Source organism: Onychostruthus taczanowskii, unplaced genomic scaffold, assembly GCF_017590055.1.
Source record: "Onychostruthus taczanowskii isolate IOZ18803 unplaced genomic scaffold, ASM1759005v1 scaffold35, whole genome shotgun sequence".
Lineage (NCBI taxonomy): Eukaryota > Metazoa > Chordata > Aves > Passeriformes > Passeridae > Onychostruthus > Onychostruthus taczanowskii.
This window is the reverse complement of record NW_024500905.1, coordinates 5,517,682-5,661,860: the sequence shown is the minus strand read 5'-3', so window position 1 is coordinate 5,661,860 and position 144,179 is coordinate 5,517,682. Positions and strand designations below refer to the sequence as shown.

Sequence of the window (144,179 nt, the reverse complement as noted above, 5' to 3'; positions counted from 1 at the left end):
CAGGGCATTTACTGTTTGTGTTGATGTTGACTCAGAGGAAGAAAACATGCTCTCTGGTTCTTGACAAGGCATCAGGGTCCTGAAGTTTTTTAAGTTGCACTTGAATGTTATAAATAAAACTCCAGCAGTAGACAGTTGTTTACTGAAAGTTCTCGCTCACTTTTTAAAAGGGCTGTCTAAGAGATTTAGCTTGAATCTCCTGAATTTGAAAATCAAGAACAGGAATTAAAGGTGACAATTGTTCATGCTAAAAAGGGACATGGTTTTTTTCAACTTGCCCTTTTTTCAGCCTCTGATATGGGTTATTGGCAGTCTTGCAAAAGTGTACCTGGCACTGTTAGTGCAATTTTTAATTGACCCCAGCTAAAGTCCTCACTGGTAGGAGCTGCTGATAATGGTTAGCAGTACAGAGAGAAAAGCATTGTCATTTCACAAGGGCTGATGAGTGAATGCTGGTGTGTTTTCATGAATGAGGTAGGAAGTAGTAGAATGCCAGTAATTAATGTGTATGTCTTCTTCCTTTTAAGGTATCTAGTGGATAGTCGCTGGTTCAAACAGTGGAAAAAATATGTTGGTTTTGACAGCTGGGACAAATACCAGATGGGAGATCAGAATGTGTACCCTGGTCCTATTGATAACTCTGGACTTCTCAAAGGTAACTGCCTCTTACAGTGAAATAAGCCTATAGTACATTAAGTGTGAAATTGTCGCAGGTAGTTCATCTATTGAAGTTGGCAGTTTAAATGAACCTCGGCATTCATAAAGGTAACAATTTTGGTTTATTTTCTGACCATGACAAGGGAGCTGGAATAGATTTCCCTAATAAATCACAATTTTATAAATACGGTTATTGGAACTTCTTCGCAATGGTAACAAAATATGTAATAATGTAGAAATTCCTGGTTTATAATGAGATTTTGAGCTGTCTTGAAACCTGAAAATTAGTCAAGTTGAAAAAAGGTGGTTTGAGTTCGCTATGATTTCCCTTTCTTTGGTAGCTTAACCAAATTGGTTGATTTAAAATAAGATTTTTAAGTTGAACTCTGAAGCTTACTTCTGTAAATAAGCCCCAAACCCTTACATTAGTTCTGGAACAATTGAAGAAGTGCTATTATTCAGTTCAGTGACTTAAGTTGTGTGGAATGATGGAGGATAATTTCCTATTTTCTTTATGGTCTTGTAAGGATATTGAATTCTGTCACTGCTTTGATTACTCAGGTCCGACTGACTTCTGCTGAACTGTAGCCAAATTTGTGAACACGAGTCTCAGAATACTTTTCCACGTATTTTAATGTTCACATCAAATTCTGTATTTAATGTCCAGTATCAAAATACCATTAAAGATCTTAATATTTAATCTAGCAGATACAAAATTGAGCAGATAATTAGTTGTCTTCTTTGCAGTTACAGGTAATGAAATAATACTGCTTGTTATATTGGCATGTAGAGTAATACCAGTTTTGCCAACTTTACAGGGCTTATGAGCTCTTGGCTTTCTTAATTCAAAACTTCTGTAATTAGTATTTCATTATTTTACAAATTGAATGTTACAGATGATTGCACCTTTTATAAAACTTGTTGTACCATGTTCTACTAACTGTTAGTGTGAATGAGTATGTCTGACACTGACCAGTGCTTTTGTAGAAAGTGTTGTATTGTCATATACATCTATATGTTGTTTTCCATCCAGCAACTTTAAGGTCTTTTTGCTCCAGGTGAGTTTTGTGTTTTGTTTCCCGAAATGTGAGGATTTAGATGTTTTGTACATTCTTGTAGTAAATCCTGCCGTGAGGCAGGGATGTTCAGGTGATACATCTCACATGACATAAGCTGTAGCAACATCTTTTTATCCTCAGTGGGGTCGCATCAGCTTGTTCTCTCTTTTCTGTCTTCCCCCTCAAAAATAGGTGATTTCTAGTTGTGTCAAACACTGTTAGTTCACCTGTGCTATTTGTAACTTAATCTACATACCTGTTCAGCTTAAAATTACTGTTGTTATGAAGTCTAATTCAGGGTTGGCCGTTCAAATTAGAAGTCATGTTAACCATTTTCCTAAAAGCTTCTGAAAACCTGTGTTCTGTTGTTTTGACATTACCAGTGCCCCTTTCAAAACAAACAGCATGAGGGGTTGTGAACTTCACTTTTTGCTCATTCATGGTTCTAAACTATGGCTCTACATGGGCAGTGATTCCATGCATCCAGTTACCCTCTGACATCTACTGTTCCTGCGTAAAGGTAGTTTTAAAATTAAGGACATTAATGCCTAGCAAGTAATAGCTTTCTCTTTCACCCACTGCAAAGCAACAATCCTCTATACTAGGTTTTCTGTGTAGCATAAACTGACCCTGAAAATGCTTGGATTTTAACCTTGTATTTGGCACATAGTATGCTCTGGTTGCTGTCATGCTGCTCTCCTTAAAAATGTGCATCTGATATAAAGAATAAAATCTAAAATGGGCATGCTTTCTCAGATATTCTGCAGTGTAATGCAGTGATAAGGAAAACTAATTGAATTCACAAAAGACTGATTCCAGGAAACTGAAGCAGTATATTGTGCTTATGTTACTTAAATGCTTCTCCCTTGTTTCCAGAACATTTGGATGAAGTGAGAGCAATGAAAAGTAACAGGTAGAGATTTCAGTTAATCTCAACATGTGCAAAAAAGATTGAATATGATGTAATGCACGTGTCATGTTCAAAAGAAGAGATACGCCGTCAAAGCGGGCGCAAGGAAGTAGGTATTTAGAGTAGCTGATCGTTCATCATAGAAAACAGTGTTGTATATGAGGGACTGAATTGTCAGAATCACAGTATCTGTTTGGTGGTTCTGAAAAAAAATTATATTAAAAGGAATGTTGGTATTTTTAGAAGGCGATAATAGAATCCAAATTACACCTTCTCACCATATAAAATCAGTGCAGAAATACTGTGTGAGTCTTGTGAAGAGTTATGTAGACCTGAAGAAGTGATTGTGGATTTCTCCCCTCATTGTGCTCCCAGTTACAATGTGATGTGATGCTTCCTGCATCACATCACATTATTAGGAAGCACAGCTGCCCTAATATTTGAAGCTCACAGTGGCTCACATCTGGAATCACCTCTTAGACCTAAAAGGTAGCTGCTAGTAATGAGGATTGAATGAAAACTAAAAGCACACTGCTTAACTTAAGAGATTCCAAGTTGTGCTTCACTCAAGAGCAGCATCTCCCCTTCTCTGCAAAGAATTTTGTAGTGACTGTTAACAGAGCACATAGGATCCTTGAAATAGGAGGTTGTACTATGCTATTTTCCTAGTCTGACTTAGGGTGAATTACTTCAAAGTTTGTTTTTGACCTACTGTTAACTACTCATTCTCATTTTCAGCTGTGGAAGTATCCATGATGATGTGGGAATATGTGTGAAGTGAGTGGGAGAAATGAATTGGTTTCTCTGAAAGCTAGGATGATGTGTGATAACAAACTAGGTGCTTATAATTGCATGGGAATATAAAGTTGTCACTCTTACTGTAAAGAATGCCACCTGTAATAGGTGTGCTAAGCATAAACTGGATAGTTTGACTACATGGTTTCAGAAGACCTGCTTTGAACACCATAATACCGCTAACATAATTGTGACTCAAAATACTTTGTCTGCTGTTTATGTGAAAAATGTTACATTAAAAACTCAAATACAGAATTACAGTATTCAAGTGAAAATAATCTTTCTCTTATAGACGGTGATTCTCAGTCTCTCAAGGAACATCTCATTGATGAGCTGGACTACATCCTTTTGCCAACTGAAGGCTGGAATAGGCTAGTGAGCTGGTACACACTGATGGAAGGTCAAGAGCCAATTGCACGCAAGGTACTCTTTAACTACCTGCTGGGATTAGTATGATTCAGATATACTCCTGCAAATACGCAGGAGTTGCACAGGAATTGAATAGCAGACTTTTAAGTCCTGGCCTATGATAATCATATCAAGAACTCCTGCTTTAGTTGCTTATTGATATTGAATTTTTACTCAAATTTTTGAGGCTTAAACCTGTAATATCGAGGCAGGGGGATGCAAAGGATGACATAATACTTTCATTTTCTGTGAGTAAGTTCTCTTAATATCTCAAGAAGAATTTGCTTTAGAAGCTTGTATGGCTATTAATGCAAATAATCTTGTAATTAGGTAAATAACTCTAAAACTGTATTCACTATGTTAGTAAAAAGTCTGGCTCTAATAATGTTAACATTGGTGGAGTAATTGGTAGTTTCTTTCTGATAAACACTCTGCTCAACTGCTTGCTAAGGGAGTTATTTCTTTAAGCAAAAGCTTACCTCAGTGCAAGTAATAGGCCACGGTATGGTGGATAGTGTGGCCCTCTATCAATATGAGATACTGAAAAATTAACATCTTTACATTTTTTTGTTTGCTCCAAGCTCATAACACCCTTATTATTCAAGGTGAGAGGACATTTCACCAGTTTATTGATCATACAATCTTTTTTTGTGTTATTTCTTAAGATTTTCGAATTAGTGATTACAGTTGCATCCTCACTGGACTGAATTACTTGGTTTTTAAAATACATTTTGGTATATTTATCCTTTTTGTGTTGGCTACTAGGATGCATTTTTTTCAGTTATGGGGATCTTTATTTTAATTCCTTTTAAATCACTGAAAAATATTAGGCTTAGAATTTAGTTTTATGATTCCTGGTGTAATGCAATTTTGTTTCTTTCTTATGACATAAGTGTGGTCTAACTGCATGCATGCTGGCTGCTTACTTAAAGTCGACTCTTCCGATAAATGGTAGATATAGCTGTAGAAGAAGTTTTGGGTCTTCAAAATTAATTTGGCCAGTAACAGAAGTTTGCTATAAGGGTCTTACAATATTTTCTCTAATATGATAAAATAGTTGATTTTTGGTTTTGTTTTAAAAAGACATCCCTGAAATGTCTGTCATTTTGTCTAGTTCTGTTAGAGCTGAAATCCATTAAAATAACTCTCCTTCTTTAAGATATATCTGTTATCAACTTGGTATTGTTTCTTCTGAAGATGGATTTCAGTAAACTGCACACTCTTCCATCATGGTGGTAAAGTAAAAAGTCTGTAATTTTTTCAGTTAGGGAAGAAAATGGTAGGAAAGAGCAGTGAAATTAAGAGTAATTTCCATTCCACTTGGAAGTAGCTAACTGGAAAAATACATGGAGTATAATGAGTGGCCAGGTAAACTGGCATAGCTTTGTTATTTTCTGCCAGTATGAACAGCAGTTATCCTCTGAGAATCATATTCCAATTCAGCATTTTTGTTTCTGATGCTTTTGTCATTCATCGTTATTTTTCCTGTTTGTCATTATGAGTTGCTTTTTTTCTCATAAACATGGTATTATACTTCTCTTTCATCCCCTTTGTTGCATCAGCTATTTTTGAAATGTGGATCCAAATTTTTAATTGATAAAATTTTGTATTTTATCTACATCAAATAATGTTAAGACTACTTGTAATAGGTTGTACTGCCACTAGTGTGTCAGTTTTTATTCTTAGAAATGTGTTAGCTTCACTGCATAGTTTTGTTTACTGCCACTATTTTGTTGTGACTCCAGTAGATGAAAAATATTGAGCTGCTCAAATTAAGATGCATTTTTGTTTAAATGCCATGATTGACAGTCATTAAAGGTAAGGCCAGAAATGTCATAATTCACTAATTTCTTCGTTCTTTTCCTACGGCACATACATGTAAGTTATATTTGTACAGCAGATAGCAGATCTCTCCTAGTAATTAGCTGGTAGCTTTATTTTAACCGTATTTGTCAGATGTATCACATATCAGGCTGATGGTTATTTTTGGAGCAGTCTACATGACTATGCAGTTACACTTTGGAAGATCAAAAGGAAAAACATTTAAGAGGTGACCCTGAATATTTTTTTTTCTATATTTTACTTTTATTAAAAAACAAATCCTGTATATTTAACTCTTCTGTAATTCTGTTTTAAAAATGAACATAGAATAAACAACTGTAATGAGTAGGTAAAATTTTAAATGAATGTACTCATTATCGGAACGTAAGTGGAAGATTTTTAGGTTTTGTTTAAAAATGTGATATCCAGATTTTATTAGTGTGTAGTATATTTTTCATAAGTATTCTTTAACTGTGAAAACTAGTTCTTGATATTCTGAGGAAGTAATATACAATTAATGTATTTGGAAATAAAAGTACCTTTTGGGTGTTTCTACCTTTTGGTCACATATCTTTGGATTAAGATTGCATATTTGTGATTTCTCCTTTCTACACTTTGAAAGTCGTCATGTTGTACACAGGTAAGACAACTATCATCATGGAAAACAGTACTTTCTAGTTTACTGTATTTCTAAAAAGTTATAGGAGAATTTTAGTTTTCATTTTTTGCATTTATTAAATGTCTTATATTACATGAACTTCAGTTTCTTGAGGAGTTCTCAAAAATATCTTGAAGCATGTACATATAAAAACATACTCAGACTGATATGTGATCCCATTCTGTTTTTCAGGTCGTTGAACAGGGTATGTTTGTAAAGCACTGCAAAGTAGAAGTATATCTAACAGAATTAAAACTGTGTGAAAATGGAAATATGAACAATATTGTCACACGAAGATTTAGTAAAGCTGATACAATAGGTATGCACAACTATTTTCTAAAAATATGTGATTGGCAATTGTATGTGGTAGCAAGTTCTGAATAATTGTCTAGATAAAATGATAGATGGCTATTTTGACATTAAAAACAATAGGAGTAGTTTTGTTTGGGTCAAAGTTAAAAGTTAACAAATTGAAATAGTGAGGGGGTTTAATACAACTGTAAAAATATAATTGCATGTTTTATTTTCTAAGCATCTGTGTTAACTTTAAAGGTTTGAACTTTTAAGAATGTGAATAGTGTGGTGTTGTTTCTTGGATTTCATAGTACTTTTTTGTCGCCCTGGTTTTGTAAGACTTTGTTAAGCCTTCTGATGTTTACATTCTTTCAACAAACTTTCTCACACACAGTTCTGTAAATAACCTATGTTTTGCATTCTTTCATGGAGGTGGAGAGAATGGATGGACCCTTGGTCTGTCCAGTGGCATTGGAGAGGTGGCACTGTCACCCTCCAATCCACTGTCACCTTTGGAAAACTATAAATGTTGGAGTCAGAAAATAAAGGTTTTCCTTTTTGTTCCCCTCGAGAGCAGCAGTGTCTGTGTCATCATTTTGTGCCTTATCACAACACTTTTTCTTGGCTTTTGATGTGTAACTAGTGTATTTTTTATGTGTTTTATTAACCAACACATTTTAATCATATATATGAAGAGAAAGATGTATTACAAAACACAAGAATTTAATAAATTTATTAATGCCTAAAGGTGACCTACAAAGGCAGTATTCTTCATGTTGTGAAGTGGCAGGCCAGGCACAATCTTTTACAGTAATTGAGTCCTCTATTAAACCTTTAAGTTACCTTTATTTGTATTTATTTTGACTGCTCGTTGAGCATTCTGTCATTGTTTGAAGCAGTATTTTGATATTTGACGTTGAAAATATCAGAACCTTTTCAAAGATATTGCTCCTCATTTTTTGGTGTATTTGTGCATGTGTAGCTGAGATAAGAGTCTTTCAGTCGTCTGTATTTGTGTAGTTTTGTACTTCATGCAGAATTGTACTTTATGCCCTTGGCAGTGTATGTCCAGCCATCACTTTGTTTATATTTGTTGGCAGCAGATTATGTTTTTTAGCTTTTGCTTCTCTTTGCATTATGAGTAGTGATTTATACTTACCAGCCTTCTTTGCAGATTGCTTGCTTTAGAAGTAGTCATTTTACTTTGTTAAACTTCAGTATTTTAAGTTGGAAAAAGAGTCACCTCTTGTATCAGAAGAAAAACTTAAAATTGTGAAAATTTCCCTCAAAACAAGGTTTGTTGTTAATTTGGCTTTTTGAGATCTGTTTTAACTTGGGAAGCTATACTTCATTATTTTCTGAGGAAACCAGAAACTTGGAAAAAGCAATTTAACATTGTCCTTCCCTTAGGACCAACTGCAAGCTATTTTGCAGCCATACTGAATTTAATTGTATTACTGAAATTATAGGCAATGGATGAATTTTCTTTCTCTGATCAGAAGCAGGGCATTTTGGAATGGTTACTTGAAGATAGATTAATTTTTTCTTAGCAAAGACAGAATTAAAATTATAAATAAATTGTTGTAAAAGGTAATGAGAAGCAGTCAGAGTTCACTGGCAATCCCCTTCCAGACACTGGCCTTGTTTGCTTTCCTGAAATGTGCATGATACGCTTCTGGAAGCCTTTAAAAATATGCCCTTCCTGAAACTGAAGCTTCTTGTGCAGAGTACAAAGCAGGGCTATCCTAGCCAAAGTGTCCAGAAGAGTTTATACCTTAGAAGAAGAGCTAGTGAAATAGTAACTTATCCCTCTTATCCATTACTAAGATTGTGGGTTTTTTTCCCCCCTGCTTATTACCTCAAGTATATTTAAGGTAGTTCTGGAATTAATGAAATACACAGCAGAAATGCTTATTATATCTATAATAATGCAAGAGGGATCTTTCAGAATCTTGATTATTTTTCACTCTTCCTTGTATATTCCAGTAAGGGATACATATTTATTATAGTTGCAGAAGGCTTCTAGTACAAAAGAGTCAGTAACAGCCCCATGAAACTGAGTAGATTCAGGCTAATATGGTCCTTTCAAGAAATTTTAATTTTTCTGTCCACCATCATTGATTATATTATTTACTGCACTCAAAAAATAGCAACAAGACCTTTCTTAATTAAAAAAAAAAATAAAATAAAAAAAAAAAAAAAACCCAGAGAAATATCCTAAGTATAATATAATACTCACCTATCAGTCTTCAGATATGTGTTATTCCTGGAATACCTTTGCTTTTCCACTCAAATAGATGCTAAGCTAATCTGTGTCAACAAATTAGTACAAAGTCACTTCGGACTGACATCTTAACATTAACTTAACATCTAAGAGTTTCCTTTGGCCAGCATTGTGATTGCACTAGCTTTAGGAGCCAGGATGTATTTGTATTAGGATTCCCTGAACTTTCTCAGCATCTCATCAGGACTGTTCCAAGTAGTCTTTCAGAACAGTACTTCAAGCATGCAGTTGTTCTTATGAGTAAGCTGAATGATTTATAACAATATAGGTTATTATCTGTATGGGAGCTGTAACTTTTAACTCTCAATTGAACTATCTCGAACTGTGGGTATACAGCTGGTGGAGTGAGAGGCATCTTTAAATGGCAGTTCTTCCTGTGCCTTTTAGGCATCATGCTAGTACTGATCATGTCATACATTGGATGTATATAACTAAAACTCCCCAGGGAAATGTTGGAGTCACCATCCCTGGAAGTGTTTTAGAACTGACTACACGTGACACTTAGTGCTGTCATTTAGTTGGTATGCTGGTGTTTGGTGAAAGGTTGGACTCATCTTGGATGTCTTGTGCAACTTGAATGAATCTATGATTTTGCTAGGGGAGAACCCCATACACAGTGTGACTCAGACGGTATCTGTCTGATAAGTTTTCATATATGCTGGAGCAGGCACTTCCACTTTACTTCATAAGCCAGCACTCCAGTAATAGTTGGTGAGGATGGAAGGAAGAATTATGAAGTGAGCATTGGTTATATGTTCATGGATGTACATAAAAGAATCTTATTTTCAGAGTTTCAAAAATGGCATAGTAGTCAAGTGGAACATGCTCTTCCCAGAGTCTTGGACATAATAATTGTGTAGTCATCCAATGGGATTGATTCTTCCTGTCTTGTAATAGTTCTGTTAGCAAAGCTGGAATATGTTAAAAACTAACTTAATAAATATTAGCTTAGTGCTTGTGAAGAAAACTGCCTGCAGTGCTCAGATGATTAATTGCCATGGTATTAATAGAATGAAAAATTATATTTTGTAAATTGTTCTTTCAGTGAAAGCCATAGATAGATCTAGATTTTCTACTTTTTTTTACAAGATGTTGCTGACTAGTTTTATTCTTATATTCAGATATAATTATTTTAATTCATTGGTTGGGAATTGATTCAGACAGTACGTGATGGTTTTTTTTAACACAATAAATCAAATAAGTCTCTTGCTTTGTTGATATCACCTACCTTGTTTATATTATCATCTCCTACAAAAACAGATGATCCAGTCTAACACTTTCTTTCAGACAAAAATGTGTGATAACTAGTATAGAAACAAACTGTATTCAGTTGCCTACAATATCTACAAATATTATATCGGCCCATTGTTCATACATTTCACAAGCCAGTGTCTGGACTTCTGCAAGGCAGTTTTAAGTTTTGGGTCTCAGTTTGACTTTTCCTGTTCAACCTAGTGGAAGAGAAAAAAATCTTGAGTAAAAGGGAGCAAGAGAAGCAGACACACTAGTGTCTTGTCCTTAGACTTTGGAGGAATGTCTTTCAAAGAGAACTCAGGGCCCATTTTTATAATTGTACTTTCAGTGATCATCAGGGATAAAGTGTTTGATTTTTGGCTCCTGTTTTGTGTTCTGTGTTAGCTGTTATGAGATATAGCTTCTATGGGCCTTTGTGAATCTACCAATTGAAAAAAGCAGCTAAGTGGGATTGCTATGATACAGCACTGTACACATTAGTTTAAAAAACCCAACTTTTCAGTAAACTCTACTTTTTTGTAAGGAGAATAGTATTAATTAAAAACTTCACTTAGATATCAGATGTACATAAGTTGTACAACTTTGTACATAAGCTATGCTTAGTACATAAGCTATGTACATAAGTTGTACATGAGCTATGCTACCTTAAAATTATGTAACACTGGTTCTATTTCTGTTAGGTAGAGTAGGAGCTCGCAGAGCTTTCTTTGAATCTTTCAGGGACGTAAAATATTTCACCTTTATTTCAGAATAAATTTTTGTGCTTCAGTTTTACAGAGCAGTCTTTTTTTTTTTCCTGTGGACATGTGAATTAAACTTCACACACATATTATATAGTGTGGTTAGTGCTAATTGCACTTAGATATGGGTAGAAGCATAAAACCCAAAAGGGTTGATTTAAGGAACAGAATGACTTCCTGCACTTGATTTTGCTATCAGTCTCACTTCTGATAATTTTCTACCTCCCCACACTCCTCTGTTCATGCACTCAGAAATTAGTAGATGGCTCCTGTCATCTGTTACTTATCAGCTTCTCTTTATTTGGTCTGCCTTGCTAAGGAATTCAGTCCTCTGACTGTTTCCATTTTAAAGGGAAGCTAACTAGCAACTTCCTGCTTGTCCTACAAAATGGTGTAGTTGCCTGGCAATTTATACAGTTTCATTCATATTTTGAATATGAGGAGATGAATTCTGATGCTTTATTTGACCTTATACTGTTAATGTATTGAAATATTAAATTTGTGTTTTTTCCTTCACAAAACAGACACAATTGAAAAGGAGATAAGAAAAATCTTCAATATTCCAGGTGAAAAAGAGACCAGATTGTGGAACAAGTACATGAGTAATACTTTTGAACCTTTGAATAAACCAGACAGTACCATACAGGATGCTGGTTTATACCAGGGACAGGTACAGTGAAATATTATTTCTTGTCTTTAATACATTTATCTTGTTGCTCATGAAAATGTAGCTATACCAAATGATTTTTGTTTTTTTTTTAAATGAAAATCACTTCCTAATAGATTGTTAGGGATAGAGGATTTTGTCAGCAAATTTCTTGAAATTAAAGTAGTCTTTGTGTGTATTTTCAGGATTAAAGACTGAAAAGAGAGATGAAAGAGAGAATTTAACTCTCCTGATGAATTAAAATTTTTAATATACATCTAAATTTTAAATCTTATGTTTACGAAATTTTATGAAATTGCTGACGTGAATTTGGTAAAATCTGAAGTAAATAATTATTCCTAGGATCTTGGATATGTTCCTATAATGAAATTCAGAATTTGAAGAACTTTTTAGGTATTCTAGAAGAATAATGTCTTCTACTCAGATTCCGCTGTCTAGATTTCACAAACAAAATAACAAAAAAATGAAAATACTTTGATAAGAGCAGCAGAGACAGAGGTTTGTAAGCCTGCTTTAACATGAGACAATGTCATCACTTCAAAATCATCACTTGACAGAGGAATTCCTTACAAGATAACTTTCTCACCCTTCCAGATGAATATAAAGAACAAGCATTGAATGTTAAACTACAAAATATAAATGTAAACAGATTGAGCAATTGCATTGATAGAATAACTTTTCAGATTATTACACTGATTCATTGGTCTTCAAATAGAGTTGAATGTTTTTTCAACAGCTGCAGTCATGCAGTAACACTACAAATGCGGATGGATTAAATTTGATGGCAGTAACTTTAGGCGAGATTATATTAAAGTATTTCCTTTTGCTTTGAAATATTTGACTATAACCTGTCTGCCAGCAGTATTTAGGCTGTGTTTCAGTTTTTTTTAATGGCATGGAAGGTGTTATCAGTGCACCAAAATTGCTGCTTGAACTATTGTGTCCTGTAGCTTCATGCTGCATGCACTTAAAACCCTCACACAGGTCATTTTAACAATGCAGAAGTCCTGGTGGAAGAGCCCATATCTCCCATAAAGGATTCACAACAAAGATGTAACTTGCAAATTATCTCTATCCCAGTGAAACATTAACTATGAAGCAATCATGGTGTAATAAAGCCATGACAGGATCTCTAGGTGACATCTGTACTTTGAGCAAAACAAATACTGTTTAAAAAGGAGTTTAACCATGGTTTCTGAAAATGCTAAATGTTGTGGTAGGCTATATGTGTTTGGTCAGTTGCACTTGCTGACACACACATGGTTATTTTTCTTGCTGAGCTTCCTAATCTAATAATAGTTATTCTGACTATTTCAGACTGTCTAACCTAGTAGTAATAATAGTGTATACGATTGTATGCTTCAAATTTATCAGTTGATTTCTGAAGTATGCCTTTAGAGATTCCATTGAACTCTTCAGTCTAAATCTGCTTTCTGTTTAGTACGTTCTGAGTAAGTCAAGTATGGCAGAATAAGTCTTTCAGCATCAATGACCAAGGATAGCAGACTACTCTGTTCCTGATAGAAAGCTGGTCATGATAGAAGGCTTGTTTTCAATCTCATGCTCAAGTGTGTTCAGATTGAAAATGTGATTACATCTTCAAGTGGCTTATACACAAGGTTTTGAGCATTAGTACTTACCTGTAGTCACGGTGTAGATGCATACAGGCACAGCATGGCAGTTAATTAGTGTCCTGAAACATCAGTGTACAGTTGTGCAGAATTAGTTGCATTGGGAGTGGGGAGTTGGATTCAGTTTAAGCATTAGAGTCTAGTTGCCATTTCAAAGGATCCAGCTATCTCAGCTGTCAATCCAGAAAAAGGCATGAGCTGTTTGTAGGTCCTGTGTCGTATCTGCCAGCATAGGGGAGCTATCTCAAATACCCAAAGGAGTTTCAAATGACAACCGATGCCTGTGTTTGGGACTGAGTGTTCTGTACTCCTTTCCATACCAATAACAAATTGAATGAAATTAATTTCATTAGCCAACTGTCCTGTTGAAAAAATAATGTTAGATATATGCTTTGGTAAAATATACAGGAATAACCATACAGGTATGGTTTTAGGGCTATTGAGGCAGAAAATAGTTTTGTTTGGGTGTTTTGGGTTTTTTTTTTTTTTTTTAATCCCTCTGTATGAGGCAAAATTCCTTCAGGAATGATCCCTTCCTTAACAGGGCTGTTGTATAGACATGTGATTCCTGTAGATTCACAGGTGCTGCTTAAACATTGCAGGTCATCTTCTGACCTCTTGGAAAGATAAGTGGCTCGCCATCCATGGGTTGTAGAGGAATAGAACTATTGACTTGCCCAAATTAAGATGATGGGTGAAAAAAGTAGAGAGGAAGGAGCAGTGTAATGGATGGAATACGGAGTGTAATGGAATATTTTTGAATCTCAGTGATAGTAACTTAAATATCAGTCTTTTCTCGATCACATGTCAGCAAATCCATTGAAAAGATGGAACATAAAGCAATCTATTGATATTTTTATTTCAGTTTTCTTACTACACTTTTTGTGGTAGGTCCTGGTGATAGAACAGAAGAATGAGGATGGAACATGGCCAAGAGGTCCTTCAACTCCTAAGTAAGTTATGAATTCCAGTCACATGATTAGTTTGCATATTATTTTGCTTTATGAAAAAAAGTTTTTAAAAGTGGCGTTTTATCTTGAAAATCAGCCTTCAGATATTTAATTGAAAGGACACCTGAATATATTTGCTATAAGTAAAATAAGTCGAGCATTGTAGAACATAGCATAATAATAGTGAATTCCTGCATATACATTGCTTAAGTTTGTTGATTTCAACCAATGCTATACATTATCCTGCTTAAAAATGGGGAGAAAAATCCATAGTAGAAAACTGTAAAACTCAGCATATTTTTTCTAGATTTCTGTTTCAAAGCACAGTTGAATCTTAGGTCAACACAGATTTTATCAGTATTTTTCTTACATGTAAATATTTTCATGAACAGCCTGTTCCTTTTGTCTTCAGAGCATAATATTTACCCACAAAGTTTACTTGAATTGCAGCCTACATTACCATCATGTGGCTTTTATTCTTTGTTGGGCTGTCATCAGTTAATGCAGAATGATGTTGGTTTTGTTGTCTATTTTTCCTACTACTGTAATGAACAGCACCTTGATAATGGCAAGTGAATAGAAAGACTTGTGTGTTTTTCTTCATTTAACTATTTTTAATTTTATTTCCAGTATCTTAATAATTTTCTCTTGATTTTGAAGAACAGTTGGAACCATTTAATGAATATGACGTCAGGCTCACAAATAGTTAACTGTGTTTCTTGCCTTTGTTGGCTGGTTCTTGATCGTATCTTTCATAAAAAAGTTTAAGTTCTTTTAAGTGCCCTTTATTCCTTTTGAAGTTACGTATGCATGTAGTTAAAAGTCACTGTTCTGAAGCATTTTTATAGTATCATTACTTATCATTTGAAGGACAGTGTTTCTTTATCTTTGGTGTTTTATCTCAAGCAGTTATATTTGGAAGACTATTTTCTATTAAGCTCTTTAATGAAGTCTGAGTTCAATTTAAGATTAGTATGAACAGTATAATCTTGCTTATCAAGATGTTGTAACACAAGGCTTTAAAGAATGTGGAGCAATAGAAATAATGGGATTCTAAGAACTTGAAGTTTAATCTTTGACCTCAAAAAACATCTAGTAGTAATTTAAATTCTTAGTCAAGAATTATCTTTTAGATACATCTTTGAAAGGTTAAAAGAACTTACATAAGTCAATGTCATGGATTATTTTGGAAGTTTTGGTTGGAAGATACTCTGGTGATGGTATCTGCTTTTCTGCCAAACTTCTTTTCCATGGAAAGCATTCAGGAGGAGTATATAAATTAAAGAATATCTCCTGAAAAATGCTTGATTCGGGGGCAAGTGAAATGCTAATTCACAATGCTGGTGTCAGAGAAGGCTGTAAGTAAACCAGCAAATGAGGATATAGTATTACTGTGAGGTTGGGTGTGGTTTTTACATCTGGCAGCTATCAGAAAGTTGGGAATTTGATACTTAAATACACTGTAATAATGGAAAGTTTGCAAAATTTAGTGAATTCAAATAGCAGCTATCAACAGGCCAGGACAGGTAATAGGACAAGTTTTTACATTTGTATAAAACTTCATTAACAACCTAATAAATTATTAAAGGGATAGAAATATTAAACTCACTTTGGAGTTTTCTGTGTGAGGTCCATCAGGATATTGGTTTGTCAACACAAATAGCATATATCCACATACCTTTCTATAGCCCTGTCATTGGTCACACACTGGCTCAGTGCTGAAATTACCTCTTTGTAGTGCTTCTTTTTGAAGTGTACAAGTTGTAAACTAATTCTGATGTCAAGGTATAAAAGGCCATATTTAGAAATGTCAAAATATGGGATATTGGAAAGCATAAAGGATGATAAAGCTTAAAAAGGCAGGATCATTTCGGAACATGAGCTAAGCTTTTTACAGATTCACAGAATAGGTGATGTTAGAAGGCAGCTCTGCAGATTCTCTGGTTCAACCCACTTGCTCAAAGACAGGTCATCTAGTGCAGGTTGCTTGGGACTTTGTCCAGATAGGTTCTAAGCATGTCCAAGGATGGAGGTTCTGCTGCCTTCCTGGAAAACCTGTTCCACTGTTTGGTAATTCCTATTTTGAAAGAAAGTCCTTATATTTACAAAGAATTGCCAATGCTTCCGTTTTATGCCTATTGCCTCTTCTCCTTTCAGTGGACATGACTGAGAAGGATCTTCCTCTATCTTCTTCATTCCCTCCCACTGGTTATTTATACATGTTGATAAAATTGTTTTGGAATCTTATCTTCTCCAGGCTGAATGGTCCCAGCTTTCAGCCTTTCCATAGAGGTCAGACGCTGCAATCCTTGATCACCTTTGTGGTGTCTCACTTGACTTGCTCCAGGATATCTCTGTCTCTCTTGTATTGGGGAGCCCAGCACTCCAGGTGTCTGTAGCCAGTTCTTAGTGGAGGAGAAGGATCACCTCCCTTGACCTGCTGACAGTCCTTTTCCCACTGGGCTGAGGTGGTTGTCCACACTGCTGGCTCATGTGCAGCTTTTTGTCCAGCAGAACCCCAGGTGGTTCCCTGCCAAGCTGCTTTCCATTTGTCACCTGCCCACACACCCACTTCTTCCCAGTGTATTGGTTCCTGGCGTTGTTCCTCCCCAGGTGCAGGCCTTTGTATTTACCTTGACGGGACTTCAGGAGGTTCCTGTTTGCTCACTTTTCCAGCCTTTTGAGGTCTGTCAGAATGACAGCAGAATCTTTATTTTGGTGATTGAAAATGAGAAACAGTAAGATGGAAAGGTGTTCTGCACATTTTCCCTGCCTCTTTCTCGCAGAAGCATAACAGCAATTTTTATATTGCTTCTTTTGGCAATTTTTCTGTATTCCTCCTACTACAGATGATGATTGCTGTCACTTTTTCATGGGGAAGTATGTTAAATGTGTAAGCATATTTTCTTCTGCAAGAAAAGAACATACTTTGAAAGTGGCCAGGTTGGGACCTCAGTTCAGTACAGGAAGGAACACTTTTTAAAATGGTAATTCTGTTTTTCTTGAGAGTATAATGAATTCGTACAAGAAAAAAAGATTGATTATCATCATAATTGTCTCGTCTTCTGAAATTAGAAAAGAGTGATTTTGAGATCGTTTTCATGTAGGAGCAGAGACCATGCTATACAACTTAAGTTCTGCGCTGTGTTCAAGCTTGCCAGTGTTTGCATTTTTTTTATGTGTACTGCTCTTCTAACTTCGGAATTTTGGAAGTAATTGCAACATCCACTGTAAAAACCCTGCATGATTTAATGATATTGGCTATTTTGTCACATTTTATGCTGCTTAAAATGTTTGTGAGTCTTGGGGTTTTTTGTCTGAAAGTATCTGAATGTGGTATACATTCTTCAAATGTTCACAGGGTTAGTCAGGTTTAGGAATAGCTGGATCTTTTGCTTTCTAAGAGGTTGTTTATAGCAGCTGCTGGGACGTTTTTTGTCCTGGGAGTTTGACTTCCGTGAAACTTTCTGTTTATTCTGGAATGTCTTAAACATCACCTGCTCCCAAAAGAGGTATTACTTAGCAGTAATGATCATTTTTGGAGAAAATTTTGTTATACTAGCATGTCTGTGAGTTGCTGTCTCCTCAGTGTCAGACACATGACAAATTTATGCAAACATACAGATCCCAGTTATTTTTGTAGCTTAGTTCCTGCTGATCCCAGTATTTAATGAAGATTTGAGATCTCTGTGCAGACTTCTTTCTTTTAATCTGTGTCCTTATATGGGAAATTATTTCATGTGCAGAAAAAACATCTAATCCTGTTTGAATGGTTTATTATTGTCAAGATGTTATTTTAAACTAAAAAATAAATATAAATTTTAAAAATCTAAAATTGTAGTTCAAATTACTTGAAGAACTGTACTACAAAATCAAGTTACTTATGTTCAGGAAAAACTGTACATCACTTAAAACCTGCTGTTAACTTTGAAACAAGTCTCATGTGTGAAAGGGAATATATTGTTGTTAGTTGGGGCATTTTTTGACCTACAGAAAGGTGAGACTGCACACATTCATAGCTTAGTTCTTTTTCTCCTTGTAATCATGAATGTTTTCTTACAATTTTTTTCACTTTTTTTTTTCTGGTTCAAACTATAGGCCTTTTTATCTTGGAAAAGCATTAAATTTCTCAATTCTTTTCTTTTACTGGTTTGGACCCCATAATGTTTGTTAAGAGGAGGGAACAGGAGGCTAAAATATGTTTAGAAGTCCTTTTTTAAAATAATGTAATGCCCATTTATCCAAGTTTTTTAGGAAAATGTGTCCATGAATCTTCAAAGAAAAAAGTGTGTTTGGTTTTTTTCCCTGATCAGTTGTTATGCAGACAGATGTGCCTTTCTGCAGACAGATGTAACTTTTCTGTAAGAAAGAATTGTGATATATAGAGCTGACTGGGGACTTACTGTGATGTCTTAAATTGTGTGAGCAAGAGCTGTCAGCTGTTTGTCAGCCAAGAGCTGGACTGCCATTTGCTGATAAATAATATTTGAGATAACCATGTGTCTGAGCTCCTGAGGGTAAACACCAAACATAGGTGATGTTAGATATTTTCAAGTTAGTTTAACATGTTAAAAATGAACATAAACATGTTCATTAATACAAATTAATGGAGGTTTGAAAAACTCTTAACAAATGTATGTTCTTAACATTAACTTTTTTTTTATGGATGAATGTTAAACTATCAACCTTTTTTACTGCAAATGCTCCAAAGTGTGATTAGCTGAATTAGTTAGGGTTTGTAAGAAGAGAATAGTTTAACTAAAGCTTGCTATAAAATTGTATGCTAATCCAGTCTAGCTACTGCTTTAAGGGAGAGAGTCCTTGGCAATGGAAGGACCTCTTGAGAAAGTATCACCTAGATCCCCTACTCAAAGCATGGGAAGCTGTAGCAGATTGCCTAGAACCATCTCCAGGCATATTCCCCGTTCAGATGGAATTTTATTTATTTTGTTTTATGCCCATAGACTTTTATCCTTTCAGTGGGCACCGCTGAGAAGATTCTTGCTTCATCTTCATTCCCTCCCATTGGGTGTTTATACAAGTGGTAAGATCGTTCTGGAGCCTTCTCTTCTTCAAGCTAAATAGTCTCTGCTCTCTCAGCTTCTTCACATAGGTCAAATGCTGGACCTTTGTGATGTCTCACGAGTCTTGCTCCAGAATATTCCTGTCTTTCTGGTACTAGGGAGCCCAGAAGTGAGCCCAGCACTCCAGGTGTCTGTAGCCAATTCTTAGTGGAGGAGAAGGATCACTTCCCTTGACCTGCTGACAGTGCTTTTCCCAGTGTAGCACACTGGGCTAAGGTGGTTGGCCCAAGGACACACTGCTGGCTCATGTGCAGCTTTTTGTCCAGCAGAACCCCAGGTGGTTCCCTGCCAAGCTGCTTTCCATTTGTCACCTGCCCCTCCAGGGATAGGATTGAATGGTTTTCAGTCCATCTGAACGTACACTTAAGTAACCCATGTTTCATCTGCTTGTCTGAGGATGTTGCAGGAGACACTGTGGAAAAACTTAAGGAAGTTGAGATAAACCACACCCATTTCTTCCCCCTCATCTGCCAAGATAGCCTCCTATGAAGAGATTACTATCAGGCTGGTTAAGCGAGATACCTACTGCTGCTTTTGCTGAGACACTTTCTCTTCACATCCACCTTGGATCAGAAGCTCTTTGTTCATCCAGTCAAGCTTCCTGCTGCATTTGCTTAATTTTTTACTTCTCTGGATGGACCATTATTGGGCGTAGGAACTTAATGATCTTAGGGTCTTTTCCAGCATAAATGATTCTGTGAATATCATCCAGCTCTCTTGGGGGCCCCTCTTCTCTCTAGGGCTGTATCCCATGGCACTTGTCCAAGCAGATCCCTATAAAATCTAAAGCCTGCTCTGCAGTAATCCAGGGCTGTGTTCTTGTTTTCTGCCATGGTCTCCCTCAGGATCTCAAATTTCACCATCTTAAGGTCATTTTGGCCAAGGCCCCAGCCTTCACATTCCCAACTAGTTCTTCCTCCTTGGTGTTAAGTATCAAATACAGTTGAGAAGCTCTTCTTATTTACCTCCTTAGTCGCCTGGATCAGATAGTTGTCCTCATTGCGTCCCGGAACCTTCCAGCATTTTTTTTTGTTCCCCTGCTAAGTTGTCCCACTAGTAGGCCCCCTGTAAGGGCTAGGACCTGTGAATGGCTTATCTAAAAAAGTCTTACCTGCCTTCAGTAAAGCTGAGGTGCTGCCTGCAGTAACTGGAATTCTTTTGTGCTGTACTTCAGGTTCATTACTCCTGACCTCCGAACCCTTTCCAGGCTCTGGGCAGCAACTCTTGCTAGCTCTGGCATCAAATTGGTGTGAGTGGTGTGGATTGAGGTTCCCCTTCCCTAGCAACTTTTCTTTTGGAAAATGCTTATTAAGAGAAAATTGAAAATAAATGCAGAAATATACTTGGGGAAATTCCCAGTGTAAAAATGTTTATTTCCTTATGGAGTTTAGTTCTTGAAAGGTGCTTAAAAAGTCCTGAGCATGCAGAAGTTCTTCTCTTAATATAGCAATGTGTACTTCAAAGCTTTTCAATGACAACTAGAACTTCAATTCAGTTGGAGTTACATAGGACCCACAAAACCAGGGAGTTACATGAACTCCTTTGAGTATGCTGTCTTTTCCTTGTGCACCTGTAGGATTTGCTCGAGAAAAATACACTGCAAGATAGTTGTAAATATTGTATTTGTTATATTCAGAAGTCTTTGTGATGAAAATAATCAGTATGCTTGTATTTTAAAGTAGTCCTAAGCCATGGGGATAAGTGATAATGCTTCTATTTTTGGCAAAAAAATGTTTTTAAAAATCCAGGGTTGTACATAATATCCTGAAATTTTCTAATAATATTACTGAGACAGTTTTAACTAAATGGTTCCATGCTGCTGTTAAATTAACGTCAAGTATTTATCTTGATCATTTTCGTATCTCAACATCCATTTAGTTTGAAATGAAAAATTAATAAAATTCCCACATTAGAAACTTCACATTTTAAGTTTTAGAGCATCAGAATATCTACAGTTGTACTATAAGCTGAAAACAATTTTTTTTAGCACAGTGACCAGTGCTTTCTTTTGGTTTTTAATAGCTCTGTTTCTTCAAGGAGTTATCGAAGTTATAAGTACTGTGAAAGATTTCAAGTGTTAAAAGGCAGATTCTGAGGGCTGCATGTCCTGGGTATTTTTAGTGCTTTGCCCACTTTTAAAAAAGTATTTCTTTTCCATGCTTGTTTATCTGCTTCATTCATTTGTTATCTTTCTTTCACAGTTTTTAATATCTCAGCATTTTTGTCTAATTTGTCATTTTCATATTTTTAAAGGTCCCCAGGTGCATCCAATTTTTCAACTTTACCAAAGATCTCTCCATCTCTATCAAATAATTATAACAACATGAACAACAGAAAGTAAGCAATATACCTTAAAACATTATTTAATTCATTACCCCAGTGTAATATAAACAAAGTTCAGTGTTTTATAACTCCTAGCTTAAGGATTTTGAATTGCTTTGCAATATTTGGCTTGTGAATTGTTATTGGTTACTATTTCATAGTGTAGGTAATGCTGACACCGAGAAATAAAACAACATCAGAAATGTTTGTAACTCTTACTCTTCAGCAGGGAAGACACCAAAAAGAATTTCAGCTGTTGTAAGGAAAGGTGTAGACTTCATTTGGAGTTTATAATTCTAAAAATACATTGTTGCTGTTATTATCCTGCCTGAATTTAAATGGACAACAAGAAAGGTATAAAGTACTTATCCTTATGGTATTCAGGTTTTCCCTTGTTTATTGCTCCTAAGGTATTAGAGCAGCCTGTGTGACATTTCAAATCATGACAGCTGAATTGTGTTAGCTGTAATGTAGCCGGCAGCTTAACTTCTCTTTCTTAGTGCTAGAAGTCTTGAGAGAGATCAGGCTGTGTGCTTGACTATTGCAGTGAACAAAGGCTTAGTAAGAGACTTGTCACTTTTACATGCTTTCTCCTTTATATTCCTAATTAGAAAGTTTTTAAAATAAATAATGTGATGAAACTCTAAAAGAAGAGCTTTCCTATTGCATTGGCCAACCTTTTGTGTAATTTTGTTGATGTTGTGATTGTACACAACTGTAAAAAAAGTTGGTGGATATAGAAAAACATGGAAGTATTTCACTTTAACAGATAATGGAGCATCTTTCAAATGCTTGAAACCAGAGAGTGCTCATCCTTAATGCAAGCTGGGGGAAATTGAAGAACTTTATTCTTACAATTGGTTCAAATTTTTAGTATTTTTTTAAACATGCATTTGGTGATCACATTTGAAGATGTTAAATATTAAAAAGGTGACATAAACGTTAAATACACATTATCTTCCAGTTAAATACTGCACTTATCAGAAGTGATTTTTCCTAAGGGGTGAAGTGTCACTTGTGCTTCTACCAATTGTGAGTAGCCCCAGCTCTCACTGTTGAAAGTTGAAATCTGTGTAATTAATTGCAGTCTGTTGTACTGTGTGTGAATGTGTAGTAAGTAAGACGAGTATTGTATATATGATTGTGCAAAAAGTTACTTGATCAGAGCTGAGCATCCAGCTGAGAACTAATTTCTTCTTCTACTAGTGTTTAAGCAAAAGGCAGTGATATTGCCAAAAACAACACTTAACAGTGACTTTTTTTTAGGGAGCTGTGATTTTAAATCACGCCGTCAAGGCTTCCTTATTTTCTTTTACTTTTTGGTAGTTTCCTGCTGGAAAGGAGGCACTTATGAAACTTGTTGCCAGTTATTGCAGCTTTTAAAGGTAGTTTGTTCATGTGATTTACCTGACTTAAATTTTATTTATTGGTTTATTTTGGAGCCAAAATGTGAGCTTTTAGAACTTAAGAAAAAAATTTGGGCTTTGGAGGTATGTGTTTGTTTGTTGTGATTTTACAAGTTATAATTTTCAACACAAGTTTTTAAAAGGAAGTGATACAAATTTCAGATAAGGAATTGATAAGGAATTGGTCCTTTTAAGTGATTTAATTATAACTTAAGCATTTGTAAATCAGTTAATAGGTATATGTACTCTGTAGTATAATGAAATACCAGTCATTTTTCTCTTGTATATCAAAACACAGTACATCTGGATGTCATGTGAGATGGATATTCAGTGCAAAAGTATATGATTTTCCTTACAATGCAATAGTCCAATTATGATGACTTTAAAATATTTTATAAATCACAAATTAATAATTTAATACAAGATGTAATGCAGATGAATCTTTAGCAGCACTTATCTCAGAGTCTGTGTTCAGTGATGAAGTCTTATCCATTATACACTTTGTACTTGAAAGTACATACTTTTACATCAAGAATTTTTGACTCAAAATAGTAAACAGAAAGCTACATCTCTGTATTTAATTCAGTTATATAATTGTGCGCTCAGAATGTTCCACTCTTCTTGGAAATATTTCCTTCTCTGAGAAAGTACTTCTTTTTCATTAATTAATAATTTGTTATTTTCTTAGTTATTTTCGTGCTTATGCTTGTACCTTATTTATATTATATTATGTTGCACATTTTCCTTAGTATATTAGTGAAATTGTACATTATAGCTTTCTAGGATCTGTTGGCATCTCCGTATGGGTATGAGATGCTGTGACTCTAAAGGACATACCAGCATTTGTTTTGAAGATAATTTCAGCTGCCAAATAGGTTATGTGTATTAATAGTGATAAATAGTAGTCATTGCAAGCCTGCTTTTGCAATTACTAGAGCTCACTACAGAGTACAAATTATGTTAAAAATTTGAAAGAATCAGACTTCTTTGTATGGTACACATTTCTGTAATGTTTTTGTAATCCAGGAGGTGTTCTGTGTAAGAGGAAGCCTCAGATTGGTAGATACTTAATTTTGTTTTGCGGTAGCTGTACATTAGATATCAGGAATAGTTTGTGCAAATTTTATCCAGTCTGAAGCCTTCATTTCTGTAAATGTGATTTTGCCTTTGATGAAATGGAGGATTGAAATTAATTGATCATTGATGTTCTTCTGCCTTTACTGCTGATCTTATTGAAAGAATAACACAGGAGGATTAGCATAATATGTGTTAGTGGATTCAGAAGAGTAGGGAGGGACACGCGTCTTTTAGGTCTTACTGGAATTTCTGTTTATTGCTGTTAATAAAGCAATACATATCATATTCAGTGTTTTTTAAATTACGTGGGTTGGAGATGAAATGCACCTGAATAGGGATTTTGCTTGGGGAATTAAGTGAGAAGTTGTTCTGTTTCCTTCATTTGTAACCATTGCTTTAGGCTCCTGAAATGACTTGTTTGCATCATTTAGTAGTGTCAGCCTGTCAAGACAGATAGTTGGCAGCTTTGTTCATATGCTCAGTACATTTCAATATGCTCATTTTAAGAAGTATAAGTGTTAATTTCATTACATTACCTTTAGAAACAGTTTCTTCATGTTGTACCTGACACATAACCAAATATTATTACAAAGTCAATTTAAATATACTACAGTGTTATCTTTTGCTCTCCAGACAATGATAACGAGCAAAAAATAACCATAGTAATCTTTATGTAGTGACATGGGCCTCTCCTGCTGCTTCAGGTATCTCTAAAATCTGATGAAACCTGACAATAGGTTTCTTAAAGGGGCTGGTCAGAAAAATACATTGGCGGGCATTAAAATGGTTGAAATATTACAGAGCTCAATAAGTCTTCCAAACTTTTAATTTTCTGGGCTCTTTATTGCAACTCAAATTCTTTTATGCATGTACCTGTTGGTACATGGCATTCCACTGTCAAAATGTGTCTTTTCCAAATCCAGTGATGTTTTTCCAGTCTTCTCTGTTCAAAATCCATGCTTCACAGAGCTCTAACTATACAGTGAATGCTCTGGGTTCATCATCACTATTTGAAAGCTGCTTTAATGTCTGAAACCACAGAAGATCTAAACAAGTAATTTCAGATCTAGCACATGCAATTCAAAATTTATAGATCTACAGATAGTAAAATTTCATTTGGAAACCTCCTTTTACCATTTTTGCCATTTCAAGAGCTCTGTTCAAGGGTCTGGTGATGTTTTCAAATCTTGCCTTACTTCTGTGAATCTATTTTTTCTAAGAACTATTAGTGTTTTCTTTCTGTTACTGCTCTTACTTGACTGGGTTATCCTAATACTAGCCCTCTGCTTTTCCCTGCATTGTTCCTTCATTAAGGATAGGAAAGTTTTGCAGGAAAAACAGCTGGAGGCTTGGGGACACACAGTTACCACAAGTTACTTTTTCTAGGATATTTCTGTTTAAATTAAATTAATGTAGACTTACCTTGTGTCTTTACTTGCTTTCCATTGTTAGCTACTTATTCTTGACTGTTAATAATAATTTCTTTTTCATCCAGCTCAAAAGCATAAAAAGCAAAGCAACAGCGTAATTTATATAAAAATAATTTTTCCACAACAAAACAGTTTGAAGATTGATGGAGCTGTAAAGAGTCATCTCCTAGTATCCCACAAACAGTAGGCAGTGTTTTGTAGGGTATGTTTTGATAAAATATCATAGAACCATGAAATAAAAATATATAAATAGATCCAACTCACAGGATGAGTGGTAACCTTAATCTCTAAACCCCTCAAATATATTTCTATGGGCCAATACAGAACATAAAAGAGCTCCGAAATGTCTTTCCCTTTTGAGAAGTAAACTGACAGTTTGTCCCTTGGAGTGAATATACACTGCATCTATCTCCACTGCAATTATCTTGAGCTAAATTATTGTCATGGTACTCAGCTAATTTGAGAAAATCTTTCACATAAATAAGGTACAGCCACAAAATACCAGTTGCATTTCCTTATCTTTCTAATGTCCCTCCAAAGCTGGCAATTTGTGAAGGGAGGAAAGCTGCAGAGAAAGAAATAATGAAAATCCTCAGAAGAATTACATTCAATGTGTTCATTACCCCTACATCTAAATTTCAAAGAGATTTCTTTTTTGTTAAGCATCTGAAAAGTGTTATCTGTAAGTCAGGTCAGGGCAGCAGTAGGAAGGAGGGAAAGCCGAAAGTAGAAGCTTGTGTAGCCTGTGCGTGTGCATTGCTGTTACTGCTGTGCACTCTTGGTTTGGTTATATTGTGGGGGTTGCATTAGCACCAGTGGCAAGCTTGGTGTTTTTGATTCCTGGGGGAACAAAGGCTTACCAGCCTAAGGGAATTGGAGTTCACTGCAGTAACTGGGCTGCAACTGGGAGATTGAAGGTAATTTTTCCTGGGGATCTCTCATACGTGGGCGAACACTAACTTTATAGGGTTTTTTTCATCAAGATTGACCAGTGTACATAATACCTCTTAGCTAGTTTGGGGGCAAGCCAGAGAGCAGAGAAAATACATATGTGGAGAAAAGGGAAGGACTAATGGGAAAGTCAGCTATTAAAAAGAAATGAGCAGATGTAAAAGTGTGATAACAGCAGCTTTATGGTCAGTGGAGCTATAAACTACACAAATTCCTAAGACCATTGAAAGAAGGAGAAATTTTCATCCCCTTGTGTTTGAAATTTTTGATAACTTAATTAAAAAACAATAGTTATTTCTGAAAAGTGAGTATTTGTGCACTGAGAAGACAGTTGGGATTCAGTAAAGAGCATGATAGTGTTCAGGAGGAATGGCTGGAGTGTAACTTTGGGCACTTGCATCCTCAGACTTTTGCAATTAGAAATCTCAGTTTTTTGTCAGGATTGATTCTTTGCGCTGCATAGTTTTCCTTCATTCTTAGCGTCTGACTTTGACGTTTTTGTTCATGTTGCTTCTAATGTGAATGATGTTTAGTAGCTGCAGAAATACTCGTGAACTTTAGCCAAAGCTGCTATCACACAGATTTCATTATGATCAGTGTCTGAAATGGTTAAAGTGGTTGTTCTCTCACAAGATTTCTTTGCCTATCTAGTGTTCTCAGATATTCTCACTTTACTGTTTTGAGGGTTAGTTTACATTTGATATTTTTGTATTTCATATGGAAAAAAATTGTTTTAAATATCATCATTTTACCTATTTCAGTCTTCTTCAGTTCTTTCTATCTGCAAACAAATGCAACATAGATTTATACTGAAGTTGTTGCAAGGCATTTTGCGCATTCCTTTACCTCTCAAGGCTTTTCTGCATTTGCATGCTGGATTGTGCTGTCCTAGCAGGGAAGCTATAAATAGACTGTCTGATGCAGTGAGGCAGCTATGCCACAGTGGCCTTGGAAATCTCAGCTTTCACCTGTAACTCTGCATTCCCATTCCCACCGACCTCACTCTTGCAGTAGCAGGATGCAAAAGGAACGTAAATGATTGATTGCTGCTGGTGGTGTCTAAAGTCTGAGTGTTTTAAATATGACAGAGCAATGAAGAATAGAGTAAGCTGTGAAGCTGCTCCTGTAAAAAAGGGGTAGGGATGTAATAATTGCAGTTACTGCAGTACTTGTGATTTTGGTTGTTTGCACAGGTGACTTTTAAATGGACATGAATGTTATTACATTAAAGTTAAGTGTTTTAAATCTTTACTTGTTTGTAGAAGTTAGTTTTTTAATCATTTAAGTCTATAAAGTACTTGTATGCTTTAAAGTACTATAGAGGACATGTTTACATTGTGAAAGATGTCTTGTTTTCTTTCAGTGTGAAAAATTCAAACTATTGTCTCCCATCATATACTGCTTATAAGAATTATGATTATTCAGAGCCAGGAAGACACAATGAGCAGCCAGGCCTGTGTGGCTTGAGTAACTTGGGGAATACATGTTTCATGAATTCAGCAATTCAGGTATGTACTTTAAAATAGAATCAGCTAGTGTTGTTACTTGAAAATAGTATCTTGTTTTATTTTGTCGTTTTCAAAACTGATACTAAGATATCTGATAAGTAGCAGGATAAGATTAAAAGTGAAGAAATAATACATCTTTTTTGGTATACTTTAAAAGCTGATTTACATAATGATCAATGTCAGAAAGACGTTTGACGAGTGTTCTACATGAGTGACCTCTTGAAGTGGGACTCTTTGCTTTTTGTGGTAATTGCCATGCATATATGTTACAAAAACTGCCTTTTACTTTTGAAATGCACTTGAGTACCAATTGCAGTACTGAAAAAAGTGCCAAAAAGTAGATGACTGATAGATTACTGGGCCTTTATTTCTGACTCATTATGTACTTTTAGTGCATAAGTTAAGATGCGGGAACCTTGGAAAATATATTCCTTTGACCTTTCCTCTCAGAATAGCTCTTTCATGGATGAGACATTTTACAGGAATGTGTTACCTTGTTCTTTGCTATGAATGGAAGAGAAGTACTAGTATATCCAACCCACCTTTTGTCATTGGAGCAGTCTTCTGTCACAAAACTGTTATGTGTATTTAAGTTGTTGTTCACATATTTTCCTCCTGAGTATGAAAATATTACATCTTCACCAAGCATGCTACAGAGTTATCCTCCTTTTCTCCTTGGTCATTCCAAGAGTTCTTACGTTTGTGATTTCTTTGGGTAAAATTAAAGAAAACTAAAACCACAGCCTAAACATTGCAGTTGTTATTTAGCCTGTTGGAGTAAAAAAAAAGGAATTTCAGGTACATTTGTATGAAGTTGTTGAAATTTGTTCAAAAGAAAAAATGTTTCAGAGTGTCATAGTGTGTGTAGATACTTCTGTCTCTTCTTTGTGATGACAATCAGTGAATCATTTGGCCTTACCTTTCTGTAGCTTCCTTTTAGTCTTGTCTTCTTCGGATTGAAATAATGCATACAGCTCTACCTTTCCTTGTATATTGTTGATCAGCCCCTTGACCATGTTGGTGTCCTTTCTCTGCTCTTTCTTACACTGGGGAGCCCTAAACAGGACAGTGCTCCAGCAGCAGTCTCACAGGTTCCAAATGGAGGGGCAGATTTGCTCCCTTTTGCCTCTGACCGCAGTTGCTAATACAGCCCAGTTTGCAGCTGGATAATTTCCCCATGGGGATGAACAGCAGGATCACATCTCCACAGGAAAGGACTGCTGGGTCATATAATAATGCAAAACTGCTTTCCAGCCAGTCAGCCCCCACTTGTTAGTGCTATATAGGGTAATTCCATGCTTGTTCTGTACTTATTGATATAATGAATCCATAAAATCCAACTTGTTTCTAAAAATGTTTCCATGAAGATACTTGAAGAGCAGTTGAACAGTGCAGAAAGTAACTAAATATTTTTTAGCATGCTGCACAAAAGATGGCTAGAGGGAGAAGGACACACATTTTGCAGTGTCCATTCTAACTAAAAATGCTACACATAACCTCTCGTGATTACTGAATTGCGTCATTGTGCTGTTGGAAAGAAAAAGGTGTGTTTCTGTCTAGTGCGTCAACCAGAATTATGTTTTAGGTTTGAATTCAAAGAATATTCTTGCTACATAGGGAAAAGTTTTTTATGATTCTGCCTTGTTCATCAAGCTATACTGATTAAATAAGGATAATTTTATTTACTTATGCAAACCTTAGTTGAACTGGTATACATTATTTGATGTATGTAATTCAAAAGTAACCTTTAAGTTAGAATTCGATGCATGGGTTGTTGCATTTAGGAGTCTTGTGCAGCATAACAAACTTGTTACGTGTCACATCATTATCCTGTTGTGTTAAATGGATTTCATTCTGAGGTCTGCATTAGAAATTATATCAGCTGTGACTTCATTGCTTTTCAGTTACATCTAGAGAATTAAATTTTCAAATAATTCTGAGAAGCTGATGTGTAAATTAATAGATATGGGTTTGCTGATTACCAAGACAGTGCTCTAGGTAAGAACATGAGGTGTTTATTGAACAATGTAACTTTTAGTTTGGCATGGTACCTTTAATTTGTCCTTGAAGGTGTGTTTTTTCAAATGCATTATTTAGTGGCTTTGTTAGCAAGGAAGTGTATCTTTCAGTTTATCCTACTGTACGTCTCAAAGACAGTACTGTTCAGAGTTTAATGTTGTCCAGGAAATCCATGGAAGTGCATTTTAGTGAAAGTATGTGTTCTTAACACACTGAGGTGTCACAGGCTGCAGTCTTCCTCTTGCCACCACTTGCATCTTTTCTCATTTACACAGAAAGCATGCTAATTAGCACTTTGCTAACTTGCTATTAATTTCACGTTTTATCAAAGTAACATTGGATTATCCTGGCTGTAGTGCCTATAGCTGGAGCACTCTGAACATGTTTTGATCTGTCTTAGTCTTGGAAGCAACAAAAAGATGGGCTCAAATAGTATGTGAATGGCAAAATCGGGAGTTCTGCTTGGGAATATTGGCTGCTCTAGGCATTTACCTGGGTGATGGAGTGCACCCTCAGCAAGATGAGAGATCACACAAATCTGCTATGCAGAGCCACTATACCAGATGGCTGTGCTGCCATTCGGAGGGACCTCAGCGGGCTGGAACCTCATGAAGTTCAATGACAGGAAATGCAGAGCCCTGTGCATGGGGGGAACAAGCCCAGGAACCAGTACACACTGCAGCAGGAGCTCAGCGACTGCATGGAAGGCAGTTTGGCAGAGAAGCACCCAGGATCCTGCTGGACAAGAAGCTGAGCAAAAAGCTGTGTTCCTGTGGCCAAGGCAGACAAGGATGCCCAAGCATCCTGGGCTGCACAAAGAAGAGTATTGCCAGTGGGCTGAAAGAGGTGATCCTTTCCTTCCACTCAGCACTGGAGAGAAACCCCACCCCCCAAGTTCTGAGTTCACTTCTGGGCTCCCCAGAAAGTTTAGGGAGCATGTCTGGTGAAAGACCACCCAGGTGATCAAGGATTGCAGAGTCTTATGTGGAGAGCCAGAGAGCTGGGGCTGTTCAGCTTGGAGAAGACTCCAGAGTGATTTTACTATTTTTTGGAATTACCTGGTTGAGAAAAGTAAAGAAAACTGAGCCAAACTCTCCTCAGTGGTGCCCACTGAAAGAAAAAGAGGCAATGGGCACAAACTGAAGCATATGCAATTCCTAAATATAGGAAACTTGGTTCTGAAATGGGTTTTATCAAACAATAAAATGTGGTTCTCAGGGAAATCATGAAGCCTCCATCCTTGAAGGTGCTTAAAACCTAACTGAACAAAGTCCCAAGCAACCTGCTCTAGCTGGCCTGTCTTTGAGCAAGTGGGTTGGACCAGAGAATCTGCAGAGATGCCTTCGAATCTCCACTATTCTATGATTCTCTGATCTGCTCTGGTCACATACTTTATCTTGCCTGTCCTCCTAGCGTGTATGCCATCACAATTGTGCTAACACAGGGCTGGTGTTCAGGATAAATCTGTTTTCATTAAACGAAACAGTTTACTGTAGAGTACTAGACTCTGAAAAAGTTTCAATTCCATTAATGTACCAAAAGCTTTGCTTCGATCCCTTCCATTCTGTTCATGCTGAGTGTGATCAGTGTGACTTCCTTCAACCGAAGCAGAGTTTGGTTGATCCATTTTCCAGCTGATTGTCACTTCTCTCAGATCTCTGTGCTTTCCAGGGAACATTGAGGCCCTTGAGTGTTCATGTAGGAGCCATTTCTGATTCAGAAACCACTGCATTTCTCACACAGCTTCTCTTTGGACTTGTCTCATGTACAGTGAAGAAACTTTACATCAGAGCTGTTATCAATGTTCCGTGACAAATACGGACAATTCCTTCACACAACTTCGTCTCCTGAGTCTCACAAATTTGTGTGAAGGTTCTTGCCCTGTAAACATACTAGGTAGAAATGTGAAAATCCTGGCAATGTCTTAAATTTTGTTTCAAGTTCTTTAGTAGCTCTTCAATCTATAGGTTAGGCTTGCCCATTTATCCTTCTAAGTGATTATTGTGGAGCCTTTGCCCTTCCATGCAGGGGTTTTCAGGGTTAAGAAGCTCAGGAAAACTGGAGGACAGATCTTTAAGAGATAGATAAGATCCTCTGTGGGATTACAGACAGCTGCAAGCTGAATGAGAGTAAGGCCAAGAAGATTAAAATACAATTCTATATCTCCCAAGTGTGGTTCTCTTACCACTGTTCCTTAATTTAAAAAAAAAACAATAATTCGGTATTCTTATTTTGGTTGTACTGGAACTTTTGTATCGGTTTTTTTTTTTTCAGATTCTTTTGAAGGGAGTATTCCATGTATTTATTTCAGTGTAAACACCTAAGGCTTGTTTTTTTTTTCTAATTAGGCCTAAATGTCTGCTTTTGTAGATCCAAGCATGAAATAAAACAGGAAAGACAAAAGGGAGTGTGTAGATTTTGTGAAATAGATATTATTATGAATACTTGAACCCATATTAAAAAAAGTATTTGGCAAGCTGATGTTTCATTCATGTTCACTTAGGTACATGACTATATTCTAAGCTGAAAATAAATGAGAAAAAATGAGTCTCATTAAGCATTGCTGTGCTGCCACCTGTGGATGTTTCCCAAGTATTACTTTCCTATTTCAGTGGGATATTACAGATTAGAGCTCTGTGGAAATGTTTGGGTTTGTTCTTTTTTTCTTTTACACTGAAAATGTAGAGTTCCAAAATTTTCATTTTGTGATTAAAAAATGTTTTCACTAAAAACATTCATTTTTTCCAAGATTTTTATTTTGATGTGTTTTTTCATCAGTGTGATTATATACACCTGACTTGTGAACAAGCTTTGAAATGGGTTTTTCAGAAGGTTTTTTTCTTCAGATAGCTAAATAATATTCCCTCTGAAGTTACATATGGCTGTGAGCTTATCTAGACAAAAGATGGCATATTTCACCAATACCTGAAATTACTAAGTTTTTATTGTTCTGTTTCAGTTGCCAAAGGCATGTGGAGTTTGGATTAAGGAACGTATAAACTAAGCGCTTTTTGCCTTGATAGCATACAGACAAAAGTAGGATATACACAAGTAGGTGTAAAGTAAATCATTTTTTCTCCTATGCCTTCCATCTTCTTTTCAGTGTGGCAGCTCTTAGTCTTTTGTTAGAAAGCTGAAATAGAAAATTTCAATGTCACTTGCATAAAATTCTTAGTAAGTAGCACCTGAAGCTGAAGAACCGGGACACTTAGAGGAATGTTCAATTTTCAATATGTCAATTCATGGTCCTACTGTCTCCTCATTTCCCCAGTTCACTGGCATGATAGGTAGTGATTGATGTTTTCTTTATTTTGGAAGTTTATTTCTATCATTATTTTTGTGCAGTATTCCATATGGGCTGTGAAGAAATGTTTCCTCATTCCCTTAGGATTATGGAATGATTTGTGAAACTGCGGGAGGTTTCTGGTGCAACCTCCTGCTCCAAGGAAGGTTGGCTCTGAGGTCAGAGCAGGTTGCCTAGGGTTTTGTCCAGATGGATCTTGAAAACCTCCCAAGAAGGTAGAGCCTCTTAGTTCCACTACTTGACTGTTCTTACAGTGAAAACTTTTGTCCTTATATTCTTAACCTCTCATATTTCAACTGAAGCCCATTGTTTCTTTTCTTCCTAGTATGTGCCACTGTGAAGAGCCTGGTTTCATCTTCCCCTTAACTTCCCTATAGGTACTAGAGGGCTGCTCTTGGACTTCCCTCAAATACTCTCTTCTGAAGCCTGAACAAAACTTGATGCTTCAGTCTTTTCTCACAGGACAAGTGCTTCTAGGCCACTGACAGTCTTGGTGGCCCTCTTCTTTCTTTTTTTTTTTTCTTTCTATCAATTAAGTCCATGCAAACTCTTATATCAGAATTATTCCATACTTAAACTACACAGATTTAGAAGAGTATGACTTTACTATTTTTATTATTATATTTCCCCCTTGTATGAAGGTTTCATAGGACAGGTAGACTTGGAATTGTTATCATGGGCTGGTATTGTACAGAGTATTCCAGTGAGGCTACAGCACTGAGAGGTCTGTATATATGTGCTTGTGTACATAACACTAAAAATAATGATTTCTTTTTCATTTTCCTGTGTATCTTAATGACTTTTTTCCAGGTTATTAATACATAACATGGAAGTATGATTTCCGTGTTAACCTTTGTCATGCTGAAGATTAACCTTCTCTCCTGTGATTTGTCTCTTGGGGTTTCTGCCTTCTGTTCTATACTTCCATGATCTTTTCAAATGACCAGTTCAGGTTCAGAGAACTTGACAGAAATTTTGTTGGTTAAAGAAAACTTGCAGAGACAGTAGTACCTGAAATGAAGTGACATTCTGTTATCTCTTTAGTTCACAAACAGTTTTTCATAGTTTTACTGTATTTGTTTGCCTATTTTGGCTGCTATTATCCCTCACCTTTTGTTATACTTTTAGTTTACTTATTGTCTGTGTTTTGAAACAAACAGAAAACCCCAAATCACTAGGTTGAACGGGACACATAAGTCTGGTAGCTTTACTATCCGTAGATTGTCTTGGTTTTAATAGACAATTTCCATAAGGCTTCCTTGATAACCTACAACATATGACATGAGAAAATAAGAATGTAGGATTCCCTTCAAATTGGTTTCTGGATGTTTTTTTTCCTCTGACTTTAATCATGATCTTAAATAATTCTCCATTGTCAGCCTTTTCAGAGAGTAAACATGTTTGTAGTCATTTCTCTTTGTCAGTTACATTGAAAAGATCAATGCATATATGGCCAACTTTATTAGCTTCTCTAGAAGCTACTCTTTTAAAAATTTTGGTGTCTGGTATTTTAGAAAAATATGTCAGCTCTGTACCTCAAAACTTGCTGTGTTGAGGTAGATATTTGTGCATTCCAGTACTACCAGCTGTGTCATCTTATGGTGTAATGTGGACACTGTTAAAGGAAAAGGGGAAACTATCTGTAGTAATCTTCCTGACTTGTACTACAAATATTAATTAATATTCTGAGAAAGTGACAAAATCAGTTTATCAGATGAAAACTAGAAACTGGTGAATTATTTTTTTTATGGACTCCGCATTGTCAGGACATTGTATAATGCTTGACTAACAGAAAGACCTGTAGAAAAATGTACTATTTTTGCATTATTTACTTCCTTGTGTTGGACATTCCTCACACTAAACTGAACAGTTGAACTCATTTCATCTCCTAAACCAGCCCAAAAATAATCCAGAAGACAACACATCTGCGAGGTAGGGGGAGTTGGGATCACCATTACTGGAAGTAAAAGCTCTTTGCCATATAGCACGAGAAAAATGAGATTTCTTCAACCCTGAGTGTCCAAAAGTGTCTGTAATACCAGGAATTTTTTTTTGCAGTGTTGACAGATCCTGAAAGCTTTAGGTGAGGAGGAAGAGAAAGGAAGGAGTTTGATATAGGCATGAAACTCAACTCCCTACAGCATGTGACTGGTTTTGCTTTGTAATATTGCACAGGTATGATAGGCAGACATAGGAATAACTTTTTTTGCCCTGCTCAATAAAGTTGCAATTCTTCCAGTCTAATTATTGTATCTTATGCAATAGCATAAGTGGAGCTCTTCCCCTTGTTTACAGAGAGGCAGACGAGACAGGTGAAGTACTTGACCTTTCCTCAAATTTTTTAATAAAGGAAAGAATGCAGAAAAGATTGCAATAATTAATGACCAAACTCTTAAAAATATATGCGAAGGCATGGCATGGGAATTATTCCTGAGTGATGGAAATGTTTATCTTTAAAGGATTATGAAGAGAAGCACACAAAAATTTAAAATGACATTACAAATCATATTGCAGTGATTATGTCCTGCTGTCTCCAAATGGTGAGAGAAGAGACAAACTGGTACAGTTTATCAGTAAATCTAAAACAAGGTCCTTGCTTTCCTTGGACTAATTTCAGCTCTAAATGGCATCACAAGATTTAAATGAACGTAGCAAGGGCTATAGCACTGTGATTCAAAGTCTAGTCCCTCTAAGCATAGATTGCTGTCTCCAACAGCATCCATAAGCTGATATTAAAAAAGAGGAAAAAGGCCAAGCATCCTCACCTTCCCTCACCTGCCAAAATAAATCTTTTTCCAAATGTTGCTCTGAATATGTTACAATTTGAAGTAATAAGCCCTGTTGCCTCTCTCTTCCAAACATGTAAGCACTCTCCACTTTGTGGGTCTATTACAACTTCCAGCAGCAAGTTTCATAAAGCCATTTGTGTCTCAAGAAACACCTTGTTTTGTTTGTTTTAAATCTTGATACAAATTATGTTGTCATGCTGTGGTTGTTTGGACTACTGTGTTTTATAAATTTTGAGGTAAAGCTCTTGACAGATATTATCTGTGCGTAACTTGTAATGACAGCTGTACCCAGTCTTGGTTTAAAGCCATTATTTGTTTCTGGAAAAGATTGTTTAGGGCTTTTTCTCTTTTCCTTCCAGGCACTAGACATTACAATTCATGGCTGCTTTAACAAAATGAAAACGTTCTTTGTTTAGAACTGATTCAAATCACTGTTCTAAAAATTCTGTATTATTTTTTGCAGTGTCTGAGCAACACACCTCCTCTTACAGAGTACTTCCTCAATGATAAATACCAAGAAGAGCTGAATTTTGACAATCCTTTAGGAATGCGAGGTGAAATAGCAAAATCTTATGCTGAGCTTATCAAGCAAATGTGGTCAGGAAAATACAGCTATGTTACCCCGAGAGCATTTAAGGTCAGTAAGGAAATTACATTGAATGTACATGTCAGTTTTGGTTTTGTACTTTTATGTGTGTGAAACTTGGAGAAATATGCAAAAAAAAGAATTTGAAGTATTGTTTCTCAATATGCAGTTCATTCATTGAGCTGGTAAAACACTTGGATGTATATTTGAGTAGGTGTCACCTGTCCTTGTGCTTTGATCTTTGAGAATTAGTTTTGACTTCCTGTCTCCATTGAAAAGCTTGCCTTTTATAACTATAAATTTTACCTTTTCAATATGCTGCTATAGCGTCTCAGAAATATCTACTCTTTTTAACAGTTAAGGTATCAGGAGTGTTTTGCATTTATGTTTTTTAGACACAAGTGGGAAGATTTGCACCACAATTTTCTGGTTATCAGCAACAAGATTGTCAAGAGTTACTGGCTTTTCTCTTGGATGGTTTACATGAGGATTTGAATAGAATTAGGAAAAAGCCTTATATTCAATTAAAGGATGCAGATGGGAGACCAGACAAGGTAGGGGTTTTGGAGCTGATCATCTTCATTTTAGTCCAAGTTGTATGCTGTAAGATACTTCTACATGATTATGCACCAGAAGGTTGGGAAACTGATTATGTAGGGCTTTTTCTGGAAGACATTTCAGAAAATAGGACAAAACTTTAAAATTGACATCTTGACAAACTGTGTAAGTTTCTATTTATTTTTAAGATAATGAGGGGGGATGGGGGAATGGTAAGGCCTTTTTTAAGTCTTCATTAAGATCATCTTTCTTGTTCAATTCCATGCTGAGTTCAATTGAAAAAACAACTCCTGTTCTCTTGTTATTTTATTTTTATATGTACAGTATGCAGCATTCTGTCTCTCTCAAGTACTCTTACTTCAGGGAAACTCTTCTTTTGCTATGAGTATGAGTTAATTCAGATGGAATTCTTAGGTTTATCTGCTTTTTGTCTTCCCCCAAGCTACTTGAAAGTCATCCTCAGACTGTGTAATACCAGTGACAGGATCTCTGTCCTAGGAAAAGCATACATCTTTTAACCTGCAAACCTGATAGTAGTAACATTCCTTACGGGTTCATTGGAGTGACATTTCTGTGTTTAGATGGTTACTGAAAATGTTCTGTCAAGGATTTTTGCTACTAATTCTCACTATTCCTTTCCTTCTACTTTGTCATAACCCAGATCATGCTTTGTTTACAGGTGGTTGCTGAAGAAGCCTGGGAAAACCATTTAAAGAGAAATGATTCCATCATTGTAGATATATTTCATGGCCTTTTTAAATCTACCCTAGTTTGTCCTGAATGTGCTAAGATATCTGTAACCTTTGATCCCTTTTGTTACTTGACACTTCCATTACCCATGAAAAAAGAACGCACTTTGGAAGTTTATTTAGTTAGAATGGATCCTCTTGCAAAGCCTATGCAGGTAAGCAGCTTAATTTACATACAAACACTTTGATTCAGTGAGGTATTAGCAATGAACCCAAGTTCCTTTACACAGTGCAAATTTATAAGCAAATCCAACAAGCTTTATTTTTCTGGCATGTGTTCTGAAGTCTCACTTAGGAAAGTGAGGGAGACGATACATACCTGAGGAAGACTGTACATACCTTGTACAGTTTCAAGAAAGAATTGGTAATTTCTTTATGGTTGTGTTAATAGGGCTTCTTAATCTTTAAAATATGTGCTGACGTAATTTTTTGAGAGCCGCTGTGGTGAATTTTTGTGTTTATAAAAATATTTATACTTAATCCGTAAGACTTAATTTCTTGGTTTCTTAATCATAAAAGGCAAATATTTGTAATAAGTGGTGCAAAAAAAACCCATGTCTAAATATATTGGGTAGTCTCAAATGTGCTCTCCCCTCATAGTCAAAAAATTTCAGATGAGATTTCTTTGTGAAGAGTATCCCTTTTGCCATTTTTTAGGAAGGGGATAATAGTACATACCTTAGAATGTCGTGAAAAAATGTACGTAAGGTTATCATAACCAAGTCATTATTAAATGGTTCTAGCTGTACCTTATACAGTTAAGTGAGGATAGGTGAAAAAAAATAAAACACAGGCAGTTATGCAGGCATTCAGAAAGGCTCTGACACCTGAAATCAGTACCATAAGAAGGAAAGTGGGAGAAAAGAGTGTTCTCAAAGGCAATATGAGTTGAGGAATTTGAAGGTGAAGGGAGGCAAGAGTTTCATGTGGAGTTTTACTACAAACTTCACAAGCTCTACATGAGGGAAACCACAGAGAGGTTTTCTTTGACTTTAATCAAGTTCTCTCTCTGCATGTGAAATGAGAATCTGTTGCCTGCCATTGCTTTTTTCCTAGTAATACTTCATAAACAACTTGTGTTGTATTCCAGATTGAATATTCTTTCTGATATGAATATTCTTTCTGATAGCATGTATATATTTAAATGCTTAAATAAGAAGATACTGTTGAAATGCAAATCTTAAGTAATTTGTACTGTTAGTCTTCTTACTGAAAAAGTAAAACAACATTAAAACAACATTGTATAAACTAATAAATCGAATATTCAGTGTATGTGTATTTGTGAAGTTGTGCATATAACTACTACATTTTATGCAGCTTTTGGAATTTATGTTAGTTGATCTACATGTTTTACGCCTTAAGTTTCAAAAATATGAAAGAAGTATGTGAAGTTTGCTGGACATGTGTTATTTGGGCTTTTTCCCTCGTGTATATTTGTTCTCTTAAGACATTTATATTATCTTTTCCTTTTTAGTACAAAGTAGTTGTTCCCAAAATTGGAAATATATTGGATCTTTGCACAGCATTGTCAGCTTTGTCTGGTGTTGCTGCAGATAAGGTAGGAGTGATCTCTTAAATAAAGCACAACAAAAATAGCATTTTAATGTGTATTAACCTGATTTAACAATGTATACTCCATTTTCTTTTCAGATGATTGTTACTGATATATACAATCACAGGTTCCACAGGATATTTGGCATGGATGAAAATCTGAGTAGTATTATGGAACGTGATGACATTTATGTGTAAGTGTAGATAGTGTGCTTCATGTCTCTTTGCAATTTGTTTAGTTATTTGCAAAAGATTAAAACCTAGACACCAGATAAAGATCAAACTGGCAGGAAATATTTTTTTTTATTTTTCCCCTTTGTAGTCTTTTCCATGACCATTGTTCTTTGTATTTCTGATGGTTTTTCTTCTAGATTTGAAATTGCTATCAATAGAACAGAAGATACAGAACAAGTCATAATTCCTGTTTGTTTAAGGGAAAAGTGCAGGCACACTAGCTACAGCCATAGTGGTTCTTTACTATTTGGTCAACCTTTTCTCATAGCAGTGCCTAGAAACAATACTGAAGATAAACTGTATAACCTGCTGCTGCTACGAATGTGGTAAGTTCATTTTTAAAAGAAAAAATTGTTTGTTAAGAATAATGCTAATAGTTGGAGTCAGTAGGCATGTGCTTTCATGTGTATTTCTACCATACTGATTAGATTTGCGTACTTGTATTTGCTTTCTGTTGAATATTAAATATAAAGTTTAGCCACTAATGTGGATTTTAATTTGATTTTTTGTTAGCGTGACCTCATCCAAAAACTATATGAGAAGACAGTAGAGAGTCAGTCTGTATTACTAAATAATTCTCTTGTGTGCTTAGCTGTTTGTTAGGTCTTGGTGAAGTGGAAATGTTTTCCAGTTATTCTGCTATGGTTATACTTCCTGTATCTACTGTTCAAGTTTATGCACTAATTTTTGTTGTAAAAGTACATGGTAGACACTTTCTGAAACTAGACTAGAATTAGTGTCATTATATAGAAGAAATTAAAATCATATAACCTCCAATTTAAATTTATGCTTCTTTCTCTGTTGATGTAACTTTCTCTGTAATATGGTTAAAGAGCAGTTTAAAAACTCAATACTGGGCAAACAGAGAGTGAGACTAAGAATCAAGTTGTCTCAGACCAAACAGCTGCCAAAAATACACAGTCACATATGAGCAGGTTTTCCTGTGTGCTTGTAACACTAGACACGTTTGGCAATAAAACTGATAAACTGAGTAAATCAGAAAGGAGTGCAGAAATACAGTGCAGTAGCAAGGACTTGAGATAATTTAATTACTAGTTTGAACAATGAAAATTGTTTAACAATCCATTGCTTCTAACTGTTGCTTTCATTTGTTACATTTAGCCGCTATGTTAAAACATGTACTGAAAGTGAAGACACTGAAGGTTCCCTGCATTGCTGTAAGGACCATGGTATCAATGGTAATGGCCCAAATGGAATACATGAAGAAGGATCTCCAAGTAAGACTGGAATTTCTAAACTTTTTTAGTATTTGGTGTTGAATTAGAAATGGAAGTTAAGTCTCTAGTGTTTTTCAATTACTGTCATTCTGTCTCATTTCTTCCTCTTTATTCTTCCAATTGCTTAAGGTGAAATGGAGACAGATGAGCAAGATGATGAATCCAGCCAGGATCAGGAACTTCCCTCAGAGAATGAAAACAGCCAATCAGAAGATTCAGTTGGGGGTGACAATGACTCTGAAAATGGATTGTGTACTGAGGATACTTGCAAAGGTCAACCACTCATGGGACACAAGAAGCGATTGTTTACATTCCAGTTCAATAATTTAGGCAGTACTGACATAAACTACATCAAAGATGATACCAGGCATATTAGATTTGATGATAGGCAACCTAGGCTTGATGGTAAGTCACAGGGAGCAAGAGTGGGCAATATTGGTTCTGAGACTTTTTTCTGACTCTCATGTTTCATTTTCTTCGTGTGCTGTTCGGTATATTTGTTGTTTGTGTGTTTTCTTTGTGTGCTGTTTGGAATTTTTTTTTAAATAGTAAATTCTGTATAAATAACTGATTTTTTATTACAGTTGACGTTTTGAAATACAGAAATTTTATGTGCTTCAATTTTTTGTAATGAATTTGTTATACCAAAGTTAATACAATTTCATGTAAAGCAGGAAATAATATTAAGCGAAAACATTTTTTTAAATCTTAGAAAGATCTTTCCTTGCTTTGGATTGGGATCCTGAATTGAAGAAGAGATACTTTGATGATAGTGCAGCAGAGGTAAGCTGTTTATGTTGCTCCCTTTTCCAGCACAAATAAAAACTAAACGCAACTTAACTAGTGTGACAAACGAGATTGTAACTCTCCACAAGAAGAAACAACTATATCTTTTTTTCGTGTCCTTCTTAGTAAATAATGTTGTCGTAAATAAACTTCATATATACATCCAAGTAATTAGCAAGTCTGAGGCTTTTGAACTGGAAAGTAAATATGAAGCTGTGGAAACTTTTTACTTGAATGGTTTCTGATCAATTTTTCCATATATAGGAGCTTTGTAGTTACTGTTTATAGTAAGACGACATCACTAAAATGAGTTTTGTTTCATTTGTTCTCTTAACTCAAGAAATACTTCTCTTTAGGATTTTGAAAAACATGAAAGTGTGGAATATAAGCCTCCCAAAAAGCCTTTTGTGAAATTAAAAGACTGCATTGAGCTGTTCACAACAAAGGAAAAACTAGGTGCTGAAGACCCATGGTAAGCACAAAAAATTAAAATTATATACTGTGGTCTGTTCCTCAAAATTAATCAAAACCACACTTGAACATAGAGATCAGTAACTGATTTATTAATGGTATTTTGAATCTTGTTATTTCAAACATTGTTGAAAATTCTCAAAATGCTTTTTGTTTTGATCCATTACTTAACCAAAATTTTTACCATGTACAGAAGGTTATATTTGTAAGGAACACATTTAATGCATTCACAGTTAGGAGGAAGGATTTATACTTAAGGTGCTCTAGTCTATGAACTTTGATGGATAGTGAATGAATAATATTGTGACAAATTCAGTGTAGTTGTTTAAACAAATACTCCTTTCTGAGATGAGAGAGGTTGGTGCATACTCTACTTTCCTTATGCAAATACATAACCTGCCTTGCATTGATACATGAAATAGGGATGTGTGTAAACAGCAAGTTTATGGGATGGGGGATGTCTGTAGTCAATAGAAACCCTCAAATTCATGTTCTAGCCATTAGGTTTTTGGCAGAGACTTCTATTCATGGTTCTTCCAAATTATAATTTGCAATCATATCTGAATATTCGTAATTATAGTATGTTCCCATAAGATCCTTTTTTCTCAGGAGTTTTTTAGCAGATAATCTTTAATCAATGCCTTTAAGCTCAGAATTAAGTTTGAAAAGAGAATCTGCCAGTTTTTCTTCTGTGGATACCCAAAAGTTTTGGAGCTCTCCTAACATTGTCACCAGAGTTTCTCCTATATTTTTGCAGGGTAGGGAGCTAACTTACAAAATCTTTTTTTTTTTTTTTCTGGGTTTGCTAGGTTATAGAGTACTGGATAGACTGATTGAGATACCATATAACTCAAGTATGGTGTGAAGCACTTCCATTTTGGCAGCACATTTTAAGCAGAGTATTTTAACTACTAAATACAACTGCAGAAGTCAAGCAGCTGCTACTAGATGCATCTCACCGGAGGTCATTAATCACATTCCTCTTTATTTGTTAGGTCATCACAAGTCTAATGTACAAGAGTTCATCATCCCTAGTCCAGCACTGTTTGTATTCTGCGTATTCTAAGCCAACTGGGAAAACAGATTTTCAATTCCAGCCTGCCCTTACAGTTCTCCTAATTTTTTGTCATTGTCTGATGTTGCTGTTTGAAGACACTTGTGCAGCCTTTTCATTAGGGTTCATATCTTTTCTTTCCCCTCCCCACCTAGATTTTTACTTGCTAGATGCCAAGGTGTAGAATATGCATAGACTACTTCACAGAAGAGTTTCTGCCATTCTTGCTTACCTTCCTCCCTGAGCATTAGTTGCTGAAAGATTCAAGTATGCATTGCAGGGAACAGAAATTTCTAAGTCACAGCCTGGTCAATACTTGCCTGCTAAGAAGGGAAGTTTCTAGTAATTACTTTTTCCAGGTTCCAGGAATCACTGTAATCTGGTTTTAGATGGTAGATGGGATAGGGTGGTGGATGGATGAATTTGAAAATTGAAACTTGAAAGAATCACAATTGTTTGCTATTTTTGGCCTTTTTTTGATTGTTAGTTTCTTAATAGTTTCTCTCTTTTTCATAAAATACAAGAATGCTGTGGTTTAACTAAGGATACAGGGATCTGATCAGGGATGTAGGAGTTGAGAATCCAATATTGAGGGATGCTGCTTCTGTATTAATCATGTTGAGCTTCACTGGGATCACACTTGCACATTGTAAACTGGAAGGGATATCTATGGCAATAGTAACAGAACATGAAGAATGTTTTTTGCTCATTCAGTTCCTCCTATGAATGTGACTTTCTCTTTGGTAATGTGTTTTAACGCATATATGGACTACAGTTACTTAAAATTTATGATTTTTCCTTTTAGGTATTGTCCAAATTGTAAAGAACATCAGCAAGCTACTAAGAAGTTAGACTTGTGGTCACTGCCCCCCGTACTGGTAGTTCATCTGAAGCGCTTTTCCTACAGCAGATACATGAGGGACAAGTTGGATACATTGGTTGATTTTCCAATAAAGTAAGAAATCCAAATATTTTGATGCTAGAAGTATAAAATCATGACTAGGGTATATGTTTAATACCGCAATTACATAAAATTGGTTTATTCTCAGCTTCCATGAGAGAATCCAGTAAACTAATGACAAAATGCTTCTGGGTTAAAAGTATAAACTTTGCAAAATAATTATAATGTAAAAATGTGGAAGATTGCTTGTTCCTGTTCTATTTCTCACAGAGTGAAAGAGAAGCACTGGCACAGTAGTCTGGTGTATTTTTCTAGGACATATGAAGTGAAGGGCTCTGAGACCACCAAACTGTGGTTTAAAAATGCTATTAACATGGCTGAATTTTGGTTAGGTTTTGTTGTTTGCTTTATTTTATTTTGTTTTGTTTTTTAACAGTGACTTGGACATGTCAGAGTTCCTTATTAATCCCAATGCAGGGCCTTGCCGCTACAACTTGATTGCTGTCTCCAACCACTATGGAGGAATGGGAGGAGGGCATTGTAAGTTGTTTCAAGTGTCTTTCTAGATGTTAGTTTTTCTTTGCGTGTTGATTTGATTGAGGTACTGATCACTTTGAATCAATGGTGCTTTTTAATGGTTGAGGGACAATTTTTTCCATTACCTTGAAATGCTTTCACAAGTATTTTAACACAAAAATCTGTATGCAATGAGTTTTCAAGGCTAATTGTAGGTTCTCTTATTCTTCTAGCTATGCATATTGTGAAAAGAGAAAACATAACACATTCATTGTGCTTCTCCTTGAAAGCAGAGAGAAAAAATGACTGAGGGATTGTATTTTGACTGTCCTTTTCAGTATACATTGTTTTTAGAAGGAAAATGTTAGGGATTAAACTCTCTTTGCTAAAAATAAAGTGTTAAAGATGTTTAGTAGTGATAGTGAGGTTTAGTTAGTTAAATATGAAGTGTTTGACAGTAACACACTGTAGTAACCAATTGTATTACATCTATGAAAATACAAAGTCCTGAGACATTTTACTTTTTTGTCCTAGATACTGCTTTTGCAAAAAATAAGGATGATGGAAAATGGTACTACTTTGATGACAGTAGTGTGTCCACTGCAAGTGAGGACCAGATAGTGGCAAGTATCTTTTATGTTTCCAAATTTGGGATTGTTGATGTTTTCATGTCAGGGCAGGAAAAATGAAGGGTAAACCTTGAAACTTGTGTTAAATTTGTAAGCAGTATTTTGTGTTCTTTCAAAGGACAGTAGAAACCAAAAATGCTCTGCTGCAACATGCAAAAATAACTGTAACAAACAGTCTGGATTTCTTTGTAATTTTACCGTGTATACTTGAAGCAAAGGAAAAGAGTGAGTAACCTGGATTGTAAATGTTTTCTGTGATATCTCATGAATGTAATGTACGCCCTCTTTTACAGTCCAAAGCAGCGTATGTGCTCTTCTACCAGAGACAGGACACAATCAGTGGAACTGGCTTTTTCCCACTTGACCGGGAAACTAAACAAGGTGCTTCAGCTGCCACAGGCATCCCACTAGAAAGTGATGAAGACAGCAATGAAAATGATAATGATATAGAAAATGAAAATTGTATGCACACTAACTGATGGGAAGAACTAGAAGCCATAAAAGAGACACTCTAACTGGGGATACGGATTGAAAGAGTGAAAATGCCCACCAAATTAAGTATAAAAATCTGAGATGGGGAGTTTCAGATAATAGAATGTAAATCTTTATTACATTTTAACATGTGCAGTACTTGAAGTGAAACAATAAAAACTTAAACAGAAATTGTCTCTAATGCATTTACAGTCTCATATTCACAAGATATATATAGGAAAATCACAAATAAACCCCTTTTAAGTTTTCTGCTGCTGTTCTGATGGATTATGTTTTCTTTTGTTTTGGATGTGAATTAATAACTAAAATATTAAATCTGTGGACTTCTTATATTTACTTTCCTAGTACTGCAAGAATACTACTGCCAAGTCTAGTTTCTGGATGAATATATACATGTTCCTTAGGCTGCCAACAGACTACAAGATGTTATAAATGCCTAAAGTAGTTTTCTTGAAACAAAAAGGTTTTTTTCCTCCCTGTTTTTCTTCTTTTTAAATTCGGTCACAATAGAAGAAATAGCTTGAAAAGGTGTTTTAACCTTTTGTGACATAGTGGAAGATCCAGAATATTACGTTTATCTTACTTCTGCTGTGGAACAGGTTCTGGATTTCATGCTGCGTTAACAAAAAGGGTTTTCAATTAAATGTAAGTATCCATTGTTGCTTGTTGGAATCTACTCTGCAGACATAATTCCTGTTATCTTGCTTCTAAGACATGCATAATTTTTTTATCTGATAACAGTCCAAAATTTAAATTGTGCTATAAGTTCTCTCTCCCCAGTTTTTGTAGTTTGACAGCTTGCAAACTACTCTGTATTAAGGTCAGAGTTAATAGTATTCTGTATCCATAGTAATGACTGTGTATCAGGCTTAGTTGAGAATTTTTTCAATATGACCTGCCTTTAAATTGTTAATTGACAAAATCAGTTTAAAGGTAGGCCTGTTAATTTTCTTTGTGTGTTCCGGATGGAATTCACCATAGCCTTACAGTGTATCTGAAAAGGTAACTCAGAATTGGAATTTGCATGTTCAAGTCAGAACCTGTACAGTATATAAGGCATACAAACTCCAAGTTGGATTTCAGTTAACTGTTTTCAGGGGTCCAGGATGCCAAAATAAGTGTGACAGTTTGAAATATTTTTTGATTTGCTGCTTTCCCTTTGATCTGGTTGGAAGAATGTATTGTTGATTTGCATACAATACTGCCTTTGAGAGGGGCTCTTAAATGTGGGGGCACATGTCACATATCTACTACCTGGAGAATTGCTTTGTGTCCCACTGTTGAAAATTTAAAAATGAAAAAAGCAAAAAGTATGATGTTCTTCACTTGAACTAATCAAATACAATAGGTTATAAATTGTGTATTGTAAATAAAAGTTCACTCTGTGAGTGCACATTTTGGTAAATTATTTATTTATGTTAGCATTAAAAAGTTTAAAAAATTGCATTTGACCAGGATATAAATGAGATATGTTGGACATGGCTTTGCTTTATACCTTGATATTAAACTGGTGTTTCATCCTGGTATTTTAAAGCTGCTTTGAGGTTTGTTTTTTTTTTAAATGTAAACTAACCTCCTGCATGACAGAGGTTAAAATTTTGTCTGCACTTGAGTTCACTTGGGTTTACATTTGAAATGCGCATGTTTATTTATACAGATTTCAATAAAGCTATTCAAGGCCTTATTTGGTGTTTCATTTTGTTACAAATTCTTTTCCCACGGTGTTTGTGTCATGGGTAGTCTTTGTCTGAGACTTACATTCTCAGTTACAAACTGGTTATGTAATGACCAACATAAAACAAGATTATAGTATTTCAAGTATGTTGAGGCAAACACCTCATGTGTGGAGACATGAGGCTTGACTCTGTGTTTCTCAGAAGGTTGATTTATCTTACATATTATACTAAAATACTACATTAAAACTATACTAAAAGAACAGAGAGAAAAGAATGATCAGACGGTTACAAAGAACAAGAATAGAATAGAAAGTATAACAAAATCTTGCGACTGCTCACAGCCTTGGAACAGGCGGCTGTGATTGGTCATCAATTGAAAACAATCCACATGGATCAATGGAAGATGCACCTGTTGCATTCCACAGCAGCAGAGAGTTATTGTTTACATTTCTTTCTTGAGGCTCCCAGCTCCTCAGGAGGGGAAAAATCCTAGGAAAGTATTTTTAATAAAATATCATAGCTACACAAGTAGATGGTATATATAAAAAAGTTTCCTCTTGTCTTTGGCCCTAAAACATTTATAAGACTGTAAAAACAATGTCAAAATGTTGTTTGTTTGTGAAAGTAATACTGGAATAATAATCAGATGCAAATATACTAATTGTGAGATGGCTGGGAAATAGAGAATATATTTTAAGATTAGAAAAACCTGGGTGGGGGGGGGGAATGATACAAGTTTGTGGAAGCAATCCTAGAGAAGTGATCAACTTTTTGAATAACACATACAAGCAACCCCCCTATATTCATGCTCCCATTTATTCCATATCTTGATAGCCTAAAACTCCTTTGGAAAAACCACACAGAGCAAAGGATCTGATTTCACTTACCAGAGTACCTTAGGAGTTTGTAGATTGGAGCTTTAACATCTGATAACTCAGAGTCCTAATGTACTTCATACTCCCTTTGAAAATGCAAATAAACACACACATATGGAATGTTATATTTGAAGGAATGTACTTACCTGGTAATAATTGGAGTCTTCCAACTGGAATTTAAAAGGGTATTGATCAAAGTAACATTTAATTAGGAAAAAAGTACATAGATGGAAATTTTTTTTGGTTTTTGGGGGGTTTGTTTTTGTTATTGTTAATTCAGCTTCCAAGATTACAAACACACAGTTTGTATAATCAGCTTCCTAATCAGAGATAAAAATCAATAATACCTCTATCTGAGTGTCTCAAAGGTTTCTGGGAATTAAGTCATTTTATAAAACACATATTCACGTGTAAGATACAGTTCTTCCAGTGTGGACATGCTTTGAAGTACAGAAAGTATATTATGCTTTACAGTGTTATCCAAAGTTATTTTCAACTTATCATTTATATGGAGAAGAGGATCCTAACACTTGTTAAGAATCATGTCAGATAAAAAGTCTAGCATGCTTTTTTTCATCAAAAAGTTTGCTGTCAGTAAGTATCAGCATAAACTAAAATTACAAGGTTCAGTTAACTTTCTCAATGTGACGGTCACAGAAACAAATCACCGTAGGAAACAGAAGACAGCTTGCAATTCCCACTTACTCCATGAATTTTGTGACAGCAATATGTCATTTAAAGCCAGGCTGGGAGGGAAGGAGAGAGAAAGAAATGCTCCCCAGCACCTCTTGTTTTGGTTGGCTTCAGACAGTGTTCTGGATGTTTTGGTGCAGATAGCTCCATGCTTCATCCACCTAAATTAAAGTCCCACCTTCCTTCCTGGCAGAACGAGGTGAAGTTTGCAGCTTACTTTAGAGCTGATGAGATGAGAAAACTCAGATGTTCTGCAGTTAACCGTGTGGAAAACATCTGCGGCAGCTACTTGCTATGGGAAGGCCACAACCCCTTCTAGGTTTCCCAGGATGTTAGCCCTGTGTTATGGAGCGTAGTGTGGTTTTTTTTCAAGAGATTTGAAATCTTTAGAAGGAAATCTGTACGGCAGGCAAATAAATTAATTGGCAAACCCACTGGTTTTCTTTAAAAATTGTGCTGCTTTCTTTATGTCAGTGTTGTAGTTGCAGGGTATAGTTTTTCATTGTTTCTAAGTACTAGTTACTTTGACAAAGAAAATCACCATAAATGTAGTGAAACAATAGGAAAACTATATCTGATAGAATAAGCATATTCTTAGTCTGCAGGCAAATTGCTCTCTTCAGATTTTTTTAGTTCTCTTTCCCTGGGGGATAAACATTGTGAAAACAGTTCCAGTTCTCTAGTTCTAAGATTGGATGCTTTACTGGCATCATGTTCTCCTGAGGCAAGCAGAGAGACCTGTCATACTGAAATTACATCTTGGAATAACATGGAAAGCCAGAATAGTCTAAATGTGACAAATTTATTTAGGGAATTAACTGAGGTGCTATATGTCAGGTAGTATTAACAGTCATCCTGGGCCAAATTATGCAACAGTTAATACAGGACCCACCCTCTATTGATAAAGAATTCACATCAGTCTATATGGTTTAATAAAAAGTAAATTTTGTTATTTGTCAGGGCAGTAACTGAAAAAGACAGTTGATAATACAGATGCACCTAAATGATTACAGTACTTGGCACTTAATTGTCACTTCAAGTATCACAATATTCTCATCAAGACATGAATGTTACGCGTATCATCCAACACAAAGTTTAGGAAACAACCTACAACCTCAAAATAATTTGATTAAGGCAGTCATTGTGGAATAGAGATGTTGAAGAAGTTGGTGGCACTTGTCTTACTTCATGTTTTTATTCAGTGTGCAAAATACTCAGATCATATCTACAGAATGTGGAAAGTAGTAACTACCCCTATATCCTCTGTAGCCCCTGTAGACAAGCAATTCAGCACTGAAACAGTGGCACAAGAGCTAGTCCTTGGGTACATAAACAGAAATGAGAAATTGGCTTAATCTTTCTGGGTCTCCAGTAAGGAGCCTGTGAAAATACATTATTTGCGTTCCTACTTGTTCAAAGTTTGGATTGTAACCTGGGACACTTTATAGAAAAAAAAGTTACGACCCCAGAGTAAATACATTTTCACTAGCACATGGGGAGAAGAAGAGTTACTTCCTCAGAAATACTGCTCTTAGGTGGCTCAATTTGCACGTGACACCTTACGAGGGGGGACTTTATCAGGGAGCCTTGGAGTGTAGGGAAACATTCAAAGAACTAGTGGTTCAAAACTGGAACAGGACAATTTGAAACAGAGGTAAGTGTGGCAGTCTTTTATGCAATTATTTAAAACAGAGAAGGAAAACACTGGCAGAACAACCAGCAGAGGCAAGTGATGTGTTGTTCTATTAACTCTGGGCTACATGCCTTCCCTGGGTTACAGAGGGAGGCAGCTGAGAGGTGCAAGGGCCCTTCCCCTTCTGCGATGGAAAATTAGTCTGAGTCATCTGAGCCACCTGCCCCAGCTTAGAGATCTTTGAATCCATAAACATCCTGTTCTTTTCAAAGAAATGTTCCTCCCTCTTTAGACCTAACTGTACCCATTAAAAATCACTTAGAAGTTTTGAGTGGAGGTCTGAATACATACGTATTTGCTCCGAGCTCACCATGGTTTGAGGGAAGGCCTTTACTCACTAGTGTTATAGGGGAATAAAACCCATGCTCTTGTTCAGCACAGCGAATGGTACGGCTTTTCTTCCCTTCTTTCGCCATGGCTTCCAACTAAAACTCATGCAGCCACTCCAAACCCTGTCTGTTAGACTGTCCTGGTTCTGGCCAAGGACATGAGAGATGGAGCCTGGAGCCATGTGTGCATGGCCAAGTCACTGTGTTATTCTGTATTATCTTACACCATGGCCAGGGGCAGGGAAAGGGCTCTCACTTCCCAGGACAGGGCAGGTGATCCTTTTTTCAGCGAGAAGCGGGGTAACAATTGTCCTGACCAGAGGGTTTCTCTGCCATTTTCCATTGTTTTGGGCTTGGGGGAAAACAGGGCATGAGGAGGGGCAGAGGGGCATGTTTGTCTTGGAGCTGCACAGCACCAGGTTGGGTTGCTTGGTTATACATTTTTTGTGTGTAAATCACCCTCCTTTTTTGTATACTTTTGTTATGAATAGTGTTGCTGATATTGTTCATTTTCTTATCTCATTGCTGTTTCCAGTAAGCTGTTCTTAGCTCAGGATCTCTCTATTTTTTCTCTCCCACTAGAGGGGGGAGGAAGCAGAGCACCTGTGTGGGGCTTATTTTCCCGCTGTGCTTAAACCATGAAAAAGACCTTTGATTTATCATCATTTCCTCCAAGTAACACTTTCCCCCCATTACAGCATATACCAAAACATACATCTCCCTTTTCCTTCTTTCTTTTCCATTCTGGAAGAGCATCCTTGCCTCTCCAGGACAATTTCTGTTAAAACACAATGCCCCTGTTGAAAAATGAGTAATTCCTTAAAAACGAAAATTAAAACCTACGTATTGTGCAATTGGTAACAGGTCTGCAACCAACTCTGGAGACATAAAGGCATTTTCCAGAACACAATGAATACTATCTGGAAAGACTTCATATGAGCTATTCTTGTTTTCAACATTAATGTTCTAAAATACATATTATGCTCTGGGTATTGTGTAAATGTGTCTTTTGCCTGAGAAGAAAGTCTGCAAACACAAGGGACAGTAATTACTGACTGTATCATCTATACCTATTAAAAGCAAATAAAAATAACATATTGATTTTAGGTATAGGAAATAATGTCTCAGCAGATGTCTTCAGAAAATTTAACCTTAGCTATTTACAGAATATTTTTGAGATAAGGTAAGAAAGATTAAAAGATAAATCAAAGAAGGCTGTAGTACTAAGTAATATGGGAAGTATTAGGTTATCCTCCATGTAATCTTTGAAATTCTCTTTGGTTTATGTCACAGTCAGTCGGAAATTGTGTTTTAGGAAGTTCATTTTTATGATGCACATTGTTTCTGTAATATCAGAGAGGAAGAAATAGTTCAGAACTGTGAATGTATATAAAAACAATGAATCCACTAAGCCAAGCCAAGAGAATGGAGAAGCCTATACTGCATGAATAGAAAAGATGAATGTAATGAGAAAATAGTTGTAGGATACTACTAAGGAGGTGGTAAAGGATTTCAAAAAGGAGCAGTGTCCTATGGTTAAAAAAGCAACTACTGCAAAAGTCATTAACAGGCAACCAGAAATTAAAATCTTTGATAGTGGTGGTTTGTCTTGCGGAGATACAACAAAAAACAAATTTGGTTTCTAGCAATGGATTTAACTTCTTAGTGAAAGATAGCAGTAAACCAATGGAAAGGAAACAGTCCAGAGGTGATTGCAGCACATTATAAGGATCGGGAACTGAGTTCCTAATAAATTTTAGGCACTAGTTTACAAAGGAAGGTTTGAAATGTCCTGAAGTGGGGGAAAAAAAGAATCACAGAATCAATTAGATTGGAAAAGACCTCTAATTGAACAGCACCATATCAACTAGATCATGGCATTAAATGCCATGTCCAGTCTTTCCCTAAACACCTCCAGGGACAGTGACTGCATCACCTCCCTGGGCAGCCCATTCCAATGTCTAATCACTCTTTCTGTGAAGAAATTCCTCCTGATGTCCAAACTAAACCTCCCCTGGCACAGCTTAAGACTATGTCCTCTCATCCTGCCTGGGAGAAGAGGCTGACCCCATCTGACTAAAACCTCCTTTCAGGTAGTTGTAGAGAGTGAGTGACCCCCGAGCCTCCTCCAGGCTAAAGAACCCCAGCTCCCTCAGCTGCTCATCACAGGATAATAAAGTGTCAATTTCTTTGAAATTCTGCTGTTGGTAAGGCTGGTTCTGGCTCTCTGTTATCTTGCCTCCAGCAAACTAAGACATTCAAGCCCACCAGACATTCTATCACCCATAACAAAGTGTGGCTGAGTGAGTCAGGAGTAGAGCCATTTGGTAAAGAATCTATCAATACTTAGTACATGTTAACTTCTAATTTTATAACTCAATTGTTTATCAAATGTTCTTAGATCATGGCATGGTTAGTTAGTCATGACTGAAGCAGGGAAGCAAGGCCCTTAGAAATAAACAGCCATAGGAATCTACTGATGACTATGCTGTCAAAGGGAAATAAGGTTTCAGACTGGCTGAACAAGTTTTACATCCCACTTAATGATCTGTTCAGTAGCTCCAGGGCTTGGCTCTCAGGTGGAACAGTGAGTATTCAGACCTGGAATTTCCTATGCTCTAGCCAGCAGGTAGCCAAGAGCACATCCATGCAATGGTGTGAGAAGACAGATTGTTAAGGTGCTAAGGATGGTCAGTGTTGGGTTTTTCTATGTAAGTCAAGTAGCATCTCCACCTCTGTTTCTCGTTTTTCTACACTTGACAGAAAAAAATATATATATCATGAATGGGCTACATTACACATTGTGCAAGGAAAAATGACAAACAGATATTAATTCTGTTATTTGTGTAAGGGAATGGAAGATAAATTCAGCCTAAAGCACAGAGTAATGTTTGTTTCCCAGGCCAGCCACATACTTTCTGTGTGAGCTGGAAAGTACGAAGGGCATGGGAGATGCTGATAAAATTTTGTGATTGTCATGTCTCTATTGGTCTGTTGTTACATTTCCAGCTCTAGCACAGCAATAAATTAATTTAAGAATTGGTTCTTTCTCACAAAAGGTGTTACCAGGTTCAGCCGATTCAATTACCAGCACACAAAAGGCCAATTAAAAAAAAAAACAAACAAAACAATGACAACAACACAAAACCCCCCAGTGCTTTGGGAATCTGTTTGGACAAGATTCAAGCAGGAAAAAATGGAAAAGCAGCTTTGCTGGCTGGTTACATGAGAGTCTTGGAAGCATCTAACTCTTTGGTCGAGAGATTTGTGTGTAGGCCCTGGCGTTGTGCACTCAACACGAAATCACTGCCTAGTAACTGGTACACATCACTAGTACCTAGTACACATCATAGGTCTGACGTTTTGGGCATTGCTGCTTAACACTGTTGTGAGTGACCTAAAACAAAATGTGACATAGTTACCAATAGTTTGCTAATGGCAAAAAGAATGATCCCAGAGAGCAGCTGGGATTGCTTTTTTAGTTGACAAATGAAATAAAATGTGTATTAACCGCAAGCGTACAAACAAAATGGGTACTAACATGTAAACATATGCTCAAACCTATGCAGAAAGGAATACAGGCTAAATTAATGAGGAGTTTGTACTGGAAAATATACTTTTCAGTCTGCTGGTAGATCTAACTTCCTTGCACAGCCACAACCTAAAGGAAGAAGGACTTAATTTCTATTCCATAAAAAAACCCCAAAGAATACCATATACTAGGGGGAAGTGTATTACTTCTTTTAACCCATTTGTGTCACAACAGGTACTCTCTTGGCCCACTTCTTTGGACTGTAATTTAAGGAGCTACTGAAATGTTCACATAGTGAAGAGCTTCTTTGTTATAAAAGGGGACATGATGTACTTGGTATTACTCCATCTCTCACTATCTTTTAATTTAAAATTTAACTTTGTTTTTTGATACCAGTATCTATGTTCAATCTGACAAAATTTTCTCCATTGTGATTCTTAACTCTGCAGTACAAAAAAACACCAGCGATGTCTGCAAACACCTTTACTTTTCCACACAATTGTTTTTTCATACCCTGAAGTTAGTTTAGTACTGCCACTACTTACAGATTCATACCATTTGCAGAAATATACAGGAGGGTAGGTGAAGTGAAAATCACAACTCTTCACATAACGATGAAACCAATTAATTGCCACAGTGAATGAAATCTGATAGTTTTGCCTCTGTACAGTATGGTGACAGAACCCTGTTCTCATATACAAAGCCTGCATCTGCATACATTTACCAGGATGGGCTATAACTAGGACTAAACACCTGAAATTAATACAGCCGAATGTTATCCCATGTTTAATCCAATTAAAAGGACTGATGTGCATCATTTGGAATGAACATGAGGCAACTTAATGAGTCACAATAGGTCTCATGAGCATTTTTGTTGCTAATTAGGGCCATAAAGCTACAGGAAATTATTTCAATCATCCACTGCCCATCACGAAATAACATATAATTTAATAACAAAGCAACCCACAACATAATAATTGCAGTGCAATATAAAGTTAGCTTAAAAGTTAAGAGATGCACCTGAGATGCAGGCACATGTACTATTCCCAATTAAGTCAGCCTAACAGCTAACTAGCATTCTTAACTTGCTGGTCAAAAATGTGCCCTCAGAGATATCCACATACACTGTGCCACCTTCTGAATCAAAAGTGACAGGGTATTTAAGTGTACAAAAGACTGGCAAGCACTTCTGCTGAGGGTTAGGACTGCATGCAACAGAATCTATTGCAATGTCACATTCACAATCAGATCAGTGTATCTTAAAAGGATCCTGGCTAGTTTAAAGAGTTTAACTGCACTGATTTAGATTAACTGATAAATCTCTGCATTTACAAAAGGCATACATCAAAATGGTGAGAAAGATGACCTTGTTGTTTAAGAGATGTCTTAAATTCAGGCACATGTTCCCAGCTCTTTTATTCAGCAGATCCAGAAGAGTTTTCAATTCCACAACTGTAAGAATTCTACAAACTGTAAGATTCATTTACAAACTCATGAACAATCTGGCAGTATTTGGCTGGCAATGCTGAGTAGACTGAGTGTCTAAGCTGGTAGTTGAAGATATGTATGATCAATGTAAGTGATACCAAGTGTGCAAACAAGCAGACAAGGAGATTCAGAGGATATCAATGTGTCCATGGCTTACTATACAGTAAATCTTGGAAAAATCCGAACAACACAAAAGAAGTAAATCATTAAAGCTTACCTAAGAAATACATATGCATAGTTAATACTTAATTAATTAATTCTCCTAGCTAATCATCCATGTTTCTTATTAAGGTATTTGGACTGGTCTGTGAATTGCATCAGGCCTGAAGCCCAGAACAGATGCACTAAGATGGGAAAATCTTAGGAAAATGCTTATTGGTTAAGCACATAAATCGTTCTGCTGAAGACAACAGTCTTGTTCTTTTGTTGCTGGGTTTTTTTAAGTAAGCATAGAAAAATCAAAGCTTTTGAGAATAAACAGACCAATGCACTTTGAAAGTATAACAATGTTACAGAATCGTGTTTGCTTTTACTGGACACAGGGGTGAAACCTTAATTCCTTGTCTGAAGGCACATAAAGCTTAGCTATCTAATTCAATTGCAGCAGCATTACACACAGTTTATAAAACTCACATCCATGTATCCAGTTCTGCTAAACTAACAGCCAGTATATTGAAAACAATACAAAAATAATGATCTTAAAATATCAAACTACTTATAAAACAAGCCTGCACTCTTTGCTTCAGAAAGCACCCCTGAAGATTTATGTATATAGGTACAGCCAATGCTGTGCCAGTGGGAACCTGTTTGCTATATCATTTGCAATGATTCTCACAGTAAATGAACTCAACATACAAGTAGGGATGCTCAAATTTACGAAACGTTTTTACTTTTTCATTACAAGACAAAAAACCCAAAATATTAGAACATTGTCTGAGTAAGACTGAAGACTTTCAGGAAAGTCTGAAGAAAAGCTGTTACTTAATTTTTTTTAAATCGTATGGCAGTTAAAATTTATCCTTCATTTGGCTTCTTCATAATTTTTCTTTCAAGACTCCCAGGTTGGAAAACTACACGATGTCAAAACTCACAGATGTTTCCCAACTCCCTGAGTTTATAGATGGAGAATAGAACCATGCTGCATAACACGTAGGCAGCCAGCACAGTACAGCATTTGCAGTACGAAGAAGATGGAAAAATTATTATTGCAGAGACCAAAATCTTTGTGAAATGTTAATTGTTATGGTGAATGATGAAGGAAGCTCCCAGGCAACCATCAGGCCTAAGCTCCCCTGCATTACTACAAGTAACAGATACTGAAGAGTGTGTTCAGGAGCCAGCTTTAGAAATGGGTTAAACATTGCTGGTATGGAATTCTGAGGGACAGTGCTGGTGACATGGAAGGTACCTGGGACCCAACCATTCCATATGCCCTTGTTTTTTTCCCTGCCTGTATTTATCTTAAAGCTTCTCAATGAAGGCTTCACCCTCGTTTTGCTTAGAGGAAACCACGGAGTATGCACACAGGAAGGCACAAAGCTTCTCTCCTGCCGAAGAACCACAGAATAACAGGCAAGGCTGGAAGGGACCACTTTGGGTCATCTCGTCCAATCTCAAGCAGGGTCACCCCAGGGCACATTGCACAGAATTGTCCAGAGGGTTCTTGAATCTCCAGAGGGAGACTCCGCAAACTCTCCGGGCAATCTGTTTCAGTGCACACTCTCTCGCATTGGAAAGAAAGCAAGAACTTCAGGATTCAAAAGAAGAACAGTACACCTCGCTTTCTGCTTTTTTAAATCAAACGCTCCTGAGAGCCAGACTTGGCCAGAGGGGACCGACCCCTCCAGCCCTGCAGCGGTTCGGCGGGGCCGGCGGCTGCTGAAGCCCAAAGGGCTTCGCCATCTCCTTCCCCAATGACCCTTCCCGAATGCCGCAGTTTGTCCCTTCCCCACGGCAACTCCCCCCGCCTCGGCCCAGGTCCCAGCGCCTCTCCTGCCCCTTCACGCCGACCCAGCGACACTGCGGGGAAAGGACCCTGGGGAAAGAGCCCCGCTCCCCGACCCGCCCGGCCCGGCAGGACTAGGCCGGGCGCCACCTCCCTCCCTCCCTCCGTCCCTCCCTGCCGGCGGCCGCCGCTCTCCCCGCCCCCGGCCGTGTGTGCGGAAGCTGCCGGCGCCCGGGATTGTGGGAGCGGGGGGGACGCCGTGCGGGGAGGGGACGCGGCCGGGGCCGGAGGGTTCCGGTGTGGGGTGCAGACGTGTCGGCCGGGGCCGCGGAGCGACAGGCGCTGCCCCTGCCCGCTCGGAACAGCGCCCGGCCCGGGGCCGGCCTGGCGGCGCCATGGCCGGGACCAGCAGCCCCGAAGCCGTGAAGAAGCTGCTGGAAAACATGCAGGGGGACCTGCGGGGCCTGAGCCTAGAGTGCCGGAAAAAATTCCCCCCCGTCAAGGAGGTGAGTGGCGCTGAGCCGAAGCAAGCCGGGCCGTGCTGGACTGACCCGGGCGGCGGAGGGGCCTCTATGGGCCGGGGCCGGGCCGGAGCGGAGCTGCCGGCGAGCCCGTGCTCCGGTACCCAGCACGATGCCGTTCCCGATGAGCTCCGACCTCCACGGCCGCGGGCTATGCCCAGCCGTGGCTGTGCCCAGATGTGGCTGTGCCCAGCCGTGGCTGTGCCTGTCGCGTGTTCTGTGGCTGCTGTTTTCAGTGCGCTGCCGAGGCGGGGGCCGTGGGCCGGGCTGTGCCCCTCGGGCGCGGGGCTGGCGGACAGACCGTCTGTTGACGGGCGAAGCGGGGGCGGCCCCGCTGCGCCCTCGGCGCCCTGGGGGGAAAACACAAACTTCGGCTTGACTGTCTCGGCGCTACCGAGCGAGCGAATCTCGCCGGAGGCGAGCTCGGCGCTGGGGCTTGGCCGCCCCGAGCGAGCGGGGAGCCCGCCGGGCCGGCTGCGGCCGAGGAGGGCCGTGCTCAGCCCGGCCGGCCTGCGGCTGCCGTGGGAGCCAGGGGCCCGCAGGTCTCCCCTCCGTCTGTGCCTTGCTCCTCTCTCGAAGGCTGTGGTGCCCGGGCCGGCGTGCCTTATTCGTCACCATTGCACACCGTGACTGCCGGTGTGAGCTGTGACGGTCGCTTGTCATCGCTACCGCGTCGTTTTGGGGCTGTGTGGCTTTCCAAAGGCGTGGACACAACCGAGGAAGTTTGGGAGACTCAGAAGTTTGGGTTACTTTTTTTTTCTCCCGTCTTAAGAAACCCTTTAATATACTCATTACAGTAGGACTGTGTATTTTGTTTTTGAAACCTGAATTTATGTTGTGCAGCCTGAGACCTCAGTAATCTCGGTGAATTACTCTATTTTAATTGAAGAGAAATCCGAATTTGTCTTGCTAACTTAAAATATGCTTTTTAACCATATGTTTTTCCGTTGTTTTTATACAGTCAGTTTAACTTTTTCCCTGTCAGCAGTTTGCTGCTTGCCTTGCTTGCTGCTTGTTTAAAAAAGTTTGCTATGAAAAAGCAGGAGGAAAAATATTAAACAATTAAGTCAGATTAAGATGCAGACCCAGAAGCATATAAGAAAGGCATGGCATGTGTTATGTGACTTAAGTTCCAATTAAGTGATAGCATATTTGATGTTATACGAAGTAATGTACACTTTAACAGCTGAATTGAAGTTAATGACTGTGCTTGTTTTGAAAGACATGAAGTGACACACTGTAGCAGAGCATGTTGTGTACTATTTTAGTTTGCAGCGGAATGCTGATGTGTTTGTGAAATTTTGTGTGGTCACAGAAAAACAAGAGAAAGTTGTGGTCAGTCCTGATGAATTGTGTGTGGTCACATGTTAATAAGAAAAAGCTGCATTCAGTAGAACAGAAATTTCTGTGTGTTTGGAGGGAGATGGGAGTGCTGCTTGCACTCTCTTCTGTGTATTACTGTGTGACTCTTGTTTAGTCTCTGAACAAGTTTCCCCACTGTGTTAATATTTATTTTCTTTGAGATCTTCAAAGGAGTTGGGCAGTGTCATTCCTAAGCTAGTATTTTTAGTAATGCTTCATTAAGTTTGCCATGGCTGAATATTATAGTAACTTGTATACTTCATACTTCATACTTGTTCAGCATGTTTGTCATATTCTTGTGTAAGCTCAACCTTTGCGTTGTTCACTTTAAATTGACAGCAATTTGTATAGCTTTCTTCATTAAAAGCACTTAACAAACTTTTTCACAGTTTGGGATTTGGATAGGTTTATTGGGACAGTACTGGAAGATGTTTATAAGGAGGTGAGACTTTCTGCTGGGAGTCATGTGCCCTTACAGAGTCTGAGGTGAAAGCAGTCTTACAGTAGGATGTATGATACAGTTGCAGGAAACGATCTTACTTCCTCCCTTCTGGAAGCCCTTATTTTGTTCTAGTTTTAAAGGGCCGGGCGCCACCTCTTTTTTTTTTTGGTGTTTTTTTTTTTTTTTTGTTTTGTTTTGTTTTTTGTTTTTTGTTTTTTGTTAAATCCCAGCTGCTGAAAGAGATGTTTTAATTGCATGCTTTTGGTCTGATCATGATTAGATTTGGCTAGAATGATCAGAGGAATGGCATATTCTTCTTACTGACTTGAAACAGCACCAGTTTTTAAAACCGTGTTTAAATACTGGCTTTTAAAAACAAATTCATGCTACTTACAAGCTCACTTTTTAACTTGCAGTGTAACTAAACTCTCCCACATGCATTGTAATTTATGAGTTTGTATTGCAGTTGATGTGTATGCTTTCATGTCACTTAATGAGCTTTCCATACTGAGATAAAACTATTGAAAAACTCCTAGTCCCAAATTAATAGCTATGAGATGTATATCACAGTTGTTAGATTTGATAGGCACTTTTATAAAGGTAAACTGCTTCTCATAATCTTTCTAGTGTTTGACATAGTCAAAGATTTTGCTCACAGTTGCTACCTTCAGCCACTTCAAAAATGAATTGTCTGTTCTGGTTTTTGTTGTTTTGTTTTTATATTAATAGTATTAAAATTCTACAAAGTGAATTTAGCTGATGGGTTTGCTGTGATAAAAGTAGTAATGTACTTCTCAGTTCTGCTTGTTGCTTGAATGATTAACGTGATTAAATTCTTTAACCAGTACTGTAAGGATTTAGACCAGTTTTATGATCAGAAAAATAGAGCCTTTTTTATTAAAAGGGTTTTAGTTTTCACTCTTTAAACACCTTTCTAAGGCATATGTTATTACAAAATTATGCAGTATCTCTTAGGTTCAGAGACACCCAATTAATATTAAATGATTCTTTGAACAGGCATGTATATGACACAGCTGAAGAGGTTTAGTGAGTTCTTATGGAGGAGGAGGGTGAGGGTGGGGTTTGGATACAGAAGAGAAGGGGACAACCAACCATGGGATCTAGGTCTTATCCTCATTTAGGAAGTAGAAGTGAGTTCTTCATGAAACCTCATTGAAAATTGAACTTGAACTCTTCGATGTTTTGAGGACTTTAATTTCATTTTTTCTGTTACTTTGCATCTGTAAAGTTTTCTTAGTAAGTCACATTTATGTGAAAAATCGTGTAGTTGTAAGTCCAGTAACTTCCAACTGTAGAGTTTGAGGTTTTGGCTGACTTCAATAATCTGTTAAGAAATGTTGAAATTGGTGAGTTGCTCCCAGTGTTAAACTTAGGACAGAAATATGGCCAACTTCCTTCCTCTTAGAGCTTTTAACTGAGAAATAACAGGATGTTGGCTCCAAAGTATCCATATGTTTTCTGTGCTCTGTGTTAACAAATAATACCCAAGTAGGATTTTCCTAGGTTTTGCTGTTTAAGGCTTTAAAAATAGGAGCCGCAGAAAGAACCTGAAATTGTATTGCTGACAATGTTTGGGGTTTAAATAATATAATATACTTATTTTTCTTAAGGGTGTGGAGAATACTAGTTAGTATTACACTTGAAACCCATTTCTCTTTGTTGTTAGATGTTTTTTATGTTTGATACTTCCTCAGATCAGCACTGACTACAGAAGTGTACTAGGCATGAATGCTATACACTATGACCAAGAAGTGATATGATGATTATGTCTCTGGTATGCCAAACCTGTTTATACTGGCAGACATGCAAATAATGACATTGCTGAAAAATGTGTTTGTATTTTCATGATGTATTTCTGTTGCCCAACTAGAAAAGTAAGATGCCAACCATGGATGGGATAGAAGCTCTCAGGGAAGTGTAAATAAAACACTGTCTTTTGGAGCTTGAAATTACAGAGGGTGAAGCAGTCTTTGGTACAGGCATCAGTCTGTTGATCTTATCTCAAATAATCTGGTGTTTCTCCTAGAAAACAATGCTACTTGATCATTAACATGTAATTTTTAACACAGTGGGGTCTGAGATTTGCTTCATACTAGAGAGCATTGCAATGCTGCTTACGCTGCACTGACTTGCATACTGCACATGCAGAGCTTTATAAACTGTTTTGATCTGCTAGTGACTGGAGTTTTGGTATTGTGTGCTGCATTTGTGGAAAGCTGGTGGTGCTCTCCTTACTGAACTGGAGTAAGAATTTTCTACCACAGAATTGAAAATGGTTTAGTGTCCTTAAATAGGTTACCTGCTGTTTCTTATTACAAAATCAAAATACTACTCAGTAAACTGCATCTGATTTGATAAGTCCACTGCATTAAAAAACTTAGAAATACAAGGGGAAAATATGTATAATTGGTAGAAATAATGGACTTAAAACAAGAAATAAGTATACCCAGAAGTTTCTTGCAGCCTGAATTCCAGTTGTATGTAAATCCCTGTTGTTTACACAGATCCAATCAAGCAGTCACAGCTTTCTTGTAGGCTTGTAGTCTCTGTGTTGTCTCAGGTTTTTTCTTGACTTCTAAATAGCAGTAAAAGCAAAGTGAGTTTAAAAAAATACCACAAAAACAAAACTCAAAACAACCTCTTATCCAGCTGCCTGCACAGTTTCAGGCACGTCTGTGCTGGTAGGGGAGGGGAAGGCAGAGGGCTGGCGGCGTTGGGGCAGACAGGGAGTACATCCCTTGGCGGGATCAGCTTGGCCTGGGCCAGGGCATGCCCTTTTCTTGGCAGTTGTGTAATAGGTTGCAGGTGCCTGTATGTTTTAGGTGTTTGTTGCTGTAATAGAGCTGGAAAAGAAGTGGTGTTCAATTTGCCTCCACTGGAAGAGCATCACAGAATTAGCTTTGAATATTTTGGTCAGTAGAAGTGCTCTCTTGAGTCTCTTGGAAGAAAGCTTTTGGTAGCCTCACTGTGCTGTTTCTTCACCTGGTCCTTGTTTGAAGGAGCAGCATTGCTTTTACTTAGCTACTTATTGAGTTGTGCACCTTTGGTATATAGACATCTTTTTGAAACTGTATTGTAATCTGTTGTATCTGGGAAAAATAATGGAATCCAATTTTGCAATCTTATTTTTTCTTCTTTTATGAGTAACTCTTCTTCCAGGCAAGTAGCCTTACAAAGCTCATAGGGTAAAAGCTAAAAAAGTAGGATTTGAGTGACTTGTGGACAAAGCAAACTTTAAATTATTTAATTGCAGTAGATGTGGTGTGGACTAGCCTGAGGCAAGAGATAGGATTTGCCCTCAGTGAGAGGCTGTGTGTTGTATTGTGTGAAGACGAGCACTATTCTACCTTTCTTCCTTTGGAGTCCGGTCTTGTTTGCATTGACTGACGTACATGACAGTTCAGTCCCCTGGGTTAAATCATTCTTGTTTAGGAATGATATGCCAAACACTTTTTAAAGCTAATGTAATTGGGAAGCTTGTCCTTTACAGAGAACCTCTGATGTCATTGGGTAGCTGTGTGAAACTAAACGTGAGGATGTATTGCAAAAGGTAAACACTCATTAAAAAGATACAGATCAGTTAATTTAGTATATAATGTCAAAGTGATATTAGGACTCCTAGTGCAACTGGAAGGAACAGTTAAAACGTGTGAATATTTGTTAACTGTTTGTTAATATAATATTTCAGAAGCTTTGTTGAACATAGTGCAGTAGACATATTGCAGAAGGCTGAGAAAGAAATTACATGCTGAGCTGTCTTGTGATGTGAGCATCTGAGTCACTTGATGTACTTCTAGCACTGAATAGTTTCTGCATTTGTGCTACTTTAGTGGTAAAAGGATGAGCCAAGTGAACCTAGGAAAGAAGACATAGACCATTTTCTGTAGGAGTAACCAAGTTTTTGGGTTTCCTGCTTCATTTTTTGAATAAAGTGGTTTAAGTAATTCTGACACTATAGCCCACAGGGAATTCAACCTACTCTGAACTTTCCAAGTTGGTTTATTTACAGATCTTGTCAACATTAAAAAGATGAAAACTAGAGGGTTTTTGTTTGTTTGTTCATTTGTTTTTTAATGGATATTAACTAATATTTTAAATGTTCTTTTGATATAGAGAAACAATGCTCTGTAAAGTGTATGTTGTCGTACTTAGGCAGCTTGTACTAAAGCATGTGTTTTGTGCATGTGACTGGAGATTACTCTGTAGCATTCTTGAGTTGCCAGCCCGTAGCTGAGTTGGTAACTTGTAACCAGTTATTCCTAATATCTCTTTTAGTTTCTTTTACAAAAATTTTCTGATCTTTACCATTTGCTGTGTCTGCTAGCTTCATTTTTTGAGTCCATTAATTTTGCAGTGATTTTTATTCAATATAGACGTTTATACAGTAGTATTTTTTCAAAATTATGTTTTAAAAAATAAATTTTTACATTTTCTAGGGGAAAACATGTATTCAAATGTGTTCTAAGCTTCATGCTCCATTGTAAATCATAAGCTTCATGTGATCGTTTTAGTCTGTGAGAAGAAATGTCAGAAATGTGTTCTGAAGTGATTCACATAAGGCACACAGGTCAAGTTTCTTCATCATGTAATACCTTGCAATTTAATGAAAGAAGAAAATTATTCCAAGTTTCACTATATCGGTCTGTCTTTCTGCTTTCTAAGTTATACTTTTCAGTGCAGGATAAAGTTGCCTCATGTTGGGTGTCTAAGCTTCATAGATACATTGTGCAGAACACCTACACACTAGGTGTTCTACATTGCCACTTGAGATACAGTAATGTTTCTTCCTTGGCTTCCAGCCTCCAGTCCAGAAGAGTGTGGGTCTTCTGGTGTCTGCGTGTAGTTGTCTTGGATACAGAGGCCTAAGCTTAGACTCTGCATTGAGCCCCTGAGAATGGGTCAGCTGAATTAGCTTAAGGAGAGGCTTTAAGAATTAAGGGGCATTCAGGAGAGACAATCTCCATTGTAATGGGAGTCTAAATATTTAAATTTGTGCATTTTAATATCTGATTTAATTCCCACCTGCCTCCCATGGTTTCTTGAATATTATACAGGAAACTTGTAGCAGAAGTTGGAAATCCTTGGTGACTCCAGTTCTCAACTAGTGCCTAAACTGTGAACTGCTGTTTCCCTTTACCAGGTGTCTGGCAAATGGACATTGCTGACTGAATATAGTACTTGTGGCAAATCCTCAAAAGTTGCCTGAACCTGTCTGTTGTGATTGACAAGCTGAAGGCAACATTAGTTTGAACTTCAAGTGTATGTCTCCTAAAGCTCTGAAACAGGGTGTTGTTTTATTTTTAATGTAGAATGAAAATTGTTGTGTCAAAATTTGAAGTGCAAGTGTTCCAGTGGTTTAAAATCAGTTGTGTGGTACTTGAACAGATCGCTCAGAAATCTCTTAATGCTAGACACGGGCTCTCAGAATATCCTTATGCTACATAGGTATCTAATGTATTATATACATTAGATATATACATGTATATAATGTATTATATACATTAGATACCTATGTAGTGTGAGGATATCCTGAAAAATATTATGTATAATGTATTATACCTACTATTTAGGTATCTCTATAATTTATATAGAATACAGTAAAACATATGAGATACATCTTTGTTCTCTCTGTTCAAGAGAGCAGAAGAACTTAAAAATTTGTTGCTAAGTGGCTTGTGTTTCTTCTCTTTCAGGTGTTAGTTTTTTTATCTTTCTGTCTATGTTAGTGCTGTTCAGTAATGAGTTGTTTTATGTTATGCCTTGTGATTTGATCTGTTAATTTGTATGCGACCCTCTTTCCAGTTGAGGTGTACTATTTTGACTGTCAAATGAAAGCTTGTGGTAGTATTTGTATTTGAATATCGTTATGTTCGCATCAAGTGAGGCAGCTCCAGAGGCAGCAGCTCTGAAGCACTTCAGATAAATCTGGCAATTCTCCTGGCATTAGTGATGGTTAGCCTTCAGGCTTCTGAATTGGCTACTGGTACTGCAGACTGACAATTTCAGAAGATTAATGGACCAGAGGAGTAGTCATTCCTGCCATGTGTGAAAGAGCACTCTGAATATGAGAGCAACCAATATAGTTGCACTAAAGCTGGAAATGAACAAGGCTGTGTGTTTTTGGAAACAAAAAACGTAAACTGCAATATCTTAAATCTTCAGCTGGAGAAGAAAGTGTATGATAAAATCTGTTAAAACTTTTTTTTCTAATTTATGATAATTTTGTAACAAAATGATAAATTGTTCAGTGTAATAAACCCCTGTGAGTGCACAGCAATGTCAGATCAAGACTGGCATTTTGCCAGTTTAAATTACATGTAAAATGAGTATATATAAAAGAGAAGGGTCAGAGAAGAGATTGTACTCAGGGGGAGGAAGATAAAAATACAGGAGGCAAATACAGTGCTTTTTCACACAAATGTGGTACACTTGAGTGCTTTCATGAGACTGATTTAGTGAGGAGTTTTTTGTGTGTTCTTTTCAAATAATAGTTTAGCAGTACAGTAATGGTCCAGAATGTGCTTTTGCACAGCAAGCCAGAATAACAATGAAGTGAAATTCTGCTTTAGACAGGGGGACGTCTTATCTAAACTGTTGGATATAGGGTTAGTGTTCCAGTTGGAAAGGCAGACAATCGTGGATAGAAAAAAATTGCTCAGTTTATTTCATGTAATAGATAAGGAAGTGGCTATAGGTAACATATTACTGTCATCCAGTCTTAATAAAAGGTTTGTAAATAATATAATATAAATACCAATACAAATCATCCTGAATGCTTTTCTTTTGAGAGTAGAGAAATCAATAACTTGTGTGGCAAGGACTGCAAACGTTACAACAATTTTAGTGTCTCTGGGGATAGCAATTTTCTCTAATATACAATGAAAACACAAATGGTCATTCAAAAGCACTAGCAGTGAAAATTCTTGGTTTTATTTACTTTTGGTAACAATGCTGTCACATTTAGAAATTCATACAAAAAGATTGTTAATGTAGATCAATCCTTTGTAGAAATTTGCACATGCTTGGTCATTGCATTAAATATCCTTATGGGAATATATATATATTTTAAGTTCATAAAGTAAAAAAGTTGTTGACTTCTGTTCCTAATTGTTAGATACAAATTTCCTTTGAAGATCATAATGTTTATCCTTTTTAAAAATTTTTTTTAAAAATCCAAGTTTGAAACTTTTAAAGAAATGATTGCTATGGCAGAGGCAACAATTGCTTTTTTTCACTTTAGATTCAAATTTTGTATCATCTTTCCCTTAGGAAAAGTTGTTAACTGTGTTATTATTTTTCAGTAAAAGAAGGTAACGCTTTCATGTTTACCCCAGAGTAATGACAAATCCATAGAGATTACTGCAGGGCACCTGATGTACTGTCAGATCACGACCCAGCTGACCCCTCTGGTCCCTTACTTGCCTGTCTGTATGCATTGCCATAGAGGTCTAAGATGTCCAAGAGGTGTAAATGTTCAAGCACATGCCATGCCATTATTCTTTGTACTGCCAAGGCAAGTCCTTTTCTTGGGCTGCTGGGTAATGTTATGATGATCATGGAGTTAGCTCTAGTGGTCTTTAGATAGTGTAGGTTGTCTACTGCAGCTGGATTTAAGAGCTTCCATGATGTCCCAGAAGACAGAAGAACTGATGCTTTCTAGATCCACTTACCACGCGTGGTGTGGATGGCTTACATTTATGTCATGTTGAATTCATGTAGGATTTAATATCCCAGTTATCCTAATACCTTCATATGTGATTTATGAATTACAGATCTTTAAATATATGTACACAGACTACAATGTGGAAAAATTTAGCTCATGAATGTTATCTGGATGTTGGTACATGTTGGTTCTGCGTGAGGTTGTGTTAAATCTTTCCTTCCTGATTGCCTGAGCAGATATTACCTGCCTCTGTTTCCTGATAAGTGCTTTACATCCTAAACAAAGTAAAAATTTCCAAAAACAGGAAGATGCTCACAGCATATCTAATGACAGGAAGGCTGAAATTCTTCCCTGTTTCAATTGAAGACTGAGAAGTCCATTTGGAGGGGAAGAGTTTTGGATCTGAGAAACTCCTGAAGTTGTGTTTGGAGGTCTCTATGCATCTCCACATCATGGTCTCTCATATGCAGAGAACCTCTGTCTGTAAGACAGCTGTGAATGTTGTTGTCAGATTGTACATTCAGAGAGGAACTTTGAGGCCAGGAGATAGATGTTATGCACAGAGTTGTTTTCAGTCTACTTGAAATCACACTGTCCTGATGTTTTAATTTTTTTTTTTTTTTATACATAGATTGTCTGTTTGCCTTACTTTGATTTCTGTGAAAGGTGATTTCCACATAATCAAGCAAATAGTTGGTAATTTCCATAGAAGCAGAAAGATGATGGGGCAAGTGTTTGGGCCTAGAGGGTCTTGTTGAATTTTGTTGTGGGGTTATTGACAGTTTGGTTAAAACCAGATCAAAGTACTGGAAGAGATTGACTTGAATATGTGGTATCACTGAGAGTCAATTTCTCTTCTTTGTCAGTATTTCACCTTTCCAGACTGGATACTGCAGTAGCTTCAGGAGAAACATGAACCAAAACTCAGTAATGGCAGGTGTGTGTTTACAACATTTTATATCAGTTCATTTCACAGTTATTAAAGCAGCAAAATCAGTAATCTAATTGGCTGAAGGTTTAAAATACATTTAAGCTTTGTTATGATTCAGGAATTACATGTATTTTCTTATTTTCAAAATAAAGAGAGAACTGACTTGCTTGTTAGACTGCTATGAGTTGTGGTGCTAATGGAAGCTGGTAATGTTACATCTAAAATTGGTGATTGATTTAAAACCATTGTGTCTTATATTTATGTGAAAGTAAATGATCATATTTGTACCCATAAATACACACACTATAATGCTGTCTATCTTCTTGATTAGTGCTTCATAAGATCCTGTTCTCATGTGACAGTGTCCTACAAACTGCTATAGGAATTGATGTAATTTGTAAAGTTAAAAGCTATGAATATATCTTTTAATTTGCCACTTAAACTGATGCAATCCTAGCACGCTTTTACATTCATGTATACAGATTAGAACTGTTTATAGTTATCATGTTTTCTGTTGGCTATTTGTGATCAACTGAGGTATTTTTTATAGTGTTAATATGTCTCTTTTACATATATAATAGAGTATTTCTCTTTTGTAGGGTGCATGTGGTGTAATTAGTTTTTAACTGTAAACATTTTTAACTGGGATTTGGAATAGAAACCACAGCATAATGCAGATGCTCATACAAATTTCTGTATCTCATGGAGAAGAATGCTTATATTCAGCAGTTTTGTTTTTTTGGTTTGGTTTTTTTTTTTTAAATGTATATTATTTTATATAAAGGCAGTATTGAAACACCTGAGAGGCAATATGTTAGAAAATGTTTGTGCGAAGTGCATGGTGTTTGTGAATGCCACTAATATGAGCAGGCTTAATATTTCTTTGAATCAGAATGAGTTTGTCACTCCTGGCAAGACAGAAATCAATTGCCATTAGTAATTGTGATTAGTTTTCATTTAAAGATGATTGAAGTTGGACTGTAACAAATCCTTTATATTAATTAATCGGAAAAAAGTGTTGTGACAAGAACTTCAGCACATTAAGTTAATATAATTAAATAACTGAATTTGTTTAGTTACACAAAACATATATGTTCGTATTGCTTTGTGTTCATTTGAGCATGTTGTATTGTTAATCAGGCACTGTGACTATTATTGACTTTATTTTTGAAGTAGAAATCTGTGTTCAGAAAAAATTAAATAAATCTCCAGGATTTTAAGGCAGAATTTAGTCTTCCTACATTGTTTTGGGAAATAAATTTTTTAAAAAAACAACCAAACAAAAACCCCTCAGCTTTGCTTTTCTCATTCAGCTGTTTTAAGAAATATGTATGTCAACTCTTAATTTAAATATTTAATTGTGAATTTATACAGTCACCTTAACCTGACTTGCTGTGAAACCTTGTTGAAATAATGTTCTGATGGAGAGGGAGTATTTACACTTGGTAAAAACTTCATGTACTATCATTTTCATGTTTCTGATGACACAGTTTCCTTGCTTCTCTAATCTGTTTAATGTGGTGACAGCACACATCTTTAAATAGTAGTATCAGAGGAAAACCAGAAATGCTTAGTGTGGAAAGCGCACAGAAATACAAAGCTGAAATAAAAGGGGAAGTGTGCTTTCAAATTTGCAGAACAGTATTTTCCGGCAATTTGCATCCAGTCATTTGGGAAAACCAGTTGCATTTATTTTGATTTATTTAATTATTTCCTGAGGCTTATAATGTATTTATGAAATTAAAAAAACCAGAAAGGCACAATGTATAATACATCTTTTGTGTTTTCTACACAAAGCTTTCAGAAGTCACATTCTTGAAATGCAAAGCTTCAATGTTACATTTCCAGTTTGGCTTGATTTCCTTTAGAGAGCGTGACGTGAGTGATTTCTGCAGGGAAGGGTTTGTGGGCATTGGAGAGGGAGTTGCTGTTCCCCTGGGGCTGTGCATGATGCCCTGCCTGTGCTGGGCAGCCCTGGGAAGCCCTGGCGATGGAGAGGATGGTGCTGCTGCTCTGCCAAGTCATACTTGTGGGGAAAGGGGAGGAACTGGTGCTGTGCTCTGTATGGCATGCTGGGAAGAACAGAAAGTATTGTTAGAAAGTCGCCTTTGCGGCATTGCCCTGGGGTCATTTGTATAGGACATTTGGGAGCCAAAATCCGGGCGGAAGATGGGTTTCATTTTTATACTTGTAGTTTGAAACTGTATAGAGACTATGTAAGAGTGTTTGTGCTTACTAGTGATTTTTTTTTTTTTTTTTTTTTTTTGTTCATAAGACTGGAAAGTAATACAATGAGAATAATGATTTCTATAAATTCTGAATATAATTCTTCCTGCGGAATTCTAGAAAGGAATTCCAGCAACTACAAAAATTTCACTTCTGCATTTGCTCTGCTGGCAGAAACCACTGCAAACTCATTTATCGGAGACTATACCTTTTTATTTACCTTTACAATATTTTTTATTTCTTTGCAGATATTGATGTATGATACAGCATCTAAACTACTTGTTTTCTTTTCTTCCAGGCTGCTGAATCAGGAATAATAAAAGTGAAAACAATAGCTGCACGAAACACAGATATTTTGGCAGGTAATTATTTGCTGTGCAATAGGAAGAATAAAGCTGAGTTACGGATCAAAATGTTAAAAAGATGTCTTGGATATGTCTAAAGATGTGTAATGCACATCTTTTAGTGTGTGCTGTATTGTTGATGCTTTACTTTTGGGCACCTAGCAAAAAAATCCAGTAGCATATAAATTCTTTAACACTACTTGTTTCTTGTTAGTGCTATTAGAATGCTGAGGAAGGGCTCCATTTTCAGTTGATGCTCTACAAAAGTAATCATCCACTTAGAAAAATAACATGAAATACTTAGGCCCTACATTCTCAGTGTTTTAGCTGTTGTGGTCAAGTGCTCTGTGTGGAGTTCTGCAGTATGATCCACATCTATGTATTAGTCCAGCCTTTGGGGACTTGTAACTGGCAGGCAAAAATCCATCTTTATCTGAGACAAGGTCATTCAATTTAAGTTGTTCCAATGCCTTGAGGGACGGGACATATCTTGTGAGCTGCAGCTTTGTAAGTGCTTAAAACAATATCTCCTGACCGTCTTCAGCTTTATAAAGTTGGCTTCTTGCTAGCTGCTGGTAAAGCCCTTCGCCGGATTTGAATGTCCCTGCATCAATACTTGAGGGTCTACCCCAGATTTTGTCAAAATCCTTGAAATGCTAGATTGTTTGGAAAGTCCAGTGAAATAGCTGCAAAACCATTTTGAGATATTGTTAAGGAGGCATTTTCTAGGATTATCTGAATTAACAGACCCACTCCTCAGTATTTCACTTTAATGCCTCTTTTTTATTTGTTTATTTTCTTTGTTTTTACTGCTGTCATGTATGCTGACATAAGCGGGAAAAGTATGCCAGGTAATGTCAGCTATATCAAAATAAACAAATGAAAAAGGGAAAGCAGTAGTTAGCCATTTCAGAAGCTGTCAACATATTACTGCATAAAGAAGTTTGTATTTTAGAAAGCTAGTTTTTAATCCTGCAAAGTTCTCTGTTTTTTAGTTTTCAAAGGGAAGAAATAGGAGAGATCATTAAATTTAGTCATGTATGGACAGTCTTTGCTTTCATCTTTTGGAGAGAACACTTTCTCGTAGTCAGTAAAATTTTTGAAATAATTTTCTCTTGGAAAGTTTAAACTGGAATGTACTTAGTATTTATTTCATTCAAAAAAACCTGCATGGATTTGTTGTTAAGAGATTTGGGAAACCAGCAGGTCCTAAAAGTTATTTTGATTTGTTAATCTTTGCTAATAGGATAATAACTTCTTCTTCCTCTGTTCCACAGTTTTGTACTGGGAAAATGTACTTTGCCTGCACATTAGCATAGCGTTCCAGAGTTAAAGCATAATGTCGTTAAACAGACTCAATTCTTTATGAACTCTTGTATTTTTTGAGGTATCAATTATAAGCTAATATTATACATAAGGTAGTGTCAAGAGATTGTCAATTTAATATCTAAAATCTTCTGAAGAAAAATTATATATATCACTTTGTAATAATAAAGCTGCAAAATGCTGCAATGTACTTGTGAAATCTAGTGGATACTTTTTGACTGCTAGATGATTTAGGAACATCTATGAGACATCCTGGTAATACAAATAAATATTTTGATCAGGATGTGATTTTTTTAATATTTTGAGGTAAACTGTCATTTCACTAATATAGATAAGAACAAATGTATCAGATTGTTTTGAACAAGCTGATCTGGTGCTTTCTTGAAGCATTTCATTGTGTAGATTATAATTTTTAGGCAAATAGATGCAGGGTTAAAATCTTTATCAAAAATCTTAAAATCTTTGTTGTTTTGGTGGGATATGTTTAACCTGCCAGAACTTTGAGGTTATTGATCTAACTTCTTTATTTCTCTTTGAAAAGTTAAGTTGAGCTGTTTCCAAGTCTTCGTTATTGGCAGTATATACATACTTTATTATTTATTTATAAGAATTTGAGAAATTCCAGAGGAGGAGAAAGCCTTAAATCACAGGAGATATATTTGAGAAATTATTTCCATGTGTCTTTGAGATGTTCAAAAACTTATGGTTTAGGAGTTCTTCTAAAAAATCAGAATTATAATCTTGCTGATGAAATTAACAGGTAAGTTATACGTGCCAAAAACTTCTCATTTGTTATGGTTCAATAAGGTAGATTTCTTTTTTAATATATTCTGCCATAAATTGGTAGCAAAATGGAGGCAGACCTGGCAATAATAAATTTACTGTGCATTTTAAGACTGAAGCTAATACAGCCACAGAATCACATGATCACAGAATATTCTGAGTTGGAAGGGCTCATCAAAGTTTAGCTCCAAACCCTCTGAAAAGGGAAAGCCCCAAGTATCACCCTATGTGCCAGATTTCTATAAAACCAGATAGGTACCTAGATCTACAAAACATTAATTTTTTACATTCATTTACTAAAAATACTTGTGTAGATTCTGTTGTGAAATTGTTGCTTTTAATGGATTGAAAGTATTGTAAAAGGCTAAATTTATTCTTTGTCTTGTTATTTATTAACTCATGCCATTTTAGCCATTCAGAACTGTATCTTGAGTCTCATGTTAAGGATAAATGTTTTGTGGTATCTTTTTGCTTGCTTTTTCCGGCTTGATGGTTAGAATTTAGTGGCAGTTCAGAAATGTCAACTGGACATAGAGCCTGCACTGGCTCTGAAGAGCCTGACAAAACTGGACTGTGTGTTGATATCACCCTGTCAGAAGCATTATATTACAGAAAGTTGGCATCCATAATTTAGAATAGTCTATCCTTTTAATAGAAACTTCTGAGTCAGTTAGTATTTCAGTTGGAAAATTTCACTAAAGTATTTTTTTGTAATTTTAACTTAATTTTTTTTCCAAATTAGTTGTCATGATGCTTAGTAGTATATATCATGTTTGCATTTTTATGTGAGAATGTATTTTTTGTTTGTGGTAACTGCTGTTCTCTGAAAAGTGTGTGAAGCTTTTCATGAATACATTTCTTCTACTACACATAGGCTAAAACAGACATTGGACTTTCAAATGTGAGGAAATTTTTAGTATCTGAAATGGTGATGAGCGGCTAAAATCTTAGAAATTTGCATGAATCAGCAAACATCCCTGCAAATGGAAAACCACTCATCAATCAGAGCTATGCTTTCCTTTTGTATTTTTTGTATTTTCATATTTTTAAATTTTATTATATCAGATTTATTGAATTACTTTTGTGGGGAAAAAACCCCTAGTTTATATGCCAGTGTAGAATATTGTATTCATTATTAAGCTTTTTCTCCTTAACAAAAAAAAAACAAAAAACCAAACAAAACCAAAAAAAACCAAAACCAAACTAACAAAAAAAAAAAAATCCCAAAAAAACCAAACCCCAAAACCAATAAAAAAAAACAGAGAGAGAAAAGTTTATGGAAACTGGTTTTCTCCTGGCAAAAGTCCATTTTAAGAAGCTACTCTTTATCACCAAAACAGCATTTGAAAAATTCACAGCCAGGTGAATGTACCCAGGATACAAACAGCCTAATCTCTCTTCCTGTTTTGTCAGTGCCAGTTTGCTCTTCCCCTTCCTGTCCTGTGCTTTGGGATGTCGCTCTGTGCCAGACTGGGTTGTTCCTGCATTAGGTGCTGAGGTGAACAGTGCTACCAGTCTGAGCCTGTTTCCTGTGGCAAGGCCAGGGGGAGCTCTGGGGTTCACAGAACCTTGCACCTTCTTGCTAACCACATGGACTCTGAAGTGGATGTTTTGGATTTGGAAAGGCCGTCGAGTGTATACGGGAGAAGGTGCTTGGAATTTGAGCCTTGGCCAGGGTAGTTGTGGAAGTGAGCTGTGTCAGCCTAGTGTCTGTCTTCAGTTGGCTTTTCCCTGTGGTCCACGTGTAAATCCCAAATTTCCAAGACTAGAGATTGCTTTTGTTAATAGGTGTGATTAACAATTTTTACACTGTATTTTTCAGTATTAAACATTGACTGCTTCCATATTTCTCTTTGAAAGCGTTGAAAGAGAACAGTTCAGAGGTGGTTCAGCCTTTTCTGATGGGCTGTGGAACAAAAGAACCAAAGATCACTCAGCTGTGTCTAGCAGCCATACAGAGGCTCATGTCTCATGAAGTTGTTTCAGAGGTAAGATCGATCTTTATACAAAACCAGAAATATTTCAGACTGAAAAATACAGACCTCAAATGGAAGGTGAATGAGTTGTTTTAGGAGGTTCTTTATATTATAATGAACATAGTCCACAAAATATTTTACTTATATCTATTTTTCAGTAATTTAAAAGAAAACCTTTTACACTACTAAAAAAAAGGTGATGCAATATCAGTAACCTCTAGAAGGAAATTTATGAAAATTGAAACCAGCTCATTTAGTTCGTATTCTTGCACTGCAGTACTGAACACGTAATGAACCTTGTGCATCCACAAAGTATACTCTGTGCAATAACATTATTGTACTTTTGTAACATTTTATTTTTAAGAATAAGGTAAAATGGATGCACATCTTCTGCAGCAGTAAATGTTATGATAGTGTGTTAGGAAGCTGATGAAAATGATGCTGTTAAAATACACCTTCAGTTATGCTTACATAATGTAAAATTACACTGTTTTCTCTCTGAGTGAATTCTGAGGATAAAATATATTTTTACCGTGTCTTCCATATTTCCAAGTAAAAAATTAAGTACGAATTTTAATTTGTACTGCATGTTAAGACATTTCTGTTGTGAATTCTTCAAAAATATTTTGGGAAGCTTATGACAATGAAATGGGCTTTATATTCTCAATTTAGTCCTATGGGATAGACAAACAGGCAGATTCAGTTGTGATATGCCTTTATGACAGTGATTTTCTTACATATGTACACGATATACCAGTACATAACTATTGTAATAGGTGACAAAAAATATTTCTTTGTAGGCTGCAGCCGGAAACATTATCAATATGCTTTGGCAATTGATGGAGAACAGTCTTGAAGAACTTAAATTGCTCCAGACAGTTCTTGTACTTTTAACAACCAATACAGTTGTGCATGATGAAGCACTGTCCAAGGTAAGAATTTGTTGGTGTCAGCTATTGAATTTGAAATATCCAAGAGGAAAGATGAGGAAATTTCACGTATGAAGCACATGAAAACAGTGAACGAGGGAACTTCCTTGATTCTGTTGTGTCCCTGTTGTCTTTATGGCTAGACTCTGAAAACAGGATTTCATTTAGCTTCCTTTTCCATGAGTTTTGTAATTCCTCCACAATAATGAATTTCGGACTTAATAGGAACTTGAAATAAAAACACTGAACTAAGGCCTGTCCTTCTCATCTGTTAAATTTGTTGTGTTTTTGAATTGGAATCAGAGCACATAGCACAGTGTACACTCTCACTAACAGAGAAAATGTTAAAAGAAGCTGCCTTCCACCCTGCCTTAAGTCTCTTTTGAAAACAGTCCAGTTATTGCTCTTTTGGTAATAGCTTTGGGTCGTAGTTTTAAACATGAAACATTTTGGATATCATGTTTCAACTAAAACAAAAAAAAAAGGCCCCAGTCCCTTTTAATTTAAATTGTAAGATACTTCTCTTTGAGGAAGCAACATTGTTTACCATCTGTGAATTGTGAAACTCTGCTTTGTAAGTGTCTCTTCTAGATTACATTGTAGAAAATTTGTTTCAGCCAGACATTTATTGCATGTTCATGTTTCAGTCAAGCAGTTGTAAGATTTTAAACTAATGTGGCCATACCATCAGAATAGAGTCCACAAATCATAGACATGAAAAAGAAGCTAACGAAAATTCTGAATCTTGTATGGCTCGCAGCATGTAGTACTATGGCAGGGTGTGGTTGAGGTTCTTGAAAGTGCCAGAACACAGTATGTGGACAGAAGAACAAGAAACACAGGTTTTGCTACATATAAATTTATTAATTTTCAAAATTCATTATAAAACAGGTAAGTATTAAACTGTGAGTTAGAGGTAATAAGAAAATCCAGTGGGAAAAAGTATTCAGGTCATTGCCAGCACAATGACACTTTGAAATGCATGTCTTAGGAATAATAGCAGTCAAGGCAACATGATTGTGAAAGTATTGTGATTCAGTGTAGGAGGGGAATGACATTTTACTTTGGAGTTGACTGACCTTTCTGTGGTTAATCTTACAATCCTAATGTTCTTTTGACATAATATTCATACAAGTTGTTCTGTGTGATGATTGCCATGTATATGATGACTGCACTTTCATTAGCACATTGTAATGTATTCAGTTAATACCACCTTTTGATTGCCTTTGGGGAGGATTACTAAAGAGTTTTTCGGCTAGGGTAATCCATAAAATGTATTTTGGTTCTTCAAATTATTTTTTTTTTTTGACAACCTTTTGACAAACTAGCAGAAAGCGTTCCTCAGTCCATCAACCTTCTTGACTCTTAGCTAAAAGATGAAATGTATTGTTGTAACGTGATTTTTTTTCTTTTTTTTTTCCTTTCAGGCTATTGTACTTTGCTTTCGATTGCACTTCACAAAAGATAATATCACAAATAACACTGCAGCAGCCACAGTGCGGCAGGTGGTAACTGTCGTGTTTGAGAGAGTGGTTGCTGAAGATGAACGATGCAAAGGTGGGCATGCTGCTTACTCAGCTTGCTTTTATTACCTGCTTTTTTGACACATATCACATGTTTATCTTTCAGATAACGAAGTAGTAAAATGTCTATAGATGCTATAAAAAAGTCACAGATATCTTAATTTTAACTGTCTTTTATACACTTGTTTGTATTTAAAGGAGATGAAATCCTTCACCGATTTGTCAGTCTAATTCAGTGAATCAATATATAAAACCTAGATTTTTTTTTTTTTCCAAGCTGTGAGAACTGGTCTTGAGGTTAGTACTGTAAAGGCATCTGAGGTGAGGGTGTCATTTATGGTGCAGGTACCATAGGTTACTGAGTGGGAAATATATGACAGTAGTAGTTTTGAAGAGGGCATTGGAAAGCAGTGCTTGGTATTGATGATCTTTGGTAGTCAATCTAATGTTTGTTTCTACAGACATGATAAGTTGGAGAAGAATTGCCTGGCCATTCTCATAGAATATTGCTGTAAGAACACTTAATGCATACTTGGTTTTTAACAGCTCCTTTGTTCACAAAACTTTGTTTTGTTTTTTTGCACAGATGTTGTTGACCAACCAGCTGCAGTTCAAGGGAATAGTAATAGAAGATCTGTCAGTACACTGAAGCCATGTGCTAAGGATGCATATATGCTTTTCCAGGTAGTTGGGAAGCATGTATTTGCAGTTAAGATTGGGTGCTTCTACATCTCTTTAAAAAATTTCAAGAATTTGCTGTTGGCATATTGACAATGTCCTTAACCAGAGCCTTGGGCTTTCTTATGGTATTTGTTCTAATTGGTGATGATACGCTCTGTCACAGGGGAATGATGGGAAAATGATTCCAAGTGGCCTTGGAAAATCTTAAATAATAGCTAAGCATGTCTGCATTAAATTCAAGATTCTTATTTCTCTGAGCCTGTGGTGGGTTTACCCTGGCTGAACTCTCAAGTGCCCACCAAGCTGCTCTACCACACTCTGTCCCAGGTAGATGGGCAGAGAAAATAGGATGGAAAACAATTCATAGGTTGAGATAAGGTAATTTACTAAAGCAAAAGTAAAAGTTTGCATGTGTATGAGCAAAGTGCATCAGCAAGCTCTTCCTGGGCAGCAGAGCTTCAGAATGCATGGCAGTTGCTCCCAAAGGCAAACATTGTAAATAATGAATGCCTCCCTTCCTCTCCTATTTCTTAGGTTCTATAACTGAGGTAGGAAATATCTCTTTGGTTAATTTAGGATGACTTTTTTTTGTGTCTCCTCCCAGGATCTTGCTCAGCCCCTTGGTGGCAGTGGGGGGAATTCTTGAGAGACAGCACTGAGGCTGTGTCATTGCTATTCAGATGTGGCCAAAACTGTGGTGTGTTATCAGCACCTTTCTGGCTACCAATGCAAAGCTCAGCACTGTAAGGCCTGCTGTGGGGAGAATTAACTCCCTCTCAACCAGACCCAATACAGAGCAAAATGCTGCAACTGTAGTTCAGTCCTGTTTCTTGTGGTTGGTATTGGACATTAAAGGCAAATTTGTAATGAAAAGGAGTAGTTGCATTCATCACAGCAATAAAAATCTTCTTGACTTAGCAAAGTCACTGCTCTTGGGATATTTTTGAGGGTAGGAATGAGCACACATGCTACAAGGATACCAGCAAAATTTGAAATGTCTTTTCTATACTTTATAATTTATGTTTAAAAAGTATTTAAAGAAAAATTGTGTTGAAATCAGAAAATTACCTGCAGAAGAGGAGAGTGTGTAGATTTCATTATGAACTCAGGAAAGTTCTTTGGTATGGGACTGTACAGAGAATGTCAATGTTACTGTGTTTCTTTCTAAGGATCTTTGTCAGTTAGTTAATGCTGATGCTCCCTACTGGCTCGTGGGTATGACAGAAATGACACGGACATTTGGCCTTGAACTTCTTGAGTCAGTCCTCAATGACTTTCCACAAGTGTTTTTACAAGTGAGTAGTTCTTGGACAGAAAACAGGAAGACTTACTCACATAGGTAGTAAAGTCTACACTTCATTAAATCCTCTTTAATTTAACAGGAATATTGTTCTCCTGAAGGACTTGTAGCTTTTACATATGGGGGCAGGGGGGTGGGGCGGGGTGGGGTTTAATGGAAAAACTCCCTGTGCTTTTTGAATGTTTTTCTATTCCCAAACACTTTATTTTATGTGTATGTTTTATTTACATTTATACATTTTGTAGAGCTGCCTTTTTTACTCTGTTTCACTTTTGGTTTTGCTGTTTATATCTCCTCCATAAATGCATTTTCTTATTTTGCCTGATTTATGACAGTTCTGTAACTAAATTTGTGGAATTATTATTTCTACAAAAACATTAACCTCACCCCACTTGTAAAGTAATAATCAAGACTGTGAATAGCATCTGTCTACTGCATAAAAATGCACCATGATCCTGCAGTAATTCGTTTTACTAGCTGACAATGGGTAAATTAAAGAAATTTATCTATTTGTAAGTGATATATTAGCAGCCTATTTCAGCCTCTAAAATACAAGAAGAGTGCATGGCATTGAACCTGACCATTGTAATTTCGTGGTTTTTGGTAGCTTTATGACGGTGTCTGCAGTTCTGCCTTTTCTTTTCCTGATTGTAATTTATACCAAGATTTGCATGATTTCAGACTGCTTGATCATAACTACAAATGTAAATAAGATGCATAATCAGAGCTACTGGTAGCAATTAAGGAATATCTGCATATAACTTTTTCTGTTTTCTTTTCCAGCATCAGGAATTCAGTTTTCTTCTTAAAGAAAGGGTATGCCCTCTTGTTATAAAGCTCTTCTCCCCAAATATCAAATTCAGGCAAGGTTCCACCACCTCATCTTCCCCAGCACCAGTGGAAAAACCATATTTTCCCATCTGTATGCGTTTGCTGCGAGTAGTTTCTGTTTTGATTAAACAGTTTTACAGCTTGCTGGTAAGAACATGCTCAAATTTTCTTAATGCAATTCTTTTCTTCTGTGTATATGCCAGTGCTGTGATCACTAGTAGTATTTATTAGTTCTTGGGAACTCTTGATGTCTACTGAGGGAAGAAGAGGCTAAATACTCTTTTCCTCTTATGTTTATTTATGTTTACAAGTATTCTAAATGTACAGTTTGTTAAACATGGACTCGTGTGAATTTCATAGTGGGTTGTTGTCTTTTCTCTGTTTAACTGCCTTTCAGACTCCGGGAACCTTTTGATCTTCCGTTGTTTGCCTCACTTTAGATAACGATGATTACTGTGCCTTGTTAATACTTTCTAAGAGGCTTTTGACTTGACTTGCTAAAGCTGTTGGCAGAATGTGGATAAAAACACATGTTCAGCTGTTCTTATGTCCCTAGTTTTGGATATTTTCTAAAAAAGATATTTTTCATTTGTCTACTGTAGCAAATGTATGACCTTTATTGCAATGTCTCTGAGGAATTTAACTCCTTCAATACAATTGCATATGTGATTTTGGCTTGTCAAAACTGTTAAGTTTTTGTATAATTATGAATAAATACTCATTCTAGGGATTGTACAAAACTTGCTGTGATAGGACTCCTGTACAAAACTTGCTGTGATAGGACTCTGAGATGGAAGTTTTTTTTGAGAAAATACTTTGTAGGAGGCTTTTTCTTTTTGTTAATTATTATAAACTATATATTTTAGGTAACAGAATGTGAAATCTTTCTGTCGTTGCTGGTTAAGTTTCTGGATGCAGACAAACCACAGTGGCTACGAGCTGTTGCAGTAGAATCTATTCACAGGCTTTGTGTGCAGCCTCAGCTATTAAGGTATTAAATATATTGGCTTTTGCTTTTACATAAACTTCAAGATATATTTTTATTATTTTTCTCTAATGGAAAATGCTTCCTAAAACATTGTGAATTTATAGAAACTCAAATGCAATAAGCTCTTAATGATTATTTTGTGTAATGCATGAGAGCAATGCTTATTATCCAGGAAGGACTGAATTATAGTTATTTGAGTATGTCTATGTCTTAGCAGTGTCAAAGGAGCATTTACCTAGAATTAAATATTATTGTTTACCTAAATATTGATTGCTAAAATGTGCTTTTAGTCTACGGTTTGGAGTGTGTGCTGTTAAAATATTCTTTTAGTCCCTGATTTGTCAAATACTTTCTGTTTTATAAAATACCTTCCAGGTCTTTTTGTCAGTCATATGATATGAAGCAACATTCCACTAAAGTTTTCCGTGATATTGTGAATGCACTGGGGTCCTTTATCCAGTCTCTATTTCTTGTACCAAGCATGGGGAACACATCAGCAACACCAAACCAAACTGGTAAATCTTTATTATAATTTTATTTTTCCATAATTTTCTTGTAACAATGAATTCTGTTTTCATTCAGCTCTGGTACAGCTCTGTACTTCTGTATTTATTTTGGTGAAAAGCTAGCTTGAGACAGGAACTAGTGTTCTCAGCTCTGGTACAACAGGAGATTTTATCTGCCTGTATTGTGGGGAAGGCATAGACCTCAGTCAGCAGAGCAGTGCTTCTGCCTTGATTCCTCTTTCTGCAGTGACCAAGCTCCTTGTTTCACAGCTTTTCAGACAGAGATTCTGAAGGAGTTTTTCCTAATTTCTGACTATTAAAAATGTGTCTGGTTTCTGTCTCCTTGTGTGGGGCTGTCATTTATTGCAGTGCACGATTTAAGTAGGAAGAAAGTGTGTGTTTGTGGGAGGCCATCACTAATACTTGTGGATGTACAAGGCCAAATCTGGAGTGAGGGACCCAAAAGGCATAATGAAAGATCTCTGTCTTTTTTGTAAGCTGTAATGATACACATGTTGAAAAGACTTGATTGTCTTTTCTTGCAGCCAAGGTTTTGGCATTTCACTAAGTGTATTCATTTTTAATAAGAAGAAATGATTGTCCTGTTAATGCCTTTTCAGGTGTTTATGTCCCAAATTACGGCTCTCTGCTTCTTCCTGTAGTTCTGGAAGCAGTCCTCACCAACAAACAACATAAAAAAATTTAATACGGGTGTCTTTTGATATGCCTTCTTAAAAGAGATAAAAGCCAGATAATAAGTGTAATTATTGTCTATCATATCTACTGTTCAATTAAGAAACATGGAAAAGTTTGGGTTTAGACTCACACCTTTCAGTGTTCAGTCATGAAATTGGAATCCCATGCTGGAGTTAGCAGTGATAGCATGAGAAAATTAGTGTCAGCGTCTATTGTTCAGTTCTAGCTGTCTATACAGCAACTGATAGAACATTTCTAGTAGTATTATTTCTAGCTTAATTATCTTAATTAAGATTAATTAGCTTAATTATCTTAAAGGATATCAGAAGAATGCTTTTCACCACGTAACATGCACATATGAGAAGCCATTCTGTAATACTCATTCTGAAAAACTAAATTTTGCGTCAAGTGAAACAGCACTGCAGTAGGGTCACGCCTCTAGTGCTGTTGCTATTTCTCTGGATAATCATTTCAGTTTGTTTTCTCTTTTCCTTTTCACTTCTTCTTTCTCTCTGGGTGCTTCTCATGTCACTTTCTCATTCATTTGATTTTCTACCTTTTTTCCTCCTGTGGCCATATTTGACATGCAAAGAGCAGATCAATGCAATGTAATTCTTGAACTGAGTCTTCTGATTATAACAGCAGTCCTCTCATAGTAGGCTGTGTTTTGGAATCATAGAATAGCTTGTGTTGGAAGAGACCTTCAAGGTGATCTAGTTTCAGCCCCCTGGCCATGGGCAGGGACCCCTTCCAACAGACTAGGTTGCTTGAAGCCTTTCCAACCTGGCTTTGGACGTTTACACTCCTTATACGCTTGATTTTTGCGCCTCAGTCTTGCAACGGGCTACCTGTTTCATAGAAGTTGGAAGTTGCATCTACTGAAGTTCTGTATCACTTTTATTGTACTGGGCAATGTTTACCACCCACTTTAATGAGTTAGATTAATACAAAAATAGTTGTATATGTCTGACTGCACAGTGGGATCATAGAAAATGATAGCAGTGTAACTGTGTTAGTGGCAGTGTTTGGTTAACCATGTGTTTAGTAGCATGATTTTTTGGCTTCAGTCTGTTAAGTGTTGCTGTGTCAAAGTGGGTACACATAAGCTTCTGTGTATTCATATTGCCTAAGTTAGGAGTTTATTTTCTAAATTAGTAGCTTACTCCACACATTAAAAGCAAGCACACCAAAATGGCAGTTACACTGTGAGTCGCCATCCTGGGGACTCTGCTCTCTCTCCTCATTGTCTCTTCAGAGAGAATCTGAACTTGTGGGACTTATTTTTATTAAGTCGAGATGTCCTTCTCTGTAAAGGAGGTGTATATATACAGAATTCCTTGTTCTTTTAGCTACTTTTTTTGGCTTCCTCAGTTGGAACCAAAATTTGTCCCTTCCTAGCTGTTGGTTGGCACATTGCCATCTCTTCCTCAATGGGGTTTGTTTTATTCTTCCTTAGCATGGATCAGATTCAAATGTTGCCATGCTCTTTGATTTTGTTCTTGTGGTTTTTGCGTTTCTGAAATCTTGAAAGTTTGTTACTGAAATACTTAAACTTTCTGGCTACTGAGTTCTTGATACAACTGTGTAAATAATCCTTAACTTTCAAGTATCTGTCTGACTCTTCACTAAAACATAGATTGTTTCGTCAAGACTGTGCAAGTTTGATTCATTCACAGAATGTTATCAATGTTGCTGTACCTTTCACAGAAACATGACATTCTAATTGGGCATTAGGCAGTTGGCATCAATGAACTGCACAAAAGATTACGTTTTAGACAGCAGAGGGAGCTCAGAAATAGTTTGCTATTGTTGATTTTTGTTATTGAACTGGGTGTATCCAGATTAATCCTGGTGTCTCAAAAATTAAATGTAGAAAAAGGAAAAGGATGTTTGTTGATCACAAATATGAGATGGGTTGATTTTATCACTTTGTTTTTGTGAACAGGAAGCAATGCGTCAGGGAATACTGGCTCAGCACAAACAAACCCAGGAGTGCTTGGAATGGGTGGAGGTGCGACTGTATTACCTGCCTTTGAGTACAGAGGCACTTGGATACCCATCCTGAATGTTACAGTACAAGGCAGTGCTAAAGCTACATAGTGAGTACCTCTAGCTTTTTGAAAATGTATGTAACAAGTATTTTTATTTTGAATTTGATGATGTAAGGATTTTTTTTCTACTAGTGAATATTGAGGTTGAAGTCTATTGGGAATTTTCTCTTTGTTGGTGCCATGAGGTGTTCTGGTCTTTTTGCTGGTTTTTTTTCTGCATGCCCTGGATTTTGATTGGACTGTCCCCTATGGTTTTAGCATCAATTGGATTTTGTTTTCCTACCATATTACCTGTATTAACTCTTCACTTTTAGGCCTCCCTGTAGTATAGAACAATTTTGGAAAACCTGTTGCTGCATTTTGTAATGGCAAACATGAAGGGCATTAAGCAAACAGGGCATCAGTGGGAATGAAAAACAGCTTTCTCACACCAGCTTTACTGTATTTACAGTTTTCATTGAGCAGGATATTGTGGTAGATACTGGTCTGGTTGTCATTTCAAGCAATACATTGACCTATATACCATGGCTAGATTCCAAATACTCCTTAGAATGGCAAATTATTTTGTTATGACTTTGTACAATGGAGATGGTGTTCTCAGTTTAAAGCTGCAAAGACTATGTTACTTTATAAATGGTGCAATTTTTTTCATGTCAGTCATGACTGCTGAGGGACAAGTGCTTCCAAACCGCAAGTTATTTTTAGCACCATAAAATTCTGGCATATTAAAGTTCAGTGAAATCTGCAAATAGCCTGGATCTCAATATTTTTAGGGTAGGAACTCCTTTATCTGCCTTTGAGATGCTGTAGAAAAAAAAATCATCTTCAGATTTCAGTAGTTAATGTGTATGTGTTGACTTTTTATTCCAGCAGTGGACATAAATGTTGTTTTAGTTTACCTGCCTGTTCTCAGAGAATACAAATTTTTAATTTGGTCAGCTACTACAGCTTCCAAACTTTTCTTTTTCATGCTATCTATTCTTAAGTGGATCAAGAACCTTGCAGCCGCCATCTTAGTCTCCTGTTTTGCTCTAAACTTGCTTGTGTTTTACCTGTGGATATCTCAAGTGACTCTATGATTTTCTCTGCATAATTTTTGCATTTTTTCTTTTGTATAAGATTACGGAGTTGTCACAAGCATTTCACAGCAGTTTTTTTCTCCTGTCTTTTACTTTTGTCTGTAGTCTCTGTATGTAAGGAGATGACTTACTGTAATGTGTCACATCCTAGCACCAAGTCTTTTCTGCTGCCATTAGATTTTCAAACAATGGCCACATCTCATACTTTTACACAAGTTTCTCCACAGACCACTATGCCTTGTCTTCCCCTTTACTTAAGGAACTTAAACTTTTTAAGAGGAATAGACAAAATATTCAAGACTTTTCATGACCATTGCTGTGTAATAATAGCTACTCATATAATTTATTCAGTAGTTAGCATTTTATGTCTTCAAAAGTAAAAGGATGTGGCCTCTACCACACAAATACATTGTAACTATAAAACCTACTAATAATTTTAATTAGACCTGTACATATTTTCACGCTTACTTGTATATAGAGAATGAAATGCTAACCATTTGATTTAGCTGTAGTTTCTGCTCCCCAGTTATCTGAGGCAGCTATCTTCAGGAAATTAGAGGTAATAACTGAAGTGTGGCATGTTTGGGAGAAGGAAAATTCTTTGTGCAGACAGGAGTGGTGACACTAGAGTATAAAAGTATCTTTGGTATATTTTAGCTGGAATATGTAGCTTTTTAAACAGTAGTTTGTAGAGTAAAAAATGATGAAATAATGATTGTTCAGGTAGCAGATAGTTTTTGTAACAGACTGTCTCTACTTTTATAGATGCTGCTGTGTAAGCTACAATTTCTGTTGGATTTGTAACTCAGCAGTTCTTTATGTGCTTTTAAAGAAAAAGATGGAAAAAACTGGCAATGAGACTGCTGTTCCAGCATAGATGTTTTAATTGCATGTTTTTCAGCAGTGAATCATGTAGACATATCCTCTTCATACAAATAACTTCTATTGTTTACCTATGCTTGTAGGTGATGAGTATTTGGCCATGTAATATCTAGCCATGGACAGGCTTTTCTAGTCACATGGACTCAAAGATAATGATAATAGAATGTCTGGCTTGTCTTCAGATTATTATAACTATTTTCACACTGTCATGATTTCCTGATGTATTTCCTCTATTGTTCCTAGATACTTGAATTCTTTTGAATAAGTTCTGTTGCACTGGCTTTAAGTAAAATAATAATACAAGTAGAATTATTCATGATGCTTGCTTATATGTGTTAGTGTTTAGTTAGTGTGTTAGTTTTTAGAAATATTTTTTGCAGATCTGTACTCAGGGTTTGTCCCCTCTTCGTTACTGGCTTATTTAGTCATTCATTTACTCTTTTACTTAATGACTTAAAGGTTTTTTCCTTGAGTTGCAACAAGTCTTGAAGTATTGTATTTGAGATCTGTTTGTAGTTAGCATTCATTTGGAATCTTGTTTTTTATTATTATTTTTAAAAATAGTGGTATTGCTATGCGCTTGTCATGTTTTCAATTTTTTAGTTTGGAGATGCTGGACAAAGTTGAGCCACCTACAATTCCTGAGGGCTATGCAATGTCAGTGGCATTTCACTGTTTGCTGGATCTTGTCCGTGGCATCACTACCATGATCGAAGGAGAGTTGGGAGAGGCAGAAACTGTCACTCAAACCACAACAGAGGCAACTTCGTTACCAGCACAGTCTTCAGAGCAAGATTTGCAGTCTGTTTCTGACCAATCAGAGAAAGAACTAGGTATTTGAAAATGCAGACACTATATGAAATACAACAGTTTTACAGAAAACAGATTTTAAAATGTCATGCTTCTTGCTTAAATTTATTGTTTCTTATTTATATATAAAAATTTTGAAGTGTGATTTTGGGCTTTTTTTTTTTTTAATGGAACAGCAATTCCATTTAAAAAAATACTTGACTTAGTGTTAAGCCAAAAGCAGAACACCGAGATCTAAGGTCACAAGAAACAACCTAACTGACAGAAATGGAGTTATGACCACGTTAAAAGAAAAATATATGTCTAGTAACAAGCTAAAAGGAATGTTTTAATTGAGAAATTTTTAGTAAGAATGAATTATATAGAGAAAGACCTCTTTAAAAGCAGAACTGCTGTGAAGTGAGGATTGTCTTTGTGGAACATACGATGAGTCTGTATAGGGGGGTCTGTATGTACAGAAAGACTTGTGTTTGAGCAGTGAGTTTGAAGAAGAAGCCAAGGCAGCACGGCTGAAGTTTGAGCCAAGGCACCGGGGGTGCCAAAAGGACCTGGGGGAAGCAGAGGGCTTCATCCCGGGAGCGGGGAGCTCTCCGTGGTGCTGCGGGGGAGAGAGGGAGGTGTGCAACTGCGCTGGGCAGCTACCGGATTGCTAGGCCAGTATTGTTTTCCCTATTAAATGAAAGAAACAGAAAAGTTATGGAGAATTATAGATACCATTGGAGAGTATTTTTACTTCACTGCAAAATTTCAGTGAGTTTCTTGTTCTGCATTTTTGCACTTCTGAATGTTGATTTTTATATACAATGATCGAAAGTGGTTATATATACCATGATAAGTTGGATTTTCTTGGGGTTTTTTTGATGCTATTTAGAAAAGCATTGCCTGGTGATTTTTTTTACCTTACAAATGTTACTTTAAATGCAAGCTGTTTAAATAATACTGGTGTAAGTGTGTTTCTGTATGCACATACATCTGGCTGTGTAAACATACATACAAAAACACAGTTCAAAATATGCTGTAGTAAGCATTTTGTTTGCGATACAGTTGAAAGTTATTAAGGGAACCACTGTGTTTCTGCTATTAAAAGGTTTATATATTTCTTTTAAGTTAGCAGAGCTGTCTGGGAAGAAATGGTGAATGCTTGTTGGTGTGGTCTTCTGGCTGCTCTATCCCTTCTACTTGATGCAAGGTATCTGGTCTTTGATTTCTCTTGATTTTTCTAAATTGATATTCCAAGCTGTATTTTGAACTGACTTTTGATACTAGTCAAATTGACAGTTGTGAACATAAGTGCTGTTCATGGCATCTAAGCAGTCAGGTTTGTGGCTTAGACTGAATGAGTAAATGACACAGAAGTCTCCAGAAGTCCAACATCATCGTTTAATGTATTTCAATACAGAACAATTAACTGCATTTTCAAAGGGTTGCACTTAAACTGTTTAAATTATCTTTATTTCTTTTTACTTTGTTTGCATGTTTCAACATATTGAAGTGATTCCAGGTCCTGATTACTGCAAGTAAGAGACTAAATAATGTCTTGGTACTTGTTAGTACTGTGTAATCTTTAAAGTGGAAAAGCTTTTTGCTAGGAAATGACTGTGGTAAATTAATTGACTCCTTCAAAGAGCCTTTTGTAATCAAACACCATTTTCTGAAATTAGTTTAAAATATCTTCTCATAGTATCATTTATCAAGTCACTGAGAAGTAATGTCCAATTTTATAGGAAGTGGTTCTGAAGAATTTTGTTGATTGGTTATGCTTGTTCTTCAATATTTATAGTGTTAATGGATTTAAAGTATATGTTCTTATGGCTTTCAGTTTTGGTTAGCTGTCTGCTTCTGTGCTCTGTATTAAGTCTTGCTGAACAATGTGTACTCTTTCAGCACTGATGAAGCTGCCACTGAAAATATTCTAAAAGCAGAATTGACCATGGCTGCACTTTGTGGAAGACTGGGTCTTGTAACATCAAGAGATGCCTTTATCACTGCCATTTGCAAAGGATCCTTGCCTCCTCACTATGCCCTTACTGTATTAAACAGCACAACTGCAGCTCTATCCAGCAAATGTAAGTATATACACTTTTCTTAATTGTGTTTCTTCATATTGTCATCTAAACCCAATTTTTTTTGGGATGTGATTCCAAAGACATGCAGCTGTAGTATTTGGCTATAATAAAGTAAGGTAGAATCTCAGACAGCACCTATATCATCTGCTTTCCAGAACTGGTTAGTCTTGCAGCATTTGCTTGCTATCATTCTGATCAACCTAAAATTTCCTGAAAGATTCACATATGTCAAAAGTTCAAATTCTGAGATCTGTCTACCATTTTAGAGATCTGCTAGGATATGTAATTAAGGCATTCAAAATCTGAAAAGGTCTCTGGGCAACTTGGATTCTAAAGTTTTGGCTAGAACATCCTGCATTTGTGATGTACTACAGTGTTATCTACAATTGTGTAGTGATGGTAATACTTGTGCATAAGTGGAAGATCTAAGTTTTGTGCTCTTTATAGCCTGCAAAAAGCTGAATTGATGGGTCCCACATCTTGAGAGAATGTTGTAATTTATAATATATGCTGGTTTAAGATGTATTCTGTTTCTAACTTTGAAAGTGAATTACTAAGAAAAGCAACTATCTGAAGAACATACAGATGAATCTAACATTAGAATTCTTCATATAAAACAAAAATATCTTACTGTGGGAACAGGGACCATCACCCATACTTCAGTCCAGTGTACCAGCTAAGTGTATTATTAGTAATTCTGTTAAGAAGTACATGTGACTGAACTACACAGATATCTATAAAAACAAATCAGGGAACATCAGTTATTTTTTGTAGGTTGCTCTCTTCTTCTTACAACTGATTTATAGAATTGGTGTCCTGGAGTCCCATATTGGAAAAATATCATGATACAGCATCGATAACACCATCATTGTCTGAGTATAATGGTGGAATGGTAGCACATAGTTACACACAGTTACTATCAGGTTGCACAGAGATACCATTTACACACAATTACTATCAAAAACTGAATTGAGACAGTCTAATGCTTGTTTCTTAAGCATAAATATTTCAGTCTTGACATAAAATATATAAATGTATCACAAGCAGTGTCTAATTGTTAGAAGCAGGGAGTAATTGCTGGATCTTTAACTCTCCAGGGCAATGACACTATAATCTAAACATAACTAAAGGTCTCAAAGTGGGGTATGTTAAAGCTAACCCTGTAAAAAAGTTTTTCTGGAGTTTGTTTGCCAGAAGTTAGTTCTTACCACAACTAAGTACTGGATTTTGAATTTAAGAATTTTTTTCCCTTCTCTTTTCAATTTTCCTCCAGCATATTCCATTCAGGGACAGAATGTTCAAATGATTAGTCCCTCAAGTGAGTCTCACCAGCAAGTTGTAGCAGTAGGGCAGCCCTTAGCTCTTCAGCCACAGGGAACAGTTATGGTAAGTACAACGTGTAAGTGATCTTACTTTGCTTAATCACTTCTTCCTGCATCTCAGTGGGCCTCAAAACCACGCTACAGATGCATAGCATTCTTACAAATAATGGTGAGCTGAACTATGATCCTAAGGCTTTAATTTGGTGCAGCCCTGGACAGTAAAGTTATCTTATTGCAAAGAAGTCTTATTCTTGGTTTTTTTTCTGACTTCTAGCTCAGAAGTTCTTATCCATTCCATTTGGAAAACTCTAGATCTCAGCCGTGTTATGCATATGTGAAGGTTCATTTAAGATAGACTGATTTTGTGGAGATGATGCAGTTAAACTGGAGTACTTGAACTTTTGTCTGATAATAATGTGAAACTGGGAGGAGAGGGTAGTGATCAAATCATAGAATCACAGGATCACTTGGGATGGAAAGGATCTTAAAGATCATCTTATTCCAACCCACTTGCTATGTGCAGGGACACCTTCCACTAGACCAGCTTGCTCAGAGCCCCATCCAACCTGGCACTGAACACTGCCAGGGATGGGGCATTGACTGCTTCCCTGGGCAACCTGTTCCAGTGACTCACCAGCCTCAAAGTAAAGATTTCTTTCCTCATACTGTAACCTGTTCTCTTTCAATTTGAATCCATTCCCTCTTGTCCTGTCACTACATACTCTTGTAAATAGTCCCTGTTTTTCCTGGAAGTTCCTTTCAGGTACTGGAAGGCTGCAATTAGGTCATCCCTAGATGACCTCTTTTCCAGGCTGAACAATCCTGATTGTCCCAGCCTTTCCTCATAGGAGGGGTGTTCCACCCCTCTAAACATCTTGGTTGCCCTCCAACATATTGATGTCCTTCCAGTGTTGAGATGCAGAGCTGGATGCAGCACTCAAGTACTCATATTCAGCTTCACCAAGACAAGCCTAAGAGAAGGAGAGATACTGAACTAGTTCTCTAAAAAAAATATATTACAGTAGGGCAAACAAAATGTTATTTTTAAAGCACTTCAGTAAAAATTGGAAGTTTGCTAGAAACACTGTCATTGTGGAATGATAAAAAGTGGATGGCTGTTTGGTTGTTGGTTTTTCTTTCGTAGCTGACATCAAAAAATATCCAGTGTATGAGGACATTACTCAACTTAGCTCACTTCCATGGAGCTGTTCTTGGTACATCATGGCAACTTGTCCTGGCTACCCTTCAGGTAATATTTCCCTCACAGGAAATGTTTGTGCCTTGCTGTTTTGCTGTAATTTGGTTTTCAGTTGCTCAGCAAGCAATAGAAAAGCTTTGAGTCTTCTCATGGTGTACTGTGAATTGCCTTGAATAAGTACTGTAGCATTTCTCTTGAGTTCTGTTTGGCTGGAAGGTTCTCTGCCTGAAAAATGATCCTTTTGTATTTTTCAGCATCTTGTGTGGATTCTGGGACTGAAGCCTAGTGTTGGGGGTGCATTAAAACCTGGAAGAGCTGTGGAAGGGCCAAGCACAGTAAGCCTGATTGTTTGCTTTTCAGTTAATGATTGTGTAGTATTTTGTATTACAATCTGTAAGACATATTTCTGTCTTTTTTTCAAGGTTCTGACTACAGCAGTTATGACTGATCTGCCATCTATATCCAGCATGATTTCAAAGCTTTTTGAAAACTCACAGTAAGAAACCTTATCTTGTAATTAAAATAATATGTGTGCATGAAACTTGACAGTGTTTTGATAGCAGTTATTTTTCAGGTACCTTGACGATGTGTCTTTACATCACTTAATAAATGCCCTTTGCTCCTTGTCTCTGGAAGCCATGGATATGGCCTATGGAAACAATAAGGTACAAAAAGAGTTGTTCATTATTTTTTAGATGTTTTTATGAAACAGGCAGACAACTTGTACATTTATTCTTTAAGCTAACTATTTCTAATACTAAAAGCAGTAATACCTTCGATGCTCTAGATTAAAAAATAAAATATGAACCAGAGAATGTCTTGTTTTTGATGGTTCGTACAGTTACTAGATTCTCTGAACATCCTCACTGCATTCCTTTGCTTTTTAAGGAATGTCATGTGTTTCCATTAATAAGGTTGTGGGTGGATGAAACTTCTAAAAGCCCTTGTAATTTCAGAGGTTAGAGATGCTGAGCAGCACAGTATGTTCTGTGAGATGCTCATTTTCATTTCAATTTTCTCTTACAATGTACTTCAGAGAAAGCCTGACAGTTAGGTATTTAAAAACCTGATAAGTCATATTTTACTTGGGAAAACCACAGTTAGTAATCATGTCAGCTTCAGTAAACAGCCTTTAGCCCAGAAAGGTTGAAGACCCTGTGATTGGGTAAGATTGAATATATATTCTCCTATTGCAGCAACAGAGAATGAATTTAATAAGCAAAGTTTGTGTTTAAAATCAGTTGAAAATTAGAGTTAAAAATAATCAGAAATGGGAAGAAATAATGATTTCAGTGCAAGTCATTTTGACTATATGTTGACTGTAAAAAAAAAAAGGCAAAAATTGAATGAAGCTTCTTACAAATATTTGCAGATATATTTGATGAATGGGAAATTTATCATATGCAGAGAATTTATGAAGAAAATGAAAGATAAATAATTAGGGTACTATGAAATGAAACATTCCAGATTTTTCACATATAATTTAATTTGGAGGGTTGCAAGTGGGGCTGCTTTGCTCGGTGAACGTGTCCCAAAGCCGGTTGTGGCGAGGGCTGTCATTGCCCTGCTTTCTGCCGGCCTGCTGCCCCCGTGTGGCCGCTCTGCCGCACTGCGCTTGCCGCGGCAGCCCCCGGCCTCCGCGGCTGCGGAGCGAGCGGCGCCTCGGCTCGCAAACTATCCCCGGGCAAAATGCTCCCGCTTATCGCACCTGCCTTCCGTTTTATTAAGGAACCATCACTTTTTGCTGTTGCTAAATTACTGGAAACGGGACTAGTTAACATGCGCAGGATTGAGATTCTTTGGAGACCTCTGACCGGTCATCTTCTGGAGGTAACTAATGGCTTTTATCACTTGTACTAGAATTTAGTTTGTAGTAATGAAAATCTCGTGGAAATATGTTTTTAATGTATAATTTTTAAAAAAATTTCTAAATTATAATTATAAATTTTGGTTTAGGCACTTTATTGTTGCAACTCGAATCCATGATGGTTTGGATTTAAAAGTGAATTTATTATATTTAAATTACAATATTTTAATGTCTCTAGGTAACTTTGTCTTTATGGTGCTGTCAGTCTTTATATGTTTTTGACACAGCAGTGTTTAAAAAGATGAAATAATTATAGTTCATATATTTGTTCTAGTTAAGGTAGCGCAAATTTACTGTTTCATACAGTACAAATATCTAGGATGATTCTGAGACAGAATCTTCCTAGAACTGAAGCCAGGAGATTTATTAAGAAAGAGTTGTTTGTTTATTTTTTAATATTTAAGCTAACTTCTGAATGCTTTCTTTAAGAGAATACTGTTCAAGTATAAACATGTCATAATCCTGTTGCAATTTTTTTAGTATTTTAACTTCAATGCGAAAAATATACTTCATGAAGGAAAAAAAACTTATATTTTGAATTGAAAATTAAAACCAGGTGATTGAATGTAACTGTAGTTTTAATTCTCCACACAAGTATAAAGGAGAATAAAATGTAAGAACAGGGCTTGTTTTAGACTGGGTAAAGGAGAAAACTTTTCTTCCTCGTAATTCTGAATGTATCAGATATATCCTTAGCACCAGTGCATTGTTTCAACCAGTATCAAGGATTGGCCATGTCTTTTTATGGAAACCATATATTGTTTTATCTAGGAGAAAAAGATTAGATACTTCTGGGTTTAAAGACTTAAAGCACAGGCATCTCTTTCTCTTGTTTATTTTTTGCCCTACAAAGCAATAAGGTTCACCATCCACATCTTGAGACTGTTTTCACCTAGGAAGCAGTCTGTTTCAGTCTGTTACCCATGCAGTGCAGATAATCTGTCACTGTTTTGTAGGAAATACAGTTTTTGTAGGAAATACATTTTCTTTCAAAGTGTACTGCCTTATTTCCTTCTAACCTAAGTTGTTGTGGTATGATAAGGAAGGAGGAAACATCAGGTATGATTCAATTAAACACAACCTGATGGAATAGCTTGTTCCCTGGTTCTGTAACTGGTCATCTGGACAGAATCAGAGCATGAAGTACTTAAAATTCTCTCTTTTTATTTTATAAGTTTTTAAAATGTAATTAAATCAGGAGAATGGCTATTTTTTGTCCACATTTTTAAACGTTAAGCCATCTCTTCTATGTTGTTCACCTTTTCAGTTTGGCTAGTGGTTGATAGGAGAATGATCCAACAATAAAAGGCATAAGCCTTCTTTATGATGCTGCCTTGGACTTGGCTCTGGGTTCTCACACCATCAGAGCTCGGGCTGGAAGGGTGGGTGGGAGTAAGTTTGGAGCAGTCAATGAAACTGTACACTTCCCATATTAGAGTGAGGGTAATGCATTAGGTATAGCACAGTTCATACTAGCTATCTAAGAAATGAATATGCACAATGTTTTTAATTTTTATATTCTAAAAAGGCAATTAGAAAAGTTGTTAGGTTTAGAGACTTCAGAGACAAAGAGAAATTAATGTATGCATTTGAAACTTGAGTTTAAAAATGCTCGCTGTTGTTTTGTCAAGTTTTTAAAATAATGGAGTGTTTATTTTGTCTTTAATGTGTAGTTACTTTTTGCATTTGAGAGTATAGAAGACTCTTTGTTGGCTACTGTCATGTTCCTCACTTGATTATGTTAAGCAGTGTGTGAAACTTCCAATTTTGTAGCTTTAGGATTAGTTAAACCTGAGAGTCTTAGGGATTTATTGAAGGGTTGTTTGGTGCTTTTTAATCAGTCATTATGAGAATTAGCAGTTAGTTTATTCATTTTGGAAAATTGACTTACTTGAATTATATATGTAATTTTCATTATGTTTCCTTCTGTGTCTTTCACTGCTTCCTATTGCTTCCTTATTCAGAAGGTATGTCTATCCAAAAGATAAATTTATTTTTTTACTCTGAAGCCAAGTTTTACCATTTAGAGATTTATTGTATTATTCTTATACTAATGTATGTACATTCTAATGTAATTAAAATACCAGTTTTTAATGTATTATATATCTTGGTTAAATAAAGGTGGCTTTAAACAAAACATTGGTGTGTTTTCAGGTCTGTCAGCATCCCAACTCCAGAATGAGAGAATGGGGAGCAGAAGCTTTAACTTCTCTCATTAAAGCAGGACTGACATTCAGACATGATCCTCCATTATCTCAAAACCAGGTAAAGTGTAAAAGCAAATGCTTTCCTCCTTCATTCTTAAAGCAACTTTGCTGTTGAGTATATAAAGTCTGTAGCTGTAACACTCAGATGTAACTACTGTGAACAACCACATGCATTCTAATAAACTATCCTCTTTCATTTTTCAAATACCTAAGAGTGATGCTTGCATATTATGTCCATTTCTTAGAACAAATTATGGGTCACCCCCATGAGTGCAAAACAATTCCAGAATATTTAGTAGTATATATGTGATGCTGTGGCAGGTAAAAATGTGTTGCCTAACCTTCTAAATTACAGCTGTTCAATCCATTATTAATAAAACAGTCTAATATTTTTACTGAGACTCATTGGATATTCTTTCCATGGTCCCTTGAGGAGGAAGCTGAGTGTAGCCCTGCTGAGTGAGCATAAAGTTGCATGACACTTTTTATGCAACTTTGATAGCATCTGATAGCTTCCTGAGGAACCTGGAGAACAGGAGCCAGGAAGGTAGATTTTCTGCAAAGACCCTTTATGGTCTGAATTTGAGCATTTAATGAGTGAGCTACTGAGTTAATTCAATGAAACTTTAATTTGTACTGTATGTTTTCATTCATACATAAAAATACTTATGAATCAGTTAAATGCTAGCATCCTTAATATGCTTTACTGTTTACTTTTAGAGGCTGCAGTTGCTTTTATTGAATCCACTAAAGGAGCTGTCAAACATTAGTCATCCTGATATCAGGATCAAGCAGTTGGAGTGTGTGCTACAGATTTTACAGAGTCAGGGTGACAGCTTAGGACCTGGTTGGCCATTGGTGCTTGGAGTCATGGGGGCAATCCAGAGTGATCAGGGGTAAGTGGTGGAAATAAAATTTTAAACTCATGCAAGATAAGAACAGTAGAAAAAATTCTGCTTGTATTTTTTTACTTCAACAGCCACTTCAATAATCATAGTTTCATTGTACTTTTTTGCTTGTGAAAAATTTTACTCAACAAAAATACACTTTTTAATTATTCTTAAAGCACACTTTATTTTACTGAATTAATCTTCAAAAAGACCAGAATATTATTCCACTCTACTTTCTCCTGTAGTCAGCACGCAGTATACACTGAGGAGTACTCAGTGTGCCATTGCATTTGATCTTGACCATCTGGTGGACACATCTCTGGTGCTTGCCAGTACTTCTGTGTGAATCAGCTCTTGCTCAGTTTATCTGTTGCTTCCTTTTCTTCTTAAATCTTCTAGTAGTCTCTAGTGTGTGTTTTCTTCTGATAGCTCTCTCTTTTTCTTGAAGCCTTCCTACCTAAATGCTTGCTGGTAGCAGAAGGATGGAAGATTATTTAGTGACTGTGGGTGAATCCCTTGACTTACACAATTGACTCTGTTGCCAGCAGAGGTGGACTTGTTCTCTGCCCACAAGGGAAAGTGAGAGATGAAGTTGCAATGAGGATTTTTGAAATGAGCAATGAATTGAACATCTGCCTTTGCAGCTGTAAGCACCAAGCATTATACCCACACACACTCAAACCATATTTATTGCTTTTTAGGTGCTAGTCAAGACTAGCAGCAGGATAGGTCATCCTATAACTCCAGTGTCAGTAGAATTCTCCTTGGCACATCTCTCCTTTTGCCTCGCCTTAGCTTTAGTCTTCTGGTCATATAAAACCTAAAGCCCCTTTAAATGCTTGAAGGATTTTGCTCTTGGACCAGTATTGTTTGCACTGTCAGTATTACCTACCAAAATTCCCAAGGATTTTGCATTCTTGGTTGTGAGGATCCTCTTTTTTGTAATTAAGCTTCCTTGGTAGTTGTTGTTTCCACACTTGGTGCAATGTGTTCCTGCATGCCTTTTGATTTTCACTCTTGTTAGCGATGGATCAGAACCACCACAAATTCCTTCTCAAGACAGCCTTTGGTTCCCATTAAATCTCAAACCCATATTTCACTGGCCGTTTTCTCAGGATGTTACTAACATCTTGTGTGACATCTTGGTCTCTGCCTGCAAAGTATATGGAATAATCTACTTCAACTATGTAGCACTGTTTGACCACATCATATAAAGTAGAGTAGGAAAAAATAAAGTAGGCCTCCTTTTCCTTGAGAATGAACTTAATTTCTCACCTAAGTTACAGCTGTGCATACAAGATGCAGATGCTGTTATTGTACTTTAAATATTAACTTACTGACCACAAGACTTTATTCACAAGTGTCTTCCCTCTGATCAGTGAACATCCTGGATTCCAGGATAGAAGTCCATTTACCTTCCTGGAGAACTGCTTTCCAGGCTTTTATAAATATAAAAAGCATTAATATAAATACAGACAATGCTGTTTTGATAACCACTGTTTGGGTTTGTTTTGGGCACTTCTGAATTGTACAGTAGAATCCTGCCAAACAAAAGGAAGCCTGTCATCAAAGACTTTTTCAGTGGAAAACCTCTGTTTATTTTAAGCATAGATAAAGCCCTACACAATCTTAAGATTTCTCACTGAGGTTAAGTTTCTTCTACTTATAGTTACCTTTTCATGGTCACCTGTAACACCAAGGACAGCTCCACAATTTGAAGAGTTGTATTGCTGTTAGTACTAGCATGAGGGACTTAAAAACCTTTCTTCAAGCACATAGTAGTGTGGGAAATTGATTTGGAAAAACTGTTCTGAACTTGTTCTTGCAGCCTTGCATTTGAAGTTTAGAAAGTCAGGTTACTTTTGCATTAGCTCAGTACTTCAGAATGAGTAGTGGAACTATACTTAGATTCCCTGCCTCCTTCTCTTTTCTCTTAGAGTCCTTGAAGGTCACATACCTCTGAAACTGTGTACTGGAGGGGGAACTGCATCAGTTTTGTGTCTGTTTCACTTTATAGGCTCCTCTAATGAGTATGGGGGAAGTATTGTGTGAGTCTATCCTCCATCAGTATAGTAATGATAAATACTTTGATCTTACATGGTAGGATGGATGTTTGTCTGCAGTATTCATCATATTAGAGAATTATTAGTTATACCATTACTGTCCATGTGAAGTTTCTTGTGTATTCCTCTGGTTTCTACATCATGTTACTATACAGAGGAAATGACCCACGTCTGATTTTGATTTTGGATTAATTATAAAAAAAAAATCATTTGTAATTCTGGAATAGGTAACTGACATGTCTATAGTCTGAAATTTCTTCCCAGGATGTGTATCCTGAAGGACACGAAGTTTCTGTATTACAAAGCTTTGAAGTTATTTCTGTTGTACATTAAACATTGAAAAAACCCTGCAGTGAAATTTAAATGCAGCTTCCCTATTTTTGTTACCTACACTCCACCACTCCTTTTTATTCCTTCATTTTGTCTCTTACTGAACAAGACTTTAGTTGTAAATGGCCTTGCTGCTTCTGAGAACTCCTTGCAAACCTTTTCTGTACTATATTTTTATGTTTGTATTTAGAATCTAATTCTGAAGGCAAAGTAATTATTAAGGATTTATTTAAGGGTAAATATTTTGAAAATTTTTTGTCTGATACAATGTAGTACTGAAGCAAGTAAGACTACGATTATATAAGTGTGCATCTTTCCTAAGAAATAAAAACAAATTTTGCTCATCTTTTGGCATACTTAAGGTAATTCTAGCTGCTGATACAAGAAACTCCTCAGAACAGTTTGCTCTTTGGAAGATTATAATTTTTAAATTAAGCTTGGTTTGTTGGGTTTTTTTTTTTTTTTTTTTTTTTTGGTTTTTTTTTTTTGGTTTTTTTTTTTTTGTTTGTTTTTTGTTTTTTGTTTGTTTTTTTTTTTTTTTTGTTTTGTTTTTGTTTTTGTTTTTTTTTGTTTTTTCTTTTTTTTCTCCATTGTGGCTTTTTTCTAATGTTCTGGCTAACATATATGAACTGACAAGCCTTAGAACTCTAGAACAGAGAAATGGACTTCACTATGTAAAATTAGCTAAGGACCACTGGAAAGTCTGAACTTCCAACTCCACTAGGTAGTTAACATGGACTAAGCTAGTTCATCAGAATTTTAAGTTTCAACTTAAAATTATATCTCAAAAACCCATTTAAAGTGGTGCAATTTCTTCTCAAAAGCATTCATTTCATTTTTTTCTTTTTGTATTTAATAATGCTATCTCATGAGGTATTGTATTCAAAATATTTCCATGCTCTTGAAGAAATGTGAAATGAGTGTGTGTGTGTGCTTTGTTTTTATTTTGTTTCTTTTAAGAGAGTCCTTAATACGGACTGCATTCCAGTGTCTTCAGCTGGTTGTGACCGACTTCCTTCCTACAATGCCATGTACTTGTCTGCAGATAGTTGTTGAAGTTGCAGGAAGCTTTGGACTTCACAATCAAGAGCTAAATATTAGCTTAACTTCAATTGGTTTGCTGGTGAGTTTTGTATTAACCTACAGTGATGCTGCTTCTGGCTTTCACTTTTGCTTTTTTTTTTTTAATGAAAACTTATCTGTAGCCAGTTATACAAATGAAAACCGCAGGACAGCTTTTTGGGTTCTAACTGAACTCCCATGTTATCATTTGGAATCATAGGTAAATTGAGTGAACACATCTTACCTTTAATCTCCATGACTCCTGCCTTACTGAAAGAAATAGTATTGCTTTGTAAGCATGTTCATCAGTATCTTATTTTTAATACATTTTTTTACAAAAAATGTATTAAAATGATGAATTCATTCTTCATAACAGAAACCTAAAAGCTGAGAAAGAAGAGTAATGTTTGGACCTTGCAATATTTATGTGCTGATCTTATTTCACCAGCGTAGGGAAATTAATATCTTGATGTACTTTGCAAAATACGTTGTGAAAATAAGAGACAATTTATTCCATGAACATTAAAGCATTACCCTATTTTTATTGTACAACACCATATGTCTTATTTATTTTGTAGTGGAATATTTCAGATTATTTTTTCCAAAGAGGTGAAATAATTGAAAAGGAGCTAAACAAAGAAGAAGCAATGTTGCAGAAACAGGCAGAAGAAAAGGGCGTGTTGCTGAACAGACCTTTCCATCCTGCATCGCCGTTTGACTGTCTTTGGTTATGCCTGTATGCCAAACTTGGAGAACTGTGTGTGGATCCCCGACCTGCAGTTAGAAAGAGTGCTGGGCAGACACTGTTTTCTACTATTGGTGCTCATGGAACTTTACTGCAACATTCAACGTGGCACACAGTAATATGGAAGGTATGATGTGTAAGCTTCCTCTGAAGGTTTTGTAAAGAGCATTTGCATTTTATTATCCATTGACCACTATCACTTAGACAATTTATTAAGACTTAAAAGATAACATAAGGGGGCAGAAATCTAGTCTTTTGGGTTTTGGGAATGTTTTTTTACACTTTGTCTTCTCTGGCCTTTAAAGCCTCTTCTAAAATACATTTTAAGATCCTAATAATTTTTTTTTTACTCAGGAGTTTGATAAAAAGATGGTGTCCTTCTTACAAGAATGACTTATCTTTTGTGTGAAAAGGGAGATGTTTGAGGGTCATGTGACTGGGCTGATCTGGTATTAGATGGGGCCTTGCTTTGCATTCTGTTTTGGATCTATCAGATGCTGTGTTCTAAGTCACAATCATGTTTGTTGTGCTTTATGGACACTTTAGGCTATATTTGAGCCTGCCTGTTGTGCCTGTGAAGTGCCTGAGATCCATTGGTTTTGGTGTTCTCTTGGTGCTGACACTCTTCTTTGTGGGTTTGAGTGTCCTATTTCCAGCCCTTCTCAAGCAGCCATCAGTTGACTGATTGTTAATCTTGACTGCTGGGGAGACTGTTTAGAACAAGGGAATGTTCAGGGTGACATATTGACGGAAAGGATAATGAAAGAATTACTGGTTTTTGTTGGTTTGCTATGAATGCAACTATGTTATTTGAAAAGTTGCATTTTTCCTCTTTTTTCTGGCTATTACAGGTTTTATTTCACCTGTTGGATAGGGTTCGAGAATCTTCTACGACAGCTGACAAAGAGAAGATTGAATCAGGAGGAGGCAACATTCTCATTCATCATTCAAGGGATACAGCTGAGAAACAGTGGGCTGAGACATGGGTATTAACATTGGCTGGAGTTGCAAGGATATTTAACACTAGGAGATACTTACTGCAGCCTCTAGGTAAAATTTATAGATATTAAAAGACACAATTATAAACTTCCTGCTTTTGTATGTTCTTTTCAGTTAATGTACCGGGCAAGAAGCTTAATCTTAGCTCAGAAATTTTTTTTTTGTTGTGTCACCTCAAATGTTACGAGAATTACAGAGTTATTTGATGCTTCATAGAGCCAAAAATTGTAACTACAGATTTCTCTTCTGTATCACACTACTTGAGATTAAATCTCAGTAGTTACAATTGAGTCCCAGTTCTGGGTGCTAAATAGCTTTAAATTATAGTAGACTGATAACAATAATACTTTGTCTTTTCTTCGTTCTTGTCAGAACATGCTTTTCCTTTTATCTGCCTAAGGAAATGCAACACTTGCCTGGAACTCTTCTGTGGCATCAGTGTGTCAAATTTAACAGTACTCTGAGAACATAAAGAGAACTTACCTGTAAAGTCAGTGGAGTATTGAACATTTACATTGTTCAGCTGTATGTATTAATATTTTACTATAGCTTGGTAATTTCCACAAGGAAGAAGTGCAAAAGGAATAGAGAATGTATAGCTCATAAAGAAAAGTTCTTTTTAGATTAATCTACCTTCAGCATCTTATAGTATGCAATTAATGTATATTAACTGGTTATAAGTTGTGTTGTATTTAATTTTGGTCATTTGTGATACAGGTATCAACATATTAACAGCTAATAAGTGTATCAGTCATTTGCAGAAATGTGGTAGAATTTAGGCTATATTAAACTTGAGTTAAAACTGAATAAAAAAATTAGAACTACTTTAATTATTCAAACCCTTTAATTAGTAATATAGAAAATGGAAGGTTGAGGCTAAATGTAATGAAAAACTCAAATGCCTCGAAATCTTTCCACAGTACAGTTATCCAAGCATTTTAAAATCTATTCTTTATAAATGCATTGGATGAATAATTGCATTAATTTGACCCTTAATTCCTTGTGTGGGCTTAACTCTTATTGAAATCAACAGGCATCTGGTATGTTTAAGAATAAATCTGGTTTACTATACTGAATGTATAAAATGTATTTTATTGGTATGTGATGTGGTATGTGATTTTTTGCTAGAAAATTTAGCATGAACATAGGTATATTGTATAGGTATCATTCTTTCAGCTTATGGTTGAACTGATATAAAAGTCATTCAGGTGGCCACCTAATCTCTTGAAATTTCTGTGTTTTAGACTAACTAAAGTACATGAGCAGCCTTTTAGAGAGGGAGGGTGGGTGGAAATGGGAATAGGAAGCAAGTTCCAAATTGATTTTTTTCCCCTCCTCTCTCTCTTTTCAATAGGAGACTTTTCCCAAGCCTGGGATGTTCTTCTTGATCACATCCAGTCAGCAGCACTTAGCAAAAATAACGAAGTTTCCTTGGCTGCTCTGAAAAGCTTCCAGGAAATCCTACAAATTGTTTCTCCAGTTCGAGACTCTGAGAAGCCTGAGACACCACCTGCCATCAATGTTTCTGTACCTTTGGTGGTAGGGACAGCTACTGCCACTAGTCTGGGCAGATCATTCATGAGAACTGACTCCATAGGAGAAAGAATAGGAAGATATAATGGATCTGAACCTCCTGTAATAACAGATGAAATTGAAGATTTGAATCTTTGGTGGGCAGCCTGGAACAGCTGGTATAGGATTGGATCAGAAAGTACAAGACCTCCCATTACTTGTGATAAATTGACTTTCATTCCCAGCCAGCCTTTTCTTACAGCTTTAATTCAAATATTCCCAGCTCTTTACCAACACATCAAAACTGGTTTCAGCATGGATGATCTCCAAAAGCTGGGTGTCATTTTGCACGGTGCTGTTTCAGTTCCAATCAGTTCAGATGCTTCCCCTTTCATCCTTCCATCTTACACTGAAGCAGTTCTGACAAGTTTACAGGAAGCAGTGCTTACAGCTTTAGATGTTTTACAAAAGGTAATAATGCAACTTCTAGTGTGTGAAAGGTAAACCACAGTATGTGCTGCTTCTACTCTGTAGAACTATAATGGGGCGATTTAAACATGATTTTAAAAATTATTTATAATTGCACAGTGTGTTGTATTTTAACAATCAGGTCTCCATTCCTGCTGCAAAGTAGATGCTCTGCATTGAAAGGAATGGTGTAATCTTTATGAAATGTGCTTTTGCTTGATGGCAGAAGAGCCTTAAGTGTTGTGCTGTGTTTGTAGCCATTCACATGTCCATCTAATATTGAAGTACTGTTGATGTTGATACTGAAGGTCTGTACATGGAGATGGAGGAACAGTCCCACAAACAGTGTTCCGTATGATGTCCAGGTGCTGCCATGAACAGTCTAGAAAGAACAGGGATTATGAGAACTTACAGTTTACACAAAGCATAAAATATAGAAGGTTCTCTGGCAGATTACCTACATTCTTGCCTCTTATTAATCAGTTATTTAAGGAAAATGCTGCATCTCTGCTTAAGAAATTCTTACTATAGAACTCATGTTCAGAGAGCACCCTTCATGCAAGTAAATCTATAAACAACAGATGAGGGTGCTCTTTGTCTGGAAGCGAAAAAAAAAAATAGTACTGCTTGCTTCTTTTTTCTTGCAGTTGTAAAATACCTCCTTGCAAAATTCAGTGCTCATTCACAAAAATTATTTATTCAAAAGAAGCAGAGTTGATAATGAATTAAATAATGCTTTTATATTCAGCACTACTTTAAAAAAAAACACCACACCAATAAAACAAACTTACTTGGGAAATGCCAGAATTAAAATATCCACATGACCTGACTTCCTTCCCTTTGGGCTTTCATGTTATGACTAGTTTGCTTAACTGTGTGGCCATATATCCCCTGCTGCTGCTGTCAGGATCCTACCCCATTTAGCTCATGGAACACTTGGTGGCTGCCAAATGAACAGCAATTCAATGTCTTCTCTCTTTTTCTTAGTGTGAGCTGATTAATCTCAAACATATGCAAGCAAGGTAGAATAATTACCTTGCAGCCATTCCTTTAGCTGATGGTTTTAACAAATATTCATTCATGTGTTTTGAAAACAGAGGTATAAGAATAGCATCATAAAAAGGCTTGTGTTGGAAGGAGCCTTAAAGATCATCTAGTTCCAACCACCTCTGCCATGGAAATGCTGTGGAGTGAATTGTTTTTTAAATTTCAATTCAGTTTCCTTGGATAGAAGTTGGTATTGAATCTCAGTTTTGTATATAGGTGTTTAAATAACATGAAGTTTTAAAACCAGTCATGTCTACATTTTCATCCTTTTCCAGTCAGGCTTGACTTTTTTATTCTCCCTTTTCCAGCAGGTCAGTCTAACCCAAATCCTGGTTTTTTCCCATTTGATCAGTCCATTTATTTATCTGAAATTTTTCTGGATTTTAGTCTTCTTATGCAGATGATCTTAGTTTCCATAGGCAGCAGGCATTAGGGCTTTTCAAAGAAGGGGTTACCGAAGTTCTTAACATGAGGGAAAACTGCACATTATTATAGTCTTGTTCTTGTCAAGATGTTTTAGCTGAAGGTGTCTAAACAATAACAAAAGCAATAACTCTAATGAGAAAGGGAGACATGTCCCCTTCCCCACTCCCATTTTCAGTGGGTTACCATGGCAGTTACAAGCCTTTGCAAAACAGGCTTCCATAAGATGGTACCTCAAACCTCCTATCCCACCTATAGTTATGTTACTAACACAACAGCCCTGAAGTCCCTAAAAACATGAAAGTATTTTTGGACATCAGTAAGTTCTGTGAAGTTGTGTGATTTTTCCTCTTGGCTGTATAAACACTGTACAGTTCACATGGCAAGGCAGCCAGCCAGTGCTGCTGTGAAGCAAAGGCCATGAGTCAGATGGTTTTGCTTTAGGCCAGAGTACCATCTTCCTCTCTTGAAATCAATTGATACTCTCAGGAGTACACTCAGAAAGCATTAAAGCAGGAGTACACAGTAGAAGCATTAAAGAAGAGTATGTAAATATTTGCAATCTTTGAAACAAAACATTTCTCTGTGTTTGCGTGTAGGATCAGGTTCTTTGCTGATACAGGAAGACTTGGGTCAGTTCTGATTTTCTCTGAAGTCATGGAACAACTTTGCAGTTTGAATAGCATGAAAAAACCTAAAATTTTTCAGACTGAACCCTGACTAGTTTCATAAATGCATTTTATCTTGTGATTCTACTAACAAAGGACAAATTGCAACTCAAGAACATGGGAATGGAAGGAAGCTTTGCATCTCTTTTCAGGCTTCCATGTGTTGAGCGCATTTTTCACCCTTTGGTTTGTTCTTTTTATTTCTCATTAGAACTCGTCTTCTAGTCTTTTACTGCTGTAGTGTAGGGGGGGGTTGAGGTTTTTTGGTAGTGTAAGTACACTGTTCCTGAAATGTTTTCCATTTTAAAACAAGATTATGAGTTTTAGCTATGCCAAACCATATAATTCTCATTTCTACTCCTCTATATAAGACACTCTTTTAACTACTTTTTGAAGCCTTCTCTCATTTACTTCTCAGATTTAAATGTTTATTGAAGTAGAACTTAAAGATGTGGCTGAGATCTATATACAAGGCTTATATAAGACTTTATTTTACTTATGAGTCAACTTTTCTTCACAAACTCTGCTTTGTCTTTTATTGGATGAGGTAGCTGCATGTACTGAACTATATATGCCCAGGTATTTGCAACTTTATTTACTTCAATAAAATAACCAAATGTAATTTCCTTAAACTCTTGGAACTATACACGATCTTTCATACAGCATGACTCTTGTATAGGGGAGTTTTCTGTAAGAGTTCCTTGTACAGATGCAGGTGTTAGAGCAAAAACTCAAGAAATATATATTAAAATTCTTTATTTTCTTTTGATAAAGGCTATATGTGTGGGCTCAGAAGGTATGCAGATAATGTATCCTGCAATCTTTGACCAACTACTGGCCTTTGTAGAATTTTCCTGCAAGCCTCCACAGTATGGACAGTTGGAAACAAAGCACATTGCAAATGCAAAGTATAATCAGGTAATCAGTTAGAAATCTCACTTGTTTCACTTGGCTGGTTAATCCAATTCAGCTTCAGCTATAGGTTGTCCAGCAAGATGCATTTATTCAATCTGTAAAAACTTAACTGCATGTTGCGTAATAAGTTTTTTTTTTTTACATGCTTTTGTTATCTTCTTTTACTCCCTTTGCATTTTTCTTTGCTTTTATACTTCATATTCCTTCATGTAGGAAAGGTCTGGCTTGGACACCAGACAAATGTGTCTGAATTTGTACATGAATTAATCTAAAATAATTTGTCCTACAAGAGATACTAAATTTAACACAGAGACATAATTTTGAATGGAGAAAATTCCATCAAGCTGCAGATTTTTGAATTGCACGTGCTGTAAAGAAATGGAACGTGTTCAGTAATTCTTTTTATCTGTGTACACTGCTGTTCACTAAGCATGAGCGTCTGATTCAGTGTAATCAAAGAGGTAACCATTATGTATGTATTAATTCTTCTTATTCTGTTTGTCCTGCAACACAATGGAATCACACTAGATACAACTATTTGCACCGGTGAGTTAAATTTCCTTAAAGATTGTCCTAATGTAGTTGTCTTGCTTAGACTGCAACATTTCTCCTACTTAAATGTACTTTACTTCAATGTAGAGTACAATTTCATAGCCAGACTATATTGTATTTGCAGTTTTGTGGCTTGGATCATATTCTTAGCAAACCTTGCATGCATTAAACTGAGAGTTCAGTGCAAAACATACACTTTCTGCTCCTTAATTAAAATGTTTTCACGCATAATTTAGTAAGTTACTAATTCCTTTTCCCAGGCGGAATGGGTGGCATTGAATTACGTACCATTTGCAGAGAGATCATTGGAAGTTGTGGTGGACTTGTACCAAAAGACAGCTTGCCACAAAGCTGTGGTAACAGAGAAGGTTCTTCAGAACATTATTAAGGTAAAAGTTTGACCTGCGTGCGCTCTGAATTCAATGAGCTTATATTGAAATTCATGAGTTTTATTTTCAACTAGTGTCAACAAACACTTCCTGGGAAGCTTCAAGCTGTAGTAAACAGATTGTTATTTTATGAAGATGAGCAGCAGGGAATAATTGCTATTTATTAGTCTATTTGTACTGTTCTTAGCTGTGTAATGTCAACATCAGTATTTCAGTGTTATGATAAAAATTTACAAACGTGTTAGGCCACAAAATGTACATCTTTGAAAGTGTTGTGCACCTGAGTGTGGTAAGTAGGTGCCTTAGTAAGTATGGCATTGAAGGCCAAAGCCCAGTTTCTGTAGACTGGCACTAAAACTTCGGGGGTGTATGCTCTGTTACTTTTTATTTGCTTTTAGTGACTTCATGTGTCAATGCAGCTCTGAAATATTACCTAATATACCTTATAATACATAATAAATGTTGCTAATATATCTTTAAAGTGAAATTGTCAAATGCTTCACTTTTTTTGACCATTCCATTTCAGCAAAAAATTTTAGTAAATAATAGAAGTAATATTTTCCAGAAGTCTGGAAAATAAGAATGTGTCTGACCTGGCTTGTTTGCAATGACTTGGCTGACATCAGGATTTTCCTGTATAGAAATTCAGAAAATTGAATGTGTTTAAAACAGGTGATATTATTTGAAATCTGTTATGAATTAAATATTTGTGTTTCAAAGTTAATGCAGTTGTTTTCCACTTCCATTTGAATGGGATTGGAGAAACTGATAGAATACCACTTTTTTGTAACATTTGCGGTTCATAACAATGTGATCTATTGGGATATATGAAAATGCTTTTAAATTTATTTTTCATGTCTCTGAAGCCCATGTTGATTTCGGAATTAGATTTGACACATATAAGCAGCAGAAAAAAAAGTTCTGTTTATCTCTAGGGTTAGATTCTAGCTGTCATAATTTTTTGCTGTAGAGAGTTAATTATAATCTTTCCTCCTTTTGCTTTCCTCAAATCAGAGACTGCACTAAAGGCACAGGGGGCATACATATAGTACCGGAATTTAGTCACTATGTATTTGAAATGTCAAGTAAATAATTGGTTTTCCAATATAACTTGCTGTCAGGTTCTAAAGTTTGACTAACAATACTAAAAAGAGTGCATGTAAGTCTAAATAGTTCATATGGCTAATGTTTTAAAATTTATGAATTACTTTTTTATAGATACTGAAGATGACTTTCTATCTAAAATAGTTAAGTTTTGCTGTGCTTTCATCTGCTTTACATTTCAGTTGTACTGTAGCCTTTATCTTAGAATTTCACTAACTGTTCTTACTTTCAAATTTCATGTGGTTTAACAGTCAGTAATGACCAGATTTCTTCCAGTGTTTATGTTCCAGTGTTTAAAGTTCAACTTTACTAGGAAAAGTTAAAATGCAATGAGGCTTTTTTTTCTTTACTGTACAAGCACTTGGGATGACTTTATAGGGACTGAATTCCCCAGAATTACACTCGTGATAACAGACTGCCTGTGTTAGGAAAGCCCATTAGCAGAAATGGTGGGTGGCAATACAGAAAAACAAAATTAGTATGTGATTTCATAGTGTAAATGATAATGGATCACTTCTGACTTCTAACCTTTTATTTGGCTACAGACTTGTGCTTTAGCCAGCTGGTATATGATAAATCATGTTCAGAATTGCATTTGTGAAAGGCCATCTCATATACTAGCAGAAAAGGTAGGGATTGTGTATTGCCATCAATGACAGTGTCCTCCGAGATCTTGTGCAGAAACTTGCTGTAATCTTAGATTTGTCTGAGCAGCTATAAATTTTGTTTTGACTTTCATTTTGCAGACACTTAGAATACCTCTTAGTCTGAAGTACTCGTGTCCCTCTGAAAGCACATGGAAGCTGGCTGTGTCCTCTCTTCTCAAAGTTCTCTCCATTGGACTACCTGTTGCAAGGCAGCATGCATCTTCTGGAAAATTTGACAGTATGTGGCCAGAGCTAGCAAATACTTTTGAAGACTTTTTATTTACAAAAAGGTAAACACAACTTGTTTATGTTATGATATGTATGTTTATGTTATGTTATGATATGTATACAATTTGTTCCTTTCTTCACTTTGAACAGAGTTGCACTGATATTTTTCTAATTAACAGCATTAACTATATGTATTTGTCCTGAGTTCCATCTTGAAATACTCCACTTACTGTGAATTTTTGAAAATTATTTAGTACACTGCTGTTCACTTAGAAGCCCACAGTTATGTTGTATTTGTTTCTACCTAAGATAAATTGACTGCACTTTAATAATTAACCACATTTTATTTATGATACTCTTTGAAAAGTGTAGCTAAATAGTCATATTTATGACTATAAAGATGGATAGGTTCCTCTCAAGAATGGAACACATTCTCAATCTACAATGGGTAGGCTGAGAAAGTCCAGAAGTGAAAAGCAATAATGATCAGAGACAGACTAATCACGGAATCATAGAATGGTTTGAGTTGGAAAGGCCCTTAAAGATCATCTAGTTCCAAACAGCCTGCCATGGGCAGGACACCCTCCACTAGACCAGGTTGCTCAGATCCCCATCCAGCCTGGCTTTGGATCTATTTGTTCAAACAAAAGACGATAACATTAGCAAAACATTGTAAATTTTCAGAATATAATAAAAGCTTGCTTCAAAGAAGAATTTTTTTGTCCCTTGGCAATGGGTAAAAATGTGTTTCAGTACAGCAAAGATTTTCTAGGTTAGACACTAAGGGAACCTTTTACTCTAAGGAAGTGTAGGTATTCTAGATAATTGCTTAGGAGTGGTATGGAATTTCCATCTTCTGTAAACATCTGTGGCCAAGCATCTTTTAGGAGTACTTTAAGTATATCTAATAGTGTTTTAGAATAAAGAACAAGGTGGAACATGAAAAATATAATTCCCTGATTTTCAGTAACAAATAAATCTTTCTTTTTAACAGAAAACAGTAAAGTTGTTCAGTGCCTTTCACTAATCTGCTGTGTGTTTAGTTTTGAAACACACAAAAGTCAGCAGCCAAACACAGCTGTATTTACTAATGATGGATAAATACCAGCTTGCCCAAAACAAACAAGCAAACAAAAAAAAAATACCAATGAAAATTTATTTTAGAGACGCATCCATTAGTGGAAATGTGTAATAATGAATGGATTTGGAATATCATCAATAGGATTACATGGCAAACCAGTGAAAAATGTTCCTATTTTTTTTTTTTGCATTTACTTGAAAGAAAATTCTATTAAGTAGCAGGACCTTAAAACAGAAAAGGTCATCCATGATAGCATAAAAGGCACTTTGATCATCCAAGTTTTTATTTTATAATTCACTGTTTCTTTAATGTAAAATAATCTTTGTAGTATCTTGCTTGGTTTTCTTTTCAGCTGCAGTTAGTATTCTTGCTTCCATTCTGAGACAGGCAGTCCATGTCAGTTAACACCCTATAATCTATGTCAGTGTTGGGTGTACTGAATTCAAATTAAGGTTTTTCAGGTTATTGTGGAAGAATGTATGTTCACTTAAAAGTTGCTTTGGAAATACATATTACTATTTGTTGTAATTTAATTATTCCTAAATATTTGCAATGCAAATTAAACATTTCTGTTTTGCATGTTCTTAGCTGAACAAGACTAGTACTGCTACAGTTTCCTGGTATTAATTGTTCATAAATTCAGGGAAGCAAAATTATCCCAGCTCTTTAGTTCAGAATAATCCACTATCATCTGCATGACTTTTTGGCCATATCTGTTTGTCTATAACAAATATGTTTAATTTACAGTGAGTGATTTATACTTTACTTGAATATTATTTAAAACGTAGAAATTTCATCTTAATGCATTGCTTGCTAGAAACTATTACTCTTTATGCTAATTCTAATACCTTTTGTCATTTGTCATGTATGGACAAATATTCTCTGGAGTTAGAAGAAAAAAATAGTACTTGAGTGAATATTTATGATGCCTTACGATGTCTGTCTTGACTTAAGTCTGGTTTTGCCTCTTTAGCAACCAGAGTCTATACCATAATTTAACATACAAAATGTGTTTTAGAGAAAATTTTTTCATCCTAATTAAAGGTGTCTTTAGAAAAGTGTAGGAAACTTTTTTTTTCACTTAGAAACTTTAAAGTTTGGATTAATTTAAAGCACTAAAAATAGGCTGGTATATTGTAGAACCACATGGCTACAGCAAGATAATTTGACCTGTTAGTATAATTAATGGCCACTATCATTACACTTTCCAAGCTTGTTGTGAATAGATTCATTTTGCTTATGTAGTTGTATTTTGTGTGGCTACAGAATGTCTGGGGTTTGGTTTTTTTTACCTCCCTAGTGTTCATGTTTTTCCAAATAGCAGTTTGCCTTTCAAGTGTCTGGCTGTCCTACATACAGTTAGAGCCTTGTCCCTTGGTATCTTTAGGATAGGTAGATAGACTTTCTGTTCTCTCTATCAGCCTGAGCCTTGTGCTCCTAAAATACATTAAAGCTGAAAAGGGAATACATCTTCCTCATGCCACTAGTCAGGACAATTAGTAATAGCAGTCATTTCTCCTTTTCTTCATCCTCCTCGTTCTCCTCCTCCTCCCCATATTGTTACTGAAGCCTATCTCTCCTGCTGTGATGCAAGGAGGGCTCTAGAGATAGCTGTGGAAGTTCCCCTCATTGAGGTAATTCTCTTCTGATTTCCTTTGCTAAAATCTTTCTGCACGCTGAGCAAGATGCTATGAGACCCTTGGCAAGTAAGGCAACCTGTCCTTTTCGGTTTGAAATTTGCTAAATTATGTCTTCTAGGGGTTTATAATTGCAGTTTACTTAGTCTCTTAAATTTGTAGTTGTTCCATTTGTAAGGAAATTGAATTCAGAATTTTCAAATTTAGTGTGTTCTTTCAATTTTTTTGGTAATTCTAATAGAAAACATATGCTAATCATAGTGGTGCCTTATTCCAGGGTAATTTGAGAGAATCTATTCATTGTTTTGAAAATAACAGCTAAAATTTATTGCTGAGTTGACATGTATGTCATCCTTCAGGTTGCAGGGGAAGGCAGTGAGAATGTACTTTCCCACTATCCATATTAACCCTTTATTTAAAGACAGCTAGGTGGTATAGAACTGGTTTTGGTGTGTTTCCTGATTTATTTATATTAGCAATGAGTTGTGTTTTTTAAAATTCTGGAACTACTTGGATTTTTGTCCGTAACACCAAATCAATTAACCAAGCCTCAGCTGAGAAGAGGAGAGTGGTTCTAGTTAGATTTGTGACTTGTAAACGTGAATTGGTTTTAGTAACCCTCCTGAACCTGTCCAAGTGGCTTTACTGCAGCTGTGAGTCAGGTCATCTCTGGTGGCTTTCCAACTTGCAAATGTGTCACGCAGGACAGGGAGATGATGAAGTTAGGTGCAGGAGTGTACAAATCTTACTAAGGCCAGCATGGATTGAAAAAGTTCTGAAGCACAAAGAATTTGGGAAATGCAGTTCAGTTGACTCCCCAAGAGGCTGACAGTGAGACAGAGTAACCCCATTACTGCATTATCTGGATTTTTAGCATTCTCTGACATGTCACCCCTTGTGACAGGAATGGTTAGGTACATACAGTTAGATGTGAATATGGTTAGAACTGAAAATCCACTTTCTTATGCTGGCATGCTGTAATTTTTCCTAAGGTCTTTGTTTCAATGAAACTGGAATGTTATGTCACAAACCCCCCTTCCTTTTCTTCCTTCAGTCTTGATACATTTTCATACTCCACACTTTCCAGTATTCAGTGTTCTAGATCTTCTGTGTTGTTGTCTGTCGAGGCAATATGCAAAGCTAGGTAAATGGCTTCCTTTTGTACCTCCTCTTCAAACCTTTATTCTCCAAGCCTGACTTAGCACTGCTGGGATGGTTCTAAATATGAAACATCTGCATCTCTGTAAGACTCACAAAAGCCTTAATGCAGTCAGTCTTCCTAGCAACACTGCATAACAGATTTGATTCGTTTTTTTCCTTTAGCTTTCATTAAAATATGCCAGTGCACATTGCCTTATTTTTTTATGCATGTTCTCCAGGTTTCTACCTGGCTGAGCTGAGTAGAAAAATAAAATTATTTTACTGGTATTCTAAATTTTTAGCCAATGTTTCAAACATTTTTCTAATCTATCTTGTAACACTTCTAGTCACCATGGTCCTAGAAATTGTATATGCTGATAGTTTGATATTGCTTCTGGCATTGAAACTGAGTTGGCACTGATTAGACAAGAGGCCACTGTAGTTTGAACCCTTAAACTAAAGCTCTGTGAATAGCTGAATTTAAAATAGTGAACCTCCTCGGCATGGTCCCACCTCTGTCTTTTGGATAGGAACAGAATTTCAAGCCAGCTATGGGGCTAAATGAGAGGGGATACTCATGTTTAAAAAGTACAAAGCACAGCAGAAATGGTCACTGCAGCTTTGTACAACAAGAAATTTCAAATATAGCCAGGAGAGCCCAGGTAAATGAAAAAGGAAAATGTTACTGTCAGAGCATTAGTGCCTTCCAAGACAGAAGTTTCAGCTTTTTAAAAAAAAATTTTTAGAGCAAACTACAGCTGAGGCGACTCAATAATCTTGATTTTTGTCATAAATCAAGACGACATTTAAAATTAATGTATTTCATATAACTTAATTTACACAAAATTGTCTTTCAGTAAGAAGCTGGTATGTTTATTATTTCATATTGTTCTTCTTTCCCAGAGGCTTTCATAGAAGCATGTCAAGCCATTATATACAACAAAATTCACCAAATATGTGTGTGCATATATATATAATTTATTAGAGCAGAAGTCTATGCTCACATGAGGGAATTAAATCAATACTTTCCCAAAAGATGCTTCTGAGCAGAGTGCTGTGCACAGCAGGACTCTGGGTGCTTGTTAGGTCTTTGCTCTTGGCACTGAAGCCCTCCCTGTTCAGTGGGCAGGGGCTGGGAGCTCTGTACTGAGGCAAGTTGCTGCATCACACTCTTATCTTTCCTGGCTCCAGACCCTCCAGTACAGTTTGAATATGTTGTGCCAGAACAGCAAAGCATTTGGGCCCCAGGTAGATGTATCCACATAGACAAAAATCTATTTACTTGGGAATAATTCACTACATGAACAAATATGTACCATAATCTGTAGTAGGTAAGGTATGGATCACTGGGCAGAAAAGCCTGAACACTTCTCTAAGTAAACCTCAGTTCATGAAGTGAGTCATAAATTAGAAAGTGTCAGATTGAAATCTTCCCATGTATTTCAACATGATCTGCAATTCTGTGCATCGTAATAGCTTAAATTATTGTTGAAAGGTTTTGCATACTTAACAACTCTGTGTGTTAGAAAAGCTACTGATTGAACAGCTATTTAATATTTTATTTTATTCTATGTTTTCAGCATAAAATTCCAAACTTCCTGACTCCCTAATACACAACCCAGTAATAAATACTATAATTTTTTATTCTTTGTGTTTTTTCTAGTCATACATGTAACACGTCCATTTCATAGATAAAGTGATCTAGACTTTATCTGCATAAAGTTTCTTTGAGGAGCAGAGATATATTTATTTTTCAAACAGAAACATTGTTACATACATAAAACATTCCTAATTGTCAAAACTGAAAATTAGCTGTAGATGTGAAGACTGATCTTCAGTGTGTTATGCTAAGTATTCAGAAGATGGGGGAAAAAAAAATCTATCTCAGAAAAATCTTATTCATCTTTGTCAGCAACATACAGGAGCACTGGAAGAAAAAATCATGCAAAACAAAACACCTGTCAGCTAAACGAATCAGATTTGAATGAGATTTCAAAACCTTCAAGGTTCTTAAACTTTCATTAAAATTGGCAATGGGACAGAGGAGGCAGGCCCAGATGAGTACCCTTATGAGGACAGGATTGGCCCAGGCCCACAGCCCTGTCCTGGGCAGCTGCCTTGCCTGTGAGCCTGTGCTTAGCTCTGAACTACCCACCACAGGATCTGTTGAATCACTTCTGGACATTCAATCTGAAAATAAACATATATTTTTAATGGAAGAACTCCAAAAAGCTATAAATTTCTTCAAAACTATTGTTTATAACATGGATTTTTCTTTTAATAAAATTACATAACAATGAGAACAAATGCATCATTTCAGTTAGAAGGGGAAAAGGACATGGTAATACCCCATTAATGAAAAATGTTTCATTAATGTAGAACAAAATGTAAAATTAAAAAAAAAATTTCAAGATGTACTATTGAACTCAAAAGTATTTTTCTGGCATAGTGAGTGAAAAGACTAGGTTTTCCAAAGCGCCCATCCAACCTTATCTTGTGGTCATTAATCATTGCCATACAATAGTACCAACCTGATGCATGTAATAACTGTAAATGTAATACACTTTCCCATACTTATCTCCTTACGCATGTTGTAAATTTAAAGTATAACGCAGTATGTTTATTTTTAGTACACCTCCTGATAATCTCTCAATTCAAGAATTTCAGAAGAATGAGAGTATTGATGTTGAGGTAAGAAGCCTAAAACAAATAATACTGTTAAAATTAACGAGTTAGTGACATTCACAAGTTGCCTTTTGTTATGAAATGATTTCTTGAAAAGTTTCCCTTTCATTACATTTTCTGTGATACTGTTTTCATTTTTGAAAACGAGACAGGAAATTCATAGATCCAGAATTCAGCTGCTTCAGGGTGATGCAAAAAATAGGAAGTGGGATGCCAAAAATTACTTCTTGTCATCTCAACTTCAAAACAATGTAGACTTGCTAAAACAGAACGCGTTTCTGCCTCTAAATCATTATGTATCCTTATTTATTGCTATTGCTGAGCATTTACACTGATAATTGTAGACCACCGAGAAACTGGAAATGAATGCCATCTCTGTTGAGGGGGCGGTCAGCAAAAAGCAATTTTTTCTTAGACATTGCTGCCCTTAAGACGTGTTCTCTATACTGAGAAGCTTTGGCAGAAATGAAGAAGTTATGTGTAATTTGTGCAGCACAGGGATCGCTGTGTGTTTGATTGCATAAGGCTGAAGAAAATTAGGAGAAGATGGTATCTGAAGTAAGAAGGGACTTATTTCACTCCAGGGCAAAATAATGTGGCAGAACAGAGATTAGGGGTACAAAGCAAAAGGAGTTGCGGAGAAGACATGGCACTAGTGGTTTCTGTGGTTTCATCACCTGTCATCTTTCCAGAGGAGAGGCTGGGACACAGAAATATCTGGATGGAAAGTGAAAGTGGTTCTGCCTGCAGTGAGCAGAATTCTCAAATCTAATGCATTAATTTATGGAGATCTAAACCCATTTTGTTCCTGAATGGGAGCATCAAGACAAGGATAGAGAGAGCATTTCTGTTAATGTGTATTGCCTTAAGCTCATTTAGATAATTAACACACTTGTTCTGCTTTGCAGATATCACATTTTTAGGGATGAGTATGTGTGTTAATGTTATAGAGAGAATATTGAATTGGGGTGGAGGGAGAGAGAGATTCCTGATGTTAGATTTAGATCTTCTCTTTTCAAAACCATAAATTCAACTTGAATAATATACTTCAAATGTAATTTGAAATCTGATCAGAAACTCTGGCAGAAGTGGCAGGGGAAAGGATTTTATTTCAAGTTTAATGTCCCATGCAAGACCACACTTTTGGACTTATCTACAAATTTTAAATGCTAGCAATAGAAGATTTTGTGAAGTCTAATCAGGCTTTACTCTCTTGTTAAATGTTTCTTCATACTAGATTTACAGTTTTAGTATTTAGAAAAACAATATAAATATATGTAATTTATTTTAGGTGGTGCAGCTTATCAGCACAGAGATACTGCCATATGCTAATTTCATTCCTAAGGAATTTGTGGGTCAGATAATGACTATGCTCAATAAAGGCTCAATACATTCTCAGTCATCCTCCTTTACAGGTATGGTACCTCAGTGACAAAAATTACAGTGTTTAAATCTACCAGAAAAGAATTAATATGTTGAGTATACTTACTATGATAGAGACTTGGAGTCCCCTGGCATGTATTCAGTATAGACTGTTTGATATCCAACTTTTTTGTAAATCATATTTTGTGGTAGTTGCCAAGCTTTCCTTGCAATTTTTAAAAAATTATTTCCTTACTGCTTGGACAGTATCATTTTGAGCTTGTATTACTTTCTACATAGTTTATTTTCCTTTGTGCCAGTTCTAATAATAATTTCAGACAATTTCAGACAATTTCGGACATTCTGTTCTTAAAACCTAAATGACCTTAGTGTAACTATATGGTGTACCTAGCCAGATACCTTCTCTGCCTTTAAGAAAAAACATTTGTAGGGGTTTTTGGAAAGATGAAAAAAAATGAACAAAAGCCATTATATAGAAAAATACTTAAATTATACAGTACCATATATGAGTATTTATGATGTAGGATTGTTTGCTGGTTTTAGATGATTTAATGTATTTTATAATTAAAGCAATGTCAGGTATGTGATGTGTTACTGAGAATGTGTCATAATTCATCTCTTATGTTTGGAACTATTGTGATTTTTGCACAGTTGTTTTTTCTTAGAATATATTCTTAATATTTGTTCTTATCACTGTTAATATTTTTTAATACTAGAGGAGTGATAACCCTTTCTCAGCACATAATAAGCGGATTGAAATGCAGCATCATACACATGCACAGTTGAAATGCATAATTTTACTTTGACAGAAGCCGAAATAGATATTCGAATGAGAGAAGAGTTTTCTAAGGTGTGTTTTGAAACACTGCTCCAGTTTTCATTCAGTAATAAAGTCACAACTCCTCAAGAAGGCTACATCTCCAGAATGGCACTTTCTGTGCTCTTGAAAAGGTCACAGGATGTATTGCATCGCTACATAGAAGACGAGCGATTGAGTGGCAAATGTCCTCTTCCACGGTATGTGCATTGTCTTTAGAAAATAAAGGTATTACCAGGACTTTATGAGAAGAAGTTTGCATTCAAAATATCACTTAGTCATGAAAAAAATGAGGGGGGTAGAAGAGAATGAAATTTAAAAGGCAGGGAAAATATTTACGGGGGAAGAAAATGCTGGTACCCAATTTTATTTTAAAAAACCTCTGAGTAACAATGGTCATATTCTGTGCTGTTAAAACAGTTTTAAGTTACGGAAACAATATTTCTGATATCTCTAGCATTATATTTCTGAAATCTGATTTCCTTTTATTCCCATTAGAGCTATGTGTAGTTTCTAAATTGAGAGGTGAGTAGAATCTCCTCAAAAATAAAACATCCAAACAGCAATGTTGTGAATCATTACTCAAGTAATTGTTCTTAAAATGGAAAAATTTGATCAGAAAACTAAGAAATTCTTTAAAATGGAAACTTACTTGAAATTCGCTTCACTTCCGAAGGTTTTGATCAGGAATGTGGAAACTGATTATGTTTATTAGCCTTATCGTGTACTTTGCGATGAGCGTTTTCAGATTGAGATTTGTATGGTGCTACTGTTTCCAGTATCGAAGTTAAAGCTGTCCTACGTGAGACAACAGCAATGATAGTGGGAAACTTTTTCTATGAAACTTACATTCTTGAAACAAAAACGAGTAGTTGACTGTTTGCATTTTTTCATTTGTAGGCAGCAAGTAACAGAAATCATATTTGTTTTAAAAGCTGTCAGTACACTCATAGATTCACTTAAAAAGACTCAACCTGAAAATGGTAAGTTATTGTTAAATAACATCGTTCCAAACAAGGTAACATTATATCTGCCCCAAAGATGTATTTATTATTTCTTTTAGTAGTGTTCACAGAAAGCTGAAAGAAAAGTGTCTTCTGTTAGAGTCAGTACTCTGTAATTCTTTGTATATGAAGGTGACAGGTAGATGGCAAGAAACCCCACAAAGTTTTTCCAGTATGACTAAAAGTATAAGGACCTACGATATTTTTAATAAAAGAGAAAACTTCAATTTATAGTGTCCTTTATTAGATAAAGCTTAGTGTCTTCTGAAAACAAAGAAAAAGCCCCATTCCATAAAATATTAATGGAATTCTTAAAAATATGAAGCCTGGCTAGATCCTTTTTTCCTTCTCATAATACCTTTTTAGGTTGCTATGGATTTTGTTCACTTCACTCTGCAGTTAACGGGGTGTACAAGTTAAATGCATGGACAGGCTGATAGATACTTACAGTCATGGTCTTGCTTTCCCTCTCTTCCTGCACTATTATTTTCTGTTCCTTGGACTGAGCTTAGTCATTGATGCCTGAGAAAATGGTTGACAGATTTATTTAAAGGACTGAATCAAATGAAAGACTTCAGCTTCATTTATAATTACCTATCCTGTTCCTCCCATAAGCTGCACCTCTGATATATGTGGAGAGTTCTTGGAAGGAAACTTAATAATAAGTCTTGGTTAAGTCCATTTTATTGGACTCTGAAATTCTGACAGAAGTGTGTATACAACATTTCCCTCTACCTCCCTGCTTTTGATATTAGGAGGAACAGAAAAAACCCAACCTTTTTAATCCTGACAAACAAACAAACAAACCAGCCTTTGCAGAAAAACACAGGCAAGTGGGTTTCTGGAAAGAGGCAGTGCCTCATTTGCATCATCACTGAGCAGCCAGACTTATGATGATGTGGTTTCCAAGGTTTCATGGCTAAAGTGTGCAGGTAGAACTATGCCAGGATGCATAAAGCCTTTTGGCTAACCCTGAAGCTAACTGAAATGCTACTCTGGTGGGTCTTCCTCTCAGAGGAGCAGAGAAGCTGACTCAGCTGGACTGTTCCCCACGTCCCTCTTCCTGCAATGAGACATTCTTCCCCTGGTCCCTAAACAGCAGTGCTTGCCAAACCTCTCACACACTTCCTTAGAAAGAGATCTACTGGACAAATTGCAGAATCATTTCAATCCCACTTCTTCTACCTTTTAATAATAATAATATTTATTTATGATAATTATTAATGTCTGAAGCCAGAGGTTTGTTCTCTTTCAAAAGCAGAGCTAAAACTGAAATAACCAAGGAAGTGACATTATAATAAAATCATGTTACAATGTTTAATTTTACTTGTTGGACAAACAAAACTTTACCATGGATATTTTTTTCTTTGTCCAGTTTTTACCTTTGCTTTCTACAGCTCTTGTAATCTGAAACGATCTGAAGTCAGAAAGTCTCATTGCTGACAATTTTCCTAAAGTGAAATGTGCATCCAGTTCAATTTTCTGTCAAGAGCTGAGAAAGCAGGCAGAAATCACATGTATTACAGATTGAAGTATTATCTTAAATTTGTCAGTCCTTCATCTCAAAGACACAGTGAATGATTCATATATAGAAACACAGGTGTGTAGCACTACCTTAAGGATATTATCCCATATGGCCTCTGGCTGCAGCTGAAAAAACAAATGGTTCTCCTGCAGAAATCCTGGCCTGTATCTGAGTGCCCTGTGTGGATGCCATAGTATAGCATTAAGTACCTATGCTTAGGCACACTGAATCTGCCATTACTTAGAGGTATTGGAAAAAAATCTGTTGTCAGTATTTGGACAGTGGTAAGTGATTCGGTCTGTTCTTTTCTTCCCTGCAGTTGATTCTAGCACATGGGCACAAGTTATTGCCTTGTACCCGACTTTAGTAGAATGTATCACCTGCTCATCCTCAGAAGTGTGCTCTGCTTTGAAGGAGGCACTGGTTCCCTTCAAGGACTTCATGCATCCACCAGCAGCCAAGGTACAGAATGGAGAGTCTTGACCCCATAAAACTTCTTTTATATTCTTGAAGGGAATATCCAGAAATGTTTGCTCCTGGGTGAAGTTTCTCTGAGGAAATCTCTTGTGACTAGTACTTTGGCAACCAGTGCTGACTGCCTCTTAACTGTACTAACAAGAACTCAGTAAGTCATGAATACAGGCTTTATCTCAAAGGTTCCAGAGTGAGTAGCAGTGCAAACCTTTAATAAACTTAATTGACTAGTTGGAATCATTTATAATCTAATGTACTTGCTACAGTATTTTGAAGTGGTGATTGAAAAGTGGGCTTATGTACAGCTTGTTGTGTATGTGTTAATGATGTAATTAAAAATATTTCAATTCAGTCAGATTTATTAGGCTGGTGTTTTGCACCCTTTTTTGAAGTACGAATTGTACTAAAATTTTATGCAAGATGGTACTGTAACATTCCATATATCTGTAACCAGCCTTTGTAAACAAAGGGAACTGATATACTTGTGTGTATAATAAATGGTACAGTTATGTATAAAATAGTTGCATTTATTATTTAAATTCTTTGAAAAATATTGATAATGTCAAATGCTTGAAAATGTATTTATTATGAATAAGTTGTATGCTTGCATTTTTACTTACATTTTGCCTTCTGAATTGCCAGATATGCTCATTCATATCTGATCATGTTAGTTTTTGCTTAATTGAATGTATCTTCTTTGTGGCCATTGGACATCTACAAAGGGTCATATAACAAATGATTGAAGCAAGCAGTCACAGTCTGCTGATCTCAAACTTCAGAGTCGTTGATCTGAAATAAGTTTGAATATGCACAATTCCACTGTAGCACTTCAACACTACCATACCTCACTTCATAATAAATTTGTTTAAAGATTTTTTTTTCTACTTAAATCTATCCATTTTTGCAGTTGCAGCCTTGCTCTAAAAATAAAACAAACATATTTGAGGGTTGTTAGCCTTTTTTGACCTTCTTGGCAAGTATCAGTGTTTGAATCATGACCCAGGAAAGGCAAGTTCAAATATCTAAAATACTTGGCTGTGATATTTTGTTCAATAATTTTAAGCGTTTTGTTTTTTAATGTCTTTTCAACCCAAACAAATTGTTCTAATCTTTTAATTATAAACTGTGTCTGATAAAAACCATGAGAAGTGTATTTTTGAAGATAGATACTCAGTTAGAAATGCAGTAAAATTTGTCATTAAATAAATGTGAATTTGTTTCATTTTAACATAATACACAATTGAAGCAAACCACTTTTAATAGTATTGTTTTTAAAGTTTATGATCTAGCATTTAAAATCTTATTTAATGAATTTTGATTTCAATAATGTTTCACCTGTATTCACGTTTTTAATCTGTGATGTGAAAGCACAAAGGCCAAATGTGGGGGGAAAAAAAAAAGACAGGTGCCTTTCTATGGTTTTCAGAGCTTACCTTTAGGGTTTTGTTTCTTCAGGTCTTTTGTAGATATTAAAAAACTGTCATGCATAAGAAATGGTATTACATCTGTTTGCTTTGCACTTTCCTCGCTCAAGGAACACTGATTGGTACATGTGAATAGGTGTAAAAGCTGTAGAAGCTTCAGGCTGAAGGTGTGATAAATTGGTCAGGGTTACCCTGCATTAATAATGTTCTCCAGACAGTTCTTTGGACAGCTTGCTCCCACAAGTCTCCAGTTTATGGTCCTTTTTAAAAGCTTTCTGTTTCAAAGTATGGCAAATATTAAAGAGGCTTCAAGACCTTGCACATTTCTGTGACCAAAGTTGCGTGGGACTTAATTGTCAAACCTGAATAGTTTTAAGAGAATACATAGTTTACATTAAGGAAATAAATGTTTCTTGTTAATAGAATTTATGTCAAAATACCTTCTCTGGAGGAGCAGTTCCAGTATACTGTAGAACTGGATCTTACAGAAAAGTAGCAACATCATCCATACTCTGAAAGTGAAAACCTGACAACTGCTCTCCTAATTAGTGGAAGATAAGTTGAGGTCATTAAAGAAACAAACTGTAGGACAGGAAAGAAGGGAATTAATTTGTTTTAAAATATATAGGTGTGCAGTCCAAGCTATGGGTGAATTTGTTTCTAATTATGTTTGAATGGATTTTTCAGTGATAATACAGATGCATTTGTCCATTGAGGAAAAATGTAATTCAAAAAGGGATGCATGAGTCTTTCTTGACTCTAGACCTTAGACTACTTTACACCCATGAATATTAATCTTCAAAAGATTTTGAAATAAACTACCAATCAGCTAACTTACCATCCTTTCTTCTTAATTACAAAATGAATAATATCTGTGCTATTTGAGGCATGTTTTGGACATGCAGTCTGAGGTTGACCGTATTGCTGCTTTTTTGTATTTTGTATAAATAGTTTGAAAACTAAAAACAAAGCTCCTTAGCTTAGAAAATGTTTTCATTGACTAATTTTGTCTGTGAACAAAAATTATTCCCTTTACTGTGCCTTCTTGTCCAACACTCAAATATTTCTTCCAACTTGAAATATCGATTTCTTTTTTCTATTTGTACTTTTTGCTAAGCATTCTTAGGGCTTCTTTGAGGCAAGCAGCATTTTTGAATATTTAAATTTCACATTTTTACATGTTTCTAGCAAGGTAAATCTTGTTCCAGAAGAAATTGAATTAATTTAACATTACCTGTTGAGTAGACCCGTGTCCAGGTTTATTTCAAGTCTTTAGGGTTGCTTAGTCATGGACATTTTCAGGATGGGGTCTGCAGTGTGTTGCTGAAGTCAGCTAGACAAGTGCTACAGCTGGCTGTATAGAAATGTGTCAGCTGGAAGTTAGAAGATAAGAATTAATTGCTTATTAAATGTAACCACAATCTTTCCTTCTTGTTCACAACTTTAAAAAAGACGTGGATGGGAATCCAAAGAGAAAATTGTTAGATTATTAGCATGTTCATATCAAGACTTTGGATTACTTGGGAAAGCTTGTACGTCTCAGTGCTATGACCACTGCTTTAATGTACATGAGGATTTAAGATTGCATAGTAACTGATTATGAAAAAAGAACAGATGTCTCAAGCTGGGAAGTTCTTACAGAAAGTCTTATTCCCAGAAGTAACGTACAGTAGTTATTTGCTTATCATCAGAGATGGTTAACTAACTGGACATGTGTTTTTTTCCCTTGTACATGAGCCTGCTTCTCCACCTGCTTTATTGGTGAACTGTGGAATGTTAGTGGATGTTAAACCACATGAAACACATGGTCACTGTTAGTTGTTTACACAAGTAAATAAGAATATGTCTGTGAAACTAGAGTAGTTTATCATTGTACTCTGCAGATGGAGTTCTTCTTTTACCCAGGTTGAGTTGTTTCTTCTTGCCAAAGTGCAAATCTTCTCATAGCTGGCCTTGAGCTCTTCAGGCAAGATACTTTTAGTGAGGCTAATGCCTTTCTTTTCCTCACAATGGCAAACCCAAGTATCAGTCATCTGTGTATTTTGCAGAAACTCATTTAGAAGCTCAAGATATGAGTGTTCTGGGGGGAGGGAGGAGGAAAACACATTTTCTACTCGTCTGTTTCTGTACAGCTCAGTTCTGTGTCTCTTCACAAGCTGTTCACCTCACATTTGCAGCTAGCTACTCATTTTCTGTATGCAATCTGTATGTTGAATTTTTTTGTTTATTATGGTGATGGCTAATCAAAAACATCAGAAATCTACTGCCAGTATATTGCAATTGATATGAATAACAAAGATTGCAGAAGCTTGCCTAGAGAAAGGGAAACAGGAGAGAAAATGGTGATGTTGTCAAATTGACTGGGCCTGAAGAATTTCTTCCTGGTATTTAAAGAACTAATCTGAGTAACCTCAGCATTTTTAAGATCATCTTTGTGGTGTCCTTGTGTGTGTCAGAGAATAACATGGTAAAAGCTGATCCTTCTTTTTCTAAGCTCCTTATTTAAGAATGTATGCCTTGATTATGAAACAACTGATAAAAAGGACCTGTGTGTTTACCGTGCTAACTACAGGATTTCACTAGCAAGAGATGAGACTATTCATTGCTTGAAGTTACTTCATTATCTATGTTTAGAAGAACTCTCAAATAAGCTTATTTTTATGATCAGTTTGATAAGCTTTTTTTCTCCATATTAACACATTTATTTCTACTGGTGATCCAGATGCCTTCCTTAAGAACTTAGTTCATAAATAATTTCATTTATCAGCAGTGTAGTTCTCTTTTCACCTAAAATATATTCCTTATGGAAATAAGCACAGCTACCATATTTTACTTCAATCAAAAATACTGTGATGTTGAAACATACTCAAAGGCATCGGCCCCTTTGTCTGTTTTGTTTTCAGAAGAGATTATCAACAATTAAATAAGAAAGGAAAGCCCTTAGAAGTCATGTATCTGGCACCTTCACAGTTTTGTTACTGAAGACCCTGATCTTCAAACTGGAGTCATTCCTGCTGCTCTCTGTGCACAAAATATTTGCCTTAGACGTGACACGAGTGCTCAGTGGTATCTCTGAAACTGAAGCTGCTTGAAGGCTGCAGAAGTTCATGAGGCTGTGGTGGCTGGAAACTTGAAGCCTGATACCACTCAGTGTGATGTTTTTAATGTTAACTATTTCTTACTTAGAACAATTAAAGTGGCCAAGGAATTGCTTACATTTCTGGCTTCCATACCAGAAGACTCACACGTGTGTCCCACATCACATCAAAGACCAGCGCCAGGTTGGGAGGGGTGGGGCTGAGAGCTCCATAGAAAAATGGCAGCCAAAACTGGATTGCCACCAATTCAGAGAGAGCACAGAGAGCAGTCTGGTTTTGATCAACCTCTGTCATGAGAAAACATGGAAGGGGACAGAAATATTAAGTGCATAGTGCTGATATACATGTACAAAGAACTGATTTCTGGAGTACATCACAACTATTACTTACTGAACATCTGTTCATGCCTCTGGGCTTGGCGAAGCATTATACTGTACTACCTTACCACTAAAATGAGCTCCAGAGTCTACACAAAGTACTGCCCTAGAACAAATGAGGAAAGATAAACATTTATCTTAGAACAGACTTATTTAAATTAAATATTTTATCTCAAAATACAAAATTAATAATGTCTGTTAAAGCTGTATGCACTGTACTGTTAAAATTTTAAGCAGTTTTGTGGCCATAGTCTCAAAGAGCATGCACTGAACTGATGGAGTAGCATGAGCCCCTCCTTCTTTATAGAATGGAAAGCAAATTTTTGAAGAACTAAACTTCAGTCTGATAGTAGTAGCTCTTTCTTGCAATATCACTTTAACCAATTCAATTCAAACAACTAGGTCAAACTTGGAAATGGGTTAGGAATTGAAAAAATTTCTGCCTTTATTTTCCTCTTCCACACACAGAATAGACCTGTGAAAGTAAAATCTGCTCTCTGGAAAAGCTGAAGACAGTGGAAACCAGAAACAATTAGTTCTGTACTCTTTATTAACAAAATGCATTTCATGGTTATATTCAATACTTTAAAAGAGATCAATCTAAGAATTATTTTGAATGCCATTTTTCATATTGTACTTTGAATCCAAACAGAGCTCTTGTCAAAGTAATGAAGTGTTAAATTATCAAAAAATGTACTCAGGTGTTTTCAAATAAAATGTAACCATTTACAAGTGATATAATCTTAGCTATGTAAAATGAATTCCCTAATAGTTTTAAGAAGTTAGTGGGACTTTAAAAAGTTAAAGTCCCAGATTTAATGGGGCTATCATTGCAAACAAACATTTAAGTAACTGCTAGGTGCAGAATCAGGCTTAAAATGTAGTTTCTTGTTTATTTAAGTCATTATTAAATAGAAGTTATTTTTGACAGAAACCATTCCTCCTGTAATAAACTTAGGAGAGGCAGTATGGAATGTCTGCTTTGAGATGCAGAAGTTAGATTTCTCTTCTGAGATTTAAGTAACTAAAATTTTGAGGTCTATCACAAGATTAACTAACCTGGCTTTCATTTGCAGTCAGGGAAGACAACATAGGCAGTTGCTGTGAGTTGCTATGTGGAAGTGACAGTTCTTGCTGCCAGAGCATAGGACAACTTCCTTAGGCTTAGGCATCTGGTGTTTCATGGTGTTTTTTTTTTTTTAGTTGACTTTAGGCATCTCAAAATGGAGAAGATGAGAGAGCCACAGTAAAAGCAGTTGACTTTGCTGTTGCAATGTGTTGATGGTGCTACAGTTTTTCTGAGTTCCCCCTAAGAGCATCTTCTTCGTGGCATTTGTTTGTTGTTTGCCTTTTGGGTTTTTACATATCCTTTGTAAGGGCTTGCTCTAAGGCTTCTCTCTTTTTACCCTGGGTGAAGATAATGTTCAAATATTTATCTGTTGTACCCTGTGTCTGCAAGGGACAACATGCTGTGACTTCACTGTAGTCACGGCATTAGTCTAAATAATTACATGAAGAGTTAAGAGATCTGCAGTTAGTTTACGAAGCTGAGCTCTTTTTGAGCCTTAAATTCTCCCTGCTACTGATCCATCTTGGTTTTCCATTGGTTTCCCAATTTGGATGAGTACATGAAGTTACTGTCTTCATAAACTCAGTAAACAATTAACCATTACTGCTACACTTTTGTACACTCATCAGATATTTTTTCTGATCGTTTTATATATTACATTTAACTGCTGCTTTTTTCACAAGTGTTTCAGATCAGCAAGGTTACAGTTACTTCTGATACCATCCACTTGGGTGCCTGAATTCTTACTTTTGGCATTTGAACTTCTCATCTCTTAGGAAAATGAGAAAATACTTGGCAGTAAACATGAGTTCTTTGAAAATCCCTGCACATTTGGTAAACAAAACTTGAATTACTGAAAGTAACTGGGGCTCCCATCCTCAAAATCTTTCAGAGCTTTGCATTATGGCATGAAGCAGCAAGGTGGGTGGTTCCAACAAACATAGGGATTGAAAGCTTGCAGACTGGTGCCTGTATCCAGCTGCAGCCTTGCATATCTCCTAACCTAGGAGGTAATTTTTCATTGCTTTCCAGGATCTACTGTAATGGATCTTGCACTTTTATTTTTCAGATAAATGCAAGTCAAAAAATGTGTAGGTCTTCTGATTTGCCATGTAATAAACTGTGATGTATGCCAGTAGTTTGTACTGATATCCAATTACAATTCTAAAACAATTTCTGTTTAGACATGGTAAATATTTCAATTATTACCAAACTCCAAAAAGAAACAATATTCTACAATATTACCTCCCCCTCTTACCATGAATTTGTCCAAATGATGTGGTTTGTATTTACATTTTACTTTCACCCAGGAGTGCTGATTTTCTTCAAATAGAAATTGCCAACTCCTTATCTAAGAATCTTTCTAAATATTCTCATGATATTAAGATGAATTTCAGTCTGTTAATTAACAAATATAAAAGATACCTTAATTCAGGAAAATAAGTCATTGAGATGTGAAATACTAATAGTCTTGTGTAAAAATTGTTTTACATTATAGTTGAGGTGGCCTTAGAATAGAAGGGATCACATTAAAGAAAAAAGGTAAAAATTAACCCAGAATTAAATAAAAACTTTATTATTCTAAGTTTGCAGGATTTTTTCCACTGCTAATATATTTTGCAGTATACTTTAAAATAAATCTGATTATTTAATAGGAAAAATAGAATGAAAATATCTAGCTTTTGCTTTTTCTTTTTAATAAACACTTAAATGTCCCAATTTTAAATTGTATTTCTTTTTCAGTACTGAGCTTTTATGTGTACACCAACTTAACTGAGTAGGAACGGAGCATATAAGCATACATTTCCTCAGTGCATCCATATCTGTAATGCTTGGCTTCTCCTTAGCTGATCTCAAAAAATACAACAGTTAAGTCTCACTGTCTCTGTGAGAAATATGGATTTGCAGAGGAAAACAGGAATTGAGAGAAAGCAGGCAGGAGATGAAACAGCCCCTTTCAGAACCATAAGTAAAGGACGCCGAGTTACTGGATGGGTCTGTTTTCTCAGCTGTAGAAAGTTCTTTAATGTGCCATGCGCTATCGAAACCACACAAATTCAGGATCACCTCATCATGCATCTCTTAGCGTGTTTTCTCCAGCTGAATGTCACTGGTTTAAATGTGTTTTAAACAAGTGATCAGTGGTACGATTGTGCCTCATGCTGCAACGTCAAAAAGGGGGAACTACCTAATTGTGATGTATTTTGTCTTTTGTCTCTAAGGTGGCAGTGTTTTGGCTCCTTTCCAGTGCGACTTTCTAAATTGCAAATTTGTTGCAAGTTGTCATAAAAGGCATTGCATTTCCTTCTTAACCCATGTCGTAGATAGATTTTTGCATCAGAAACTTCAAGATTATTGTCCACATTCCTATTTTCATATTCTGCACCACTGATGTTAATACAGTTTTTGTAAACGCAGGAACACATTTTAATTTTTTAACTCTTCCAATCTAATCCCTTTGGTGTGCCGGTAGCTGTTTTTTCAATAGATTTGTTCATAGATGTGTTGGTGGTGAAGGACAGACAGAACAATAAGAACGTTAGTATTTATAACTTTCATGAAACTCTAATGAGGTTCACAGTGGGTTTCTTTGAGGTCAGTTTCAGTGGAATAATCGTCATGAAGTCTGTTTACATTTAGAAAGAAAAGAGCTTCCAAATTAAAAGTCCTGAGCCAAGGAAGGCGCTGCATGTACCGTGACAGCCCGTGCCCGCTGGCCCGGAGGAGCTGAAAACCAACCCCCGCTCCGGGCCCGTGCGGTGACAGCCCGCTGGCACATCTCCCCGGTGCCGGTACCGCGCCGCTCCCGGACCTGCCGAGTCCGCTGCTCCCGCCCGCCCCTTCCGCGGGCCCCGTTTGGGAGCGGGAGATCCGGCCGTGCCCGGGGCCCCGGGAGAGCGCAGCGCCCTCCTTTGCGAGCAGCGGCCCGGCGCCGCCCGCGCCATCTTGGGCTCTCGTCGGGGGCAGCGCTCCCCCTCCCTCCGCAAGATGGCGGCGGCGGGGTGAGTGACATGCCCGGTCACGTGGCGCGGATCGCCCCGCGCTCCCCCCGCGCCGCACGGTCTCTATGGCTCAGCCGGACACACGGGCGGCGGCGGCGAGGGACGGGCAGGCGGACGGAGCCTCGGCGCCCGCACGGCGCCTCCTTTGTCTGCGGCCTCGGCAAGGCGAGCGCTTTCCCCTCCCCGGCCCTCCGGCGCACTCGCCAGAGGGCTCGGCTTCCTCCTTCCCGCCGGCAGAGGCGACGGGGGCTCCCCGCTGGGGCGGCCGGGGCGGGGATCCCTCTGCGGCCCGTTCGCTCCGGCCGGCGGCACGGCGCGTCCTGGGGCGAGCGGGGCTGGGTCCGGAACGCCCCGGCCCATCGCCGCCTCTCCGGGGAGCGGGCGGGCAGGCCCGGCGGGGGTGGCGGGAGGTCAGGGCGGGCTGGCGGCCGCCTCTCCGCCCCGCACCCCGTTCATCGGCGGGCTGCCCCGGGCCGGCGGGGGGGTGGGGGTGTCTTTCGGCTGTGTTTCTCTCCCCCTCTTCTGCCCCCCCGGCTCCTCGCCTTTCTTCCTTCCCTCCCTGCTTCCCCTCCCCGCCCCATCTGTTACAGGCTTGCGGAACTGTGGCTGTTTGAAATTAAACGTGATCTTTACTGTACCAGCTGGGGTCTGTAATGTATCTGATAAATGAAGCTCTTCCCGTCGGTTTCAGGTCATGCAAGGAAAAGGGCAAATCTGGGGAGGGAGCTGGGCGGGGTTTCCCTTTGCTTTTCACAGTCAGGCGAGAGGAGTCTGGTTGATGTCTGCAGCAGATAAAGGAGACAGAATCATCAAAAGACCTCCGAACCCTTTTATCTTTCTTCTGTTTTTCCCTCTAATTTCATTTGTCGCTGCTGTGTTGTCTGCCTGCTTGTTTGCCCCTTCAGAAGGGGTCGGGAGCACCAGGGCCCTGGCTGAGGTAGTAGTTTGTGCTGTTGGTCGGGTTGTGACATTGCCCGCTGTGGAGATAACTGCGCAAGCTACTGCCTTGCTAGTGCTGGTGATGATCAGCTGCAGATGAAGACAATGACAATGGGAATCCCCTTTGTATTCCCGGGATTGCATGCTGCTGAGGTGGCAACAATTCCTTCTCCTCCTAGTTCCGCAGGAGGAATCTACCCTTGGCCACCGAGACAAGTAGTGGGGTTCGACCCCAGCAGTGGGATGCTCCTTCTTTCGCAGAGCTGGATGAAAAATCTCTAGTTTCATGCTGTTCGGAGGGTACCTGAATTTGTGCTGAAGAGCAAGTGCCTGCATTTCTTCTCATGCTTAGATCTTATTATTCACCTGGCGTCCTTGAAAGAGGTGGATTTTCTGTTTTGTGAAGATTGATATCAGTGACAGACTTGCATTTTGTGTGTTCTGAATATGCAAAATTTGTATGTGTGCTATTAAGTGCTTTTGTCTGAATGGTAAAAAATCTTGAGTATTTCGCTAACAAAAGCAAAATATGTAATTACCACGTTATATAGATGAGAGAGTCTTTTTACAGTGTAGTTGACCAATTGTACTGCTTGGTGCTCACAATTTTAGGTGAACTGAGATATATTTCCTGTATATTTTAAGTTATTGTGAAAAGCAAAGTCATGAATTTGCTGTTGTGAATTAATTAAAATTGCTGGTATATTTATAGTGATGGCTAAGGGTATCTTTTTGATACAAATTTTAATGTGTTGATCGCTTATTACAATGGCTTAAACTTGTAATATATTAAAACCTTTACAATAAATGTGCATAACTGTCTCCTGTTTTTAAAAACTAATTAATTTTTCAGTCAGAATTTTTGTAAGACCTGACTATGAGTCTGTTAACTTTATAGTGAAAATTAAAGCTGTAGCTAAACACTTGAAATTGATTCATTGCCTTAGTAGTGCTTCTGGTTCATAGTTCTGATGTATTTATAATGAGAAGAAACTTGCAGATATTTAACTCAGCCTGTCTTTTTGAATTGTTTGAACTCATTATGTGTTTAGAAGACATGCAAAGGGTGCTCTTGCACCTCTGCTGAATGTGAAGTGTCTTGCTGAACATAGAGAAAAAGTTTAATCTGATGATACTTCATTTTGAGCCTGTGCACTGCATTATTCTGGTAATTCAACCTTTGTCATGAACTAAACTTTTCAAAAGCTAGGTATTCTCATGCTCACTAATAAACCAACACATTAGGTGTTGTTTCTTAGTAGCTTTTCTCTGAAGTACAGTAGCAGTCCTAGCTTTTCACTGTTACCAAATTTAAAACACCCTAGGGTTTTTTCCTAACTTAGTTGAAGGGTCAGAAAGGATGCTGTAGCTGCCTGCTTTTCACATCCTAACAAACAGCACATGCTAAGTAGAGCTTGTTTGATTGGGAAGTTAGGATGGTATTTTCACCGTCTACCTTTAGGCATCTTAACTGGCTAATCCACCAGTCCCTTTCTCCTCAGTGGAATAGGCTGAGAAATATCCCTGATACAAACCATGCTGGCAAGTGCCTTGGTGTTATTTGATCTGAATTAGTCTTTCACAGAGTTTGTCTCTGTATGTTGATTGTAAAGGGGGTGAAGGTGCTTCAGCTAATCTAAGTGCCTGTAGGTGGGTTGTGTGAAATTGTCCTCCCTGTTGCTTTGCCTTATGCTCAGGCAACTTGGGTAGGACAGATCTTGGCTCCTGTTGTAGCTTTTGGGGTTTGAGGGAAAGAATCAATGAGAGAAAATATGCTTGACCATGCTGCCATTAAGCACTTAGTTGTTTTATCTCTTGTGTAAAGTATCTCCCTTAAGCTTCACTTGCCACCTGAACAGTATTGTTTTGTACTGTGGATGGCTTAAGGACAATGCTAAGAACCTGTACTAAAATGAGACAGTGCTACTGAAATAATGCATGCAGTGGGCTACTGAGATGCTCTGTAATGCATGAGGGGGTTTGTCCCCATGCCACATGTGTCTTGGTAGTGCATTACTCAGTAGGTTTTAGGTAAGTACATGTGAATTGTTTCTTTGAGGAGCTGCATACAAGATGCTTAGCTTTGCTTTAGGGCTATGCATACATTTCTTGGTTTAGTACACTACTCCATGTAGCATTCAAAATACAGAAGTTAATCCAGTCAGATTTCATCCTGAGTTTTGTCCTAGTCCCAGCCACTGTTTAACTGTCTGCCTTCCCTAGTGTACTTGTATGATGAAGGTTGCATCATAAAGCTTTGAGGCAAAAAGATTAATTCTTGGTGGAATGGAGAGGCTTACCTTAGAGATGTTGTAAAAGTCAAGGCTCTGAAAATACTGTGAAAACCCAAAATGGCAGGAGTAGCTCACATCTTGTAAATTTAGTAATTATTGTGATTTGATGAATTAGTTTGGAGAGAAAAATTTCATCATGCCAATTAAAAAGCAGTACTGCTGGTATGTTATTGTCATGGCATCATCTCTTTCTGAGACTTTTTCCCCTTTATTCTTCAGAGATTTCACTCAGTCAAACTTTTTGTGTGAATTTTTTATAGAAACATTAAAATAGGCACATAGCTGAGTTGATGGAATTTCTCTGCAAAGTTATTTAGTTTATAGTGTCCCTATTGTGTATTGTTTGCTGTGCTGGGTAAGAAAGTACTGCAAGAAATGTTCGTCTGTAGCTTTTCTGAGCACTTCTTTTGACTCATGGAATAATAAAAATGCAGAGATTCATGGCATAGTCAATTAAGCTTCGGATGCTCTTATTCCCTTGTTTGATGTCTTTTTGTGCTATTGTTTTACGTATTTTGTTAAGAGCAGTCACAAGCTGCTCACCCCTCCAGCTACTGTCTGTCAATTCTGCTTCTAAAGATGCTGGCATGCATCAACCTAAAATCTTAGATCCAAGATAGTTGCTTCCCTGTAGGGTGCAGTTGCCCTCTCTGTCACCAAGGAGAGTGCTGTGTTCCTATGTTGGCAAAATTGATATTTGAGAACTTGTCTTCACTGGGGGCTGGCTTGGGCCTTTTACTTTATTAGGTCCTGGACTGTGCACATAATAATGACTGAGACCTCCTGCTTTACACTGGGCAGCAGCTTGAGACAGTAGGAGGAAATGCCAGTTTCTGGAGAATTCCACCTCTAAATACATAAGCACTTAAAATGCTTCAGTGCATTAGATAAATTATGTGTGGCTTTTCATTTGATACTTCCTCATAAAAATGAGTACTAAATTAACATAAGGAAATGTTTACTCTAGTAATTACAAATGAAAGTGGACCACATTCTTTGTGTTTAAATAGTTTATGTGCATCTTCCACTATCCTGTGCCTAAGTGTTACTCAGTGAAATCAGAGAAATTACTTGTAGAACATTGCTTCTGGATGAGGTTTTATATCTGTTATATATACACACATACATACATACATACATACATATATATACATACACATGGTATATGCCTCTGGAGAGATTCGATAGCAGAAATGGAAGTGTCACTCAAAAGAAGTGTGAATGTTTGGGAAACTGGTTTTACATAAGCATTACATTTCTCTAGAATGTCTTGAATATTATTCTTCTAATACATTTTGGGTCATTTTTTATGAATATATACATTTATTTTTAAGAAAGTAGTCAATCTTTTCATCTGAGAAGAGTCTTTTAGTCTCTCAGCTACATTCATGTATAGGCCTTGTGAACTTCTGTCCAAAATGAACACATGTCCTGCCACTGAAGGTGTTAAGACATGAGGAGAAGCATAACAGCAAAAGTTACCTGCACTGGGGATCTACTGGAATCCCTGAAATGAAAGGCTTGTATTTAATGGAAAGGGGCAGGAGTGTTTCCTTGCATGTGGAAAGTGCAACACCACAGTGAAAACTGCCATGTTTGCTGTGAGAAGCAAGCCAGAAGATTGAAAGTGACCTTCTCTTTCTTTCCCTTGCCCGAGACTTTACCTGGGCTTAATTTCTCTTACCAAGTTTGGTTATTTCTGCTGTTATTCTGTTTCCTTTGTGCCTAAAGTTCTTGCTCTTGATTTACTAGTTTGTCTAGCCTGCTTGTCTCTGCAAAGACTCCAGCAAAACTGCCTGTATTTTCTCAGGTGATAGCATTTGAAGTTTGCCTGCCTGATGTAGGCTTTTGGTGAAGGTTTGCAGTGGCTACAACAAAGAACTGTGTTGATGCATGAGATTAACTGCTTATCCAGGACTTATTGATGCCAATGTGCCAGTACACACATGGCAAAGAAATCTAGTCTTGCACATTCTTTCATAATGCTGGAAGTCTCTTATTCTAGGCCAGCTAAGAAAATAGCATCCATGACACCTGATTATCAGGTCCCTGGTTATCCTGATCCCTGATCACTTTATCCCTATTTTCTACCTTCTCCACAGTAACTTTGACTCTTTTCAGCCAGTGTAAGAAGGTTGATGTTTTAAAAGAAAATTATGTACTGCTGACTTCACTGAAAATAGGTTTAAACATCTTATTAAATTAGTGTGATATAGCCAAATTTCTCCTTTCACATGAGGAGAATTTGGAGTATGCCTCATCCCATTCTGGAGGATGCTTTGCCATCCATTTCGTGCTTTGCAAGAAGAGAGGATTTTGTCTTAAAATTAACCAGCTTTTTCCCATGAAAATGAGAAGAAGGAATTGGTATGAAAATGGTGGCATTGAATGAGACAAGGTCCTATTTATCCTGTCTTCTCAGGTCCTATTTATCCTGTCTTCTCTGTATACTGGAAGAGAAGAGGGGATAGTTTTGCTGTTAACTTTTGAAGTACCACATTAGGAAGAACTCTCCAAGTGATATCCCCGTGACCTCGTATTACCTGAGGTGTATGTTCCTAGAAAGAACATTACTGTGGTGCCAAGGCTTTTGACCAGAAAGGCAAGAGCATCTGTTGTGTGCCACCTGCAAGGAAAAACAGGAGGTGTGATGGCAAGTTAAAAAAAAAAAAAAAAAAAAGGCAACAGATTTTCAGCTGCTTTGAAATCGACTTTTTTAAAAAAACTGCTTTCTAGTTTATCCAGTAAAAATCAGTGTGGTTTGTGTATGTGGTTTTTGCTGAGGTGTTGTGTTTCAGGCTGAAGCTTAGTTTTCAGTCTAAAAATTTTTCAGTCTAGAAACTTTTCTTGTTCACCCCCAGAGTTTCTGTACCATGCTCTTAAAGGGGAGGTTGGTCCAATTTAGTTTCCAGAATGAAGCTTCTGCAAGATTAAAATAAACCTAAAAATACTAAGTTTTAATTACTACAAGCTTTGCTCATGATAGTGAATTGCATTTCAGTATTTGAAATGTGAAGTGGTGCCTTTTTTCGTTAGGTAGGTGTAAGTGAAAGCTGTATCAGTCTTGTCCAGAAAAATGATACCTGACACATGCATTGTGGTTTTGTACATTGTGAGGAGGTTTAGGTTGGATATCAGTAAAAGATTTGTCACCCAGAGAGTGGCTGGGCACTGGAACAGGCTCCCCAGGGCAATGCTCACAGCCCCAGCCTGACAGAGTTCAAGAAGCATTTGGACAAGGCTCTCAGGCACATGGTGTGATTCTTGGGATGTCCTGTGCAGGGCCAGGAATTGGGCTTAGTGATCCTAATAGGATCCTTCCATCACAGGATATCCTATGATTCTATGAGCCTTGCTGCACCCAGTTCTGGTCAGCTGGTGGAGTGGACAATTACTTTAGAATGGGTAAATCTGATGTCTGAATCTGCTACTGGGATGATGATGCAAAAAACTACTGCATGATGTTTTCTCCACAGTTCTCAGGCTAAGTAGAAAATAAATCACTTCTTTACCTCCACTTACCCACCTGCTTACTTGTTTAGGAGCCAGTATCTACACAGACAGTGGGCTGTACAGAATATGTAGTATCTGTGCTTTCTGAGGTCTTCTTTCCCAAGGTGATAATTGTAAGTGCTATCAGGACGCACACATGCATTGTCACAGTCCAGATTTGTCTTGTGCTGCTCTGTGTCATGTAATCCTATCTGATTTACACAGTGATTTCAGTTGTGCTGAAATTTGGCATACAGTGTGGTGGTGAAATAGTAATCATTTGAGCTAGGCCCATTGCTGGTGCTGTCAGTGTCATGATGGCCTTTCAGGCTGCAAAACCTACACATGGACTCAAGAAATGCTTTTGTCAGCAAGGATGCAGTAGGTTACTCTTGTGTAATGTCATGTAGGTTTGGCTAGAATGCCTAGAGGAAGGTAGATCTGAACTGATACCTAGTGAGAGCTAGCAGTGATATACACATTAAGTGTCTATAGGTGTGCCAGTCTTCCAGCTAAGAGCCCATTATTTTCCAGGTCCCTCAGATTTCTTCCCTCTCTTGTCACTGATTTTTCCACTACTCCTCAGCATCATGAATGTCTTTCTTCTTTCCAGCACCTGAAATATTGCTTTCTCATCATGTTAGTCCCTGATGTCATACATGATCTGTCATGCATCCTGTACCCAGCTGCTGGATGTGCTACATTACATGTGCTACATGGTTATAGGCTAGAGTAGAAAAGAAAATAGGGAAGGGTGGCAGAGGAATCAAGTGCTTAAGTTTACCAATCCTTTTTAATAGTTGAAAAGTAAAAATGGTCTAATAACACAAGTGCAGAACTTAAAGAAAGTAGATAAATAGTAGTGATGCTAATCAAAGCACAAAATTATCAGTGCCAAGTCTAGTGGGAGCAGAGGTGCTTAAATATTTATGCAATAAGTTCTCCCCTCCCTTTCCCAGTCTTGTACTACCTATGGCCCTGCTGTTGTAGCAGCACGATGGCTGAGTTCTTAGGATATCTTATGGCTCCTGACAACCTCCAGCAGCCACCACATGAGCTGCAGCTAGCTGAAGCTGAATCTGGTGGTGTCTCAACAGTTCAGGTACCATTAGGACCTTTGGTGTCAGAAAGCTTTAATACAGGTGGCTCAGCTGGTCATGATGATCACGTGTAATGCTGCCCAGATGGCTGTGGTCAGCTCATGCCAAGGATGGACTTGGCATTTGCCCAGAAAATCCTTTATGGTAATTCTGAGGTCTTTGTGGTACCCGCCACAGCCCCCCACTGACTGGAGTGGCAGGAGGGGTTGCAGGCAGCATGACCCATCGTCAACACCCAGCAGAGACGGAATGGCTGGAGCTGTGCACAGGGCTGCTTCCCAGGGCCTCTGCTCTGGCACTCTGGCACAGCCTGCTCAAGGCTAAAATGTGCAGTTCTGTATATGGATGCCAGTATTGTTCATCCCAGTTACCCATGCTCAGGAAGGCAAAATACCACCCATAATGGCAGCTGCAGATGACAGAGTGATAGGACAGTACATGTGGAGCATTTACTGTTACAAAGCAATCCCAATTGTTTCTTTAGTCACAGTCCAATATATTTAACACTGTCAGCCATGAAGTACCATATACACTAGAAAAAAAGTAGGCTACATCTGCAGGATGTGTTGTGTAGAGACCTAAAAGTAGTTTAAGGTAACAGATGGCAACTCTCAGTCTGTTATATAAAATTATTTGTAAACGTCAGGAAAAAGATAAAAATAGTATTAATTCAGTCAAAAATTCCTACAGGTTTAAAGAACATATTGAGATTATATCTGATGGATAATAGGAGTGTTTGACAGGAAAATTATTGTAGGGGACCCAGTGTTTTGAAACTAAGCCTAAATGGTAGAAGAGGAGGGTTTCCTCTCTCTTCATCTCCTTTGGGATTCATTGATTGGTTAAAAATATGTGCAGTTTTTACCTTCAAAGTCAACAGCAGAGTGGGTCACCACACTTCAGGGTCCAATTATGATATATGAAATCCCAAAGTTCTCAGACTAAGACAAGGTAGTAAGGACTGTGATTTTACCATCTTTACTGACTGAGCTAGTCCCAGCCATTATTCAAAATACCAAAGACTTCACTCATTTTGCCCCTTTGTGCATTTGTTTCTCCCTCTTTTCTGGTCTTCTGATTTTTTTCCTTTATGCCAATCAAGTTTAATTTAATTAGCCAAAAAATTGCCTTCTGCAACCTTGTGATGAGGTACAAAGCAGTGTCTGTTGTTACAATAACTTTTGGTAGAGCTTTAAGTGACTGAAAGATGACACCTTTTCATTAGTGGTGGCTGGTATGGGAGAACCTTGTAAGACCAAATGGCACTTTCTTTCTTTCTTGTTTAGTATTCTGGGGTTTTTTTCTCCCTTTCTCTCTAGTTGTGTTTATACATCCCTTTTGGCTTCATGCTGTGAATCTCAAAGCTATTTTAATTTGGTTTCCCATCCCTAAAAATACCATGAACACTATTACCAACATTTTGGTTTGTCGAGACTGTGAAAACAGGAGTGTTATTTCTGTTCTATATTTTGTATATCTAACATAATGGGAAAGGGATACAACTGAAGATTTAGGTTATCCTTCAAATACTTTAACTGGGTAGGACTAGTACTGCCTCCCCCACATTCTTTATAAAGTGCTTGCATGTTTCTAGTATGGTTGTCTGCAATGGAAGTAAGCAGGATGAAAGTGCTGAGTACATAACTTTGACATTTCATACAAGGCAAGGCAGCATTTTGTTAACTCCTTTGCTCTGATTTTGGCACGTTACAAGGACCAAGGTAGTCACCACAGGGACTGTATCTCTTTAAGCAAAGATTTAGGAAAGAGGCTGGCATAGTCCTCTTGAAGTGGACTTACATAACACAGCATCAGTGTACAGAAAGAAAGCTATTAAGCTGAACAAAGTGATCTTCCCGGTATGCAACACTTGATTATTGTATATTGATAAACTGATCATCCTAATTCAGAAAGAAAATGGGTCTTTTGGAGAGAATTCAAAAAATTAAGTGTTTGGGGAAAACTATCAAGATACATGCTATATATGTAGTCAGCACATCAAATAACAGGATGGAAGGTAATATAGCACTTACATATGCCAAGGACTGTGGGCAGCTTTTAATAATTATATAGAATCACAGAAGATGCAGCTGTATCTTATCCCATTAATTTCTACAGTTTGAATTATAGGAGTGATTAAACCTTCAAACAGTTGACTGGGAAAAGTGGTGGAATTGAAGCATGCTATAGGTCTTAACAACTGTGTCTTTAATCAACACACACTGACCCATGTTTGATGTTTGACATTTGAGAAAGTTATATGGCTGTTGTATGGACCAAGTGGCAACAGTGGTACTGCTAGGCCAAAACATTACCTGGGACTGTCTGCAGCATCAGACTCCATGGCTAAGCTTCTTAATGATTTCAAAGTCTGGTCTTTAAAACAGCCAGCTCCTTCTACCTTGGCAGTCTGGGCCCTGGACTTCTCTTTTTTAGGAGATGGTAATCCTGCCATCCTTACTGTACTTAAAGTCTTCAGCTCCATTGTGTCCAAAAGAGACAATGACTACAGTAATGGTTCTTCTCTTCTTCCTGTAGTATAAAAATCTGCAGAATGCCTATGGCTATTAATTGAATATTCAAAGTCAGTGATTGCCTTTATCTTTTCCTCCTGGGGGACTGGAGGAGTGGGAGGTTATATGTGGAGTGTGAACAGACTCAGGAAGTGTTATGCTGTCACCTGAAAGGAAAAGGGCTAATCAGAAAATCTCCACAAGTCACAGTCTGCACTGGAAACTTCTTGTTGATAATTTTGTTAGTTTGGCTGGTTTGTTTTGTTGTTATTTGGGCTTTTTTGGTTGTTTTTTGGGGGAGGGGTCTTTAGCAATCAGTGGCAAATACCTAGTGAATACTTGCTGGTGTTACAATTTAAAAATGCTGCTTATAAATGGAGAATTTCTGTGCTATGAGACAAAGCTTGTCAGTGGGACTGCGTTGGCAAGCAGGTTACAATCATTTTAGTGTCTTGGTGTGGCTGCAACAGAATACTTCCTTTGCTTTCACCAGAGTTTCTCTTCCTTTCCTGTCATCATTGGCTCTGGTTGGGAATAGGCATTGCTTCTCTTGGGGTGCTTATTCAAGTACAGCTGCAAAGAACCCCCCTCAAACAAACTCATGTTCTCTGCTTCAGGAATGTTAGTCTTCTCAAACACTTCCCTATTCTTTAGTCTCATCCTAATTCAAGCAGGTTTTATTTTCCATATTATTAAATATGGATCTTCATTCAGCAGTGGATCTTCCACTTATGTCTTTTTTGGCTATAGAAGACACCTGGGGAATTGATGGATCCATTGCTGGTATGGTCAGTATTTCTTTGAAGTAATACAGGTCCTGTGCTTTGTTTATGGAAGCATCTGAGCCATTGTTGCAGCAAGAAACCATCGGTTAATGTGGGCCATTAGATTAATCTACATTATGGTCTGCTTGTCAATTAAAAAAAAATCAGAAAAGCTGTGATAAAAGCTAATTTCCTTAAATTCCTCTTTCTTCTGTACAGGAACGATACATTTAATTTTAAGTGTCTGTGTTTGTGCCAACAGATTTTTCTCTTAAGCTAGTGCTGAGAAATTGCTCTTCCTCTCCAAGGATGCACCTATATGTTCTGCTACAGGATAACCAGCTAAACCTCATCTCAGCCTTTCTCAATACTTGAAAGGAGCCATTTACAGATTTTTTCAGGAAAAATTTAGATTGAGATTTTTTTCAGCTGCCCAAAGTGAACTTGAGGAAGCAGTGAGACAACAGGGACTCCAACACAGTGCTGCAGAGATGGGTCTGGTGGTTTGGAAGTAGTCTGAAGCAATGCCAAAAATGACTAACCTTTTGTGTGAAACCTGGATGTACTCATATGAGGAGTCTGCAGCCACCTGCCGTGGTATTGTCACCTAAACCCAGAGTGGCACATTCGCTGCATTGTTAGGCGCTATTCCAAAACCTGATATTGAGCCTGACCCAGAACATCATTTCCTGTTTGTAGTTCAGGTGTGTTGCTGTGTAATACAACTTGTTCAGCTGCCTTTGTATTTCTAGCGAGAGCCTGCAAAGCTCAGCTTGTCTTAAAAGCTGCAGGAAAAAGATGAAGGAGCAAACTGTCTTCTCTACCTCACAGTCGTGCAGAGGTTATCAGAAATGCTTGTTCATGGTATCTATAAGAGAAAAGAAGGAACTGCTTGAAAAGCAGCACATGTATTGATATTTTCTCCCTCTCTCACCTCCCTTTTTTTATCTACTCTAACCTGAATTTGGCAAACTGCAGAATGGGTGAATTATTGCATTTATGTCAATATTTGCAAATGATGGAAAGAAACTGGAGTTCTTACATTCTTTGGCTTGATAGTGACTGCTGCTTCTCATAAGAACATGCTTTTTAATCAAGAAGTGCATAAATAAGCAGGTCCTTGAGAACTGCACAAATTTAAGATGAAAGTATGATCATTTTCTCCAGCAATTACTGCACTTCTTTATTGAGTTTCCATTTTGTCTGTTTTTTTCTTCCTGCATTTAAAAATAAACTTCCATTCTCCCTCAAGTGATTTAGCAGTTTGGAAAAAAGGACAGATCTTTACATACACATGGAAAATAATTTTCTTAAAATGAATGCATCTATTGAGGCACTTTTTCACACCTTTACCTGACAGACCTTATTTTCCTTTTTTAAAAATTATTTTGACCATTCCCTTGTGACCATTTTCATTAGCTTTTCCCAAAAATACACTGTACTAGAGAGAATCATAGGCCTGTGACTGAAATCAAACCAGGTTCAAACATAAACTAGTAACCTCATTTGTCTTGCATAAAATTTATGGCGTTTATTTTTGTTGGAACAGTATGCAACCTTACCATGTAATGAACATAAAATGTATCTGCTGATTCAATATGTTCTTATAATTTAACCCCTTCCTCCTTTTCTGAATTTGTTTACTTCTTCCTATCAGAAGACTTCACATCCTCTGATGTTTTCTTTATTTATGGTGACTTCTTTTGCTAAGATGAGCCCAGGCAGTGCTACAGGCTGGGGGCAGAGTGGCTGGAAAGCTGTTCAGTGGAGAAGGA

At 36.8% G+C, this 144,179-nt stretch overlaps 3 protein-coding genes across 9 annotated transcripts in view; all 3 read left to right on the top strand.

Annotated features, from left to right (window-relative positions):
* USP15 (ubiquitin specific peptidase 15) overlaps nucleotides 1–47,466 on the top strand; it is a 57,884-nt gene extending 10,418 nt beyond the window's left edge. Inside the window, exons 2-22 of one of the 4 annotated variants that reach the window (XM_041411353.1) lie at nucleotides 528–655; nucleotides 3,713–3,843; nucleotides 6,500–6,626; nucleotides 11,404–11,549; nucleotides 14,069–14,130; nucleotides 21,465–21,548; nucleotides 27,761–27,905; nucleotides 36,481–36,654; nucleotides 36,999–37,157; nucleotides 37,841–38,065; nucleotides 39,385–39,468; nucleotides 39,561–39,655; nucleotides 39,833–40,021; nucleotides 40,818–40,933; nucleotides 41,063–41,338; nucleotides 41,646–41,716; nucleotides 42,076–42,191; nucleotides 44,050–44,199; nucleotides 44,582–44,685; nucleotides 45,196–45,284; nucleotides 45,584–47,466. In XM_041411353.1, coding sequence (XP_041267287.1) covers nucleotides 528–655; nucleotides 3,713–3,843; nucleotides 6,500–6,626; nucleotides 11,404–11,549; nucleotides 14,069–14,130; nucleotides 21,465–21,548; nucleotides 27,761–27,905; nucleotides 36,481–36,654; nucleotides 36,999–37,157; nucleotides 37,841–38,065; nucleotides 39,385–39,468; nucleotides 39,561–39,655; nucleotides 39,833–40,021; nucleotides 40,818–40,933; nucleotides 41,063–41,338; nucleotides 41,646–41,716; nucleotides 42,076–42,191; nucleotides 44,050–44,199; nucleotides 44,582–44,685; nucleotides 45,196–45,284; nucleotides 45,584–45,769 — 2,857 coding nt within the window. In that variant the 3' untranslated portion in view covers nucleotides 45,770–47,466. Of the gene's footprint in view, nucleotides 1–527; nucleotides 656–3,712; nucleotides 3,844–5,788; nucleotides 5,879–6,271; nucleotides 6,290–6,499; nucleotides 6,627–11,403; nucleotides 11,550–14,068; nucleotides 14,131–21,464; nucleotides 21,549–27,760; nucleotides 27,906–36,480; nucleotides 36,655–36,998; nucleotides 37,158–37,840; nucleotides 38,066–39,384; nucleotides 39,469–39,560; nucleotides 39,656–39,832; nucleotides 40,022–40,817; nucleotides 40,934–41,062; nucleotides 41,339–41,645; nucleotides 41,717–42,075; nucleotides 42,192–44,049; nucleotides 44,200–44,581; nucleotides 44,686–45,195; nucleotides 45,285–45,583 lie in introns of those variants that run through there. The other 3 variants (XM_041411354.1, XM_041411355.1, XM_041411356.1) reach the window with 3 other exon arrangements.
* Nucleotides 47,467–58,235: 10,769 nt separating this feature from the next.
* On the top strand, nucleotides 58,236–123,822 carry MON2 (MON2 homolog, regulator of endosome-to-Golgi trafficking). Of its 4 annotated transcripts, XM_041411202.1 has the most exons (35): nucleotides 58,236–58,519; nucleotides 71,478–71,541; nucleotides 75,493–75,620; nucleotides 76,409–76,540; nucleotides 77,965–78,094; nucleotides 78,647–78,744; nucleotides 79,911–80,036; nucleotides 80,825–81,019; nucleotides 81,739–81,863; nucleotides 82,236–82,375; nucleotides 85,008–85,161; nucleotides 87,678–87,907; nucleotides 88,992–89,073; nucleotides 89,769–89,950; nucleotides 91,224–91,336; nucleotides 92,417–92,521; nucleotides 92,725–92,805; nucleotides 92,893–92,966; nucleotides 93,045–93,135; nucleotides 94,199–94,300; nucleotides 96,492–96,602; nucleotides 97,265–97,440; nucleotides 100,788–100,950; nucleotides 101,468–101,761; nucleotides 102,486–102,684; nucleotides 103,988–104,616; nucleotides 107,526–107,669; nucleotides 108,195–108,212; nucleotides 108,479–108,607; nucleotides 110,458–110,648; nucleotides 117,075–117,135; nucleotides 118,421–118,544; nucleotides 119,322–119,529; nucleotides 120,230–120,312; nucleotides 122,178–123,822. In XM_041411202.1, exons 1-35 carry the CDS (start codon nucleotides 58,409–58,411, stop codon nucleotides 122,339–122,341), a joined length of 5,157 nt encoding a protein of 1,718 aa, XP_041267136.1. In that variant the 5' UTR covers nucleotides 58,236–58,408; the 3' UTR covers nucleotides 122,342–123,822. The 4 variants fall into 4 exon arrangements, with proteins under 4 accessions (XP_041267136.1, XP_041267137.1, XP_041267138.1 ...); XM_041411203.1 differs by lacking the exon at nucleotides 108,195–108,212; XM_041411204.1 differs by lacking the exons at nucleotides 120,230–120,312; nucleotides 122,178–123,822 and having other exon boundaries at nucleotides 119,229–119,334.
* A 7,109-nt stretch (nucleotides 123,823–130,931) lies between these two features.
* On the top strand, nucleotides 130,932–133,049 carry LOC121339465 (bcl-2-binding component 3, isoforms 3/4-like). Its single transcript, XM_041411248.1, has one exon. The coding sequence runs from the start codon at nucleotides 131,312–131,314 to the stop codon at nucleotides 131,954–131,956; it is 645 nt and encodes a 214-aa protein (XP_041267182.1). The 5' UTR covers nucleotides 130,932–131,311; the 3' UTR covers nucleotides 131,957–133,049.
* Nucleotides 133,050–144,179: the final 11,130 nt, after the last annotated feature.

Excerpts from the sequence above, each read along its gene's own strand:
- MON2 (XM_041411202.1), top strand. The coding sequence starts at position 58,409 with ATGGCCGGGACCAGCAGCCCCGAAGCCGTGAAGAAGCTGCTGGAAAAC. Across the intron at positions 97,441-100,787 it reads GCAATCCAGAGTGATCAGGG|AGAGTCCTTAATACGGACTG; the intron begins GTAAGTGGTGGA and ends GTTTCTTTTAAG. Across the intron at positions 119,530-120,229 it reads GGCAAATGTCCTCTTCCACG|GCAGCAAGTAACAGAAATCA; the intron begins GTATGTGCATTG and ends TTTCATTTGTAG.
- LOC121339465 (XM_041411248.1), top strand. The coding sequence starts at position 131,312 with ATGCCCGGTCACGTGGCGCGGATCGCCCCGCGCTCCCCCCGCGCCGCA.